This window comes from Candoia aspera, chromosome 7, assembly GCF_035149785.1.
Source record: "Candoia aspera isolate rCanAsp1 chromosome 7, rCanAsp1.hap2, whole genome shotgun sequence".
In the NCBI taxonomy this organism is placed as follows: Eukaryota; Metazoa; Chordata; class Lepidosauria; order Squamata; family Boidae; genus Candoia; species Candoia aspera.
The window spans coordinates 59,294,131-59,437,979 of record NC_086159.1 but is presented as its reverse complement, the minus strand read 5'-3'; the positions used below and the strand labels follow the sequence as shown (position 1 = coordinate 59,437,979).

The 143,849-nt window shown below is 39.4% G+C and overlaps 4 protein-coding genes across 5 annotated transcripts; 3 read left to right on the top strand and 1 right to left on the bottom strand.

Moving 5' to 3' along the window:
- Positions 1-9,725: 9,725 nt before the first annotated feature.
- Positions 9,726-20,048, bottom strand: ASB15 (ankyrin repeat and SOCS box containing 15). 2 transcript variants are annotated; one of them, XM_063308898.1, is made up of 9 exons: positions 19,892-20,048; positions 18,917-18,969; positions 18,425-18,556; positions 17,855-18,013; positions 16,481-16,726; positions 15,564-15,735; positions 11,591-12,161; positions 10,517-10,670; positions 9,726-9,930 (listed from the first exon to the last, which is right to left on the bottom strand). In XM_063308898.1, exons 1-9 carry the CDS (start codon positions 20,008-20,010, stop codon positions 9,758-9,760), a joined length of 1,779 nt encoding a protein of 592 aa, XP_063164968.1. In that variant the 5' UTR covers positions 20,011-20,048; the 3' UTR covers positions 9,726-9,757. The 2 variants fall into 2 exon arrangements, with proteins under 2 accessions (XP_063164968.1, XP_063164969.1); XM_063308899.1 differs by lacking the exon at positions 17,855-18,013.
- Positions 20,049-24,391: 4,343 nt separating this feature from the next.
- Positions 24,392-29,865, top strand: NDUFA5 (NADH:ubiquinone oxidoreductase subunit A5). Its single transcript, XM_063309560.1, has 5 exons — positions 24,392-24,580; positions 26,742-26,786; positions 27,467-27,583; positions 29,343-29,408; positions 29,703-29,865. The coding sequence occupies exons 1-5, from the start codon at positions 24,419-24,421 to the stop codon at positions 29,802-29,804; spliced, it is 492 nt and encodes a 163-aa protein (XP_063165630.1). The 5' UTR covers positions 24,392-24,418; the 3' UTR covers positions 29,805-29,865.
- A 10,319-nt stretch (positions 29,866-40,184) lies between these two features.
- Positions 40,185-78,256, top strand: IQUB (IQ motif and ubiquitin domain containing). The gene is made up of 12 exons (XM_063309559.1): positions 40,185-40,933; positions 42,501-42,635; positions 43,624-43,791; positions 43,877-44,052; positions 44,278-44,433; positions 46,874-47,084; positions 52,349-52,524; positions 58,855-59,025; positions 60,931-61,107; positions 71,781-72,029; positions 74,258-74,443; positions 77,826-78,256. Exons 1-12 carry the CDS (start codon positions 40,261-40,263, stop codon positions 77,988-77,990), a joined length of 2,643 nt encoding a protein of 880 aa, XP_063165629.1. The 5' UTR covers positions 40,185-40,260; the 3' UTR covers positions 77,991-78,256.
- A 4,390-nt stretch (positions 78,257-82,646) lies between these two features.
- LOC134501507 (V-type proton ATPase subunit S1-like) lies at positions 82,647-138,841 on the top strand. Its single transcript, XM_063309348.1, has 10 exons — positions 82,647-82,788; positions 102,532-102,661; positions 102,764-102,832; positions 107,994-108,187; positions 112,747-112,787; positions 113,858-113,943; positions 125,226-125,470; positions 127,804-127,860; positions 131,182-131,419; positions 138,467-138,841. Exons 1-10 carry the CDS (start codon positions 82,658-82,660, stop codon positions 138,674-138,676), a joined length of 1,401 nt encoding a protein of 466 aa, XP_063165418.1. The 5' UTR covers positions 82,647-82,657; the 3' UTR covers positions 138,677-138,841.
- Positions 138,842-143,849: the final 5,008 nt, after the last annotated feature.

Below are 143,849 nucleotides of genomic sequence, written 5' to 3'. Positions count from 1 at the left end.
ATTAGGCAAAGAACAGTTTACTTTTTAAAAAATAGTCCTTTAACTCAGCTATATGGGGTTTTTTTCTTTAAAAAAATGTCAAGATATAGAAGTGGATCTGAACTTGACAATTACTACTTCATTAAAAAAAAAAAACTGTTAAAGCTGCATACTGGGAGAGCAACAGCATTGTTATTATAGAATTCATTTTGTGGGGATGGACTTGTAAACTCTTATATGAAAGGATCTGATCTTCATTCTTCCTACACTAATCTGAAGGTTAAAAATTAGGGGGTTTTTTTGGAAATGTTTGCATTTCTGTGAAAATTGTGTCATTGTTCTTAGATGTAGAAGCATTATCAATGGAATAATTAAATACATATTTTGAGAAAAAATACCTATGGTTCAATTATTTCAATTTGTTTAAAGCATGCTTAACTCTCAGGTGGGCTGTGGCCTGTCTGTCTGTCTGTCTGTCTGTCTGTCTATCTATCTATCTATCTAGTAGTAGTCTAAATGATCTTCCTGTAATTGCAGATTCTCTAAATAACACTGAATGGGGTTATATACATTTAATTAGATGAAACAAAAATCTGTAACAGCAGTATTAAATGGTAGTTCAGACTATACTTGATTTATATATAAACTGTTTCATTATCCCTCTTTAGAACTTACATACAGCAATTGGGATTATCTTTAGACAGGAGGTGACCTAGGGCTCATATACATTCCCGAATCATTTTACTGACAGCTGACTCATAAAACCTCTCTATATTTGTATCAATACAATCCTTTTCTGTGAAGCTTTCATTAAAGCTTGATTTTAAATAGGTATACTTGTTTTGGCCCATATTGTTCACAGACAGGTTTAATTTTTATGCATCTATTATTTTTCCTAGGTATCTGGATGGCTACAATTGCAGAACCAAAAAGTAGAGAAACAAGTGTATAAAAGAAAAGGACTAGGAGGTGTAATTGGGTAATAAAACCATGATTAAAGCAATGCACACACTTTCAAATGATTATACATATATTACGGTGCTCCAGCTAGAAAATTGCTTTATCAGAATAAATAGTAAAGGCTACTCCGTTGATGGGTTAGTTATTTGAAATATACAGGCTTGTTAACTTCATTCAAACTGGAGTTGTTAGGCATAACAGTGAGCTAAGATGGCAATTTTTTTAAAGTACTGAATGTAAGCCTAGGCCAAAATTGTGGAAAAAAAAGTGCTATTTCTTTGTTGACAGATGGTGTTCTGGAGATAGCTATTTTTGTATTGGAACAATGAGTGTGGCTCCTCCATGCCTTCCTGGAACAGGCTTCCCTTAAGTTGGCAGTCTGATCTGGCTGCAAAAAGATGAATGCAATTTTAAGCTGCATTCAAACTACCATAGCATACAAGTCAAAGGAAGCATTAAACATATAGCCATATTTTCTTCTACTTCACACAGACCTCATCTGGAGTTTTAAGCACAGCTTTGTGCAACACAACTTTCACAAAAATAAACACAAACAGGCACATCCTTGGAGAAAGACCGACACCAGAGAGAACAGGTCATACTGTATGGGGAAAAGTTGGAGGAAGAGGTTATGTTTAGCCTGGAGAAGAGAAAGCTGAGTGAAGCTCTGATAAAATGGACAAAACACTGATCTTGTTCAGTGCTGGGCACAGAGTCAAAAGTAGATCTAATGGACTTATATTCTTTGGGGTAATTTTCAGTTAAACACTGGAAGAGATAAAACAGGTAAAAGTAAGACTGGTTCAGTAATCTAAAAAAGTGACAGGGTCTTTTTTAAAATTAAAAAATTAAATTTTAAAATTAAAATGAGCGACCAGGCAAAAATGAGCAACCAGACCCTTAACCTGTTTTGAGTAACCCACTGCACACCCAACCTAGAATTTGGTGGGGTTACTGAAAATCAGCGGTTATGATGGAATAAGAAACATACTAGAACTAATGTTGTCATAATAGGCTTGCTTATTTATTTATTTATTTATTTATTTATTCATTCATTCATTCATTCATTCATTCAGATTTTGCCACCGCCCATCTCCCCCCAGAAGAGGGACTCTGGGGGGTTTACAATAAGCTGACAAGTTAAAAACAATAACCATAAATAGTATATAAAAGATAAATACAAATATAAAAGAGAAAGAGAAAAGATTTAAAAAATCCAGATGGCGGTAAAAGATCTAATTCAGTTCGTATGTATGTGGGGAATACTCTAAGGCGCCAGCCCTCCCCAAGAGCAACTACTCCCCTTCCCGCCCCAAGCGAGATGGCAGAAGTCTTCAGGGCCTTCTAGAAGGTCAGGAGTGAAGGGGCCTGCCTCACCTCCAGGGGCAGGATGTTCCAGAGGGCGGGAGCCACTGCAGAGAAGGGCCGTTTCCTGGACCCCCCCAAACAGACAGATGGGGTCCATAACATGCCCTCTCTGCATGATCGGGTGGGACGGGTTGATGTAACAGGGATGAGGCGGTCGCTCAGGTAGCCTGGCCCAGTGCCATGTAGGGCTTTATTGGACCCAGAAGCAAACAGGTACCCAGTGCAGCTTGCGCAGCAAAGGTGTTATGTGTGCCGATCTTGGGGCACTTCCAGATACTCTTCCAGTGTAGCCCCTACATTGCAGTAGTCTATATGGGAGATGACCAGGGCATGAGTGACTGTTTGGAGGGCCTCCTGATCCAGGAAAGGGCATAACTGGCACACAACACAAAGTTGCGCAAAGGCCCTCCTGGCCACGACTGCCACCTGCTCTTTGAGCAGGAGCCGTGAGTTCAGAAGGACCCCCAGATTCCAAACTGGGTTTGTCTGGGGCAGTGCAACCCCATCCAGAACCAAAGATGACAATGTCCTGGATACGGAAGAACCCTTAACCCACAGCCACTCCATCTTACCAGAGTTCAGCTGAAGCCTGTTTTTCCCCATCCAGACCCCCACAGCCCCCAGGCACCAAGAGAGGGCAGTCACAGCACCACTTACCTCACCCAGGAGGTAACATGATTTAACATGATTTAAAAGAGAAAGAAAATCTACCCTCCAAGTGGGAGGGGATTAAATGTAGGAGGTTATTGGACTGCTGATGTATAATATCAAAATGTGAGAGATCAGTTTTTCAACAGATTCCAAGAGAAAATCTAACCAGATATGACAAGGATCTTGTTCAGGAAAAATCACCAATGAGAGTGAATGTTTTTGTGACTGTTCAGAGGGGCAGTGTAGATCTGGGAAATGAACATAATCAGTCAAGAAAGCCACAAATTTACAAGGATAATAGCCTTAGCAAATTCAAGGGTAAGACTGCCTAAGTGTTTTTATACAAATATCAGAAGCCTCCAAGCCAAATTGGGAGAAATAGAGTGCTTGATGTTAGAAGAAAACTTAATTGTAATGTGTTTTACAGAGATCTGGTGGAATGGAAGATGTTATCTCTTAAAATAAGATCTACAGAAAAGATAGGGAAGAATATATTGGTGGTAGAGCTCCTGGAATCCCGCAAAAGAGAACTCACAAGTGGAGCAAACTCACACTAGTCATTGTGGTGGTTCAGATCAGTTCCTCAAATCAAGTAGGAACATGTTGGTGCCCCCTTGATCAAGAAATTAAAGTCGATCTACAGATGGAAAATGGAATTAGACAGGCATCTGAAAAAGAAATAACAACAACAACAACAATGGAGGAGTTCAGTTATCCTCATATAGACTAGGAAAATGCATGTTCTTGACTTGAAACCTAATTTCTAGATATCCTTAATGATGATGCTCGGAAACATCTAGTCTGGAGCCAACACCAGACTGATCATAAATCATGCCCAGAATCGTTCCAGGACTGACAAAATATTTAGCCAAATGGGAACAGTGATCATAATTCTATGATCTTCCACATGCACATAACGGGGTGCTTCTAAAGAAAGTTCAGAGCAATCAGGTTTGACATAAACAAAGCCCAAGCTTTGCAAAAAATGAAGGAACTGGTAAAAGGGAGAGTTAAGAAGGCCAATTCTTTCCACAATTCATGGAGATTATTTAAACCACAACAATAGAACCACAGCTAGAACATATACCTCAGATCAGGAAAAGGCATCATGAAATCCAAAAGAACACCACAATGGCTAATAAGCAGTTGAGAAATGCTATTAAAGGTAAGAACTCTTGCTGAAAGAAGGAGAACAAAAAGTAAAATTTCTTCTGACAAAAGAAATGCAAGCTATTGATCAGATGTACAGTATTCAGAATAGGAAAACTGCCAGGGAATAGCTTGAAGGAGAAAGAGAGAGATAGCAAGGACATGTCTGTATGTATTTATGTATGGTGAAATCCTTCTCTGTAGGCCCTTGAATAAATTCAGCTACCAGGTAATGAGATGGAAAGCTGTTGTCATGGATTAGTAACTGGATTTTAAAAAACAGGAAACAGAGTTGGAATAAATGGGCATTCTGGCAGGATGTCAAATTGAAGTCCACCAAAGATCAGTGTTGGGACCCCTGCTTTTTATCTGCTAGGGTTGAGTAGTGAAAGGCCCCTGTTTGGTGATGGTGCCAAATTGTTCAAAGTAGTAAAATCAAAAAGGGATTGTGAAGCGCTCCAAAACTATATCTCCAAACTGCTAAATCAACTTCATTATGGCAAATCCAGTTTATTGCAAACCAGTGTAAGTACGTATGTGTGTATAAATAAAATCCATCCAAAGAACCTAACCAGGATGGTGATCTTGGAGTCACCGTTAGCACTTCCATAAAAATATTAATACAGTGTGCAGTCACTGTTAACAAGCAATTTCTATGCTTGCAATTCTTTAGGAAGGGAATTGAAAACAGAGCTGTTGGTATAATAACGCACAATCCTCTTTAGAATGATCTTTATACAAGCCTAGGGTGAGACCACCCTTGGAGGACTGGGTTCAGTTCTGGCCATGGCAACTTTAAAAGGATATTATCATAACGGAAAAAGGCACAGCAGGAGATTTGGGGACTGGAGCACATCTCCTATCAAGAAAGATGGCAGCAGTGAGGGCACTCTAGCCTGAACTAGGAGAGTAAGAGGAAACATGAGAAAAGTAAATAAAATCGTTTATGGCATAAGTATGACAGTTTCTCTGTGTCTCAATACTTTTTCACACATCACATAGTTAAACTAAGGAATTTGCTGCTAGCAGTTGTAACTGATCTTAAAAGGGGACTAGAGAGGTTTACAGGAGGATCAGGCTGCCCATGGCTACAATCTCTTAAGCACAGTCAGTGTCCTAACTGCCAGGAAACACGCTGAGACAAGGAACTGGTCTCTAATGTTTTATTGCTTGTACATAACAGGAATCCTAACAAACTGAAGAAGCGTGGGAAAACCCCAGCCATATAAACCCCAAAGGTTAAGGCGGTTCCAATCTGTGTCTCTTTGAATGGCTACCTAATTCCTCAGTGCTACGCATGCGCTTAACAGTCTGGATGGGAGCCCCCTGCTCACCATCCTTGCTCATGACAGTCAGCATGCCTCAAATGCTGGTTACTAGGATCCAGCAGTGGAAAGGAACTATCACCCTTCAGTTCAGGCTTGTGAGCTTCCCAAGGGTATCAGGTGGCCACTGTGTAATACCTAGTCTTGGACTAGATGGGCCCATGGCCCAATCCAGCAGGGCTGTTCTTACATTCTTAACTCCCAGAGCAGGCTAATGTTGTGTTGGATTGCTGACCTACATGTTACACAGTTTTTGTATGTACTTTCTCAGTCTCCACAAGTCTCAAAACGCAGACATCTCCTCCAGTGCTAGCAGGTCAATTATCTCAGTTAGAAGCTGCCTCTGAATCTGCAGAACCAGAAATGGAGGTGATGCATAGGTTTCACACATTACACAATTGTCTTTTTTTTTTTTGTCTTCAAGACTCACCTCGCCTTTCCCTGTAACTGTGCCCCTCCCAATCTCTCATGATCGCTGGACCTCACCTCACTTCCCACAGAGCATGAACTTCTTTGGATGTTAACAGCTGTACTTTGCCATCTGACACCCAGATAATTCACTGACAGATAGTGTGATAATACATGCAGAAATGTTTTAAAGGTTTCCCTGTGCTTCTTTCATTGGAGCTGATCATTTAGACCAATGTAGCCATATCCTTCTTCAGTTTATGGACTAATGCTTACATAGAGATGTGGAAGTCTTTGTTTCAGAGCACTTTGACAACTCTCAAGAGTTAGACAAGCATTTGTGGGATCATGGTTAAAGTGTTAGACTGGGACTGGGAGACACATATTCAGGTCCACTCTCAGCCTTGGTAAATCACTGGGTTACTTTTGGCTAGTTGCACTCTCTCAGCCCAATCTACCTTACAAAGTAGTGTAAGAATAAAATGAAGAGAAATCCCACGTAACCCATCCTGAGCTCCTGGCGACAATAATTTTCTGACATCTAAGTATGGTTGCTATCTTTAGGCAAATGGAACAAATTATATGGATTTTTCTTGCCCGAGTCAATATAAACACCCAAAATTGTGCATACTGGATTCTCTTTGAAACCAATGTGTCATTATCTATATTTAACACTTATATCAGTAAAGCAAACTGGATAAAAACACATGTTGAAAGTACGTTGTAGAATAACTTTTCAGTCAGGTTTCTTTGGCAAATCATTCCATTGTTCGGGTCATCTGCAGCAGTGACTTTTTAAACTCTAAGTCAGGTGGGAATATTGGCCTTTCCTCTTCTGAGATAAAAACAAATGGAAATTAGCTGGTAATTCTATACTTGCTTACTTTGGAGAAAATGGCATCCAGCGCAGTTGGTTTATTTATGGATAGAAGCAGCTGTTAGATACAAAGTACTTCTTGTATGGTGTCTAATTTTTTTCCCCAAAAATTCTGGAATTTTAGACGCAAAATTAAAAGTATGGCCAAATGAATTATAAATAGGACAACTGGACTCAACTCACATAGCAGTTCTGGAATATCATGGAAGGACAGCAAAGTATTAATCACTATATTAACTCTTAAGTGTTAGCCAGAGGCATCTGCGGGAAGGGAGGCTTTTCAAAGTCAAGATGGCAGCCATGACTGAGCGGTGCATAGCTTCAATCACATGGTTGTGGTCCCCAACTTGACTTTTTTGACCTCCCTGTGTTACCTTCTATTCAAAGAAAGATGTCTATTGCATTTTCTGCTTCTAATATTAAAATATCAAGAGTCATAAGACAAAAAGAGTCTTCTGAAAATGGGCTTTCCTATTATTATTCCTATGAGTAAATAACATATTCAATCTCCAAACCAAATCAGCACCCAGAACATTTTATATAGAAAGGTGATCTTTTTTCACACACTTTATGAAGGCAATTAATCAATTAACTGTTCTTCATTTTCCTTCTACCTTTTTCCAACTTTTTTCAGGATACAAAAAATGGGACTTTTTGGAAAATAACAAAATAGCACCGCTGTTTCCACACATACAAATTATTTTATTTCCAATCTTCTGCTTTTACAGAAATCTGATTTTGCTGTGGTCAATGCTTTCAGCCGTAAAATATTTTTAATCAACTCTTTAGTTGTCATTGTAACATTTTCCAACTTCTGAAACAAGATTTAATGTAAACCTAACGTAAATAATATTATGTCACTGACTAAACGAAGAGAAGAGAAGAAGACACTTTATTTCAGTTAAAGACCAGTACTCATGAAAAATAATTCATTAAAATATTTTTCTGGCCACCAATATTTTATAGATGAGTTGTAAAATCTAAAACATTGTATAATTTCTGTAAATCCTGAAAGTAATCTTAAATATCAGTGCAGCTGAATTTGTCCCTATTAAATAATTGTGTGTTAGTTTGAGTAGAACATAGCAGGTTAGAATGTAGTGGTCCCAAAATACCAGGACCTCCAAATAAAATTTAGTAAAGCTCTGTAACACTTCAGAAATAATTTGGAAAAGGTGCTTCAGAAGGTGTAGAGCATGAATACCACATCTGGTCTGCAACTCATTCCTTCACATGATTAATCAGTCTGTGTACAGGTACATTGAGTTTCAAAATGAGTACATCTTTCTAATTGAGTTTTTATACCAAGTGTCATATCCTTTGAGTGCAGTAACAGCACAGATACACAAAGCTAGTATAAAAAGCACAGAGTTTTTAAAATCATTATTGCAAGACTCTCCAAAATGCATTATTTGTAACTAGCAGTTAACTTTACATATTTACATTTTGTATGAATACATTAGCTTGAGCTCAACAAGTTCTGAATGGCTGCAAAGTCATACATTAAATAATTGCCTATGATTTTTTGTTAATGGGTGTTTGTTACTGGGAATGATATGAAGAACAAATTGGATGGGCCAGTTTTATCCTTCACAATTCACATTTCCCAATCAGGTGGCAGCAAGACAAATATATCAGACTTTGTTACTGTGAAACCTCAATTCATACCTCAAGGAACTTGCAGGATTATCTCCAGGTAAAACCATCTAATGCATAAAACAAAATACCTTATGCTGCTGGAATTTCATAACACCATTAAGTAAATAACCAGCGATGACTTTACAGTGGAATTATTTCACTGGGTTCGATTAAACATAAAGAAGATAAAAATATCAAATGCACTTCTTTCATGTTAAAATCTACCCATACAGCCATATTTTGGTGGAAAGTCAGCTTTGTGGGGTATGGAAATAAGGGTATTGTGATAAATCACATTTTTTGTCATCCTAGAAACATTACATGGGCTCTTTCTCTTGCCGATAGAAACACAGGACTGTACAGAGAGGCTGATACTTGGGGGGAATTGCTGACTCTGCAATGTTATGTTTGGAGTTGAAGGTTTCGATAGCAACCTGGCTAATGCTTCACTACAAAGCGTCTTTCTGATATGATGTTTCTGATTCTTGGCTGACGTACATCATATCAAAAATCCCATCCCTGTCCTTCCTCTCTCTGTATTACTGGGCAGAGAATCAAGTGCCAATTTCAACTAGTTTTAGGTTTATCCCTTCTCCCTTTGAATAATTTCTTGTTTGCCCCAAACAACCTTGGAGCTGGGTATTTTGGCTTTCTTTACCAGCCAGTCACTCCAAAACAGGCAACAAGTCAACAAGAGATTATAACCACATGCCTCCTCTGTGGATCATCCAGCTAGATTGCTTCTGGGGCTGTCAGTACAGATAATTTAAGAACATGCCAACGGGAAGGGGCTAACATAACACCTATAAGATATACTGTGTATTCTAATTTTTTTACTTAGGATGCTCCAGAGATACCTTACTGATAGGTGTAAAATACAAACTGCTCTCCTTACCCTCCAGGCATATTTATAGAACAACAGTGTTACTAACATTAGTTGAATATCTGGTCTCTTTTAGTGTACAATATATAAAATCAGTATGAGTTCTTTTTTCCTTTGAAATGCACTTCAGTCATTTGTATTTCTTTGACTGAACTGGGATGTCTGCAGGGTATGGTCAAAAAGTCAAGATGGCTGCTACAATGTGCAATCATAACTCTGCCTATTTTTTTAGGTTGCTGCACATAACAAACAAGTGGAGCTTTGATTGCACTATTTGACATTTTGGGTCACTCCCTGTGCACCCCCCTGCAGGAAACATTTTGCAGGAAGGTGACAACAAATTGGAAGACTTCCAAGAAAAAAAATAGTAACCTCAAGCCTGAACAGATTCTGTGAGGTTAAATAGGTAACATGGGCACAAGAAAATCTTTAGAAACAATCTCATACTTGACAGTTTAGGTACTCTGAGCTAAAGCTTAGTTAAGTTTAATAGCCAAGAGAATATGTCGATTCTGATAATCATTCCAACTGTAATTCTCTTCCATAAAGATTGTATTCTTTGAAGAGGATAAATGCTGTTAAAGTTGGGGGAAGAGGCAGATTCTTCATGGACAGAGTCTTCTCTGTTCTCACTAATCCTATATATTTACGTATTTTCAGGCGGCACAAATGTTTTAGAGGACGGGGATTCTCTAAAAGACAAAAGAAAAGAAATGGAATGGAAAATATGTCTGATTAACTTAGCATTGAAGAATCATACAGTGGGAAGGAACCTTAGAGATAATTTGGTCCTTAGAGATAATTTGATGTAAGGACTTCAACTGCCAGAATTCCCCAGCCAGCAAGACTAGCTGGGGAATTCTGGGAGTTGAAGTCCATCCATCTGAAAGTTGCCAAGGTTGAGAAACACTGCATTAGAGCATGGCCAACCAGCCTGCTTGAAGACCTCTAGTGAAGCACTGAAGATGTCTGGCAATGAAACGTCTGCAAGAAAACAACAAGGCTCAGAGAGCACCAAGGACTCTATAATCCTATATATCCCAAGATCAATCTCTCCCCCTGCATTGCTATCCTAACCCTTTATTCTCCTAATCCCTACATATTCACATGACTATAAATCTCATTCATTCATTCTAAGACAGGTTAAAAAGTAGGACATATTATCATAACATACTCAATAGAATCAATACACTTGATATCTTCTAATAAAAATATTTTTTCTTTTGTTTTCATAGATTGAGCAGCTGGCATAATTCCAAGCCAATACTATTCGTTTACCTAATATTTGCTGGATCTCTGGCCATTCTTTCTGAGTCTCCAAGACAAATTTAAGTTTTGTGCAGAGAGGAACATAATCCATGTAATCTATCAAAATGCGGACAATGGGTCCAACTAAGTGTTTCATCCAAGGGAGTGTAATAAAGTCACAGAACTGAAAGGAAATATGACTAGTGTTATACTGAATTCTTTTCTGAAATGTAGTATTATAATATTGTGCAGAATTCACAAGCAGATCACATGATAAAACAAGATGCATTAATCCAAATATTGCTTTAAAAGGCAGGAGAAGCTTGCTCAAATTCTTAAAATATTACAGTGTCATCTCATAGTTTCTTCACTTCTCTAGGTCCTTTTTGGAAGAAAAATTGGGAAGCTATATTCTGAGCTGAAATATTTGGTATCTACTGGCATATCTAATGATTTATAAAACATATTGAACTTTAAACTTGTTAACAAAAAGATAATACAACTCTTCTTCATCTGTATAACATAGATGAAGTTCCTGTGATATCTTGCATTCTAAAAGATAGCCTAAAATTACCTAAATATGAAATGAATATATTTGTTCTTGATAGTCAAGATGTAGACTTGCAGAAGATCTGCAGGGAATCTAAGAGTTCTCTGATGCCACATAATGTAAATTTTTATTTGGATTATCTTGGCCTTCCAGCCCACATAGCACTAGGCATATTTCTGGCACTGTTCCATCAACAGTTCTTCCCTTGACTCCATCCTTTGGAAGAAGGGTACATCTAATGAAGCAATGTTATGCCTGCATCTCTAAGCATGCTTATCATCAGCAGAGACAAAGACACAAACATGTGTCAGTGTTTTCTTTTTACCACAGCGTCTATCCTCACTCTACATTTGGCCTTTGTCATTATGGCTAAAAATAGAGGAAGGGATGAGCATTATTCATACGGAACTTAGTCATGATTTTCTTTGGATGAAGAGAGTGCAATCACAGTGATACATTTGGGATCTTAACCCCAACAATAGCCAACCCAACACATGCTCCTTACAAATGTTAACAATAATATTGAATAGGAAAAAAATCAGGAATATGCTTACAGGATTATCTTTAATTACACAAGATGTCCAGCCTGGTAATATTTCTTCCTCTGTTGTTGGCCACAAAAAAGCATTTCCAAAGATACTGCCATGCATGCAGTCAAAACAGAGGTCCACATTGTACCCATGGTTAAGCAGCAACCTTAGCATGACTTCATCATTCAAGGCATATTGAATGGCACTGGGAAAATGGGTGTCATTCACAAGGTTAAAATAACAGTTGACGTTTGCTCCATAAGAAAGAAGCAACCGTACAATTTCATGGTTGTTTGCTCTCACTGCCACAAGAAGACAATTGAGAGGATCTTTATTGGGGTCTGCGCCAGCCTGCAGAAGTATTTCAGTTGAGAGAATGTCATTATTGGAAACTGCAAAATAAAGTGCTGTTTTCCTTTCATCATCATAACTTTGTGAAATGTGTTCTGCCAGAAGAACATTGACATCAAATCCATTTTCAATTAGAAGTTCCAGACACTGCGGATTTTGGCCATCTGCTGCTGAATGAATGGGACTCAGTCCACTTTTCCGGATTGCAGTTCTGGATGTAACTGGAATAAGGAATTTCAAGGCCCTACAAAAATAGGGAAGATGTATTTAAAGTGATGGCTAAAATACAGACAACAGACAAGTTACAAAGATAAAGCTTAGCTCTTGACTGTATAATTCAGAAGATAGCGTTCAGAAGTTTTTGTGTTCAGAAGACTCAGGTTCAGTTGCTGATGCCTGTAGATTAAAACGATGCCTCAGGACTAGGACAAATTTTGTGCAAATAGCTAAATACCCAATCAGAGCAGACAGTACTAAATGGCAGTGTTTAGCTTACATTCATCTTTTTACCTTGGCTCAAATTGGTGCACTACCTATTATGGACACTATAGGCAAATCTACTTGTCTCCCATAAAACAATTGTGTTTCTGCTCATATAAAGAGGTAGAGTCAGTAACCCACATATTGCTGCTTTGCCCACTGTACCAACCATGGCATCTGGCACTCAAAAACCTGATTATCAGAAAGTTTAGTTCTCTTTCTGATCAAGAAATTACAATCTTCCTTAAGCAAGATCTAACTTGGACAACCACTACAAAGTTTGCCAAGTTTCTTGCAATAGCTATGACTTGAAGAATCTAGATGATAGCCTCTTCTCATTATTAACTGTTTTAGGTTTGATTTTTTTTGTTCTGTATTTTAAATTATATATATGTGTGTTTTATTTTTAATTCTGTATTTCTGTTTTATAGATCTGGGATCATAAATAAATCTACCTCCTTCCTTCCCCTTGGGTTGATGTCATGTTTTGGTGATGAAAAATTGTTCTATTCTGTAAAGAACCAGTTTCCCCATAACCACCTACTGCACTTGAAAGATTTTGATGACAGTACCAATTTAGTGACAGTCATCTATGGGTCAAAACAATTTCACTCTTATCCTGTAACTTGAAAGGAAGCACCCGCACTCTACTCAACACAGTGGTCATGGGCCATGCAACTTAGCTATCTCATAGTTTTCAAGATGTATAGTATTATCACTACTGCTTAGCAATAAGGATTTACTCATAGCACTCATACAGTACATCCAAGATAATGAAGTCACTTGTAAGGAAGAGATTAGGAACAAATATTGTTGTCCCCCAAATCTTTTTTTTTTCAAACATTCACTGACATGAAAAAGCCCAAAGTAGGAACTAAATTGTCTCAGCCAACTTTTGAAAATAATTCTGTTTTCCTTGCAAACAGATCTGGGCAAATGTTTGATAAACATTTTAGTAAGGACATCCGGACATGTTATCCATCCTTGAATGATGATGAAACCCAGCCTTAGAGGTCTCTGATGTCAAAACCAGAGAGACATCCAATGCCCTGTTAGGTTCATCCCAGGAGACAGAAAAGCTGTCCTTGTTTTGAGGAAGGAATCAATTCAAGCCAATATTTGTAGATTGAAAACTTAGTGTAGAGGAGAAAGAAGTATGGATCTTGTGGAACATAGCTGTTCCTAACATGTCTTTCTTCCTGGCTGTTTTTTAGTCTTCCCGTCTTCACTGTTCTTAATGTCAGAAAGAACCAACTGAATAACAACAACTGATAAGGAGAGCAGGCAGTTTTTCCAGCATAAAATTTTCTTCTCCATTAGATTATTTGTCATGAACAATAAAGACCATAAGCTACCATGCCTGGGGTATATAGTTCTCTCTGATAATTAAACTAACACTGACCTAAACCTAAAATTGAGGGGGGAGGAGGACAGGAAACAAAATATATCCATGTATCTTTAAGATAGAAGCATGTTATCTTTTCAGAATCTAACATTAGAAGAACCACTGCAGATGGCCTTAAGTATTGTAGAAAACAACTCAGCATCATTTAGATGTGAGATCATCTAAGATACAGCTTGAGGGAAGCAGAATTGGTGAAATTTATCCTGATTCAATTTTTCTGGTATATAAAAATATGCATATTTAGATTTACCCAAATTCATGGGAGTCCTGTGGGGTGAGCAAGGGGGGAAATGATGAAGCATACATACTTACTTAAGGAGCAGAGCTTGTACTGCAACATCACAATGCAAGTTTCATCATTCTGAAGAGGCCTCTAGACCCAGCAGATGCTGAGATCCCTACAGATTTCTCCCCCATTCTTACTGTATATGTTGAGGTTTGTTTTTAATTTGAAAAATAGCTTTCAAAGAGGAAGAAGGGGAAAAAATCTGCTTAATTTTTTTCCGTTTCAGCATTTGTCCATTCAAAATTGCCCTCCATCCTATTTCACACCCTTTAGGGGGGAAAAAATAAATACAGGGATCTATACTTTTCCTTCTGGGGCTAGTTATCAGTAGCAAGGTACTTAGGGAGATATTAAAAACCTCATTCCTTCAGCCCAAGTATTGCTTTGCTATGCTCACAGCATCCTGAAGTCACTTATAATTAAAAACAAAAGACTGTTTGTAGCATGTAGTTTAGCCATACATTAATATGCACAGAGATCCCAACAATTAACATCCTTAAATTAGAATATTTGCATCAGTTATATTTAATCTGGCAGTATAACCAACTGTAGAGTTACAAGTGGGTAGTCTCAGCAATAAAACTTGGACAAGTGAGTTACTTTCTCAAGGTTGCAATAATATAATGCAATGTGAATATATTGCTGTATATCACCTGCATAGAACAATCTAGTAAATAAATATCAAATAAAACAAATTAATAAGACTGCAGTTGTAGGAGCTGTTAGGTTCATCAGATTTCCACCTCCAAAAAAAGAAGGCTCTAACTTTAGAATGGTAATCCCTTTATTAGAGCCCTCCTCTACCACTAAGCCAGATTTTGATCATAAACTCAAGTGTTGAGGCACACTGAGAAAAAAGCTGGAGGTGTGGGGTGGAGTAGGTTGGGCAAAGGACATGCCTGGAAAGGGTATGGATCCAGTGGATTCCAAGGCTTAGGAATCCTTTGCCCCAACATACCATACCAGCCACAAATCCAGGGAAGCTTTAGCATAATGCAGTGTTTCTCAACCTTGGCAACTTCGAGCTGTGTGGACTTCAACTCCCAAGGCTGGCTGGGGAATTCTGGGAGTTGAAGTCCACACAGCTCGAAGTTGCCAAGGTTGAGAAACACTAGTGTAATGGGAGGGAAATTTAAGAAGAACCACCACTGGAAGATACAGAAAGATGCAAGAGTGTATGATATTCCTGACCATCTGAAGTCAGTGTGCTCGACAGTTCAGCTCTGAAAAGTGCAAATCTATTTATTTCTTTAAAAACTATGGCAGGATTCAGTGGGATGCATTCTTAGGAAAGTGTGTATAGAAATGCAGCCTCCGTTTGAAGGCACCTCCAGGAAAGCCCACTCTTCTTCTTTTGCTTATGTTGCCTTATAAGCCTTATGTGCATTTATAGTGTAAATAAATACAGTAACAAAATCATCATCATTCATAATATAAAGCTGTTTGACTTGGAGATATAAAAGAAACACACTCACAGATAGTGTCCTTCATAAGCTGCTCTGTGTATTGGGAGATGTCCTGCCTTATTAGGCAAGTTGCCACTTCCCCCATATTCCAACAGCAAAGCTATGCAATCTGGATTGCCACCACCAGCTGCTTCAAAGAGTATTGATGAGCCATCATCAGCTGTAGTGTTAACATCTCCACCTAGTGGTGCAAGAGAAGGTAGACCTGTTACAAGCCCATATTTATTTATTCACCACAGCTTTTGAAATCTGTGTACCATCATGCTGTAATCAATTGCTTATTCTCCAAGTCACAGACTGTCCAAGAATTTTTTCCTTGGTCTCCCTACTCTGACATATTTTATGACTCGCTACAGCCATACTGAGAAAGGGAAGTGTCTACTCACTGAATCTGCTCACATTAACAAAGCAATGCATACAGACAGTAGTAGCAAATCTATGCCACAATCCTATGTACTAAATTCAGTGGCTTCATGATAATTAATGTAGAGGTGAGAAATATACAGCTCTCCAAATGTTACTGAATTATAATCCCCACCTAATCAATGGGGAAGAAAGATGGGAATTACAGTTCAGGAAATAATCCCCTTCCCTGTTCTTTCCAGTCTATCCACGATTTGATGTTTGTAATTACACTGCTCTCATGGTGACCTTGATAGATATGAAAAGCAAACTTTAGTAGGCCTGTGCGAACATAAAAGACACATAATCTGTTACTGATTCCTTCAATAGCCATTGCAGCTTTCCAATAAATAGAAAAGAAGAAAATTTAAGTAAATCCTAGGCAGCCAACATGTATTTGAATTATAGATTTTAAGGAAGATGTTCATAAAGGCAGCAAGGTTTGAAGGCAGCGAGGAATTATTCAACCCTCGTTACAGCCAAAGATCATACCTCTTGCAGTAGAAATACTGTTGTTAACCCACCTTTATGAATTAGATGCTCCAGTACATCACAGTGGCCATATTCAGCAGCCACACCTAAAGGTGTTACTCCATATCCATCTTTCAGGTGTACATTTCCACCATTCTTCAGAAGAAGGGCAACAATATCATTGAGGCCCTGTTTTGCAGCTTCATGCATTGCTGACCATCGTTTTACACATGGCTGGTTGATGACACAATTGTATTCAATCAGAGTGGAAACTATTTCATGTGAGCTCTGTCTTACGGCTTAAGAATTATGACAAAGAAAAGAGAGGGGAAATGTTTAGATGTCATATACTTCAAAATAACCCAGTGCAATCTCTATAGTAAAATCTTGTTTTGTTTTCGCTGAATAAAAATACATGATAACTTGCTTAGTTTGTGATGCAAATCAAATTCAACATGATTTTCAGATTTCCATAGAATTTTATTTTGGTAATAATTAAAAAATATTTTAGAATTGAGGGTATTTCCTCTGCTTTATTTGTTAAAGAATGTACAGTGAACTCTCAGCTTAATGGACCATTGGGGGCAGGGGTTCTGCTATTCTCTACCGGCTATTCAACTGAAAAGGATGGCATCTATGCTGATGTCATGACACATGAAGGTCTGCTAAATCAAAGTTTCACTGTAGTGACAAATAAGAAATGAGAATTAAAAGACCCTTCAGGAATTGGTGTCATACAAATAAAGGAAATATATTATTTCATATTATCATTCTTGTATCACAGAATCTGAAGGAACCCCAAGTGATGTATACCGAGTGATGATACACATATTTGTTTTAAATTCCTGCATGGGTTTTAGTGCAGGAATTCTGTAATCAATGTGGGGACAAAGAAGAAGAATCAGAAAGTAAAAGAAAATGAAACACAATTGAGCAACTAACAAGGAATTCTGCTATATTTCTACCTATCCACTGTAGAAATTATCTCAAGTATACTTTCCCCTTCTTTGACTTCTCTTAGCATATTTTCCACATGTGTTTAGGACTTCTCCTGGAACTATGCTATAAACACAAAGGGGAAATGAGTGCGTTCCTCAAAAGAATACATTACAAGCACAAGAATGACATGAAATCATATGTACCCCTTCTGGCTATCAATGGAGGGAGGGGGGAAAAGCTCATTTACAAAGAGACCCAAGGAAGCACCACATTAAAGAACTTACCACATGTCATGCGATCAATTGTGTATGTGTAAGCAAAGTTATAGAGGCAGGCTACGTGTGGTAGAGCTTAATGAACTGAACAGTAAAGACTCCAGTGATTAAAGGTTTGCATAATCCATTTCCAGGCTCTACAATGTTCAACCTCTGATTCTAGAAGCTCTGGCAACAAGCTAAAATCCCCAAAGCCATTAATAAAATAATTACCAATCAGAAGAGGTGTTTCTCCTTTTCTGTTCATGGTATTTGGCCAAACTCCCTTTGCCAGTAAGGTCCTGACATTTTCCACGTGGCCAGATTTGGCTGCCAAAGTTAATGGTGTCTCTCCATCACATGTCTTATATTCCCACATACTTTTATAAGATGCTAGGTTTAATTAAACATAAATTAAGTTTATCAGTGCTGCATTTGTTAAATACTTATAATTGCTTTAGAAATGTTTAACTAGGTCATTCTTAGTCAAAATCTCATGAGAACACACTTACACTGAATATATGCTTTTGCCACAATCTAAACTGGTTTAATATAATTAGATCGTAATACCTAACCAACCCCCTTGCCAATGAAAGTACATAGATGTATCCATGAACTCACCAGAAGTGCAGCTCAAGTTAATTAGGCTTCTTTGTGCACCTTCTGGAAACAACCTTGAATTCATTCAGTAGTCTAGATGAATGCTGACTACACACAACTCTCTACACATGATCATATAGATGATCAGCACTGTGTTCTTCTTCAAAAGTATTGATTCCACCTTCAAAGACTGGGTCGACTTACCATCCAAAATTACTTCAAGTATTTGCTGAATTGGCTGAACGGCAGCTTCATGTAAAGGAAACCAGCCTCTCTCATCAGCCTCATCCATAGCATATTTGTATTTCACATAGTTTTGAAGATCAAAGACTTGTCCTAGAGGAAAAAAAAGTCTAAGATGACATGAAGCAAACAATCAGGATGAGCCACTGTTACCTTTAAAAACACAAGAAAGGCTTGTAGTAAAGATTAACACGTTTGGTAATAGCACAAGCTTTCACTGATCAAATGCACGTGGTGTTTTGTTTTTGTTTGTTTGTTTTGTGTCTAGCAGATATAGACACCCATGAGTATATGGGCAAAGTATTGTTCCAGTGGGCTAAATAGCAAAGAAATGAAAAAGTATAATCTGTGAGAACTCACAATGAAAACAAATGTAAACAAAGTAAGTGTCATGCCCATTCAACAATAATACAATTAGCTTTAGCTCAATGCCATGTCTTTTGGCACATATACCTTCTCTTATGGCAGCTACAAGTTTCTTGTTCTGATCACTGACAGGTACAAACCTATAGGAAAAAAAACAAAGCATCTGTAGCATCTCAAATTTTGGGAGCTATTGCTATAATTTCATCAAACTTACCCATCTCCTGCTTCTGTAATAGTTGTTTCTTCAAATCAACCTCAAATCCTGGTGACTTCATGGGCATATCCATACAATTGCTTCAGCAACAATGTGTCATTTGTTTTCTTCAAGTCTATTTTACAACCCTGGAATATTTAGGTGGTCTCCCAACCAAGCTCTAATCAGGTCCAACCCTGCTTAGCTTTTCAAAATCAGCAATGGTTGGCTAGATGCTGCTACCTAGTTGTGTGGTGGTGTTTTCATAAGTGAATTTGAAAAAAATGCATCAGCACTTTTGGTTAGAGGTGAATTTAATCCACATAAAAGGCAGAAGCATGGAAGAACTGCTATATTTCTTGACAGTCAGATTCAACATTTCTCCAGGTCTTCTCATATGTCCCATGTAATCCTCCACAAATCAACTAACATTGTCCATGTAATGTAAGCTATTTGTCCAACTTGAAGGCAACAGTGTGCAAACCTAAGTTCTTTGTGAATGCTTCACTGCTTTCAGAAACCTGTATGGCCAGTATTTGAGCTGGTTTTTTGAAAATCAGTATTGAATCAGGAAAAAAAAATGGCTCGCTATGAATGTTAATGAACACTACTCTCCTTCATTATTTCTTAAAACATGTATTTTAAATAGATTAGTATCCACTGTAAGCAATCAAAGGGGTATAAGTAATAAACACATCTACGGGTCACCACAGCCTAAACTGCTGAAAACTAGGGAACACCCTAGATATGTTCCCAACATTGGCCTTTAAAGCAGTAAGAGAAGCACCACATAGGAGTGGGATGAGATACTCAGGGATTAAATCACAGAAGTTCAGAATAGTGTTTGGGCTACCACATTGCTTAATTACCTTGTCTCATGACTGGGAAAAGTCCTTTGCTGACTCTGTTCCGTACTGAGGGACTCCTGAATGCTAAACTGAACTGCATATTCAGTGAGATCTTCATCAGAGCCCTCCTCTCCTTCCATCTGTTTTTTTAGGTGTTTTTAAGGAGCTGTTTTCAAGCCATAAAAAGATGATGCTAAATAAAAAACATATGGTCATATGCCAAAACATCTGAGATCAGCACACATTCAGTAATTATGAGAAAGTTTAATTTCATTCTTCAGTTTCAGAATGAGAACCGAAGTACAAAAAAAGCAAAATGCATTATACTTTAGCAGTCGTTACATGCACTCCATTTTGCCAAGCGGTCAGAAAGTCACAAAGCACAGAGTTTAACCAGAATTGGTTTCCTTTGAAAGGAAGTGATTGAAGGTTTATTATTCACTAATATAAAGACTGAGCATCAGTGGAAGCAACATTTAAATTTGTTGAAGTCCACTCTTGCTATGCCAAAGGTTTAAGGCAATGTTTCTCAAACTTTCTTCAATCAATAAATAGCTGTTTGGAAAATGTGGGGACTACCCTGTTAAATGAACAACTCTTTTGTACACTTTTGTCTTTAATAACATGGGTGCTAATGTATTTCAGCAAATAAGATAATAATTATAGTTTCATCTGTACAGGTAATCATCATTTAACAACCCTAACTGGGACCGGAATTTCCATCACTAAGTAAAGCAGTCATTGGGCGAAACTTCACGTGACATCCCTGCTTAGCAACGGCAGTCCTGGTAGTCCTATTGCAGTTGTTCGGCAAGGACCTCATGCTTCTCCTGCCCTGCATGAGCTGCCTGCTCCATCCTGCTGCCTCCTCCCCAGCTGGGCCCGGCGAGCTCCCTTTGGCAGATGAGGCTGCACTGCCCTGCTGTGCTTGCCTCCACTTCAACTCCCCTCACCCACCTATCTTTCCCCAAACCCTGCCCTTTTAGATACCCTGCACTCCACTGCTGCCTACCCCTGCCAGCCCCGCCACCCCCAGCTGACCTCTGTCATCTTCTTCCTCCTGCTGCTGATGAGGGGCGCCTGACTGAGGCAACTGCTGACTGTTTGTGAGGCCTCTGCATGGCGAAGGGCCAGCAGCTGCCTTGGCCAGGTGCACCTCGTCAGCAGCAGGAGGAAGAAGACGGTGAAGGTCAGCTGGGGTGGTGGGGAGGCAGCAGGGGTGGTGGAGTGCAGGGCAGCCAAAAGGGCAGAAATGGGAGGAGATAGGCAGGTGGGGGGAGTTGAAGCACCCACTGCGGTAATTTTGAATGGTCACTGAATGAATGGTCATTAAGTGAGGACTACTTGTACGCCTTCTCATGCCTTCCATTTTTAAAGGCCTTTTTAAGCTAAATCTGGTCCTAACATTTTGAATCCAAACTTAAGTATTTATTTACCATTTGAATTAGATTTTTTTTTTTTTTAAATCTTGTGTCATAGTAACAACTGTTAGCAGAAACTTGACAGAAATCTCTTAGGGTAAGGGGCTGGGAATGAGTGGATCTCCTATCCAATTACATCTCTTTTTTTAAAATTGTCGTATTTCCTATTTATACTTTTCTTTTTGGATTGTTTGTGCAAAGTCACAGTTCAACACAGTATAGCACATACGGACTCACAGTCAGCAACCGTACTTGGTCTGCTCATAATTGTCAGTTTTCGGAATTTTGGTAATCCCATTGCTACTTATCTTATCATCAGAATGCTTCAGTGAACCAGTTGTCACCCACCATTTGTCCGCATGGTCCACGTATGAACTTGCTGACCTGCACTAAGTGCAGGGAGGCAGGGACTGGGGCAGAAAACCGGTTCTGAATTGGCCAGCTGACTAGTGATGAACATGGGGGGGCTGCAGTGGACCATGTGGGGGACCTCCATAGACCACCAATGATCTGCGAACTACAGTTTGAAAATCACTAGCCTAGGGAGACAGCATGGTCATAAAACCCAAACTCTGATTTCTGTCATTGTTCCTCTGTCTCGCTTGAACCACAGTCTGCTCTTTCCTGGTTAAAACTGGCAGGGGGAGAGAGAGATTTGGAGAGTCATCTCTTTTGACTGTCACCTAGCCTTCTCTGCTTCTATGGATACATATCACCAGAAAACCACAACCTATCAACACTTATGTGTTAACATCTCAGAGCAATCCACATTTATAACCCTGTTCACAAAAATTTGACAGCAAATTCATTACATTATTATTTAATATCTATTTTCACATGATTTTTTTCACTGTCACTGACTTACATTCCTGAGCTATAGAACTAAAAATAAGCATTTCAAAGTACACAGATTTTACTGACGTGGATATACTGAGCATTTTTTTCACATCCAGGAATGTTGATTGCCCAGTGTTTAAAAATAAATTAAGAAAAAGACTATACTTTTACCAAAGTTTGCTTAAAACCAAACTGCATAGGTCTTAATTAGATATGGATTAAATATATTATTTGTTGATGATTTAACACAATAACAATGTATGCACAAATTCTCCCTAATAACAAAGGAAGGTAGTAACTACACAGACATAAATTATTCACAGCAAAACCATCTGTCTTTATTTGCAATCTCTATCTGAATTTACTCAAAGCATAATAGTTCTAGTCTTAAGTTAATTGTATTAGATTAAGTGACAATCTATAAATAAAGGGAAAAAAATCTTACCTTTTCTAAAGTTTACCATTGTTTCATTGGGTCCTGAATTTCAAACATGCAGACACAGGCCTTGGGAGCGGCTGGATCATGTGGTATTTCTAAAATTAAATACATACTTGATAGTTAAATTAAGGTTTGACCTTAGTCAACTGAAATACAAGCAGCCTACAGGAAAGTATGACACACAATTACTCCAAAGTCTCATCAAAGGTTATCTTAAGTTTAACAGATATAATAAAATTATGTGCCCCATGATGGGCTCATCCTATTCCTGTTAAAAAGACAAATTTGTTTCTTTATTTGTTTCTTTATTTAATTTAATATACTGCTGACTATTCAATTCTCTCGTGGTTTGCAATTTAAAAATGACTTACTGTATGATGTTAAAATTATGAGATGTAAATTAAACTGATCACAACATTCCCATTAATTGTAATAAAGAGTAGACTGAATTCAGCCAGATTCTAAATGCTGTTTGGACCACTTCAGTGAGGAGCTTCACTATGCAAAATATTTTGGAGAGCTGCACCCTAAAACCATCTGCAAATTTGTAGGTAGATACAACAGGAGGAAAGACTGTACCCACAAACACTATTAAATTACTGAATCCAGCATTCATCAACAAGAGTTCTCTAGACTTCAAAGCCTAATATTCCTCCCCAGTGTCTGGGATTTTGGCACACATTTGGAGCATTCCTCATTATTGTCTATGCTATGGCTTACTACACTGTACCTGGGGAAACCAGAGATTTTCCAAGTCTCAAATTCCAGAGAACTCTCCAAGTTTCTATTTTCACGCTAGAAACCAGGAGACTGTGAGTTCTTAGGCACAAAGCCAGATGGGTTACCTTGGGCCAGTCACTCTCTCTCAGCCCTAGGAAGGAGGCAATGGTAAACCACTTCTGAAATCTTGCAAAGAAAACTGCAGGGACTTGTCCAGGTAGTCGCTAGGAATCAAGACTGATTCAAAGGCACCCCCACCACCCCAAAAATAAAAAAATCCAGAACTGGGCTGCAAAAATCCTTTGCTCCCCCTCTAGATTCCCAGTGAAGAGAGTGAAGTGAAGAGAGTCGCTTTGAGCAAGATGGGCAGTGAAAAAATTTGAAATATAATAAATAAAACTTCGCTGCTTTCTCATGGTCATCCAAATTGTTGCAGCCCAGACTGAGAGCCCTAATCTTCTACTAAAATCAACAAGGAGTTACTTTGTGACTCGCAAAAGCTTATAATAAAATTGTCAATCCATTATCATGAACGTTTATTGCAAACTTGGCATGTGTTGTTGCAGAATAGTTGAAAAAGACAATCCATGCAGATAAAATTAACCTTTTGTTTGAACTCCCGATACAGCATCAATTGTCCAATCTTTTTAAATGACTACTACTCAATATTATTGATGATGATGACGATAATGCGCTTCCTAATGGAATGGAGCTGAACTTCTCAACTCCAATCTCCAAGTAAGAAAGACTGGTTTTCTCAACCTCCTCTACTTTAAGATGTGTGGACTTCAACTCCCAGAATTCCTTAGCCAGCAGAATTCTGGGAGTTGAAGTCCATCCAATTTTAAAGTTGAGGAGGCTGAGAAACACTGAAATAGTCCCGCCGCTGGAATCAATATCACTTCCTACTCACCGCCCACTCTGAAACCGCGGACCAATCAGCAGCTTCCCCAACAAAAGCAAACACAATCCCTCCCGTCAGCCCCACCTCAACACATTCTCCAGCGCACGCCCGATGGGCGGTGCTTCCCCCCCCCCCCGCCAGCCCTGCGGCGCACGGTTTCGCGCATGCTTAAATCGGGAAGCAATCCACTTCCACGATAAGTTTTGTTCGTTTCCTGGTTTTGGCGCATGCGCTTTGCGCTGTCCTCGGACTTGCCCTCTGCCTACGCGAGGCAGGAGAGCGTCTTTCAGCGCCCGTTCCTCGGCGCTGGCGGTTGTGTGAAATTGGTTTTGTACTCCTTTTTGCCTCCATGCAGTAATATAGTGGCAATGGCGGGAGTCCTGAAGAAGGTGAGAGTCGAGAGGGCAGGGGGAAGGACCCGCAGATACGTTAACCAACATGAGTAGTTCCCAGCCTTCCTGGGATGTGCATCTTCATGCGCCAGGTGCCCTAGAACAAGAGTCGAGGAATCGCTGGTCTCCGCAGGAACATCCTAGCGCAGATTTTTCCCTTCCATCTCGAGGCATTGGAGTGCTCTCCTAAATTTGACTTTGCTAACTTGATGCCCTCCTAATTCCCAGCCAAGCATGGTCCTGCTGAGCAGCACGGAAGGGGCATCCTCTCTTAAGAGCCCCGTAAGAGAGCTGGAGTGATGGTGACCAAGTTTGAGTCCCCTCTTAACCATGGACGATCCCTGGGGGACTGTGGGCCGGTTGCTTTCTCAGCCCAACCTACTTCACTGGGTTGTGCTTCTGGGAATGTATGCCACCTTAAAGGGAAAATGGATGCCAATCTCATAAGCACGTGCTCTGACAGTCTCCTGTCAAAGCAGGCATCCTCCCCATCCCTTATTCCAGCTCGTAGCCTTTACTCCCAGGGAACTATGTACAGGTAGTCCTCATTTAGCAGCCACAGTTGGGACTCACAACTTGGCCATTAAGTGAAGTAGCAGCTAAGTGAAACTGTGCCTGTGCTTATGGTCTTACTTCAGCTTTCCTTTGCTTTAAAGACCTGCGAAGGTTGTAAGTGGAAGGCTTGTTGTAAAGTTACTTTTTCATCACCGTTGTAACTACAAATGGTTGCTAAACGAGGCAGCCACTAAACAAGGACTGCCTTACAGGAGCGCAGTTGGCTCACAAAGGCACATTTTTCAGTCAGTCGCCTTGCCTTTATGGAATGCAGAACGTCCTACCTTATGTCTACTACCGGATCTTAATTTGATTGGCCACCCCTGTAACTGGTGTAGTTTTCACAATAATTGTGCTGAGCTGTGGTCTTCTAATTGCATTTTCTGTGTTATTAATGCTATATAAACCTGAAGTGAAATTTTCTTTGTGTGCACACATGGGTGCAAGCACAAAGGGATTATTTGTTTTTCACTCATCCAGATATGTTTACAATCTGTTGTTTGCAGCCTGTGTCATTTTTCTATTCTTTTGTCACTTGTCTTGTTGGTTCACAGGCACGTCCTCTACCTCTTGCTCAAAGAAAGGGAAAGGTCTTGTCAGAAATGTGTGGGCCGTAAAGACACCCAGTAGCTACATCACCTACCATCCATTTCTTTAGGCACAGAGTAGTCCTCAAAAAAAAGACCCAGTCTCATCTAGTGGTTAAGGCACCAGGAGAGCATGAGTTCTAGTCCCGCCTTAGGCACAAAGCCATCTGGGTGACCTTGGATCAGTTACTCTCTCTCAGCTCTAGGAAGGAGGCAATGGCAAACCGCTTCTGAAAAACCTTGCCAAGAAAACAGCAGGGACTTGTCCAGGCAGTCTCCAAGAATTGGACACGACTGAACGGATTAAAAAAAAATCCTTAGGATGGGGGATCGTGGCTCAGTTGGAATCCAGATCTTTATGCTGAGTGTCTCGCGGTAGTCACTGTCTGTAATCACATTAATACCTCCAGATACCTATTTTTTGTGCACATAAAAGGTAGTTGCCTTTGTTTCTTGCTGAATTTTTTTAGAACGGGAAAAAGATAATTTGCTTTTTAGTTTGTTAAAAGAAGTGTGTTTAGTTTGTTTAGATATACAGTTGGTTAAATTAATCTGATGTGATCATTATTTAAAATCCATTTTGGACTAATGTGGTTATTAGGATGGACCAACATGACACAAAATTGTACAGGAATTTTCACACTTTGATTTACAATGGCTCTTTTGCATAGTATAAAATTAATTTTAGCTTTTCTCTATAACTGTACATTTTGAGGCTCAAACAGCTGACATAATTTTTGGATTTTTGTTGGTATGTTTTGTTTTTCATTGTTTGTTTTCTGTTGTCTTGCTTCTCAGCCTTTTAATGTGTCCTTAACTTCATTAGTTCTAGAGAACTTAAAAAGTGCGTATATAAGTAATATCCAAGTGTGTATATAAGTAATATCCATAAATAAGATGTTTTAGGAATGCTGATTCTATCCACATGCAAATTTAATTGATCATTCAGATAAATGAATATGATTTCTTGATTTAGACTACTGCTCAACTTAATTTATGTTTCTTCATCTCTACAGACTACTGGGCTTGTGGGGTTAGCTGTATGTAACAATCCACATGAAGTAAGTATAAGATACTTTATCATGTTTCAGTAATGTGACAAAGCTGTATTTTGTTAGGCCATTAACTGGGACTGTGCCTACATTGGAATTCTCTTCCCTGTAAAGGTCAATTGATTTTATTCCTAGTGATCTTCTCTCATCTAGTCACATTAGAGGTTTGGGATGCTTAGAATTGTAAGTTAAGTTAAACATAAATTGTATCTGAAGGGTGAGGGATGAATTTCCTTGATTTAGTTGAATGCATGAAATGCAGGACTGCACAATGGAATATATGGTATAAACATACTAGAATGTTCCTACCTGTCAATGGGTAAGAAAGGTAGACAAAATTGATTTGAAAAGAAAAGTTCTTACAATCAAATTTTAGAAAAGCAAATATGCGACTGGATTAATACACCTAGATTTATGAAAATAAAACTTTGGTGTATAGAAATTCCTTTAATTCTAAATATGCCTTGAATTTAGGATTGTCAGAACTTCACTGGAAAGTTTTGTAGTAAAAATCTTTCCGTTATAAGCATGGCCATTGAATTGTTTCTCTTGTTTTAATTTGCAGTACATTAATTTGCCAGATTTCATTAGGTTTTAAAATCTTTGCAGTGGATTAATATTGATTATATTCGCTTTAGTGATGCCTGACTTAAAATTACTAGTTACTCAGTGCCATATGATCTTTTCAGCGCCTCAAGATACTCTACACAAAAATTCTTGGTGCTTTAGAGAATATGCCTAAAGATGCAGCATACAGGAAATACACAGAGAAACTTATAAATGAACGGTTTGACATGGTGAAAACAGTAAGTATAAGTTTGAATTAGTTGACACTTTATGAGTCAAATAGCATATAATCCCTTTATCAAATGAGAATTTTTTTGATGTTGCTAAATAGAAATGCTTCTTAATTATGATTTATATTAACATTATTTCAGTTAACTAGGTTTCTTATTGATCAGGTAGAATTTAAGTTTTCAATTTCTATAAGGAAACAAGTTTTTTTTTCCTCCAGATAATCACATGTGAATTGAGAGGGAGCCTGTTACATTCCCTGATAAGAATAGAATAAATTATTGAAAACAAAGGGATGGGCAAGAGGCCCAGATAGTAGTCTGAAAAATATGGATAACTTTGAAGATGAGCCTGACGATTAGCTGTTGCTAATCCCTTATCCTTTCTCCATCCTGTTTTTTTCCTCCTTTTCTGATGTTTCTGCTTTATAAAAATTGAGGAACATATATCCACATATTTGCATGCTTTTGTGTCAAGAGTGGATTGTGTGTGAGATAATGCCTAATTTATGCAGGGGAGAATAATTGCACCTTATTTATCTAAGTTGCTGTATTTTTTTCCCCTTTTAATATAGCTTCTGGTATACATGGACATGTGGCACATGCCCACGTTTTTGATGAGGGGGGGAATTTCCAGGACTGATTTCAGCTGGAGCAGGCAAACTTAGGTTGGCATGGTGGGAAAATTTGATATTATTCAGAGTTGTTATTTGGATTTATATATTTTTTTCTTTTTTTCCTTTTGATGGGGAACATAGTCTTCAAGTAAAGCTTGAGTCTTAGTGACTTGGTGCGTGTGCCCATGTAGTTTCTAGGCAACAGTACAGAAATGCTTTTTGATTGCCTCCTTCAAGGATGTTTTTGACTTCCCAGCATAGCCTATAATTTTAATTTTGGCTGATAGCTTCCCCTTCAAATGCTAGCCTAACCCTACTTAGCTTCTGAGCTCAAAGTATGACCTTAAATTCAGGGTCAACTTCATTTCAGTAAATACAGGTTTTTTGCAAAGGGATGTGCACTTGATGAATACTGTAATTCTCTTCATCATATACAATCAATCCTATACATTAACTGTTTCATTACTGTTAATGAATCTTATGCCAGCAAGTATAGGATAGCAACATTAATTCTATCTACCTTGCATTGTTTCAAGTACATTTATTTGTATAACTTGGGTTGTCTAGAGATAGCTGTGTATTCCCACAAAAATATATCAAATACCAGAACATGGAACTATGATAAAATATTATAATGACATTAATTTTTAAAAAAACTATCAGAAACCCTATCAGAGCCCTATAAAAACCCTTTATTTCTGTTGAATGACCATATTATCAGATTTTTTTTTCCCAATTGAATAAGTTAAATAGTAACAGTATTTTAATTTTTTAAAAATGACATATCCAAGAAGACAACCCTTTTGCTAATTGAAAAGATGTACATACTGAATACAGCTGGCACCTATAGCCTTTATTTTTCTTGTTATTTATTTATTTTATTTATTTATCAAATTTTTATCACCGCCCATCTCCCCCAGATGGGGGAGAAGGCAGAAGTACAGCATTAGCCAGTACTTGGAATATTTTTCATTTGGTATCAGATAGAACAGTGTTTCTCAACCTCAGCAACTTTAAGATATATGGACTTCAACTCCCAGAATTCCTCAGTCAGTCGAAGTCCACACATCTTAAAGCTGCTGAGGTTGAGAAACACTGAGTTAGAAAAATATACTATATCAGAGTTTCTCATTTATTCTTGAACTTACCTGCAGGAACCTAATGTGCAAAACCTGGAAAAGAAACTGAACTCTGGACAGATAGAAGAAGTGATTCTGCAGGTATTTAGTGTTTTATTATGTCAGGTATAAGTGCTTTGGGAAAGTATCTACCCACTATATTGATTATGTAAACATAGCAATGTGGCCTGGTAATTTTTTTTCCTGCACAAACTGTTTAGTTAGAATCAGTGTCAATCAAAATCAGTATTTTAAATGAGTAATTCTTAAAGGTTTGGTTTTTTAATTTCTCTTTTGAAATGATTTGTGAAGGTAACTCTTACCAACATGTGTGCTAATTCATTCTGGAGTGCCATCTTTCAGACAATTTTAAAATAAATTGTATTTTGTCAACAGGCTGAAAGTGAACTCTCCTTAGCCAGGAAAATGTTGAAATACCGTCCTTGGGAACCTTTAGTTGAAGAACCTCCGGAAAACCAGTGGAAATGGCCAATATAATTAGCACTGTTTCAACCATCGGCATAAACAGAGTTATTTTATTAAACGAATGTATGCTGGACATGAATGAAAATTGTCTTTAATGCTATTTATGCAAACTTTATCTGTCTCAGTATAAAATGGAAGATCACTGTACACCACTCATCACACAGTAGGAAATGGGGTACATCATGTTTTTCAGTGTAATGTTAGATTCTTTGAATATCTACATGTATAGATATCTCTGTAGGCATTTCAGAACTTCCTGAACTCTTCTGCTAAAGTATCTGTGAAAATATATACATTTGTCCATTCAGAATAAAGGACAGTATAAAGAGTATATTTTTGGTACAGTACTTTAATGTAAACTATCTGCACTATGGCCCTAACTGTACATTCAAAGGGGAAAACAAATAAGATATATGTTACACTTTATTATGCTCTATTTGAATTTGTTCATGCAGCATTCTTGAGAGAAATGCTACATAGGTTCTTCAATGAACTGTATACTTTATATGTATCATCCATACATATACTCACATGCAGTGACTTCATCACAACTTCCCCAGCCTACCGTATACACATTCCTGAAAGAGGGAAATTAAAATTTCAACGTTTTCACTGAGGGTAGCAATGACAGATTGCTAGATCTGTTTTAATTTGCTTCTCTGAAAAGACCAGAAGACCCCATGGCTCCTTTATCCATATGTAATGAGGGAGGGACATTTCTTGAGTATCTTTGAATGTGTGCTTATGTGCCTGCTGAAACATTTAATATATTTCTAAAGGGAACAGAACTTTTTATTTATTTTCTGTAAACTGGTACTACCCTCTATCTTTTCCATCTTGAACAGTATGGGGAAATGATGTTTCAGAATCAACCCCATTACCTCGAATTATGGTTTCAACAATCTATAACTCTCAAACCTGAGCTAACCGTGATTGTAGACAAGAGGAAATAGAGAGCAATTACAGACTGAAGGAGTAGGAACAGCAAAATAGACAAGGAAACTAGTAATATAATGTACTGATGTTTTGATGCAATTGGAACTGTTATAGTTTTAGACCTATAATCTTGAAAATCTATGTGGTCACTAAGAGTCAACAACTTTATGGCACATAATAATCTTTATAAATAATATATTCTGCAAACTAGTGACATTTAAATAACTATAATTTGAGTGTGCTGCAATTGATCGCTAAATCAAGTCCACTTAATTGTGTGTTTTTAAAGTGCATATTTTAGAAAGAGCCACAAGAGGGCCCTGTATATATGGTGAATATTCAGTTCAGGATTGGGTTGGTTAAAGGTGAGAATTCAATGCTGAGGAGCAATTAAAATCACTAACCAAAACAAGTGTTAACTGTATTTGCCAGCTGTAAGTTTATAACTGCATAGAATTTTACTGTTAAATTGGACTGGTTTTCATTATTTGTTTAGGGATAGCTGACATGTTTGTTTCTACTGCTTCACTTGAAAATAGTTATGTATTTTGTATCACTATATTAAACTTTTGGAGTAGTTCTTAGTGCATTTTTTGAAATTCCAATAAGCTGCAAAGAATATGAGACAATACGTTACTAAAGTGGACCTGTGGTATTTGTATGTTTTTTTTTAAACATGTATTGACACATATAAGAGATGCACATTTAAACATACTTACATTAAAAGATGCCCTCAAGTTTGGCTAAATTCGTGATTACATAGCTATACCCATTCAGGGTCTTTGGAAATGATTTGCCAGTTCCTCCCAGGATACTTTAACTTTCCCACTATAGTACAGGTATTAACTGGTGGTCTCCCGTCCATCCCAGTACTAACCCAGGCCTTACCCTGGTCTGTTTTTGAGCCCTATTGGCCGAGTCGTGCCACTAGCTGGCATTTTAACATTTCCTTGCTCAAATGCAGCCTCAACAAGGCATGTTTTAAATAGAAAATGAATTCGATTTGATGTCTGCTGTTGTGCAGCCCTTCGTTCAAGCAGGGAGGAATCCAGATTCGAGAACGAACCTTCGCTCTCTTTTATCAATTGAACGTAGATGTACGTCAGCCTGGGAGAATGCACGTGACCTCATCAGGCTTCAAAAGCATGTTTTTACCAAAGTTTTCAGGAAGCCGAGTTCTCGCGAGAGTTCAGAGTGTGGTGGTTGCTATAGTTACAGAGGGAGTTCTTTTCTCAAGGGTTAAGCCGCGGCTCGCTCCGGGGAAACTTGCGTTGAGGTAAAAATGGGCTCGACTTTATTTTTATTGTATTTGATCAACAGAGACTTTGAGAGAGGAGTCGGCATTGAGATGGGGTTATAGTGAAAAGAAACAGCGACAAAATGATAGCCGTATGATCCACTAAGCCCGGTACTATAACTCCCAACATTCTTTTCTTAGGGACTTGGTTTAAAGCGCTCGACAATAGCGGCGGCACAAAGGTTTTTGGGATGGGGATCAGCCGATGTGAAGGTGCCGGCTTCCCCTTCCCCTCCCTCGAAAACAGTGACATGCGTTAGTGTGGCATCCTGGGAATTGTAGTCTAAGTATGGGAGCGGTTTCGGGAAGGGCGAGAGGAAACGATACTTTAATTCTTGCAACGCCTTGCACGAATGTAGTATTACTGCTTTGAGAACATTTTAACTGTATTGTTTTTAGTGTATAATTTCCTGTTTTATTTTTCATTTCTTTTGTAGTCAGTCTGTTCTTTTTTTCCTTATTAATTTATAGCCCCGCGCTTAGTTTCTTAGTTTTGGTCTTTTAATATATAGTTCTTTCAATAAGAGTTGAAATTGGTTCGCTGTTCTTGTTCTTACTGGGATGCATTGGTTTAAAACTTCAATAAAAATAATGTTAAAAGAGAGAGAAATGCGATACTCTTTCTCCTCTCCCTTTTCTGCGTGAGAAAGTTGCCTTTATCTGGGTAGGACTACCAGAGCTGGGGGTGCAAAAATGTGGAAGATCAGAGAGGTGGACTATTCTGTATGGCTCCCTTTTTTGCCTGTCCAAAGTGTTAAAATCTCACAACCAAAAAGATTTTGCCCACTGCAGGTGTAATTGATTGGTGTGATATCTTGTTGTGATTACAGCGTGGTTTGTTGTTGTTAGTTGCCGTGGAGTCATTTATGACTCATGGCAACCCTATGTATAACAGAACGAAATGCTATTCGGTCTTGCGCCATATGCCTGACTGTTCCAATGTTTGCATCCATTGTTGCGGTAATTGTATCAATCCATCGCACTGAAGGTCTTCCTCTTTTCCGCTGGCCCTTGACTTTACCAAACATGATGTCCTTTTCAAGCAATCAGTCTTACTTGAGGATGTGCCCAAAGTATGAGTGTCTAAGCCTAGTTATCTTCGCCTCTAGGGAACATTCTGGTTGTATTTCTTCTAAAACTGATTTGTTTGTTCTTTTGGGCAGTCCATGGTATTTTCATTAATCTTTGCCGACACCACAATTCGAATGCATCAATTCTCCTATCTTCCTTTTTTAATGTCCAACTTTCACAGGCATATGTGGCAATTGAGAAGACCGTGGCATGAGTCAGATGCACCTTTGTTTTTAAACTGACATCTTTACTTCTGAAAACTTTAGATAGGTCTTTGATGGCAGATTTTCCCAGCGCGATACGTTGGTTGATTTCTTGATTACTACTTCCCTTGGCATTGATTGTTTATCCAAGTAGACTGAAATTGTTGACAACTTCAATTTCTTCTCCATTTATTGTGACATTGTTTATTGGTCCATTTGTGAGTATCTTCATCTTCTTCACATTCAGGTGTAGTCCATATTGCTGACTACAATCTTTGATCTTCATCAGCAAGTACTTCAAGTCTTCTTCACTTCCAGCAAGCAAAGTTGTAGCGTCTGCATATCGCAGGTTGTTAATGAGTCTTCCACCAATTCTGATACCCCGTTCTTATTTGTACATTCCTGCTTCTCAAATTATTTGTTCAGCATACACATTGAATAAGTAGGGTGAAAGTATACAACCTCGCCACACACCTTTTCCAATTTTGAACGACTCAGTATCACCATTTTCTGTTCTAACGACTGCCTCTTGATCCATGTACAGGTTCTGCATGAGTACAATTAGGTAAAGGTAAAGGTTTCCCTTGACGTAAAGTCCAGTCGTGTCCGACTCTAGGGGGCGGTGCTCATCTCCGTTTCAAAGCCTTGGAGCCGGCGTTGTCCATAGGACACTTCCGGGTCATGTGGCCAGCATGACTCACGGAACGCCGTTACCTTCCCGCCGAAGCGGTACCAATTAATCTACTCACATTTGCATGTTTTCGAACTGCTTGGTGTGCAGAAGCTGGGACGAGCAACGGGAGCTCACCCCGCCGCGTGGTTTCGAACCGCCGACCTTCCGATCGACAGCTCAGCGGTTTAACCCGCAGCGCCACCGCGTTAAGTGCTCTGAAATTCCCATTCTTCGTAATATTAACCATAACTTGTTATGGTCCACAGTCAAACACCTTTGCATAATCAATGAAACAGAGGTAAACATCTTTCCGGTATTCTTTACATTCAGCCAAGATCCATCTGATATCAGCAACGATATCTCTTGTACCACGTCCTCTTCTAAATCCAGCTTGGACTTCTGGTAGTTCTCTGTCAACGTAAGGCTGCAAACATTGTTGAATTATTTTCAGCAAAATTTTGCTAGCATGTGAAATTAATGAAATTGTTCAATAATTTCCACATTCTGTTTGATCTCCTTTCTTTGGAATGGGTATGAATACAGATCTCTTCCAGTCAGTTGGTCAGGTCGTTGTCTTCCAAACTTCTTGACGTAGAAGAGTAAGTGCTTCCACTGCTGCATCTGATTGTTGAAATATCTCAATTGGTAATCCATCAGTTCCTGGAGCCTTGTTTTTCGCCAATGCCTTCAGTGCAGCTTGAACTTCTTCCTTCAGTACCAATGGTTCTTGATCATATTCTACCTCCTTAAATAGCTGACCATCGACTAACTCTTTTTTATACAGCGATTCTGTATATTCCATCTTCTCTTAATAAATACTACCCGCATCATTTAATGTATTGCCCATAGAATCTTTAAGGATAGCAACTCAGGGCTTGAATTTTCTCTTCATCTCTTTCAGCTTGAGAAATGCTGATCATGTTCTTCCTCTTTGATTTTCTAACTTTAGATCTTTGTATAGTTCATCATCATATTTTCCTTATCTTTTTGAGCTGCCATTTGAAATTTTCTATTTAGCTCTCTTACTTCATTCTTTTTTCCATTAGCTTTAGCTACTTGGCATTTAAAAGCAAGTTCCAGAGTCTCAACTAACATCCATTTGGATCTTTTCTTTATTTCCTGCCTGTCATGTTCCCCGTTGCAAGGCATAAGTGCATCACAACGGGGAACATGCACATCAGGAAAGAGGAAGGGATAACCATTATCCTTTAAACACACACATCATCCCTTAAGCACCCAAACCCATAAATAAATCAACAGGACAATAGAACCGCACCTCGGACAGGATCTGGAAACCATTAACAGATCGGGGAAACTCCCACCCATTACCCCGGGGGACGCACCTGCACCGGACGAAGGCAAGGAGACAAAGGGGAACGTCAGAGATTGCCCGAATCTCCCAGCGTCGGACCCATACCAACGCTAATCACCCATCCGGACCTGGCTTGGGGGACAATAGGGGGTGGAGGAGAACAAGGTCCACCACTGAGGTATAAGCGGGAGACCCTGATACCACACCCGCATTCCCGTATTTTTCTCCGTGTGCATTCTGCTTCAATAAACCTGGAAATCCTTAAATCTTTTAAATGAGTCCGTGTCTTATTCAGAGCAAGGCTGCCCTGACACTGCCTTTTTAATGATCTTTCATTTTCTTCACATATTATGTTCTTAATGTCTTCCCACAACTCTTCTGGTCTTCGGTCATCAGAGTTTAGTGTATCAAATCTATTTTTGAAGTGATCTCTAAATTCAGGTGGGATGTTTTCTAAATCATACTTTGGCACTCTTGGGCTTGCTTTAATTTTCTTCAGCTTCAGCTTGAACTTGCACATGAGCAATGGATGATCTGTCCCAAAGTCAGCTCCTGACTTTGTCTTAACTGATAGTATTGAGCTTCTCCATCATCTCCTTCCACAAACATAATCAATTTGATTTATGTGTAATCCATCTGGAGAGGTCCATGTATATAGTTGACTGTGTTGTTGGAAAAAAGTGTTTCAAATAAATAAATCATTGGTCTTACAGAATTCTGTCATGCAATTTCCAGCGTTGTTTCTGTCACCAAGGCCAGATTTTCCAACTACTGATCCTTCTTCTTTATTTCCAACTTTTGCATTCCAATCGCCAGTAATTAACAGAGCATCTTGATTGCATGTTTGATCAATTTCAGATTGCAGCATTTTGTAAAAGTTTTCACTTTCTTCCTCTTCAGCATTTGTGGTTGGTGCATAAATTTGAATAATAGTAGTATTAACTGGTCTTCCTTGTAGGCATATAGATATTAGTCTATCACTGGTGGTGTTGTACTTTAGAATTGATCTTTAAATATTCTTCTTAATGATGCATGCCACGCTGTTCCTCTTCAATTTTTCATTCCCAGCGTAGTATACCATATGACTGTCAGAATCAAAGTGATCAATGCCAGTCCACATCAGCTCACTAGTGCCTAAGATGTCGATCTTTAGGCATTCCAATTTATTCTTGACAAACTCCAATTTTCCTTGATTCATACTTCATACATTCCATGTCCCAATTATTAATGGATGTTTGTAGCTGTTACTTCTCATTTTGACTTGTGCCACATCAGCAAATGAAGGTCCTGGAGGCTTTACTCTATCCGCGTCATTAAAGTCGGCTCTAATTCCGAGTCGTCATGCTGGCCACATGACCCGGAAGTGTCCTATGGACAATGCCGGCTCCAAGGCTTTGAAACGGAGATGAGCACCGCCCCCTAGAGTCGGACTCGACTGGACTTTACGTCAAGGGAAACCTTTATCTTTTACTTTGAGAAGGCAGCTCTTCCCCAGTAGTATATTGAGTGCCTTCCAACCTGAGGGGCTCGTCTTCCAGCACTATATCGCAAAGCGTTCTGTTGTAATCCGTAGGGTTTTCACTGGCACATTTTCGGGGGTAGATTGCCGGGCCTTGCTCCCTAGTCTGTTCTTTGTCTGGAAGCTCTGCTGAAACCTGTGCACCATGGGTGACCCTTTTGGTAGTAGAACTACTTGTGGCATAGCTTCCAGCATCATAGCTACACGCAAGCCACCACAGTACGACAAAGTGACAGACGGGTGGTGGTACAGCATGGGTGGGTACATAAATTAGCAGAAGTAACCATCAACCATGGATTGATAACCCTCATCCTAAACCATTTGGGGGAAACAAGCACAAGACAGCGGAAACAAATGGACGTAATCGATGTGCTCACTGACAGACAAACACTTTTTGATGGGCCAAAAAGGAACAAGAGCCTTCTGTATCTGCCATCTGTTAGCAATCCAGTTCTGATAGCATTTGTGAGCATGTGTGGTAGTCAGGAGCAGAAGGGTGTCTTTTGGAGTCCATGCTTTTAGTAGCTGCTCAAAACAGAACATCCAAAGATGCTACTTTACTAAGGTGAGAAGCATAGTTGGGCAGTATATCCTTTCAGTTATATGTGTTGCTGTTGCTTAAATGAGCACAGAGTTTTAAGGATTAAAATAAGCTTACCTGTGAGTTAATAAAGGAGCATGCAGAATACATTTTGAGAGTAATGGGGCATGTCATTATTTTCACATGACAAGGTTGAACAAATTGATTTGTGTACTGAACTGATGCTATAGGAGAGACCCCAAGCAGGATCATCACCATAAGAAATAGTTGAATGAGTACCAGTAGCCCTCGCTTAACGACGACAATTGAGACTGGAATTTTGGCTGCTAAGTGAAGTGGTCATTAAGCAAATACGACCTGATTTTATGACCTTTTTTGCGGTGGTCATTAAGCAAATCACTGTGGTCAGTAAGCGAACCACGTGGTCATTAAGCAAATCATACAGTTCATGCAAAATTGATTTTACTTGCCAGAAGCTGGCTGGGAAGGTGGAAAATGGCGATCATGTGACCACAGGATGCTGCAATGGTCATAAATGCGAATCAGTTGCCAAGCGTCCAAATCATGATCACATGATTGCAGGGACACTGCAATGGTCATAAGTGTGATCACCGGTTGTAAGTTGGTTTTTTCAGCACCATCGTAAGTCTGAACCATCATTAAATGAACGGTCATTAAGTGAGGACTACCTGTATGAGCTTCTAAAAAGCATCTTTGAAAGAAAAAAAGAACCTTCTTAATTAATTTTGGGACCATTTTCTGAAATGCACACAGCGTGGAACAAGGTATGATCTTGGCAGTGTAGCATCCTGTGTCCACCACCTTAAAAAAGGATAAAAATGAAACCTCTTCTATTTGTTTTTGGTCTAACCCAAGGTGATGCAGCAGGGTGGAACCAGATTCATTCCATGTTGCAGGAAGGGCAAGGTGCTTAGACACGGTTTTGTGGTGTTGTCCACTGTTAAAAGTGGGATTGAGGATGAAATTCTTTCAAAAGTTTGTTCTTTGCTCTGTAATAGAATGCTGCGAAAAATGCATGACAAATGGAAGGTAACAATGTCTGAAACATACACCTATGTACATACTTCCTTAAAATTCCATGAATAACAAGGCAATTTCACTATTGGCTCATCTGGAAGCATTCTTAGCTAATGATTTGAAACAGCTGTTACTGTAACACTGTTATATTGAGGAAGAGGGGAAATCTGAAAGACAGAATTATACGCTGACCTTGAAGCATAGCCCTACAGTTTTGTGTTTTTTGGAAATACTTTTGGAAAGCAGGTTCTATACTTGAACACAGCTATGGTTTACAGATGATACACAGATTAGCTGTGCAAAAGTTTCTCAAGTGTTTTTGTTTTCAGAAATGCCAATATGGAAATAGTTTCTTACTCTCTAAATTCAGGACTGGTAAATAGTGTTTAAAGCTTCATTGATGTTATTTCCGTCATTATCACTTCCTTGTAACTAGCAATTTACTCTTGAAGCTTGTTTAAGATTTTCAGACAAATATATCATACACGTTTTCAAGTTATAGCAAAGGTCATAAGATTTAGCCCTGTTTAAAAAAAAGGAACCTGCTCTTTGCACTATCATCCCCTTCCAATTGGCTCTGACCCTATTGGCCTTTTGGAAGGCCCTAAAGACATAGCTTTGCCATTGGGCCTGGAGATCTGGTGGAGATCTGGATCCTGTCAAATGGTTATTTGTCAGGTATGGATTACTGTCTCCTGCAGACAGTGTTTTATGATTTTCATTGTTTTTCATTGTTTCATTGATTTTTAATGGATTTCTTGTTTTGCTTACTTATTTCTGTTTGTTCCTTATTTCTTGTTTTTTTTTAACTGTGTGAGCAGCCCAGTCATGTATGTGAGATGGGCAGCTATATAAATTGAACAAACAAAAGAATAAATAAAACAAGGTATAGCTTTTAGTAAAGAGGTTATCCAGGTCTGTGGGAGAATGTATTACTTCAACCCATTTAAGCCAGTTCCGTATGACACTAGAATTAAAAGGGGAAATTACTGGAAAACTTGAATTAATAAAAATATTTTGGTACCGTAGTGTCTACTGTTAGCATTTTGCAAAATTTGGCTGGGTTTTTATTATTTTTTTATCATTAGAAATCTTTAGTGCTCTGTTATCTCCTAAGAAATAAGATGTGTCAAATTATGCTAAACTGGCATTATGTTCATGAGCAGATATTCTTCTATGGTATTTGCATAATACCATAATGCTTTCAGAGGTTTTTAAAATATTTCCCTTTCTTTACTTATTCACCCTTAATTAAAAATTAAGTGACAAAAATGATACTGTCATTCCATGCTGTTCAAAAGCTCTGCTACTGCCTTTCTAAAATGAACTAATGTTAATATAAGGATGATTAATTCTGAGATACTGATTAAGAAAAATGGCTTTAAAAAAAACTTAGTCTTTATAATCTTTATAATGCTTTTTTTTTACTTTTTGTTTCTAACATGCAGAACACAAAAGAATATTGGAGCTGCAACTAAGAAATGGGCAAAGAAGAAAACCTTGCACAGGGATAAAATTATAAATCAGTATTTTCAAACCTGATAGTCTCCAGAGGAGTTGAGCTATTGGGAATGTTAGCTGGGTATTTGCAGGCCATGATCTTTGGAAGTTGCAAGCATTATCAGATTTATTTCAAGTGGTTAAAATATGACTTAAATTGCTTAAATATGCTGAACTGTAAATGTACAAGTCACTTGTTAAGATTACAAAGTACAGATGGGTTTGGTCAGAAGGATTTTGCTTTTGTACTACTGATTTTGTAGTCTGTCTGAGAATACAAGGGCTATCAGTCAGTTAAGACTGCATACTAACAATATGTTTAAATTTAAAATCACATTTCTTGTACATTTTGCTGTTTGTGTTACTTGACAGTTAAAAATGTATACTCCTTTCAGGCAAATGGCTGATCCAGAAGAAGAGGCAAATGATCTGGCTGAAGCAGATAATGAAGATCAAGCTGTAGAGGACACTTCTATCGTAAAACAAACAGAAGAAATTACAGATGTTGAAGATTCTACCAAGGAGCAGACGGATACAATACACTTGAATGACGCAGGTCTACCGTCAAGGCAGGAAGACACCCCTGAATCAACAACACAAGAACTGGGTGTTTCTGAGGAACCAATGCAACAGCAGGATGCTGCTACAGAACAAGTACAAGGGCTAGATGAATTTGAGGACCAGAACATTAGTCAGGAACCAGCACAGAATGTAGGTGTTGCTGAGGAGCAGTTGCAGAGGATAGATGCTGCAGAAGATCAAACCACAGCCAAGGAACCAGCCAGAGAGGAAGAGCTAGTTGGTGGTCTGGCTGCAGCTGAAGGATTGACATTGGGGTTGGACAGAGTACTCCCAGATTTTCAGAAAGATGTTTCACTGTTCCAAGATTTTGTCCAGGAAATTCAACCAACTGGAGTTGAGGGTGCTTTGGCATTTGAAAGTAAAGGTGTCTTTGAAGGTGTTTCTGAACATCTTCCTGGTTTAGCAGCTGTTGTTGCAGAAGCCTGTTGTTCTGAAATTTCAGAAAGTGTAGAAAATGCTATCATCACAGGTATACATTATGTCAGATATGGCAGTCAGCCTTCCCCAACTCATCTCAAATTTTTGGCTGGAAATTCAGGGAATTACAGGCCCAACAAATTGGAGAATGCCATGTTGGGAAAAGTGTTTATAAATAATTACTTCTTCCTTTAAATACTACAGAAATATTTTCCCACTTCTCACTTTTTCATAGTGTCTGATTAATTCTCACTATTTTAACAAAATTTTCTAAAAAGGTGGACTGTTGTAGAATGTCATGTTAGTGAAATACAATATCAAAATGCATTGATACCATTTTAGTCTAAGAAACTCTTCTTTCATTGTCATTTTGTCCAAATAATAGCTTTTGAGATACTTGAAGTTGAGAGTATATTACTGGGCCCATATCACCTAGTAATTCTAATGGCAGATGGGATTTAATTCCATATCTTCCTGCTCCTGTTCTGATATGTAACTAATCACTGTGTATCCTTGTTGCCAAATTTAATTATTAATATGAATACAGTAGACTCTCAGTTAACTGGCACCCATGGGGGTTGGTAGATGCCGGATAAATGTAGTTTCTGGTTGCTTGAGAGTTACTATTAAATTTTATTTAAAGTATTATTTATTTGATTTTTGCTGGTTGCTTGAGAGTGAGTTCCGGTTAACTGAGAGTCTACTGTATTATTTATTCGATTTTTTTGCTGGTTGCTTGAGAGTGAGTCTACTGTAGTTTAGAAATACAGAAACTCCTATTTAGCTATTGCAGTTGTTAACAGAAAAGGCTAATTTCTATTTAGCTGTCAAAGAAGTTTGGGTAGGTGGTTTTTTATTTTATTTTATCTTATCTTATCTTATTTTATTTTATTATTTGCTTCTATTGCTACTATGGAGCTTCAGTCATTACACCTCTGAGGGATTCTGATGTTGCTGTATGACAGCTTAAGAAATGCTCCTTTTCCTGGGCGTTTATGGAGTAGCGATTCCTCCAGGAGCAAGTTGCTTTCAATGTGCTCAAGGATGCTTGAGGGATTGTCTGTTTCAGATGGTTTCTGTCCATCCAAACTAATCCAGCAGAATAGGCATGTTCCAGGCCCCTTCTGTGAAACCCTGTCATCTTAACAGTGTCATCTTATGGGACCTAGGAAGAAAATCACATTCTCTGTTACAGCCCCTGCCATACTGAACAGCCTCCCCCTGAAGTTAGGACTGCCCTGATCCTGTTGGTCTTTGAGAAAGCTTTGAAGACTTGGCTCTCTCCTCAAACCTTAGGGCCAGAATGTTAATGGAGCTTGGCCTGTGTTTGATCTGCTTGATCATTTTTACTTCACTATTTTGTCATTCTTCTGTTGTTTTTCTGTTTGGTTTTATGTTTGCCATCCAGAGCTGATTGCAAGGTGGGTGGCCGGATAACTGCATAATAAATAAATATTACTTAATTTTTTGCCTTAACAAAATTGATTGATTTTAATTGCTGTGAAGAGACAAAAAAAGAAAAATTGCACCCTCAACATTTAATTCTTCTTAATTGACTAGAGACTAAGAATGAAATTAATGAAGAACTATAATAATGGATTGATGTATTTGTTTTTCAGTTAAATTCATGCTACATCCCGATATCCAGATTTTCACAAAGTCTTTTAACATTAACCAAAATGTGGAGCAAATCAAGCAGTACTTTGCAAAGCGATTAAAAATACCGCTGGATGTTTTACAATTTATGTTGCTAGGTTTGTATCAATAAGAGGTTTTTTGTGTTTTTTTTAATATATATGAACATAGAAAGGATCTCAAATATGGCAATATTGTTCAGTAGAAACATTTATTTGTTTGTTAAGTAATAACAGAAGTCCATGTGTACATGAAGGAAGAATATCGTTCAATAAGTTTACAGAAATTCAAGCAGTGATTGGGCATAGTTGAAACTCCAAAGGTGACTGAATATAGTGTACTGAAAAACTCCCAAATTGCTATACACTCTCCCTCGTTTAGTGATTACAATCCATTCCTTAAATTGGAAGCAAAATGGTTGCTAAGCAAGCACGTGACACAGAGAGACTGTGAAGATCTCTGGTTGCTGCTGTCTCATTTAGATAAAGTTCTCTCCTAGAGTATCCTGTGCCTGACCCATTCCCCCCCCCCCACAGATTTTTTTCCCCCTTGCAGGGCAGAGAAATTGCTTAAACAAGCTATCTGTTCCTGAGCTGCTTTTGTCCACTGACTTCCCTAACTGCTAACTGCAAGTTAACAAGCTCAGCTCTGTGACCTTAATTAATTGATTAAAGCTCTCTGGCCTGCTGGCACTGTGGTATGAAACTGACCAGACCTTAATCAGTTTCACATTGAAGGCTTTTGTTGTCAGGCACAGATTTTTTTTTTTTGTCCTCTTTCCAAACAGTCCCTAAAGGAGGTAGCTGTTAAAGGAGGAGTTGCTCTACTGATTTTGGCCTTCAAGTGCTATTCTCAAATTGAAATCTGCCGCCACTATGTAATTATCCTGTCATTCAGTGCCCATTCCTATTAAGGAGGCATAATTGTTTGAGAACCCCCAGGGACTTGTGGAGAAGGTGGAAAAGGAAATCTTTGTAATTTTTAAAGAAATTACAAGTTGTGGTATAGAATGGCATTCCCTTAGTCAAATGATCAAAGAAACAAAAATAAGGGATCTCTTAATTCATTGTGAAACCTAACAATCATCATTTTCCTTTTTCTTTTTAGGGAGAACAATTGAAAATTATGAAACCCTCTGGAATCTTGGTGCGCAACCTAATGGGACAATACAATTGGATATGTTCTCAGTGGATGAAGAAAACTTTCCAATCAAAGCATACAAACTCCTGCATGAATTCTACATGCCTGATGTTATAACTGTTCGAGTTCAAACAGGTAAAGAACAAACTTCAAGTATGCAGTCTGGTTAAATGTTGCATAGTGTTGGGTATAATTTAACAACGTTATTTTATTTGAACAGAGCCAGACACATTTCAGGAAGTTTCTATAGAAATTAAAAGACCAATGTTTGAAAAACCATTCTTGGGTGGATTTAGACATAAGCAAACAGGAACAGAATACCATAATGCAGGATCACAGACAGATCCCAAAAAACATCCAGACAAAGAATATGAAGAGTTCTGTAGGTCAACACAGGTATGTTCATGAAAGAATGAAGACCCTGAGATATATGCAGGAAAAACTGATTTGGAAGTTTAATGTGTTCCAGTATGTTAGAAGCTGATAATTAAATAATTTCATTCCATAATTCTATATATTTGTTAATTTAATGAATTTGTAAATTAGCTTTTGATTCAGTTTAATTAATTTATACAAAGAATGCTCAACCTTCTTAAAATTAATACTTTTATTTAATTCTAGACAGTGGTAGAAAGAAGAAAATTACAACAGACCAGAAATACAACTTCCACACAAATGACGAAAATTGGTGTTTATGTGTCAAATATCACTGATAAGCTTATAGAACCAAAAGAATATGTGACAGCTGATGAATATCATGCACAACGACTTAATGCAGTAAGTATACAGTCAACTGAAAGATTATCATTGAACAAAAAGACTGTAATTTTGCACACTTCTCTGTGATTAAAGCCCTTAATCTAAATTGGGCTCATGTATGTATACACCCAATTTATTAATCACATTTATATATCACTGACTCCACAAGGACTCCATTTCTACTGTTCTGAAATATTATTGCAAGTTAGCTTAGCTCCAAATAAGCCCAGGATTGTTGGAAGCTAAATCTAATCAGTTAAGCAAGTTATTTGGGTTGGTTAAAGGAACAGCATGCCTCCTATCCTCTCCTGGTCTGGTGTATCGTACCTTCTTCTGAGTGTTTGTATGTATGTGTGTGTTTGAGATTGCAGTGTGTTTCAGACATGTGAAATTTGAATCTTTCATTTCAAAGCAAATTCCAAATTCTTTTTAATATACATTTTTTTCTTTTAAATATTCTAACAAATGAGAAGGTAGAGAGCTACATTTGAAATGTAGCTATATTTGTATTATATATAGTACTGAAGTTATGGCCAACTTTGTTTATTCTTTTATTTGTCAAAGAACTTGGAAGATCCATTTAAAACAACTTACAGTTTTGCTTGCTTGTTTGTTTTTGCCAGCAGAGCATTTTATCCTTTCACTGATTCTTAAACTGTGGTCTATGAATCACTGGTGCTTTAGGATTTATTTTCAAGTGCTCCATGAGATGAAAGCAATTTTGGAAAATGTCCAAAATCTTTTCTAGGAAAAGTTATGATAGATTTAAATTCATTTTACATTTTCCTGCCCTCTGAAATATTTAATATTTGCATTTCCTTTGTGTTACTGAGGTATTCATCAGTTAAGATGCTGCCATTCAGGATCTCTTACATTTGAGATATCACACTTTGGCACATGAGGCAGTCACAAATCTAACAATGAAAAAAATATATTTTTTTAATCCGTTCAATCATGTCCAATTCTCAGAGACTGCCTGGACAAGTCCCTGCAGTTTTCGTGGCAAGGTTTTTCAGAAGTGGTTTGCCATTGCCTGCTTCCTAGTGCTGAGAAAGAGTGACTGGCCCCAGGTCACCCAACTGGCTTTGTGTTTCAGGTGGGACTAGAACTTAGTCTCTCGGTTTCAAGCCTGATGCCTTAACCACTACACCAAACTCACTCACTAATGAAAATATACTGCTTAGCAAAATGTTGCTTTTATTTCACCTTGCAGTGGGGGACTGAGAACAAAACATAACTTCATCAGGGTACATAAGCAAGCTAGTTTAAATATGCAAGCATTCCCAATGCCCCCCTCCTTAAACCTACAATCCTTCATAAATTAAGCATCACTGAACATAGTCGTGGTTGTACTAAAGATCATATTGTAACATACTTTTTCACAGAGTTTAGAATTTATTTTAATGAATGACAGACTTTTCTTCCCTTCCATTTCACAAATATAGTGAAATCATACTCTGACTCAGGATGACACCCAAATCAAGGCAGGTTGGGATAGATTTTAACATATCCAAAGTGGGACTGGACCCATATCTTCCTGTTTTGATTCAAAAGCCTTCAGGTTCTGGCCCCCAAATTGATAATTGCAAGGCTCACTCTGATTTGAGAATGGATGTATTAAAGAACTAAGAGCCAAAAAACCATTTTTCCCCTCCTTTTCTGACACAGCTGCTGCAGTGCTGTACAGCTGTGTCAGAAAAGGAGGGGAAAAATGCTTTTTTGGCTCTTAGTTCTTTAATACATCCATTCTCAAATCAGAGTGAGCCTGGCAGATTGTAAAGGAATATAGTCTGAAAACTCAAGCCCTAATTTTTATGTTATTTAGAAAGCATTATCCCTCATAGTAATCCAGCTTTATTGTAAATATGTTGTCTTTTGGTTGAAAGCAAGAAAGTTATGACCCGTTAAGGATGACATTACAGACAATATTACATAATTTGGCACCAAAACTTTGCAAGAAAACCAAGCTTAGTGATCACCAAGATTCCAACAATTTGGAATGTCCTGAACAGATTTTTATGAACTTTGGCATGCTCCATTCCCTCTTATTATTCTAACTTTTATGCAAATTCTGTCCCTTTCTCATAAAAATGAAGAAACTTTTAATAATCTTTAGACATTTGTTTTTCCAGTGCTAGATAATGGGAGGACAGTTTTGGTTTTCTTGAATCATGGTTTGGAACTAAGAATGAGTTGAAGATTTTCTGAAGTAATGAATCTGACTCTTGAAGCATATTGGATGACCACCCAACACCTTACATGGTGGCCATTCAGGTATTACTGGTGGTTAAGTCCTTTTCTAGTGAAAAATCACTTAAAATTGGCTAGTGTGACATGAACTGCTCGATTGACAGAACTTTGCAGAAACACTGCTCTTGTAGAAACCTGAAATATTGTACAACTTTACACTTTCTTCAAATACTAAATATTGCACTTTGTTCCCTCTCCCTATGTATAGACAATTGTGTTACAAACCTATTATCGACGATGGCTAGCTATTCAATGGGTAAACAAACTAAAAGAACAATTAAGGTTGAGAATGGAATGGGAAAGGGAAGAAGAACTAAGAAAACAGAGAGAGAAGGAATTAAATATGCTAAGGGAGTATAATCGAAGAATGCATCCTAAAACAAAGGATGATTTTGAATTACTTTATCATGCTTTAGAATGTAAGTATCCAATTCCTTTATTACCAATAAGTAAACATAAGCTGTCCCATTTTTCTGATAATTTATAGTAGATTAGATGCAAAACTGTAGCCACTGTTGAGAAATCCCAGTTAAACCTGGATATCTCATGTATATCAGCAAAATTTCAGAGCTTTTCAGAATTGTAGCCATTATCCAAGTCTTACTGAATGAGTCTCTTTTTTATTTGTAGGAAGTGTCTATTGTTGCTAATAAACTTTTTGTTTTAAAAGACATATTCTTAATTAAAATAACTTAAAGAAAAAGAAGAAAGGCTAACTGCTATTAGCTATAATCCTAGAATTGTTTCATATTAGGACTACCAGATCTGGGCTGCAAAAATCCAGACAACCATGACTTGACACTAAAGGCAACCAGTAAACTCTAAATCTTTGTTATTACCTATTGGTCTTCCAGATTTTTGGAGCCCATATCTGTTTGCCCTTCCTTTAGAAGATGTATTCCAGTTTCTGTAAACTCCTGTCTATTTTCAGCTATTATATTCAGAGATGGTCTAGATGCAAAGTAGGGTGGCAGATATAAGCGAGAGAGTTTTGAATGGAAATATTTATAATTGAAGGAGAACCATATTTTAGTGCTTCCAATATAAAACCAGTACACTATAAAACTAACTTTAGCAGGAACCTCTACTTCATGTGTTGGGTTACTATATAAAGAGAGATAAGTAAGCTGTTTTTTTAAAAAAAAAATAACAACAGGAGTTTCTCTGTTTCCTTAAGGAATGTGATTCTTCTAAGTTAGATTACCATTGGCTTAAATGTTTGCAACATTTTTAGTGATGTTGACTCTTCTATATTGAGGTTCTGTTACTTTTTTATTGCATATTATATTGAAGCATAATTTATCTGTTCTATTTCAAAGGACCCATCTCATAGGGAATTAAAAGGGCACTTAATTTTTTTTAATGTACTCATCATCTGTCACAACTTTGCTAGTTTTTCAGAAGCAAATTTAAAAATAATATAAGAAAAATGGAAAACATCCACCTCTATGCATTGCCTGGAATTAAAAGAACATTCTCTTGAAGCGATAATTTAATCACCAGTTATCTACTGCAGATCTTCTCAAATTAGAAAAATATTGATCTAGTTATGAACAAGAGCTGCTCTGTTTTTTGGGTAATATCCAAAGGTGTATTGAAGTAGCCTTATGAGATTCTAGTCTGAAAAAAATGTCATTGTGAATTTCTATCAGTCTTTCTTAGCACTATTTGTAGATATCAGAGTGGATATCAGTAAACTATTGGCTGCTTTGATTGATTGATTGATTGATTGATTGATTGCCATAAAGTCATATAGTGTCCATATAGATAGACACTCTCCAGGGTGATATGTCCCCAACCTGATCCTTTAGGTCTTCCAACAGTGCACCATCACTGCTTTAATTAAGTCTATTTGCCTTGCTGTTGATTGTCCTCTTTTTCTCTTTCCCTCCATCTTTCCCAGCATTATGGACTTCTTAAGGGAGCTGGATCTTTGCATCATGTGTCCAAAATATGATAATTTGAACCTGGTAATTTGTGTTTCAAGTGAGAATTCTGGATTAATTTGTTCTATGGTCTATTTGTTTGTTTTATTGGTTGTGCATGGTATTCTCAAGAGTCTTCTCTAACCCCAAAGTTCAAAAATATCAATATTCTTGTTTCTTCAAAGTGCCAAATTTTACTCCTGTAGAGTTTCACCAGTCTGCTTCCCAGAAAAGCTGGCTGGGTGACCTTGGGCAGTCACTCTCTTTCAGCCCAACTCACCTCACAGGGTTGCTTTTGTGGGGAAAATAGGAGGAGGAAGGAGTATTAGGTATGTTCGCCACCTTGAGTTATTTACAAAAGTAGTAAAGGTGGGATAGAAAATAAATAAATTTAAAAAATAAACATTTATTTGCTGCCCAGGTGAGATGTGGGTACATGAATCCAATTGCTATGTGTAAACTGTTGATTACATGGTAGTAGCTGCTGAGAGTCCTTTGAAACAGTACATAAGTCTTGAAATAAGCTGTTTTTGAATTGTGCTGTATCAGATTGCTCCAGCATTTCTGTTTGCTACTGTTTTTGTTCGTTGTTGACTGGTTGCTTCTTCTATAAGTGACTTAATTGTTTTATCTCCAAATGAGGATTTAATTAAAGGAAGCACTTGTTAATCTAATAGAAATACTTCCAAGTTTTTATAGTGCCATCAAGCTAAATAGCTGGGACAGTGATCTATGAGTGCATCATTCCCCAGAGGCTTGTGAAAGGATGCCTACTGAACATTTTGGTAATTTTTTACTTGAGTTATAAAGAGCAGATAACACTCCACAGGGAAGGGGCAGTCATTAGATAAAAAAATAGGAGAGACATTACATTATATCAAATGAAAATGCCATGGCTGAATGTTGGAAATTCACAATTGGAGCATGCTAAATTGAGGAAGGTTAGCTTAGAGGTAGAAATAGCTGTGATTTGTTGTTAGGATTTTACAGCTCATTCAGCTTTTTGGCTAGAGTAACTCATTAAAATACAGAGATGTAAATAGCTTGCAGGTGAATCCAATTCCATTTATTTGAAGGTCTGTTTTGAAACTAATCTCCCCATAAACAGTGAATGATTATTTGTCTTTGCAACTACTGCCCTCACATGGATCCTGATAAATTATACCAGTGGTGTTTAAAGCATGGAGCCATTCATTGATCTTTAAAGAAGAGAAACAGATCTGTTTGTCACTTGGTTGATGGAAAATAATGGTTCAATCATTAGATGAAAATGGAACATTAATAAGCAGATTTTTGAAATTATTATTTTTTTTTTAAAGTTTCTCAAGATGATGTCAGGATTATGGTCTTGAAGCTTTTGATAGTAAGGTCCAGAGATGTAGAGGCATATGGAGATGGCCTTGAAGGAAACTTGTCATAACTGTGGGAAAAGCATGAACTTTGCTTGGAAAGGCATGAGAAATTCAAGATTACCCCATGTTGACTCTCTTTGGTATAAGAGTAAGTGAAGGACAAAAGCTGTCAGGCTTTCAAGATTCTGTTACTATAGCCAATATTAGTAAAGATGAGTTCTTGTATTTCTTGTGGTCTCTCTTTCCTGACTTGGCCTACTCTGTAGGGCTGACAAGAAGATGGTGTATTCAGTCCAGTTTTTACAGTCCAGCTCTGGCATGCTGCTTGGATTCCCTTGAAGAACTTGCAATAATGTGTTTCAGCTCTTCATTTATTAAATGGGAATAGTAATCCACATGGTTCTGGGAAGAGGAATATGAAAGTGACTTGTGAGAAACTTTGCACAGTTTAGATACTGCTTTGTTACATAATTTGCCTGACTTGGTTCATATATCACCATTATTGTATGCTAATAACAGAAAAATAAATCCATCATAGATTAATGGCTGTCAGACACCTTCAGCTGCATACCAGCTTGGTTATTAAAATCTAGTACTATATATTATGATGTCTGCCTATAATGCTAAGCATAACTTAGTGTAAACTATGAGTTATTTATTTATTTATTCATCTATTTATTTATTTATTTAACAGATTTATAAGGCTGCCCGACTCACACAGAGTATGGAAATCCCTATCCTTTATAGTCAGTACTTTAGCTGTCATGGCAGTGGATGACTGGCTGGTTGTAACTTCTATTTCTTTTTTGTTATTTGTTTCAAGCAAAAAGATGCATAATTATATGCATGGTCAATTGAAGCCACATATGTGACGGCTGTGTATATATAAAAACTTGTCTAGAACATCAGAAACATTGATTTTAAAAAATGTAGAAATGCAACACATCAGTAAACACATTAAAAGGATAATGCATATTGTAACATCATTAACATCTGAGTTACTTGATGATAGGTGAATAAACCATGGTCAATGAAGAATCTGCTCAGACTAAAAATCAATGGAACGTTGATCCTGTACTTACCCTATTTAAATACTATAAGTCTTCCTTTAGGAATGCAAACCAAAGGGGCTGTAATTAAAAGTGCAAACTTGTTATCATTGGATTATCGTATATTCATATTTCTGGTCTTTGGTGCAGTTTGGAAAAGTAAATTGAGAAGTAGAATACTGAACTTTTTGACAATTTAATGTATCCTAAAAGGCTGATAGAAAATAATAGGGAATAGAAAATAAAATTCTGGTTTGTTACTCCCCTCCCCACCAATAAGAAAGAATAAATTATATAACACATTTATAATCATTTTTACATTCACATTGCTAATATATAAACATCTTAAAATTGGCCAGAAAAGTTACAGAAATCACTATGCTTTTGTCCTTTGGCATGTGAATGTCTTTGGTGCAGGCTTTCTATATGCAAATTCCCCAAATGTGAGCTTCATTTTTAACAATGTGCTTTCTATTTTAACACAAGTTGTGGTTCTTTTAAGATTATTTTTTAGAAATAGATTTTTTATTTAAATGAACAATTCATCGGGAGCACGGTGTTTTTTTTTAAAAAAAAATTGTTATAAAGTATAAAATAATCCTAAAAAGAGGGGAAGTATTTAATGTCAGAAATTGTGTCGACCTTTTCCTGGTTTGTAATGGGACAGATTAGATAAATGAAATAAAATAAAAATACTTATGAGCTTATCACAGTTACAGACAACAACAGTGCCCATTTCATGAGCAATGTTTCTATTCATCATCGCAAGCTTGTTTTTGTCACTATCCGTTTTGACTGTGTTTCTAAATGTCATTAGAGACTATGCCATTGGACTCGGAGGGAAAATTACTGTATTCCATAATGAAGACGCAGACACAGAAAAAAAAGGTTCCTAGCCAATCCCCCGCAAGCCCCCCCACCAATAATCTCACATAGGAGAATCATCAGTATCACTGCTCTGAAAGCAAACGGGTTGGTCCTACTTGAAGCATAATCTGGCTATTTCGATAGAATTTACTTATCCATAGATAGAAACCTATATGTCTCCTTTCTTTTTAGCTGTATTATTACATGTTGCTAAGCTCAGGAATGACCTGAGAGGATGTATATATATTACAGAAGAACTTTCTCATATTATGAAATTAACTTGACTTGAATAACTTGTACTGGTATATATCTTAGAACATCTAAATCGTAAATAATAGTTTAGAACAACCGAATAGCAACTCACATAGCTTCTGTTTATTAAGACCTAACTAATTTAAAAAATTCATTTCATATTGATGATTGGTGACAGCTAATCAAAAAATGAGAGCTGAAAAAAAAACCAACTTGTTTTTTTTTGTTATTGATACAGTATGGAGACAAGAGGAAGTTGAGCACATCAACAGCACTTTCACTGGAGCTGTACGGAAAGCGGCTCTCTGTGGACTTTTAGAAAAAGAGACGCAGCTGATTGCTTCCATTGGGAGACATAAAATAAGTGTAGCAGAAGAGAACCAGGAAAAAGCAATCCTGTCCTTTCTGGAAAAGGTCAGTGAGATAATTTCTGTCTGAGTGTACCAAGAGTTCAAAAACCCAAATTAACATTTACAAACTAACAGCATACTGAAGAAAAGCACAGTAATTAACTTAGCAGTTGGAGATATGATTTGTGAGCTTTATGCATGTCTGGCAGTAAAATCAGCTCATTAGGTACAGTTATTAAAAGCCTTTATGTATACTCATAAATTTGATGAGTATTTCTTTTCACCTATGTACAGAGAAGCCACCACTTACATCTTAATTTACCTAATTACTTCTTCTTATTGAAAATGATGTGTACCATGCCCTCTGTAACCTTTAATTAATACTGCATTAGAGGCATGTGGGGTAAATTTATTATAGTAATTTCATTCACATTTCCAGAAGTTATATTCTTAGATATCTCATTTCTATCACTGTTAGAACATCGGGCCCCTTTGGCTCCATTGCAGGAAAATGTATTTGAAATTTTGTGCAAGGCCTTTCATGAAGAATAGTTATTTCACATGTAAAATAAGTTTTCCATCTGTGTATTTAGGGGAGAACTCCAGCATCAATAATGAAATTAACTATATGCACCATCCTGTTTTCTCTTCAGATGAAGAAACTGATAGAGTTGCAACTCCAGGAGAAAATCTTTTTTGTCTGCTTCTCCTGAGTAGATCATATTGCTGCTGGTTAGTTTGACATTGTAACGTATCAGACAATTAATGACAATCCCTTTTATCTCATTTTTAAGCTTCCAGTGGCCTACTCCTTTTCAAATCTCTAGCACAGCCCTGCCCATCTGATGCTGTCCAGATGTGTAGGTCTACAGCCATGTCTTGTATAGTCAATACAGAATGTTGCTGTAGTTTAACAGATCTGGATGATACTACATTGGAGAAGATTGCCAAGTCCATTGGTTATTTCAAGGAATAATGCAGGAAAGCTTGTTTTCTATTTATGAAAAAAAAAAGGAAATAATAGTCTCTTTTCTCTCCATCAATACTGCTAGCATTTTGCTGTATGGTCTGTACAGAAACTGTTATTAGAATCCATCTGATTTTGTAGTTGTCTTAGCCAACATCACAAGTCACTATACCCCAGCATGGTCAGTAGTAAAATGAGCTATGATTCTAGTAAATTGAAAATTGTTAAATGGCTCCCTCATTCTGTATATATCACTGAATTCACATCCTATTAACAGTGGTATAAAATTGTGGGTGAAAAACTGTGACCAATTATCAGGTATACTTTAAGCCAAACAAGTGAACTATAAATTGTTATTCTGCATTATACCCTATTTGTGTGTGATTTTTCTTTCAGAGGACAATTGAGTCTGCTCACATGTATGATTTGGGCTAAATACCCAAGTATTTCATTTGTCTTTTAGTGTTCTCTTATAATGATGATCTTACGAAGTCAAAGGTCTGACATTAAGATGAATTCTTCATTAGAAGAAACTTCAGACTGAAATTAAAAGTAGGAACGCAGAGATAGGAAATAACAGATTCATCACTGTTTTGGAACAGTATCAACTAATTCTAAGAATAGGGCAGTGGATAAGAAAATTACATAAGAATTAGAAGTTATTATTACTATTTTAATTAGGATAAATATCTTAAGTTGGTTATCTACCTCTAGATGTCACTAGCAGCCAACACTATGCTTGAAATAAACTTAGAAGCTTTGAAACTTCCAAACGCACAGTAATGTATGGGATCCATAAATACTGTTTTCAATAATTTTAAAATTGCTTCAGTCCTTTCAGTTTTCCCCATAAGTATTCTCCCCTGCTAACGCACTGTTTGCATTGGGAGGAAATGTATAGGAATCCTTACCATGTTTGTGCTCTAAGTCCAATTCCCTGCTGAAACAGAGAATTTGTCAGGGTTTGAGGCAAAGAAACAACACTGAGCCAGGAATTAAGCTCTAGTTCTTTATTGTTTCTACCATATACAGAATCTTGCCAAACTAGGCAAGGCCAAAAGGTGCTAGGGAGGAATACTCCAGGGAATCTAAGGCGGATCCTGTCTCAGCTTCTTGGCCGGCTGCCCAAGGTCCTCCAAACTGTAAGATTGTTTCTCCCCCTAGAATGCACCCCTTCATTCCTCTCCTGCAACCTCCATAGCGTCACCTCCCTGCTCAGAGACACATTCCATCACTGAATTAGATGGAAGAAGCAGTTAGTAGTTAACTCCAGTTTAATAAGCAAAAATCCCACTTTAGTTTAATAAACAGAAATCTCTCTCCCATCTCCGTCCCATCCACAAAAGACAGCTATCTAACTATAATTTTCTGACAATTTATGACTCTCACAGGATTGTTTTGAATAACAGCAGAAGCTAAGAAATGAGATATTTTGGGAGAACAACAACTGCTGAAATGTGGGTAAGAAGAGATGAAGGTTCAGTGGAATTACCATTGACTAATGGAATAGAGAGAGAGAACATTCATTGGTGGTTCTTTTCAACCAGGAGGGAGAAAAGTGTTGAGTAGTGTGTCACAGAGTTCCCTCCTGGGTCCAGTCTAGTATTGTTTACAGTAGTTATAAATTATTAAAACAAAAGAGTGAAAGGGTTGCTCATGAAATATGCAGATGACACAAAATTGGATATAAAAAACTAGTGTTCTGAGAAATCTGGCATTGTTCTAAATTGTTACAAAGGTTGTACAAGATCTAAATAGACTTAAGTATCTTGGTAGCTCATTCTGGTTTTACTGACTCTGCTTGTAAAACTGTGGTTCAATCACAAACAGTGCATTTGGAGAATCCTCTGAAATAGTTTAATTTTCTTTTTCACTTTGGTTCAAGGTTTCAGGTGCCTAGGGTGATGACAATTATTTTCACTTCCCTGGTCTTTGTCCAGCTGTGTCCTGTGTTTTACACGTGCACCACCACATATTAACACACACACACACACAATTATGCCATAAGCATAAATTAGACTATCTCCAGGATGATTTGTTCACAACCTGGTCCTTCAGGTCTTCCAAAGGTGCACCCATCACCAAGGTAACTGAGTCCATCCACCTTGCTATTGATCTCCCTCTTTTTCTCTTTCCTTCCATGGGCTTTCCTTCCACAGACTAACTTAAAGAATGCATCCAAAATCTGGGACCCATGACTCCCATGGAATAGAAATTTGGTAAATTTTATAAAACATTTTATGACATTAAAATTATCATAAAACATTTTATGATGTAATAGAAAATGTCATAAAACATTTCCTGTGCTCAACTCTTGATGTTTGACTGGGCTATACAGTTCAACATTGGCTACTTTCAAGGCAGATACATCTCTCTCTAAATTTTTAAGAACTTTTCCAGCACATTAGAAGTTCTGCCATTGTTGAAGGCATTGAGGAATCTGGTAAGAAAATATCTCTGAAACAATGAGCCAACAGGTCACTGGTTGTCTAGTGTATTGCTAACACCTTGCTTGGATTTAGACAAATGTATATCAAGCTCACACCTGCATCCTGAAAATGGGGTCTCTGCCCAAAAGCTAGTGTGAAAGAGCAATCAGTAAGACCTTTTATGTAATAAAAGATGGGTAAGTAATTACTGCATAAGTAGCGTAATTTCATCATTTTCGGGTGTTCAAGCAATTTCTTCCTATTTCAGCCTCTTCTGCATATTGAAAAGTTGGACTAGGAAACATTTCAGAATGCTTTATTGTATGACCCACAGAGTTGAGGCTGGGAGATTCTGGAACATAGTAGATTGCACTTTTATAAGCCCACTATAGATTTCTTCATATGCAAACCATTATGTTTCAACTTGGTTTAATAAATCCAATTAAAATGCTTCAAGATGTAACTGTCTCAACTTCAGCAGTTTAGTAAGCCTAGTTAGAATGATACCAAGTGACCACAGACCCTTGATTTTAATAGGGTTAAAGGGGATAGGAGATTCTGCGACAAGGCAAGAATTCCCACCCATGGAAAACTACCCATCCCTCAGCTCTAACATTAATCCTGCAAAGCTGACTTCATAGTGTTAATGATGGTGCTGAACCAAAAACCTGGGTGCAGGAGAGTTTCTGCAGTCAAATGACATTTGGGAATGCAGGACAGGCACTGATCCCAGGGTGGAGCAAACCAGGTTGGTGAACAAAGTCTAAGTTAAAACTTTTCGTACATGCAGAGAAAATTAATCTGTGATCAGTTATTTTAAATCACTTCAGCTACTCTGGCTGGCTTACAGTGTCTCATAATACAATATGAAGGATTTGTTTTATCATGCATGCATGAGGAAACAAATTAATACAACTTTAATTATGTTGGAGCAACAATCTTCTGTTTCTGATTCTGTCAAGTATTTGCTAGCTCTAATTGAAAGATGTAGAACTTTATTACTTAGGCAAAAATCTATTGCATCAATTTTCAAAATCGGTTTTGGCTTCAATCCATCAGCTCCAATTATCTGTACTTCATTTAATTATAGAACTAAACCCACTAAGAATCTGTCAAATTCACATTTATGAAATTCTATTTTTATTTTTTTAATGCTTATATAATTTGAAAAATAGGAGTTTCTTAATAGTGTACAGATTTCTGTTTCCAGTAGCAAACCGTTGCTGTGCATTCAAGCTTGTTAGAGCTGTGGAAATAGGATTGCTAAAGTTCAAGAAAGAACACAGCACAGTCAGCTTTGTTCCTTTTTTCCCCAAACACATAGTTTAGAGCAGGAAGGGACCAAGAGTTGAGAAGACAGTTAGAAGAATGCTCTGTGGTGCTAATTTGCCCTGGCTGATGCTTATTAAGCAGGCCAAGACAGGTTAGAGCAGTATTTCTCAACCTTGGCAGCTTTAAGATGTATGGACCAACTCAGCAAGCTGGCTGGGGAATTCTGGGAGTTGAAGTCCACACAGCTTAAAGCTGCCAAGTTTGAGAAACATTGGGCTAGAGGGAATATTGCCATAAGCCAGGACCAGAAATCTCCTAATATCCACCCACCTGTGTTCATTCCAGCTTTTGCATTTACATAGGAAGTAAAGAATAACCCTAGGCTGAGGATTTAGTCACTTCGAAAAGGAGCTTTTGAAAGATAGGTTTATTGCTATGGTTGCTTTTCTAAAAACAATTAAATCAGATGTGGGTTGCTTTTTTCACAGTTTATCATGGCTTTTCTATCACCAGTTCCCTCAGACAATTGTGTAATATGCATGTCTCTCTCCTCTACTATGTAGAATCCATAGTGTAGGTGGGCCACAGATCTGGAGTCTAGGAACTTACAACCCAAATGCAGGGGTCAAATGATTGTTAAGGCTCTCCAACTTACCAGCTAGGCAGGGGCATTCATGGCAGGAGATCCAAACAGTCAATATGGTAGCCACAATTACACAGTCAAAGCCCTGGCCCTGTTTTATGTGCATTGCATCAAGGGAATGACATGGGAGGGCAACCACAAACTAGTCCTTTGTCAGTTCCTGGTTTGAAACAGGTTTACTGCGACCCAGTTACTCAATGCAGTATCTTCCCCCATATGTTATTTTCCTTCTGGTTATTTGGCTAAATGTTTCATATTGATCAATGTTATTTTTTATTTTTGTTTTACATACAAATTACAAATAATTTATTATTCTTGTCTATAATGAAGTAGCGCTTATTCCCAAGCAATATCTATAGCAGTCTTGAAAAAAACTTAACTTTGATGACTAAATCCATAGCGAACATCAGATTTAGCTCAACTGCATGAGATTAATTGCCTTTCCCTATTTTATTTTTCCAGTCCTCCCCACCTCCCCCACATCTGACTGCAAACCTAAAGCTCTGTTCATTTACATTATTTTGATAATTTGTTGCCCATCCTTTTTTTTTTATAACAGCATGATTGCCAGAAATTCAGTAAAAATTTCATTGGTATGATGTGGAGTCTATATTTGCAGAAGATTGATTATTTCAGAAAAGTTTTAATGGCTTCCATATTTTGAGAATTTAGGCAAACTTGATACATTTTAGAAAATGTTTTATTCAGCTCTATCAACAGATTAGCTTTATTAAACTGTTATTATATGATGATAATGATTCTAGTTGCATTCTGTTGAATCCATTAATGTATGAATAAGTCTTTTTCCTATTTTCTGTATTGTCCTTTGAATTTTTTGTGTTCATTAGGAAACTACAATTTTACAATAAACCACTGAACTTCACAGTTATATATAAGAATTTATCAAAAAAGCTGCTTTTAGAAATTGCTGATGTTTTAGAATAATGATTATTCTTCAGTTAGCTAAAATAAAGTGTTAAAACTGTAGAAGCAACCACTGAGCTTCCATTAAACTTTAATCACTCTCCTTTATTCATTTGTTGCTTGTTGTTCTGTAACCATTGGTTCAAAATGTTTTCCCAGTGTGCAGAACCAAAAAGGTGGAAAGCATTTGATGGCAGAACCACAGAAATGGATACACAATTCACACTGCGGGCCAGGGAATTACTTGAAATCTATCGCAGCATTAGTATGAAAGATCTTCCCCAAGATGAGCGGCTAGATGTGCTGTTAACCCTGAAACATACAGTGAAGGTATGTTCTTCCAAGGCTTTAAAAAAAACACACACACACTGGTGTCACACATCAACAGTGTGTAGCGGTTCAGGTGTCAGACTAGGACCCGGGAGACCCTCTCATTGGCTATGGAAACTTGTTGTGTACTTTGAGGTAGTCATTCTCCCTTGGTCAAAGCTACCTCATAGGGCTGTTGTTGTGGAGAAATTTGGAGAAGGGGTACAGTGTAATGCTGCTTTGAGCCCTTAGAAGTAAATGTTTGATGTTCGTCATTTGTATTTATGTCTGAGGGCTTTATTCCTTATTTTTGTGGGAGTAACACCTCTATTGCCCTGGCTCATAGTAGGCTTCCAGATACAATTCAGTGTGCTGGTTATCACCTTCATGGCCCAGGACTACGATATTTGCAGGATCACCTGTCTCTGGTTGTTTCTGCCCATCCCACACACTTACCTAGAGTGGGCACATTCCTGGTCGCTTCCGTGAAACGATGCCATCTGACACAACCCAGGAAGCGTGCCTTTTTGATTGTGGTCCCTGTCTCCTGGAATGATCTCCTCCCTGAGATTTGCCTGGACCCAATTCTGTTGGTCTTTAGGAAGGCTTTGAAGACTGGATGTTCCCTCAGGCACTGAAGCCAGAATATTAGGTGGACTCATCCTGGGGGACTGAGTATATTGTGATTATGCTGTGACTGTGTGATTTTTTTTCCTTATTGGGGTTTTTGTTCTTGTCATTGAGATATTGTGATTTGTTTTATGGTTCTATGCCCCCCAGGAGTCACATTGTTGCAATTGGGCAGCCATATTAATCTTTAAACAAAATAAATGTGTGTTTTTTTAATTGGTAGCCTCCTAGTGTCTCTGGGAATGAATGAATGAATGAATGAATGAATGAAGCCAGATCAAAATCTAATAAATAACTCAATTAGCCAGTACTGAAAAACTGAAAGGGCCCAAAGGAACGCATGTGTTCTGTGCCATCAACAGTGTGCACTATTCAGTGATTTTGAACACTGATGAAAAAGGTCTGAGGTCTATGATCCTAAGCATACTGACCTATTAGGAAGGTATTTAAATATAAGAGCCTGTTTGATCTAGTGGTTAAGGCAACAGGCTAGAAACCAGGAGACTGAGAGTTCTAGTCCCGCCTTAGGCATGAAAGCCGGCTGGGTGACCTTGGGCCAGTCACTCTCTCTCAGCCCAACTCACCTCACAGGGTTGTTGTTGTGGGGAAAAGAGGAGAAGGAAGGAGTATTAGGTATGTTCGCCGCCTTGAGTTGTTTATTAAAAAAAAAGAAAGGTGGGATAGAAAATAAATAAATAAATAAAATAAGACTTTATTTGCATAAGATATATGCTATATAACAATAAGTTTAAACAGCAGGGAAACAAGTGCCTGATTTCAAGTCTGTCTTAAAGCCAGACTAGAAGATGTGCCTTTCCTTCAGTGAAGAATTGCTTGAGTGGGTTGTTTTTGCAGATAAGCAATTCTGATAGGGGAAGGGACCCTTCAGTGTGTGTCTAATCTGGATTGGGCTCCCTCCACTGCTATTTGCACTGAAGAAAAAAGCTCCATACCAAAAGTTCTTTATTCATTTGAAAAAAGAATTACATGTAACTTGTTATAAAATTTATCTTTTTGGACAATCAGGTGCTTAAAGAACACAACTAATGGTTGGGGGAAGTATTCACATTTCCAAAAGCAAAGGATTTCTGAAATGTTATGCAGTATCCAACTGTCATTTTGACTATTTGTTGACCCTTTCTCGGAAGATGGTTTCAAAGCCATTCTCCAAATGTTTTAGATGCCCTGCAGCTTATAAACTATTATAACTGGCAACCTGTATTAAAAATTACAGGACCAGCCAGTATAAGGAAATGTGTGCCTATGGTTTGCTGAACATTTTGCTTACTTTTGCAGGAACATGAATGTAACCTCACACATGAAATAGTGGAATTAATTGATAGAGAAGCAGACCTCATGATGAGGGCAGTGAAGGAATGTAATTTACAAGGACTTCGACAAAGAATCTGTACATTATTTCTTCAGTATATTAAAACACCACTTTTTAATCCAGAGGTTGCAAGACTTCTCAAGGTATTTTCCTCCTCTGTTAAATTTACATGATTATGATAATGCAATATGGAGCTAAATGAAATTTCTTTTCTGTTTAAGCAGTCCAGTGGCTGTCCAGTCAATGTATAACTCTCACTTAGATCCCTTTAATTTGTTCTATGTAGAGCTACCCTTGAAGACCATCCTAAAACTTCAGCTGGTCCACAGGGTTCCTGGCCAGTCTTGATAATTCCATGTTAAACAGCTGCTGCAGGAACTGCATTGGTTACCAGTGTGTTTCTGAGTGCAATTCAAGGTGCTGGTAACTATCTTTAAAGCCCTATGTGGCTTGGGGCTTGGGTATCTAAGAGATCACCTTTCCCAGATACATTATGCCCACCTGGCCTGGATAGTCAGAAGTCACATATTCATGGTCCCCCTCCTACCAGGGTCATGAGTGTTCTCTGTAGGGGCTCCCCGCTTATTAAACAGCTTACCTCCCCAAGGCAAGGATGGCCCCCTCTTATGGTCTGCCAGAAAGTTGCAAAGATCTCACATTTCTGAAGGCCTTTGGGAAATTATTGTGGAGCCAGTGATGCCAGATGCAATTTTATTGCACTGTTATATTGTAGATTTTTAAATATAGTATTATTGTATGTTATTATATATTATAAATTGCTTAGAATCTGAAGTGTTACATTATTATTGTCGTGGAGTATGCTTGATTATCTAAGAAATACATATACAAAACACAGGGGAATAGATGAGACTATTCTGTATGAAGAAATGATACAAAAGTCAGATATCATTTTGACAGCCAGGTGGAGGATGCTGTCTGCCACCTAGCAGATAGGAAAGAAGAATATTTCAATACAGTAAAATGAATTGCTAATATGACATCGCATTTGCCTCGTATAAGTGTGATTGAAGAAAATGGACTTGCCAATAGGTATGCATAGCAAAATTAAGGAATTGCAGTGCTCCAAATTTTGCTGAATTACAGCTTCCAGTCTCCAACCAGCACAGACAATAACAAGAGAGCTATAAATCAGTAACATCTGCTGGGCCACAACTTTCCCATCTCAACATGTAGAATTGTGAACTGTGAAATCAAGGTCAGATTTCATCATTCTTTTTGTTAGCCTACACACTATTTCCTTAGGTTTTCTCCCTGGTCTGATGTTGGGATGATAATATTGCGATGCCTTATAAGAAGGCTAAGGGAAGTAAAGATTCACCTTAACCCCAAGCATAGTTATAAAACATGCTTAACACTTCATCAGAGTAAAAAACAATAAATTGAACAATAAGTAAATAACATGCAAAAATAACACATATATTATTTTACAGCATAATAAGCAATTATAGGACAGCTAATAAAAAGACAGAGAAATTTTAAAAAATACTTGGGCAAACAAGAAGTTTGCATTTCATAGTAGAAGCCCATCTAATCCTTGGATTGAGTTTGATCTTGATGATGATTATACAGAATGTCAGCCCTTCAAGGTAGATCAGACTAGAAAACCAATGCCATGTAGGTCAATACTACTTTTATTGTAAAGCTATACTAACAGAATTTTGCAAGGCTGAATGTGCTTCCCTCCTCCCTTCCTTTATCTTTGTGTGAACTAAGGAGGGGCTTGTCTAAGATGTTTCCTCATGTTACATTCTTGGTTCAGGCTTAGGCCCCTTTTATCTGAGCATTGCCTTGGTAATGGCTGTCCTTCAAGGCCATTCCCTCTTCCCTCTACACGGAATCACTCCATCCATCCTGTAACTAAGTGAATATTGAAATAATTTCATTGGTGTTCATTTTTATACAGGAGTTTTATTTGCAGTTATGTCAGAGCATAGATTGTAGCAAATGTGAAAGGTTATTGCATCCAAAGTGAAGTTATAATAACTAGTAAATTTTAATTCTAAACTATGGTAAACAGGTAGATTCTTCAGGAAACATCGTGAATCTGAAACCCTGAGCCCTTGCACACATTTGTGCTGATCTGGCATCAGCAGTGCATCACTTTGTCCCCACAGTGCTGTCCTGAATTATTGAAGTCTATTTCCTTCCTGCTCAGCAGCAGCATAGTTCACACTGCAAAACTTCCAATTTGAAGTAAGCCTGGAGCCGTTTTTCATTCACAGGGATTCTAGACTTACCTCATATCTTGCTGCCTGAACTTGCTAATAGATTTCAGTCACAGCCTTGATCAGCAAACTCAGTCTTAATTTCTTCAGTCTGTTTCTTGTCAGTATCGCAATACCTGTAGAAACAGCTGGCCTGATTTTCCTGTTTATGCAAGCAGCATACACTGAACTCTTACCTCATTTCGTTTGGGTTCAAGTAGGACATGTGATGATTGCCTTAATCCAAATAAAACTCTCAGACTCAAAATCACAATTCAGGTTCTGGGTTTATTTAGAAAAGAGTGCAAACAGGTAAAAAGCTGAGAATGGGGTAAATCTTCGGCTTCAGCAAGGGGACGTCAGGAAGAAGTTCAGTGGAACAGTCCGTCTTGCGATGGGGGGGGTAATTGGTCGGCCTCCTCCTCCCCCAAAACATCAGCAAAGTCTGAGTACGTAGTCGGTAGACCCTCTAAGGGGGATGGGGAAGCTAGAGAATCAACAATCTCTGCTCGCCCCGCTGTCATAGGTATGGAACGACCCAGGAGAGGAGCTTGATAGAAGCCATCCTCAAAGGTAATGGAGCGGGACCTCCAGTTGATGTAGGGATTATGAGAGGTGAACCATGGAATCCCTAACACCACTAAAGGATTTCCCACTGGGGTGACGATGAAGTGAAGGAGTTCGAAGTGGGACCCCATACGCAAAGCGACTTCCCCAGTAAACTGTGTGGCAGCCCCCCCCCCCCCGCCGTGGAGCCATCAAGCTGCTGAAAAAGCGGCTTTGGAAGAGGGAAGCAGGGCAAATCCAATGCCTTGACTAAGTCAGGATGGATTAAACATCTGGAACAGCCCGAGTCTAGTAAAGCCCAGACCTCGACGGACTTGGATTGAAATCCCAATTCAATTTTGACAGCGAGGATAGGGCAATCAGCACTCACCATGTTGGAATTGCGCCCGGATTCAACCACCTACCCCGCGGCGCCGGTTAAGGCAGGTGGAAAGCGTTTTCCGCTGGCTGGTCGAGAGCAGTTAAATCGTCTCCCGGAGTGTAGACATCATCGTTGTCTGCAGTCGCCAGTGCTGCTGTCAATCTGCAAGGAGGGTTGAGTGGTTTCTTGGTTGTCTTTTGTGGCACTTTGGACGGACGATCTGGTGCCTTAGCCTTGGGGCAGTTGACGGCGCGGTGACCCGGTTTTCCACATGTGATGCATTGTCCCCGGACAAAGCGGCGTTGTTTCTCTGTATCCCATCTAGAGGTTGATGGTAGAAATGGTGCTTGGGTAGTGGTGGCAGGCTTGTCTTCTTTGGTGGCCATCATAAAGGTGTGCTGGGCATGTTCAGCTTTACCAGCGAGGCAAATCCAGTCATGTAAAGAGTTCGGATCGTCTCGCCCAAGCGCCCAGCGCAAGACTTCGCGATTGAGGCCATCCTTAAATCGATCAATCAAGGTGGCCTCGGACCATTCAGGAACTTTACCTGCCAAAACCTTGAATTCAAGAGCATAATCAGCAACAGGCTTTTGCCCTTGTACTAGTTCTTTAAGAGTGTCCTTAGCCCTCTCTTTAGCCAAGGGATCCTCAAAATAGCACTTCAGCGCAGCCAAAAAGGCATTGAAAGTTGCCAGGGCTGGCGCTTCAATCTCCGACAGCTGGACATACCAGTCAGCCACCCTGCCCTTCAGTTTCGTGGCCACCGCCGAGATCTTCTCTTCTTCCGAAGAAAAGAGGTGGCCATGCCGTCTCATGTAACTGGCGGCATTGGTGAGAAAGAAAGATAGGTTAGCGGGGTCACCATCAAACTTTACCAGGAATTCCCGGGGAGTTCCTCCAAGCTGTGGGACCCCACCTGAAGGACGACTAGGGCCCCCCCCTACGAGAGTGGATCCCCACGGACCTGATGGAAAGTCTTGTGGTTGGCTTCTCCTTTCAGCAGTCTGTGACGGTGAAGGCGGGAGGCTAGGCGGCCCCATTGTTCCGGGACCTCGGACAATTTTCATGAGGTCCCCAAAGGCAGCCGACATAGAGCGCAAGACGTGTTCCATCGATTCGATCTTGGATTCCAGGACCCTGATTCTGTCCGGTGTGGCGGAGTCCTCTAGCCCCGGCCCCTCAGGTAGCGGGCTCCCCGACACGTCTGGGCGCACCCCCCTCGGAGTGTCGGGCCAGCGGAGCTTCCAGGTGGAGCGGGATGTGCCGGGCCGGGGGTCCATCAGGGCATCCCACAGAAATTGTTCCTGTCCCGTCACGTCATCCGTCGGGGGTTTCTTCGATCCAGTGGTAGAGTTGGAGTCCCCCGACTGGGGGGTGGGGTGGGATGGGGCTCGGGTCCCTGCTCGGGAACGTCGACTCTGGAAGTTGTCCCGTTTCCTCCTCGAACTCCATAGGATCCTTTCCCCCCTCTGCCATCGCTAGTTCCCCTTTCGCAAGAAAATTTTCCGGTAAAGAGTAGCGAGGTTGGTTTAAAGTATGATTCTCAGCTTTATGTGATGATTGCCTTAATCCAAATAAAACTCTCAGACTCAAAATCACAATTCAGGTTCTGGGTTTATTTAGAAAAGAGTGCAAACAGGTAAAAAGCTGAGAATGAGAAAAGCACGCCTAAACTCAAACTAAATATCATCGTACAAACATCAGCCCACCCCCTCCTTCGCATACAGTACAGCCCCACTGTCATGTTCCCGTTGTGACTCTCCTGACACCTCCGCGTCCCCAACCCCCCCTTCCCCTGTAGACAAACAGGGAAAGCAACGGAAATATTGGGGGGGAGGGCCCCCGCCGAGCAGGCCTCCAAAGAAAGCCTCCTTACCTTCCCCAAGTAGGGAGCAGAAGGAGAGAGGACGGAGCCGGGAGGGGGGGAGACGTGTGAAACTTCGACTGGCAGAGGCTCAAGAAATAGAGACAGAGGAACGGAGAGACAGATCGGGGGGGAAATCACCAGTGGCACCGAGGAAGCTGAAAGCGACAGTAGCAGAGCTGGTGGAGGATGCAGACTTGTTTTATGGTGGGCAAGACGAAAAAGAAGCCTCCCAACCGGCGGAAAACTCCAGCCACCTGCTCTAAAAAGCGCCAAAGAGCAGGTGGAAGAAGAGGGGCGCGATCATGTCTCGGTGAGTGGAAATTTCCCAACGTTAACTGTGAGACTTAAGCTCGGTTCCCCTACAAAAACTGTGGAACTATGGGCTATGATTGATTCTGGATGCTCACGTTCCTTAATGCATCCTGATGTAGTAGCTGCTTTGGAGTTACCCACCTTCCCGTTGAAACGTCCCATGATTTTCACCCAATTGGATGGATCTATATCGGGGGGAAAACCAGTCACCCAGTCTACAGCGTTAGTGGCTTTGCAACTGGGTAGCCACTGGGAAAAGTTGCCCTTTGTAGTTGCACCGGTGGGTGGTCCCTTGGTCATTCTGGGGATGCCTTGGTTTGTTCAACAGAACCCTAGTATAAACTGGGTACACCGAACTGTTACTTTTGCAGATGGGTTCTATAAAGCCCCTCCTGGGGATGATGAGGAGGAGGATACCAATGTGGGGAGGGCAGCACTGTCAATGCTGCATACCCTCGCTGTACCATTGGAAGGGCTCCCGGACCAATACCAGGACTTTGCCGATGTGTTCGGGGAGAAGGAGGCAGATCGGCTGCCGCCTCATCGGAAAACTGACTGTGCCATTGAAATTCTTCCCAATGCCAAGTTGCCCAAACCAAGGGTATATGCAATGACCCCAAAGGAATTGGCTACTCTTCGTGAATTCATAGACAAAAACTTACAGCGGGGCTTCATAGAACCAGCCAATTCACCAGTGGGTGCTCCAGTACTCTTTAGATCAAAGAAAGACGGAACTTTAAGACTATGCACGGATTTCCGTGGGTTAAATGCAGTCTCCCTATTAAACAAATCTCCCCTCCCGGTCATCAAGGAAATGTTAGCCCACTTGGCGGGGGGGAAAATCTTCTCTAAATTGGACTTAAGGGAGGCGTATTATCGCATTCGCATTCGGGAGGGGGATGAATGGAAAACAGCTTTTAATTGTGCATTTGGGGCTTTTCAGTATAAAGTGTTACCGTTTGGATTGGCTGGGGCACCTGGGGTTTTTATGCAGTTGATAAATGAGGTCTTGCACGACCACTTGTTCAATGGGGTTTTGGTTTATTTAGATGATGTGTTAATATATTCAAAAACCATGAGGGAACATGTGCAATTGGTTAGGCAAGTGTTAACCAAATTGAGAAAGGCTGACTTGTATGCCAAGCTATCCAAATGTGCATTTCATCAAACACAAATTGATTATTTGGGGTATAGGATTTCAGATAAAGGCATTGAAATGGATCCTGCCAAAATTGAGGCTATTTTAGTATGGGAGCCCCCACGCACACGCAAACAGCTGCAATCGTTTCTCGGATTTGCGAATTTTTATCGTCCATTTTTGGAAAAATTTGCTGAGATTGCCTTACCCCTAACCGAATTACTCAAAACAAAGGGTGTGGGAGACACCCGCAAATCAAAGAATCCAGGGGCACTCCTAAAATGGACGCCTGCTTGTCAACAGGCGTTTGACCAACTCAAGCGACTGTTTACCTCTGAACCAATCTTGCAACACCCCGATCCTGACAAACCATTTGTGGTGCAAGTCGATGCCTCAGACTTTTCTATTGGTGCCCTCTTATTGCAAGGCAATGAGCAAGGACAATTAAAGCCTTGTGCTTATCTGTCACGTAAATTCTCTGAGACAGAGAGACACTGGCATGTTTGGGAGAAGGAGGCTTTTGCGGTGAAAGCCGCTTTGGAGAATTGGAGGCATCTATTGGAGGGGGCGGCACACCCTTTTGAAGTGTGGACTGATCATAAAAACTTGGAGTCCCTTACTGCCTCTCGTAAGCTCAGCCCTAAGCAAGTGCGATGGGCTCAGTACTTCAGCCGCTTTGATTTTAAACTCAGATTCATTCCGGGAAAGAAAAACTTTTTAGCTGATGCACTGTCGCGCCAACCCCAGGATTCAGGAACAGCCCCAGATGTGGTGGGAACCCTCTGGACAGATTCCCAAATGGCACTAGCAGCAGTCACTCGCAGTCAGACGCGAGCGCAGCAACCTGACACCCCTGCCGGTCCTAGAGCGATACATGTATCCGTTCCTGCAGATTTGCAACAAAGGTTTCTGGCAGAGTTGAAATCGGATACTTGGTTGCAAAACAATCAGAGCGCGGTTACTTTGAAGCAAGGTTTGGCATGGAAAGATGATCGCCTCTATGTGCCTGTAACCTTGCGCAAAACCGTGCTATTCAGGTCTCATGACGATAAAACAGCTGGGCATTTTGGCTTTACAAAAACTATTCATCTAGTGCGTCGACAGTTCTGGTGGCCAACCCTCCGGCGAGATGTAAAAGCCTATGTCAAGTCTTGCCCTGTCTGTGCTACTGCAAAACGAAAAGGGGGGAAACCCCAGGGCTTTGTGCAGCCAGTGGCCAATCCCTCCCACCCCTGGGAGGAAATCTCTATGGATTTTATTGTGGATCTACCTCCTAGCCAGAGAAAGACTGTCATTTGGGTTGTTAAGGATTTTTTCTCGAAGCAAGCTCATTTCGTCCCTTGTGCGTCTCTACCATCTGCACAACAGCTGGCACGCCTCTTTCTAGTTCACGTGTACAGATTACACGGTAGCCCCGCCCGCTTGGTGACCGACAGAGGAACACAATTTACTTCACGCTTTTGGCGGGAATTTATGAAACTATTGGGCACTAAACAGGCGCTATCCACGGCTTTTCATCCCCAAACAGATGGGAATACTGAGGCGGTTAATGCCACGTTGGAGCAATATTTACGTGCTTTTGTTAATTATCAACAAGACAACTGGGTAGACCTCCTGCCATTTGCTGAAGTTGCTTACAATAATGCTGTGCATCAAAGTACTGGGGCGGTGCCCTTTCGTACTGTATTTGGCCATGACTTTGTCCCTATTCCTGAATTGCCTCCACCGTCTACTTCGCCCACCTCCCCGACCGATTGGGCCTCACAACTGGCAGATTCCTGGCCAAAACTACAGCAAGCTTTAGCCGATGCTCAAGCCACTTATCAACGACATGCCAACGAAAAAAGGGCACCACAACCTCTTTTTCAAATAGGGGATAGAGTATACCTTTCCACCAAATACATCAAATCCCCTCAACCATCCAAAAAACTGGCGCCCAAGTTCATAGGTCCATTTCCTATTGTTGCTCAGATTAATCCTGTTACCTTTAAGTTGGACTTACCTCACAATCTCAAGCGCTTACACCCTGTTTTTCATTGCAGTTTGCTTAAACCATTCGTGGAGTCTACCCATTGGCATCCTGAGCCGCCTGCACCTCCCCCCATAATGATTGATGGTCAACAACATTTCGAAGTCAAGGAAATACTAGACTCTAGACGTTTCCATTCCACTCTGCAATATCTGATTCGCTGGAAGCATTTCTCTCATCCAGAGTGGGTCCCTGCACAACATGTGCGCTCTCCCCACTTGGTTGCTCAGTTTCATGCTGCTTACCCTGATAAACCTGCGCCTTAACAATTAAGTTTTTTTTCTTTGTGGGGGGGCGGTATGTCATGTTCCCGTTCCGATGTTTATGGTTCCTCGTAACGTTTCACATGTCATATCTGCAGTTGCGTGCCTGCCTGGCCACGCTGGTAAATTTCCTTTGTGCTGACTTGTGATCTTCTGGAATGTATGTTTGGGTTATCTCTGCTGTTCAAGGTTACTTTCTCAGGCCGATTCTAACGGTTGCTAGCATCTGGGGTGGGTGGTTGCTATGCTAGCCTGAGGGGAGGGTTCGCAACGGGAGCAAGGCTTTTTAAGTTTGTAATTGGCGCGCTTTTGCTCATTCTCAGCTTTCTTCGTACTTTGCATACTATTCATTCAATAAATTAGTTTTCTCTAGTAATTACTGATGAGACTCCTTTTATTGGAATAGGCAATCATTACACCCACATTCCCAGGTGCTCCTAACAAGCTCTGCTGATCAACGGGTAAAAAGACCTTGACATTTAAGAGATAGCCCAAACACATTCCTCCCTGGCACAGTCCAGCACGTCTTGAGTACAAGGCTCTCAGCAGCACCCTCCCAGCCAGCACACGTATCAGCACCTTGGCAAGTAAACCGTTACGATGCAGAAACACCGCAACGGTGAACATGACAGGACACTCCTTTCCACCTTAGCCTCCTAAGGGCAGAACACTGAAACGTGCAAACATGGTCTGGAAAACCACCACTGAATGACTATGTTGTCATCCAATCATCACAGTTTTAGTGGAATTTACATATAGGAAGAATAACAACTTATACCTTATTCAGATTTTTTATAGAAATAGCCAGATACAGCATGTACACACCCCAAACCATGGGGTGGTGGCTAATAATTTATATTTCCTTTTTCTGTGAGAGTGAGAGGACTTTTGTTACTCTCAGAGTTTCCTTCAGGAAGCAGGGCAGAGACTCAGTTGTGATTTTTGCATTCCTGTTTGCTGACTAAAGGGAACACTGATTGAGTTAAGGCATTCTTGTCCATTCCAAAGTCAACAGCAGTGAAGACAATTGTACTACGATTGATTGTATCTTCAAAATGCCTTGGAGGGCTGAGTAGTGGACATAGTGCCATGCGAAAGTGCATTTGATAAAAATTGAATAGGGCATTTTAACTACACAGGTATCTCCCTCCTTTATGGTTTTCAGGACAGTTGCATATTTATTGATTTTTTCTCAGTATTCTATACTAGCACAGACACATATCTCTAGGCAGTTTCCAAATCACATGAAGGGCAAGAATGGAGGAATAGCTCCATTTTGAATTTTTTCATGAGCTGGCTATGAATGCTATCACAGAAGTAAAACCTGAAGTAACAAGTTGGTGGAGCATCAGAATGGCAACCAAACAAACCAGACTATTTGATATGCAAAGAGATGGAATATTTAAATACTGTACTTGCAATGCCTGTATAATAAAACTATTCTGGCCTATATTACATTCCTCTCAAAGTATTTTATATAATTTAAAAGAATATTCATCCCTTTTAAACTTAGCTACATATACCAAAGTTTAAAAATACATTCTTAATCCCTAGGTTTACTATATTGTGCTATATGACAGTAATTTGTTCAGAGAGAGATATTTCATAACTCATGAAAGGTAGGTAAATGAATGCATACAGCAACTAATTTATAAGGTTGACAATGGGACAGCAGTTAATGTAGACCATTACAGCTTGGTTGATAAGTTAACTGTTAATATATATACAATTCAGTTTTGTTATTTCTAATTCAAATTGCAGTTATGGTTAATAAAATTGCAGTCCAGAAGCCTGTTGTGTGCTCAAATGCAACCACAGATCTCTTGCATAAGTGTAGTTTTTACAGATTTTAGCAGTGCAGATCAATGTTATCTTCATAGATTTCACCTTTACAGATGAATCCAGATCAGTTTCTTTACTGAAAACCCTTCAGCTGCTCTTCTATTTTAGTTCAGTTCCATCCACTGAAAGAATGATAATGGAAAGCTCTGGACCAGGCTCATGATTTATAATGAAAAAAAGAATCTTACTATAGCACATCTGCTTTCTTGCAGGTACCAGCTGATCCAATGAAGCTTTATCACAACATCCACTTTTGCCTTGGTTGCAAAAAATATCTGCCTTCTACTAGTTTTGCCATATCTGCTAGTTCTCACGCCGTCGGCCGGTGTCGTCTGTGCTGCAAGCTGGACAATGAGGCTCGTAAGAGGGAAGCCTTTTTGAAGTACAAACGGATGCTTCGAAATCTCAGAGAGTCTGAAATGAAATATAACGATGGTGCTAAGATTGCCTTTCTACTTCAGGTATGCAGAGTATGGAAGATAATGATATGAAAGAAAATGTAGAAGACATAAAACTGGTAGGATTTTTATTATGTCAGTATAAAAGAAATAGGCTTTTTTAAAAATACAGTAATTCATCTCTTGCCTCATATTTTTACTTGACATAAGGAAATTCAAGGTGAAGGAGCATTTGGAATTCCTTGTAATAACCAAGTAATTCTTGTACGTGGTTTGCATCAGAGCTGCTGTCACTACTTCATGTATAGATTCTTCTTAACTTCCTCAAAAAGGAGTTTTTACCTAATTTAAACCTCAGCGCAATCTGAATTTTATAGTAGATAAGTATTTGTGAACATTTTGAGCCATAGTGAATTTGAAGCAATTTGATTTTGTTTATTTCTAGGGTGAAAAAGTCAATAATAAGCTATGCTCACCACATTTAAATTAGCTATACAACTTTAAGAATTTGAAACATATTAGGTAGAATTTAAGAACATATCAAATTGGATTAGATGATGAAGTTCCTGAATTAAATTATATTACTAAACAGTAATTACACATTTAGCCAGCGATATAAGCAGAGTTGCAAGTTGCTGCATCTTGGTTAGTGAAATTCATCCTGTACTGAAAATACACAGTGATAATTATGTAGAATACAAAAAGAAGATTGTATTATATGGGAAATCATTTTCATAAAAAAGAGTTCTATATCTGAGCGCAAAAATATACAATAAATATAAATATTATTAAGAAATAGCAATATGTTTACATGTTTACTGAGTTGTGTATTGTTTTAGAAAGCATTATAATATGTGTGAATGAGCCCCATTTATTTTGCTTTAAAAGCGGAAATGAATTGGTCCCAAGTGAATTTTCCATTTAAAACTCAACTAGCAAAAAGCATTCCATATTTGCACAGTGTTATAATATATAATTAGATGCCCCTCCATCAAAGCATTATGTTTGGAGAGCCTTGCTAAAATCACATCTTTTCTTCCTTTCCAATTTTCTGCACACCTGTTTTTGTCTGTTTTCATTTGAAAACTGAATCACTATGAAAGCTTCAGGAAAATTCAGATTCAGATTTGCATTGATATGAGCCTTGTTTCATTTTACTGAGATGTCTCTAAAATCTGTCTATATCAGTCAGATTCAGTTCAAAATATATCTGAATCTAATACACATCCTTAATAATGATTTTCTTTTATAATGGAAATCTGCTCCCAGTCTCTGCATAATTAAATCTGCTAGTAATGATTCTTGTCATTATAAGTACATTGTGGATCATGATCATGTCTCGTTTCTGATTGGTGTCCCTGGACTGAACCTGTTTTATCCAGATCAGTTTAGCAAGAAGTGCTGGAGGCATTTGCTCAGATCATGTGGCTATATTTATTCTCTAGGTACCTTACTGTAACATTCATCAATGTGATTGAAGATCAAGGCAACCTTATACGTTATGGTACTTCATAGTTGCTAAATTATATAACTGTGATATAGTTATCTCATTTGCAATACATTTTCCGATGATGATGATGATGATTAATAAAATCAGTCCTATAATTAAAATATACATCATGAATCATCATAAACATTTATTAATTTGTTTATAGTTTTAAAGCCAATGTGACTTACCGGCTATTTATAGCAGAATATCCATTATACTATAATCCCGCATTATTTGAGCAATACTGATGTTGCTAATACAAGATTATGCAATTTTAGGTATAAAACTGATGAATTCCAACCTGGAAATTCAGGCTTTTAACTGCTTCTCAATATGTTGGCAGAAAAGAGAGTAATTCACCGATGGGGGAATATTATAATTTTGAATTTAATTATGTACAATCTCTATTTGTGGATTCGGGCGCATGGAACATTTCTTTCTAAACAGCATGGATCTGGGAAGTGGCTAGCTGCAAGAAAATGTTCTAACAGCAAGAAGCAAGTTGCCAAGAGAGGAAGCAGAATAGCCATCTGTGTAAAAACCTTACAATAAACTTCTAAAAACCTGTATTTGAGGCATGCATCTTTTGGAATAAATAAACTGATTGTGTCTTATCACAATCACCACAGAAAGAAAGAGAAGGGAGGAACAGTTTCCTTGATAGCATTTCAACCTCTAATTAAAAATGTAATGACTATGTATGGCATATAATAATAGTCAGAGCAGCAACTATATGTTTTATAATTGTGGTAAGTTTTTAAAATTTTATTTTTATTTTTGTCCTCTTGCTTTTATATTGCAGCAGCAAGACTTACACTACATGGTTGAAAATTTCTGGGGTTCTCAGTCAGCTCTTAGTGCTTGGGATGATCTCTATGATTTGGTCATGGTTAGGTGGAATAAGTGGTACGAATGGTCTCCCTGGAACACTATTCTCATCACAAAGGATGAAGCTGAAGCTCATCTTCAGCTGAACGATCTTGAAAAGGTATTGATCTAAATGTTTCCCCCACATACAGATTAAATCTATTTTTAATAAATAAATTCAGTCCAGTAAAGAGAAAAAATCCCATAAGGGATGGTACTATTTAAATGCTTCAGATTCAATTTTTAAAAGGTACTTCAGAGCACCCAGGAAGACAGATGTAGCATCTGTTTGCAGTTCTTTAAAACAACTGTATTTTTTTTTCCCTTGGCTGTATGGCAGGTACAGAGTCCAGATGCTGGGAAAAGAAACAACTGCTTTAAAAAATTATAGACAGGTGCTACACTCAACATCCCCAACCATTCCAAAACAGCCTTTCCTTCTTATTTTCATAGGCCCTTTTAGTATTGTCTTTTACTCTTTCTCATGCCAATTGGGCAGATTTTACTGCCAGCCTTAAAGAAATTTCACATCAAGCTGGGGTCAGGAGGGGGAGGCAAATACATAGAGTTTGTATTTTGTTACGCAAATTGTATGACAACTATTCCAGTTTGGAATGTATGTAGGCCTGGTGGCCTGTTCTGCATTGGGACCAATTTAATCCTTCTCTGATCCCCTTAAGGTAAAAAGTTTTACTCTCTCTTGCAAACGTGATACTTGTTTCTGATATTAGTGCTAGTGAGGTGTTTTCAAAACAAAACAAAACCTCTCCCCATGCCTTTTCAGTTTAGTAAATAAAATCATAAATTAGAACTGGGCACATAATTTGCATACTGCCTAATTTAACCTCATTCCTTTCGATCCTATCAGTTCTTGCTCTAGTAATTTCAGATGTACTTTTCTCAAGCAGTCTTCCAGAACTTATTTTTCTAAAAACTTGATTTAAAAAAAATTGTTCTGCCCAAAGTAGTTATACATTTACATCATATCGTTTAGGGGTGCTTTTGAGCATTTTGCATACTTGCTGCTTTGCGTTAAGGAGCAAAAATGGAAAAATAAATAAATAAATTGTTTGGTTTGTTTATTTATACAATTCAAAGGCTGCCCTGCTTGCAACAACTCTGGGTGGCTTGCAATTAAAAAAATAATGGAAAAAAAATCAGAGAAGAAACTATGAGTGGCCTAAAGACAGACATATAAACAAAGGAAAAAAACCTATCCAACAGGGGCTCAACTATCACCCCTGCCCCCCCACCCCCGCAAAGCCTGGGAATAAGCTATTAAAAAGCTATGAAAGCCAGGTCTTTAATAGCTTCCTGAACATCTTCAGGATGGGAGCCATCTGAATTTCTGGGAATATTATTCCAGAGGGCAGGCTCCGTGACAAAGAAGGCATGCCTCCTGGGTCCTACTAGGTGACATGCTTAATTGATGGGACCCTGAGGGCACCCACTCTGCCTGGTCTCACTGGACAGAAACAACCAGACAGGCAGACCCTCAAATAACCGGGCTCTATGTGTGGGTAAAATGTAGATGTATAGATGTATAGGTGAAAAACAGCATCTTGAATTGCACCCTGAAGCAAACTAGTAACAAGTGCAGTTCCTGGAGCAGTGGGGTCATCTGGACATAAAAAGATATGCCCATCACTGCCTGCCTGCTGCATTCTGGACTAGCGGTATGTTCTGAGTTGTCTGCAAGGCAGTCCCATGTAAAGCACTTTATAGTAATCCATTCATGAGATGACTATGGAGTAACTCTGAAGGGCTTCCTGGTCCAAGAAACAGTGCAAATGCAACACTAGATGTACTTGGCAAAGGGCCCCATGACCAGACCTGTCCCCTGCCCTTCAAGCAGGAGCTGTGGGTCCAAGTCAACCCCCAGATTGCATACCGATCTTGAATGGGGAAGTACAACTCCATCCAAAACCAAAAATGGAAAATCCCCAGATCCAGGGAGCCCAAATATCCTCAGCCACTTGCTCTTGTCAAGATTGAGCCTGAGTCTTTTCCTCCCAATCTAGGCCCACACAGTCTCCAGACACTGGGACAGGACCTTGACAGCATGATTTGGTTGGCCCAAAATTGAGAGGCAGAGTTGGTTATCATCAGATATAACTTATATAACTTATAAATTAGGTTAGCAAGAGTGATTTGCATTTTCATTTAAGAATTAAAATGAAAAGTAATCTCAAGTATGGGAGAAAAGGTAGAATACAACTGCTCCTTGGACCCCACGAGGTGCTAGGTGTGATAGCCTGAACCAGTGGAGAACAGGAGAACATCCTAAAGGCTTTACCAGAGTGGGCAAGCTGGAACTCCTGAAAAAGTATATATGGATAGAGGAACTGCCCAGCTGCGAGCCAGGGTACCTTGACCAATCAGGAGTGGCAGCATACCTTAAGCATCTTGGCCAGCTTAAGTAGGTAGGCAGGAACCACTGAAATCCTGAAAAATGTATCAAAGATCCATCCCAACAAGGCTTGAGTCTTTGTTGCTGGACCCACGTTCTGTTCTTCTCACTGCTTATCTGCCTCAGTGATACTCAGATCTTTGGTCATCTAGCTGCAGCCTACATCAACTGTGCAAAGATTCTTATGTCAGAAATACAACAATTTCTTTGTAAGTGAATTACTTAAGTGCTTTGCCTGGGTTTTCTTGTGGCACTTCCTTCCTGCTTGATTGATGGTAAAAAAAGCATTTGGATTTTGTGGTATCTCTTTCCTGTAGGTCTCTAAAAAGTGAAAGAACAATATGTGCTGACTGAGAACACTTCCAAAACAAGCGGCTGCTGATTCTAATTGGGGAAATTTAGCTGGAATGTTTTTCAAAGATAAAATAGTCACTGGTTTACATATTGTTAAGCCCAAGAAAGGAGTCAAAATCTCAAATCTCCTTGCAATGGGTTCTGTGAATACTCTCAGGACATCTTCTGCTTTGGGGGAAAGGTATAATTCCTACATACTCTCCCAGTACTTTTTATACAGATCATTTCTGTGTTTGTGTTGGCACAGCTGTCTGAACTATCAGGGTGGAAAGTATCTAAAGAGGAGGTCAGCTGAAAGTGATACGCATGAACAAACTATTTCCAATTTGTTAGGACTCTCAAGTAGAGCCCTGCATTAAAAAGTAGATACAAGAGAACTTATTTTCAGTGCCTAACACTATTGCTTATTTAAAGCCTGCCCTGTATATATATATATACATTCAGAAGTACATTCAGTTGATTTTAATGGGGTATCCTGTACTTCCAGATAAATCATTTTTAAGAACTGAGCCAAAATTAATCACATCCTAGTATCTTGTATCTATCTATTATTCACAGTAGTTCACTATAAATGGCAGTGCAACTCTGAGCTAATTAACCTATAGGTTATCTTTTTTAAAAGACAAGATGATTATTCCTTACTTTTAAAAAAATTTAAAAATTAATAACATTCATGGTTTAAGAACCTGCTCTATCAATATACAGCCAACCAAAATGTTTTGTAATTTTTCTCTTTCAGGCTTATGAGAAGGTGTTCATTCACAGGATAAAGCACAAGCAAATGCTTGCAAGGAACTATTTCTCTCAGTTTCCAGAGCTGGCAGCTGCTCTTCATAAAAGTGACAAGCAAACTAACACAGATCTTTTAGTTACAAAGTCTGTAATGACTGTTCCACCAAAGTAACACTTTAAACACCTAAGAGAATGTTGCTGAAAGCGGGCTGATTGTGAGCTTAAAGAACATTTGTTTGCATGCCCTAGATTTTTCTTAAAACTGTAGTGGCAAAACTGCAACTTAAAACTTGATTTCTGATTCATTATTATTACTCTGCACTTGCTCTTTCACATACATCTCTTTGGTATACAATATACTTTTGGTAGAATATGTTGTGTGCTGCCCTTTAATCATTCTTCCTTTTTGGAAAAAAGAATATATTGGTACCCTAGCCAAGTCTTTAAAAGGCCATTTTAAAATAGAGAGCAGCTGTTTTGTTTATGAAAACTCTTGCATATTGACAGCTGGCATACACTAAAGACCTTGACTTGCCTTAAAGAGATGCTTCTTTGATACAGAGTAAAGTGACATAGGGTAAAGTAAGATAAAGTTTTTCTTATGGCCAGCACTATTGTTTTTTATTGTACCACAACAGATTAGGGATGGTACATTTTATTAAGGAAATGATGAAAAAAAGAATGTCGAAGGTTAAATTACTCATTTTTTATGACCTTTACTATATTTATGCTTATCATCAACATCTCAGAGAGTAAAACTAAATAGAAGTCAAACAGCTATGGTTAAAGGGATCGTAAAGATTTTTAACTGTTTTATGTGGCTTTCATCATATTATACTAATATATCTCAGTTCTTCAATAAACCCAATTTGTTCATACTACGTGGTAGGTCGTTTTTTAATTGCTGGAAGCGTAAGAGTAGAATGTGGACAATTGCAGGGAATGTTAAATATATGCAGTTGCATAAGCATCATAAATATCACTAGCAATTTCATAAAACAACATAAAATTGCATCCCTTATGTTCAGATCAGATATCAAACTCTATGGTTTATTTAGAAAATATTTTTCAAACTCATTGCAAGAAAAAGTCACTGCTATTTTAGAAGTGTGCATAGGCATTGTCTATATCTAGCAAAACAGTTGATTGTGTTTTCCCTTGAAAGCTAAGTTTTATGCCAGGTACAAACTGCCCTTAAAGTTTCCCTCAGTTTCAAAAAAATTTTAAGACATCATGGGGGTTGAAACAGTCCAAAATTATTTTGCTGATTAATCAAGCAGATCTTTGGAGACAAGATGTAGTACGTTATTCTTCTTAGAATTAAGTACCCCAGATTAGTTCCCTGTTTAGTCATTTTTTACAGTATTTTTTAAATACAGTTAGTTTGCTGACAAGGCTTACAGTTGAGTAACTTTTGTAATAACTTGAATACAATACACCATACTTTAGACCGCTGACCAACTATTTATTTCCAAAATGATGCGCATGCAGCGACCATCAGGCTATTAAGAAATAAAGCTATAAATAAGTGAAATCAGTCTCTTTGCAAAGGGGAAACCAAGCTATTCATATCTGCATTTCAACTGCCTGCTTCAGATCTGTCAAATAATATTTTTGGATTTGACTAAGCCTATTGCATTTAGAACAATGTGAGAACAATTTAAGGGTTTGTTTGAGCCGTTTTTATTTACAATACCAATATGGATTTCATTCGTCAGCATTGACAGTTTAGGCAGGGATAGGGCATCATTTGGAATGATGAGAGCATGTTAATGGATGCTCTCACAAATGATTCTCCTGAGGGACAGTGTCAACAGTAAAACACCCCATCATCAGAAGGCATTCCTTTCCATCCTTCTCCCTCAAAATGATTTTACCTTCTCCCTTCTCTCTTTTTTTTTTTTCTGCATAGGGAGGTACATTTGCAAACAAAGCATTGGTCTCAAATCATCCAAAGTCTCAGGTCTATGTGAATCCTGAGCCATTCTTGTAAGTCATATTATGCTAGGGAAAATTACTTTGTTTTGCAGTGCGCCAGCTTCTTATTTAATTAAAAGAACCTTTAAACAATTCAAATCAGAGGAGGTAAGCACCCTGGAGGCTGCTAAGTGATGCGTCCAAGCACATTGGTGTCATAAGCATTACATTGCCTGCCTCTCCTTTAGGTTCATTCCGGAAATACATTTGAACAAGTTACAACCTTGTCCAAACATCAGGGCAACTTAATTGTCTTTTACTTTTTCTATGATATCTGCTTAGAATGTATCAAAACTTTCAGTTGTAGAACAAGAACTTTAACAAATGTTGGTTGGCTGCCTTTGCACACTATATTTCACTGTTACTTGGGAACAATTCTTGTCTGATATATTCAGAGGAATGAAATCCCTGGCTTGCAATATACGCAATGAAAGAGTCTTTCTGTGTATATAATTAGTCTTTTGCTGGTGTTCGTGTTACACACAAGAGACAGTATTACTTTAAAATGACATCTTCATCCAATAGACCTAAATGTTTGCCATTATTGTAAAGTAAACTACATTAACCATTTTATAACAGACATTTCTTGTATAAGAAAACAAAACAAAAATTGTTTCCATATAAAACTAATAGAAAAGATACCACAAATTATTCATGACATTTATTGGACCAATTACTTTACTACAGTTGCATGTTGCATTAGAAACCAGCCATTATCTTTTTCTAACAAATCTTGGCTTAACTTTAAAGATTTTCCTAGGAAATGGAGTTACTGTGTTTAGTCTGCAGTATTTAAGTTTTCCTTCCTGTAAGTTAACAGAACGCCACTGTAAAGTGCACTGTAAGTGAAGTATTTGCATGTCAACAATTTAGGTTTTGAAATAACATAAATACGAACCAGAGTGGAGGGGAAAGTATATTTTGGCAATATATTACACATTGCCAAAATATACTTTAGAAGATTTACTGAATTCTGTTGGGGATGTTACCATTTTTGTCTGTCATCACTTTTTTCCTTTCATCTCTTTCAATGTAAGTTCAATGGATTTTATAATCCATTTATAGTTAAATGAACAGTCCCACACAACAGGAACTTCTCACTGCCTCATTCAGAATGAGAAAGGACTTGGAGAAACTGCTGGGTATTTGTGATGTCAAACAAGCAGTGTTTTCAGTAGAAATGTGAATGATAGTTGTTTGCATAATACATACCTTTCTCAAAAGCCAATCACTGCTTTTATAGGACTCCTATTGAGCTTACCAGGTGTACTTCTATATGAATGGAGATCTGCCCCTGTTTATGATATCACTGTTATGCATCATGGATGTGGATGCATCACTTTATCAAATGAACTGGACTCAGCATGGTGTTTCTGACTCCGTGCCTGAAAAATTGCAGTTAGCTGAAGAACATAGTCCAATGTTTGGCAGCATTTTAACTGTTGAATGTTCAGTACAGAACTGGATTCTTAAGCACACAAGCCTCAAAACAAGTGCTATCTCTGTTTTTGCAATCACTTTTTAGCATGAAATACAGTTTAGTGTCTGCTTAATTTGGACTCTCGTTTATCAAATATGCTGTGAAAGAAAATTTGTTAAGTACAAATGTTTTGCCTGATTTAGACTTTTATTTTAGAAACATGAAAGTTGAAATCTAAAAGCACATTTAATAACTTAAAAGTGTATTTCAAAATCTGTTTACTGTTGCCATAAAAGCTGTTTTTCTTAACATGCCAGCTATATTTTATATTACACATCTTCTTTAAAAAAAAAGAAAAATCCATAAATCATCCATTTTTCAGCAACACCTCTGTTACCCAAATTTAGATCAGTTTTGTCATTGTATCACATGAATATGGTGTCAACAAGCTTTTGCAGACAAAATAATTTACATTAGGAATGTAAACACAGCTGGAGGATATATTTCAGTACCCAAAAAGAGTATCTGCAAAAGAACTTCATCTACTGCACTTCAACTTTGAAAGTTGTGATTAAGGTTGCAAACTCTGGAAAGACAAAATTCCAGCGACTAATTCTGGGACTCCACCACAGCAGGCTGTCCCACCTAACCAACACCTCAAAAAGCTAAACAGGGTCAGATCTCATTAATACTTGCCTAGGAGAATATCAGTAAGTTGCAGATTGAGGAGCTGGGGTAGGGGAAAGTGTGAAAAGAATGACAAACCAATCCTGCATTGCTGGCAAGAAAACACTATGAACGTATTCATGTCGACACCAGGAGCTGAGCTGAGCTGAACTCGAAAGAGTCTTTACCTTTTACTGTCGTTCCCAAGTGAAAGCCCAGGTGAAAGTGGGCTTCTTCCTCATTTGTGGCACTGTGGATGCAGTTATCAGATTTTTTAAGGAGTAGCCTAATCTGGCAGCATGACCTGATGCTACCACCACCATCTTGCTTCTCTAACAATAACATACCTAACACTCTGCCTCTTCTGTTGTTATGACATGGTGTAATGATGTGCAAATTGGATTGCATATAAACACGGTAGATACCAGGCTCGGTTTCTCCAAGAACAGCAATTGCACTGGAATACATACTGATATAGCTGCGCCAGGAACAAAAACAAGGACATCTTGTGGCTAATGGGGTCAGATAATTCTCCTGCTAGGTTAAATCCATTTTTCTGGACCAAAACTAGAACTGCTAATAGAGAGCATTATCTTCAAAGTTATGCCAAAAGTTCACACACTGTTTGGATATGAATTCTTTTTCTTGTTGTCATAAAACACTGCCCAGCTGTCATAAATAAAATCTGGCCAAAGCTGGAAGCTTCAAAACAGAGACCAGATAAGCAGCCCCTATCATTTCTTTTCCTTCTGGATTAATTTTGGTTTCCTTTCTGCATGAACACTGAAGAGATCATGGCAAGATGCAGTGCTGTTTCATGGGGACAGCTATTCTATGTATTTGTTGTCCTGTGCAAAGAGACCCTATCCTTGGATCATGTTCCTATGCTGCTCTGGTCAACACGTAGGTAAGAAATTCTCCACTTTCATAAGATACATATTTCCAGGGATATGTTTTGTGCAGTACTAAACCAGTCAGCATTCCAAGTTCATTTCTAGTTCTTATCTGTTATCTGGAAGACAAACCTAGGCAGTTTAGAGCTGGTATACCTGCAAGACTATCTTTGGTATGTCCACCTGCAGACAGCCTCTGATGAGTTTCTGCTTTATAGCCCACTAGTTCCAGAAGTCTGAGTGATGAGTATGCATCTCAAGTCTCAACAGATTCAAATTTCTTGGTCTAAGGGATCCATTTGTTCTCATTTAGCATCCAGCTGAGACAATTTTATTTTGGTAGCTTCTGCAGGATTTCATTCCGAATATCCTTGTTCACTGTTTTACCTACTGGCAGCAGTGGTGGTGGTGGGGAGGGATGTCATCTGGGACTGGGAGACATAGAAATTAAGTATTCTCTTAAATTTGTTGTTCTTGATGCTCAGAACATAATGGAAATCATAGCACTCTTAGGATAGTGGACCTTCTATTGAACTAGACCTCCCAGCAAATGCCTAGATCTGCTGTTCTATAGACTCTATCCTGAAATTATTTTTTATTGCAAAGTAAGAGTTGGAAATAAATATATGTTTCATTTATAATGCTTTCCCCCCATTATAAATAAAAATTCCAATCATTAATAAATATTTTAAAGTGAGAGCTATTTCAAGTCTCTTCTGTCCTCTGTTCTTATCTGACAACTGCTAACATAAACAGATGGAACAATACCTGTGTTGTTTGGCCATACAAGGTGACCTTGAGTAGAAAATACAAATTGTATAGTTCATTTAAGTTCTAAAGCAGAACTCTTCACCAAAGAGCAGCCAGAAATTTGCTCTGTGCCGTTTTCCCTCAACTAATCAGGTACTTTCCATCTTCAAACCAGTTTATGTTTAGAATATCAGATATTTGTCCATAACCTATGAGTTTGAATTTTGAAAACCCAACAGCTGGCACTAATAGGCTTTTGAAAACAAATGAAATGGAGAGATAGAACAGAAGGAAGGAAATAGGTACCCATAAAGTATCTTCTGCATCAAAGATGACAGGCCAAAAAGCTTTGCTGAGAATAAGACTACTGAATGAAATATGACAGGATTCATGCTATTTTCTTCCCCAATGCAGTTGTGTCATGCAAGATTACCAGCTGCCCATAACACAAGTTTCATATAGCAGATGATCTTTAAAGCCAAATGAAACTCATCAACTGTTGGGCCCAACAAACCAGAGAATGGCTTCCACTTGGGACTACTGGGCCATCAAGTGCTAGGCAGATTTAATGGGATGGAAGCCATTTCTTTAAAAAAATCTTTTACCTTATATAAAGCTGCTTGAGGATTTTATTCAATCCAAACTTTGTGGTGAGTTAACTGTATCTGCTTCTGTCTATTGAAAACTCATAAAAGCAATTAAAGGCATGTTGATCTATCAATTCTCTTCAGGGTTTCAGACTTCACATTTTACAATGCAGTTTTCAGCTGGAAAAAAAAATCTACCAAAATATGTTGTGATGTATATTTTAGGATAGAATGGTAGATAGCTAGAAGCATGTAGCATGATCATAAAGAATATTGAGGAATGCATGTTGTGAGAAATTCCATTCAAACATATATGTCTAAACTAAGTATTTAAACTGTTGTATGAATTTGTAAAATTATTGCAAATCAGGACTTAGAAACAAACCCAGGGAAAATGAGATGAGCCAAGAAGTTAAGTTTTAAGTTAAGTTAATGTATTAGATTTGTTACAGCTTTGAGTGGCTTTAAAAAACAGTAAAAAGAATTAAAATAGTGAAAACTACTTTTAGCCTGGACTAAAACAACTAGAACAACAACTAGAAATACAAAAATAGAAAAAGGGCTCCACCAATAGATCACACCCACATTAACTGCAGGCCTGGAACCAGATTCAGGTCTTAGCAGCTTTCTTGAACTCAAGGACATTCATATCTCTGGGGTAATGTTGACCCAGAGGGTGGGGACCACAGAGAAGGCACACTTCCTCGGTCCCACAAGATGGCAGCATTTAATTGAAGGGATCTGAAGTGCACCCACTTTGCCTGAATGTACCAAGTAAGCAGAAACAATTGGAGATGGGTGGTCCCTCAGATAACCAGGCCCTATGCCATGAAGGGCTATATAGGTGGCAACCAGCATCTTGAAAAGGATCAAGCTTCCCACCATACCCTGAATCAACTGCTTGCTTAATGTAGGCTTTTTACATGTCCACCACATGTGATAGAATGTTCCTTCTGTTTCATGGTATCTCCAACATTTATTATGTATGATTTGTCTATCTTAGATATTATTGATGGAGTTGTATACCATCTGTTGTGAATATTGTTTTTTAACCATTCTGTAGCTTTAGACTAATACAGGGGTAGCTGTAAACAAGCTGCTAGCAACTGGTATCCTAGGTGAACCATACAATTGGTACCACCAACCCCATTAACAAAAAATTGGCATTCCAATAGAAAAATTGTCTACAACAGGCAAGAAGCCAAAGAAAAGTACTAAATGTTTTATGAGGGGTACAGCAAGGGGTCAAAGTGCTGATCACAAACCGGGAGAAAACAGGATGAAGAGCTTCAGCCATTCCTTCTGCCTGTTATAAAATGCGGCTAGTATTTACAGTGTAAAGACTGGAGGGGCATTGTTTAGTCAGCTGACCAGTTAATCATTGCAGAATGTTCTGCTCAATTAAAAGTGGAGCAGGAAACGAGTTGTTCTCTAGCACTGTCTATTTTGAAGGTCAATTTCTCCCCCAGGCCTGTTAAGCATAATGGATGATCAAAGGTGATGGGAGGTCACAGATTCATTTCTGGTTGGTACAAACACAAGCAGGAAAGAAAGCATGATTGGGTTTTACCCACACTTTTATTGCGGAACAACTATTATTTATCAAATGTATATGACTGCCCATCTCATGTGAAAGTGATTCTGAGTGGCATATAACAAGACTGTAAAAACAGTTAATATATAAAGAACAACTGCTATTAAAATTTTAAAAAAATAACTTAAAAATTACAGAGGCTGAGAGAGAACAGCAGATGTTAATAATCATGAACCACTTCAGTACCTCACCTGTCCCCAGGGGCCCCCAGGTCTGATGGCACAACCAAGTTTTGAGGGGCTTCTGGAAAAGCAGCAGGGATGGAGCCAGACTCACTTCAGGGAGGAGGATGTTCCATAAAGCAGGCACCATGGCAGAGAAGGCCTGCCTCCCGGGAGCTGCCAAGTGTAGCTCTCTAGCAGATGGGACCCGCAGCCTGCCTCTTCTGCCAGATCTGATGGGACAGACAGATGTAATCAGGGAGAGGCAGTCCCTCAAATAACCTGGACCCATGCCATGTAGGGCTTTAAAGGTCAAAGCCAGCCCCTTGAATTGGAAGGTGGTAGCAGACTGGTAACCAGTGCAGCTCACAGAACAGAGGTATGACATGCACTGTTCTAGGAATGCACATAACTGCCTGCACCGCTGCATTTTGCACCAGCTGAAGCTTCCGGATACTTTTCAAGGCAGCCCCATGTAGAGTGCATTACAGTAGTCCAACTGGGAGGTGACTAGGGCATGAGTGACCATGAGCAGAGACCCCCGATCTAGGAATGGGTGCAACCAGCATACTATACGAAGCTGTACAAATGCCCTCCTAGCCATGACTGCCACCTGCTCTTTGAGTCCAGGAGGACCCCCAGATTGTGCCCCTGGTCTGTTTAGGATGGTGCAACCTCATCCCGCACCAAAGATGGCATAGTCCTGGAACCAGCAGGCCCCAAAACCCAAAGCCACTCTGTCTTGGCAGGGTTCAGCTGAAGCCTGTTCTTCCCCATCCAGACCCTCACAGCCTGCAGGCATCTGGTTATTATTACAATATTACTATTATTGTAAATAATAGTAATAATAATAATAATAATAATAATAATAATAATAATAATAATAATGTACTATTATTACAATAGTAAAGTTTTGGTCTTAGGAAAATAAGTCTTTCTCTTAACTCTATCCTACAGGTACCTCTACTTCCTAATCCCCTGGTTATTTCTAATATCCTATTCACATTTGCAGTGTGCTGCTTAATTACATTTGTTTCAGGTTTGCACAATGTCTCTTACTTCCCTTTCACCCAGCTTTCAGACTGAGAACACAAAAAAAGGCCTATTGAGGAGGCAATTTAAAGCAAAATTGATGATGGACTGTTTAAATGCTGCTGGATCCACAGCAGCTACTCTTACAGTCAGACTCCTCTTTCCTCCAACAGCCTCTTTTCCTATCAGGGTGTGCAATCTATCCATTTCCATCCTATAGATTTCTTTTGTGGCTGTGGCTGTGGCTGTTGAATGACTTACCTGGTGACAAACGTCAGCTCTGTCAAGAAACTGCTCATTTGTTCTTTACTCCTGCATTTTCTCTTAACCATGCTGCGCAAAGCCACATCTTTCTTCCTTCTTGATCTCATGATGACCCAACTGCTCCTTGCTTTTAAAAATCTTCCTTCTTCATTCCTTCTGATGACAATCCAAGTCTCAGCACCTGTCCACACGTGCCACACACCTCTCTTGCTATCATATAGTATCACTTAGCTGTCCGTCTGGGAAGCACAGAAAGAACAGGGATTTGTGATGCTTCCAGAAAGTTTGTGTAGCTTACTGAGAAGGGAGAAAGGAGAAGGGTTGCTCTTTCACTTACAATCCTACAAAAATAAATAAGAAGGAACAATTTGCTTCTTCCAGAACTTTCCATGAGGAAGTTCATGGGGAATTATAGTCCAATAATATTTGGAGTACCACATGCTATGCAACTCTGCACTAAGAAATCTTCATCTCAGGTAACAATTCAGCAGATCTAACATTCTCTCTCTCTCTGTGTATGTGTAATAAGAAATTATAATGCATGCTATGACATACAATGTAAGGCTGCCACTGTTGATGCAGAACCAGCAGTTCCCAGACTAGAAAGAACATATTTAGTTGCCTCCCAAGACTATTAAGAGAACAATTAACTGAAAGGATAGGATGCAAAAACTTAAAATCTGGAGCATAGTCACAGTACATATAGAGATTCTGACTCCTTTGCACTGCAGTAGGCAATCAACAGTCATATTTAAGGCTTCATTCCTGTTTGCGGTAAAAACTAACTAGGTAAGCTCTGCCTGGGAGACTTCCACCTAGTCCAGCCAAGAGCAGAATTAAGGAGACCTGTGATTTACTGCCAGGTCCACATCTGATGTCTAACACATGGATATGCCCTCTAAAAATAGATATGTCACACTTTTCATATACAAATGGATACAAATTTAATCCATTAATCATCTGTTCAACTGAGAATCACTTGATTAAGATTTGTAAGATTAAGTGATTAAGATTTTACTAACTGAAAAACTGTTTAAGCAAGTATCCAATGAGGCCCCTACCTACGCCTACAGTTCAGACTGTTAATAAAAAACTGCTGACACCAAAAAAGAGCCAGTTTGGTGTAGTGTTCAAGGCCCTGGGCTAGAAATCGGGAGACCGTGAGTTCTGGTCCTGCCTGAGGCACAAAGTCAGCTGGGTGACCTTGGGCCAGTCACTCTCTCTCAGCCCTAGGATGGAGGCAATGGCAAACCACTTCCAGAAAACCTTGCCAAGAAAACTGCAGGGACTTGTTGAGGCAATCACCAGGGGTCAACACTGACTCAATGGCAAATAACAACAACAACAATAACAATAATAACAATAACAACAACAACAACAACAACAATAATAATTATAATAATAATAAGCCTCCGCATGATATGGGAACAATTTTAAGAAAAAAAAGCATGGTTAGAAATATCCAGTGCTGCCCATCTGTCAGTTTATAGTGTCAAATACTTTTGGGTCAAGACTGGAAGTGAAAGAACAAATTATTTTTCAGAAATGATTATTCTCCAATTTGACAATGTTCTTCTATCCAGTATGTACCTATTGCTTATGAGATATTTAAGGAGAAAGCTAGGTTGTTTTATTTGGTGTATTGAAGCAATCCAATGAATACAAACTAGGTGAGCAATTGCTTCATTTGTAGAATTGGTTTTTCTTTGAGGAATCAAAAGAGTGAAATCATAAGATGACATTTCAGATCAGGCTTGGCTTGCCATTCCCACAAAAATGCCATCAGCTAGTGGTAAATTGGGCTGTCACACTGAACAAGGTGCTTCAGCATCCTCTTGAGATTTTATCAAGGCAGTCATTGATTTTAATTATGTAGCTCTGTTGCTGCCATTGGTAACAGGAACATGGGATTTCCAAATTAGGCAATTGCATATATCTCTGAGATTGATTTTAATGGGGAAGTTTATTTAAATGGTTTTCTTGTCAATCATCCACCTCCTGGTTATTCAACTACTAAATATTTACTAAATTATATCCCAATTCCCAACTTCATTTGTTATTTTTGCCACTGTTTGGGCTTACTCATACAATCAGCTACAACCTTCTAACTGTGTCCTTGTAAATTATTGCTGATGTTGAAGTACATGTTCCATAGTTTGTTGGGTTCCTTGTTTACTGGATTTCATGTATTTGAGGGCTGATCTCCAAATTTGGTAGCAGAAATACAAACAACAAAGTGGGGATCTGCCCAATCTTTAGACTTAGGGAAAATACACAACTGAGGTAAGAGGAGGCAAAACAAAATCTAATTTCTGAGAATCCCGATGGAACATTTGAAATTTTCATTGTGTTATAATTCATCTGTAGCTGGGGTTGCTCAGTTGACAATAGAGTGTCAAATTGCAGAGGGCAATTTCTATTGGCTCTGGTAGCCCCCAAGGCTATTGCAAGATCTGGGATAATTAATATCAGGAAATAAGACTCCTCTCATTTTCTGTTTCCATTTCCTTGTCTTTCAAATGGCTGTCTAGATCAGGGGTCCCCCAAATCTTCAGCTCATTGACCCCTTCATGAAGTTGCAGATTGTTCATTGACTCCCAAACATTTCTTATATGAAAATAATTTAATAAATACTTCTTTAACTAATAGCGCTATGAATAACAACAACAACAACAACAACAATGGGTAGTCCCATAGACCCTTGGGGGTTGATATTGACCACTTTGGGGAACCCTGGTCTAGATAATAGGATGGAATGCCATCTCTCAATTCACTGAAAGCAAACTTAGATTTTGCAAATGGCAACGCTAAAAAGAGAAAAGGCAAAGCAGGAAGTGATAGTGAATGCTTGTACCAGTTGCTCTTGGAAACAAGTTTTAAATCAAGTTCTGAACCTATCAAAAGTGTGGTACATAAAAAAATAAAAAGGGATATATTTTCAAATATTATCTCCCCAGCTTCCCAAACGTTTGGTATCATTGAAACCTTTAAGTATAGTGTTGTATTTTCTTTTCCGTGTGCCTAATTAATTCTGATTCGTGTTTCACATACAGTATTATTTTAAATTAATAGCAGAATATTTTAAAAATTCTTAAGGATGCATCTGGAAGTGTTTATTTCACAAAAACATCTGCTATTTTCACACAACATTTTTTAGAGTTATTTTAGATGGATATTTATTTTGCTGCAGAGCCATTTTAGACTATTATGCATTTATTTATTACCCTGTTCTGTTATATACCATTTATTTCTTTAAACGAAGCCAAAAGAAGTCAATATAAACTCTTCCTCTTTTTAATAATCTAATCCTGCCAATTACATGCATATTGAAATACAATAATTACATGTAGCACAATTAAAGTGCAATCTTCAACTTAATTACTCCAAAGTAAGTTGTCATGGAAGGACTGGACAACCATGGGCCACACAAGACTTTTCAGTGGGGCTTATCCCAGGTAACAAAGGAGCCCCATTTCATTTATTACCATTTAAACAGAAATGATTTCTCTGCATATGTCTTACACCTCATCCTTACATCCCTTTTTATTCCACAGTATATTTGTCTGTGGGAGTTTCAGAAAAATATCTATTTCTGTTTTATTGACTATTCTAAAGCCTTTGACTGCGTGGACCATAACAAATTGTGGCAAGTTCTTAGCGGTATGGGGATACCAAGTCATCTTGTCCGCCTCCTGAGGAATCTGTATAATGACCAAGTAGCAACAGTAAGAACAGACCATGGAACAACGGACTGGTTTAAGATTGGGAAACGAGTATGGCAGGGCTGTATACTCTCACCCTACCTATTCAACTTGTACACAGAACACATCATGCAACGTGCTGGGCTTGAGGAATCCAAGGCTGGAGTTTAATTGGCTGGAAGAAACATTAACAATCTCAGATATGCAGATGATACCACTTTGATGGCTGAAAGCGAAGAGGAGCTGAGGAGCCTTATGATGAAGGTGAAAGAAGAAAGTGCAAAAGCTGGCTTGCAGCTAAACCTCAAAAAAACCAAGATTATGGCAACCAGCTTGATTGATAACTGGCAAATAGAGGGAGAAAACATAGAAGCAGTGAACGACTTTGTATTTCTAAGTGCAAAGATTACTGGTGCAAAGTCAGCAGATGCTGACTGCAGCCAGGAAATCAGAAGATGCTTAATCCTTGGGAGTGTAATGATTGCCCTAGCCCAAATACTCAGGCTCACAAGAGGCTGCTATATGAAATCTGATTTATTAAGGAACTAAAGGCAAATACAGAGAAAGCTGAGAATGAGCAAAAGCGCGCCAAATACAAACTTAAACCCTTGGTGCAAACGTATCCTGCCTCCCTCGTAACAGCCCCGCCCGGCACAGGTGCTAGCAATCGTCAGAGTTGCTAGCCTGGGAAAGTAACCTTGAGCGCAGTAGATAATGCGAATACATTCCAAAGCAAAGCCAAAAGATAACTACTCCCATCCTCCCGAGAAAGATGAAACACGCAACCAGTTAATGACATGCGAAACGTTACGATGTATCAAAGACATTGAAACGGCGAACATGACATACCGCCCCCCTAAAAATACTCCTAGGGACCGGCTTAGTGGGATAAGCAGAGTGGAAACGGGCAACTAGGACAGGGGAAGCCACATCTGGTGCAGCGACCCACTCCGGATGAGGGAAATGTTTCCAACGAACTAAATATTGCAAAGTATTGCGAAGGCGTCTAGAGTCCAAAATTTCTTTAACTTCAAAGTGTTGCTGACCGTCAATCATGATGGGGGTTGGAGGTGGAGGTTGGCGATGCCAGCGGTCAGAAGGAATAGTCGGTTTGAGCAAACTGCAATGAAAAACAGGGTGTAAGCGTTTGAGGTTATGAGGCAAGTCAAGTTTAAAAGTCACAGGGTTAATTTGAGCGGTAATTGGGAAAGGACCCACAAATTTAGGAGCCAATTTCTTGGAAGGTTGTGAGGACTTGATGAACTTGGTGGAAAGGTAAACCGAGTCCCCTACTTGAAATGCCGGCTGAGGGGCCCGCCTCCGATCAGCGTACTGTTTATAATCCAATTGTGCATCAGCTAGTGCCTTTTGAATCATTGGCCAGGAGTCTGCCAGTTGCATTGCCCAATCATCCGGAGTGGCCGATCCGCCCGTAGGTTGTCCCTATCAGGGATAGGGACAAAGTCTTTGCCTTGGGCCACACGAAATGGGGTTTGGCCAGTGCTTTGATGCACTGCATTGTTGTAAGCTACTTCAGCAAAAGGGAGGAGGTCTACCCAGTTGTCTTGCTGGTAATTCACAAAAGCTCGAAGGTACTGCTCCAGAGTAGAATTTAAAGCCTCTGTGGCCCCGTCCGTCTGGGGATGCCAAGCCGTGGACAGGGCTTGCTTTGTTCCCAACAATTTAAGGAACGCCCGCCAAAATTGTGAGGTAAATTGTGTGCCCCTGTCCGAAATCAAGCGTGAGGGACATCCGTGTAGCCTGTACACGTGTACGAGAAATAGGCGGGCCAACTGACGTGCCGACGGAATGGACACGCAAGGGATGAAGTGAGCTTGCTTTGAGAAATAGTCTTTGACCACCCAAATGACCGTTTTGCGTTGACTGGGTGGTAGCTCAACAATAAAGTCCATGGAGATTTCATCCCAGGGGCAAGAAGGGGCCGCCACCGGCTGCAGCAGTCCCTGGGGCTTGCCCATCTTGGGTTTAGACATGGCACAAACAGTGCAGGAGGCAATGTAGTCTTTGACATCTTTACGTAATGTGGGCCACCAAAACTGTCTCTGAACCAGGTGCAAGGTTTTTACAAACCCGAAGTGACCTGCCAGTTTGTCATCGTGTGAACGTAGTAACACGTCTTTTCTGAGGCTTTCAGGGACATAGAGGCGGTTGGATTTCCAAGCGAAGCCTCGGTCAAAAGTAACATTGTTTTTATTCGCAAGCAACCAAGTATCCGTTTTCAGTTCTTTTAGAAACTTTTGTTGCAACTGGGAGGGAATTGACAAAGCGCTCGGCTGGGCGGCGTCCGCAGTGGGTGGCTGCTGCGCGCGTGTTTGGCTACGCGTCACAGCCTGCATACCCAATTGGGGCGCTGTCCACAAGGTGCTGACCACTTCTGGCGCTGCCCCGGAGTCCTGAGGTTGCCTGGACAACGCATCAGCCAAGAAATTCTTTTTCCCCGGAATAAATTTCAATTGAAAATTGAATCGATTGAAAAATTGAGCCCACCGGACCTGTTTGGGGCTCAGTTTTCGAGGGGTACTAAGAGCCTCCAAGTTTTTATGATCAGTCCATACTTCAAAGGGATGATTCGCCCCCTCTAACAGATGCCGCCAGGCTTCTAATGCGGCTTTTACTGCAAATGCCTCCTTTTCCCATACATGCCAACGTCTCTCAGTCTCGGAGAACTTGCGGGACAAGTAGGCACATGGCTTGAGGCACCCTGTCCCGTCTTGTTGCATCAACAATGCCCCAATGGAATAATCGGAGGCATCCGCCTGCACCACAAAAGGTTTTGAGGGATCAGGATGTTGTAAAATGGGCTCTTTCACAAAAGCTGCTTTTAGCCGCTCAAACGCCGTTTGACAAGCAGGCGTCCAGCGCAACAGCACCCCTGGATTCTTTACTCTCCGAGTATCTCCCACACCCTTGGTTCGAAGCAGTTCGGTTAGTGGCAAGGCAATTTCAGCGAACCCCCTTATGAATAATCTGTAGTAGTTGCTGAACCCCAGGAAACTTTGAAGTTGTCTGCGGGTGCGGGGACTTTCCCAGTCCATGATAGCCTGCACCTTGGCAGGGTCCATTTCTATGCCTTTATCTGAAATTCTATACCCCAAGTAGTCAATTTGGGTCTGGTGAAATGCACATTTAGACAGTTTGGCATACAATTCTGCTGATCTGAGTTTACTCAGTACTCTTTTTACCAGAGCCACATGCTCTTCCATGGTTTCAGTATAAATCAATACATCATCCAAATACACCAATACCCCTTTAAACAGATGTTCATGCAGTACTTCATTGATCAATTGCATAAATACCCCAGGGGCCCCAGCCAAACCAAAAGGTAACACCTTATACTGGAAGGCTCCCAACGGGCAATTGAATGCAGTTTTCCACTCATCTCCCTCCTTGATTCGTACACGATAGTATGCTTCTCTTAAATCAAGTTTAGAGAAGATCTTTCCCTTAGCCAGATGTGACAACATGTCCTTGATCAATGGCAAGGGATATTTGTTGGAAATTGAGACGGCATTTAATCCGCGGAAATCGGTACAAAGTCTCAATGTCCCATCCTTTTTTGGGCGAAAGAGAACCGGCGCCCCCACCGGTGAATTTGCCGGCTCGATGAATCCGCGCGCCAAATTTTTGTCCACAAAGTCTCTCAACAGAGTCAACTCCTTTTGTGTCATGGAATAAATCTTTGGCTTGGGCAATTGGGTGTTGGGAAGCAGTTCGATGGCACAGTCCGTCTTTCTATGGGGGGGCAACTGGTCGGCTTCCTTTTCGCCGAACACATCAGCAAACATCCTGTAATCTGCCGGCAAGCCTTCCAGAGGAGGGGCCGGGCAATGCGGAGTCGCAGCTGCCGCAACCCCCACCATCTCCTCTGGGGCACCCTTCCCCTCAGTCGCGTGGTAGAACCCATCCCTAAACGTGATAGTCCGGTAAACCCAGTTTATTTGGGGGTTTTGCTGCACCAACCAGGGCACCCCCAACACCACCAAGGGACCCCCTACTGGAGCCACGACAAAAGACAAACCTTCCCGATGGCTGCCCAGCTGCAAGGCTACCCGCCCTGTGAAATGGGTGACCGGTTTGCCCCCTGCCATGGACCCATCCAGCTGTGTAAAGGCGATGGGTCGCTGTAAAGGGAAAGTAGGTAGCTCCAAAGCCGTTACCACGTCGGGGTGCATTAGACACCAGGAACACCCCGAATCAATCATGGCCCATACTTCTACAGTCTTGGATTGGGAGCCCAACTTCAATTTCACCGTGAGAATGCGGTAACTACCACTCACCGATGAAGGCTCGCACCCTTCTTCCACCACCTGCCCTGCGGCGCCCTTTAAAGCAGGTGGCTGGCGTTTCCCACCGGCTGCAGGATTTCGGGCTCACCCTCCTCCTCGTAGAACATCACATCGTCTCCCACGGTTTCAGCCACCGCAGCTTTCTGCTTCCTCGGCAGGGCAGGGGACTTCGCCGGCGGTTTTCCGAGCCGTTCCTCTCCCTTTGCCTTCGGGCACGCCACCACTCGATGCCTCTCTTTACCACATCTTAGGCACAGGCCTTTTGCATACCGCGTCTCTCGCTCCTCGTCCCAGGGTCGTTGTCCTGGTTTCCCCCCGGTGCTCGATGGGCGGCTGGGCTTCACCTCCCGCCCCGATTTGGCGGTCTTTCGATGGGCGAAGATCTCATGGGCATGTTCAGCCCTCCCCGCCAGCAGGATCCATTCGTACAGCGTATATGGGTCGTCCCTCCCCAAGGACCAGCGCAGCACCTCTGTATTCAGGCCATCCTTGAATAGCTCAATAATGGTGGCTTGGGACCAGTCATCCACCTTCCCAGCCAGCGCTTTAAACTCCAAAGCATAATCCGCCACGGATCTGAACCCCTGCTTAAGTTCCTTCAGGGCTCGCTTTGCCCTCTCTTTCGCCAAAGGATCCTCGAAGTGTTGTTTCAATGCCCAGAGGAACTCATCGAATTTTTCCAGTTCAGGCGCTTCCGACTGGCACATCTGGACATACCAGTCTGCCGCCTTCCCCTTCAGTTTGGTGGCAATGGTGATGATCTTTGCCTTTTCCGACTGGAAAAGCGACCCCCATTCCTCCATGTAGGCTTTAGCATTCGTCAGGAAAAATGAGAGTTTGGTCGGGTCCCCATCAAACTTGACCGGGAAGTCTCTCATCCCGCCTCCCGCCGGGCTGCGCCCCGCCACCGGTGCTGCAGGGGTTTGTGCTTCCCTGGCTCGCGGCGGTGCGGGGCCCCGGGGCGGTCGCCCTGGCGATGCCGCGATTTCCATCTGGACCAACTGGTCCCCTTCGCGCCTCTGCACCGGCCGTCGCTGCTCCAGGGACTGCCCATGGGACGAAGGGGTTGAATGCCGCTGGCTTGATTCTTCCCGGACTTCCCGCAACGAGGTCACATCTAAGCTCAGCTGTTTCAGTATAGCTTCTAACGAGTCCATTTTTGACTCCAGCACTCGGATCCGATCCGGGGTGGGGGAGCCCTCCGTTGGCTGCACCTGCACCACGTTGGGGGATAATGGGTATCTCTGCCTCCAGGATGGGCCCCCCGCCACCGTGGCATCCCCTTGGGTCTCATCCCAGGTGACCAGCTTGCCCGGAGAATTTACGGTAGTCTCCGGGGCAGTTTTCAGACCCTCGGCTTCACCCTCCGACTCGGAGCTCGCCTCTTCTAGGATGGCTGACAGCTCCCCCCCCTGGGACGGTCGGTCGGGCCACCTCACGGTCGAGTCCGGTTCCCCTTCTTCCATCATCACGATGTCGGGTTCGGTCATCGCTGGCGCTCTCCCTCACAGGGTTAGACAACTTGTCTTTTCCTGGACAGGGGCCAGCGGAGTTAGGATCTTAGATTCTCAGCTTTATGTAATGATTGCCCTAGCCCAAATACTCAGGCTCACAAGAGGCTGCTATATGAAATCTGATTTATTAAGGAACTAAAGGCAAATACAGAGAAAGCTGAGAATGAGCAAAAGTGCGCCAAATACAAACTTAAACCCTTGGTGCAAACGTATCCCGCCTCCGTCGTAACAGCCCCGCCCGGCACAGGTGCTAGCAATCGTCAGAGTTGCTAGCCTGGGAAAGTAACCTTGAGCGCAGTAGATAATGCGAATACATTCCAAAGCAAAGCCAAAAGATAACTACTCCCATCCTCCCGAGAAAGATGAAACACGCAACCAGTTAATGACATGCGAAACGTTACGATGTATCAAAGACATTGAAACGGCGAACATGACAGGGAGGAGAGCAATGACAAATCTCAATAAAATAGTTAAGAGCAGAGACATCACACTGACAACAAAGGTCCGCATAGTTAAAGCAATGGTATTCCCCGTAGTAACGTATGGCTGTGAGAGCTGGACCATAAGGAAGGCTGAGAGAAGGAAGATCGATGCTTTTGAACTGTGGTGTTGGAGGAAAATTCTGAGAGTGCCTTGGACTGCAAGAAGATCAAACCAGTCCATCCTCCAGGAAATAAAGCCAGACTGCTCACTTGAGGGAATGATATTAAAGGCAAAACTGACATGCTCTGGCCACATAATGAGAAGACAGGACATCCTGGAGATGATGATGATGCTAGGGAGAGTGGAGGGCAAAAGGAAGAGGGGTCGACCAAGGGCAAGATGGATAAATGATATTCTAGAGGTGACAGACTCATTAGGGGAGCTGGGGGTGTTGATGACCAACAGGAAGCTCTGGCATGGGCTGATCTGTGAAGTCATGAAGAGTCGGAAGTGACTGAATGAATAAACAACAACAATATTTGTCTGTGCAGCTGTGTCATGTTAAAATCATGGGCTAACAAAGAATCATAGATATCTTAACTCTCCTGGAGACAATGAATGGATTAATTCCAGAAGAGAGTTGGAGATTGAGGGATACTTCAAGTCATTACCCGCTCCATTTCTTAAGTACATCTGACAGCTTAAACCAGCATTTCTCAACCATGGCAACTTGAAGAGGTGTGGACTCCAACTCCCAGAATTCCCCAGCCAGCTTTTGCTGGGAGAATTCTGGGAGTTGGAGTCCACACCTCTTCAAGTTGCCATGGTTGAGAAACACTAGCTTCAACACTCAAAGGGCAACCTACAATATAACTAAGGGTGAGTATCATATTTCTGGTTCTGAGTGAAGTACTGGACTCATTCCTCCTGCTGTTGCTCAATTAGTGCTGGATACTCATTTTAGCTCTATATTGTATCCTGACAGTTTTTGTAACCTATTAAAACACAAATGTAGTATATTAGTAAGCACAGCTGTAAAAGCTGAATGAGTGAGGAGTCCAAGGGTTCTTTAGAACTAACATGTTAATAATTACTCTAGAAAGGCATTTGGGATTCCACTAGCTTGGCACACAGAAGGGACAGGACCAAATTAGACATGATGTTAACTGGATGGATGCAATCAATATTTGTTTTTTTATATATATAAAATAGGAGATCTGGATGTCCCTGGGACAACAGCATTTGGAGAGGGAGAGATGAGTCCTTCCCCATCTGCCAAATAGTCCAACAAAAATTTAAGCCCATTCCCAAACTGCTGTCTTCATTGGTAGTAATGCCTCCATTGAAACTAAGTTGAAATTTAGCCTCTATTATATAACTAAATGTTTCCTCATCTATACTGTAAATCCATCAGCTTGTTTCAGTCTCAGATTTCTTGAAGAGTTTGTGAGAATCACTTGAACTTTGAATGAAGCAAGGAATAATATCTTTCAAGGGAGACTGGAAGCCAGGAGCACATTTCACAGATGGACATCTTCCTGGAGTATAAGTTGTCTCGCCTTGAACCACATGAGCAAAGGGTACTGTTGAAGACAAGCCCCACAACAAAATCTTCCCCTTCTGCCAACCTGCCGCTGAGGCAAGCTAAAGCTAGATCAAAATGATCTGGCTGGAAAGTGGTATTTTTTTCAATCAGAAAACACAACACAATCTCCCATGCAAACATTCTGATATGCATAGAAGTGGCAGAAGGAAGTCAACCACCTGCATGGTTCCAGTTGAGTCAGTGCAGGACTGTCCCCTCCCATTCAGCCATGGGGTTTTGTATCTCTGTGACCATTTCTGCTTTGGCTGCCAGAGAGATCAGAAGCTCCTTGGCAACCAAAGTTTGCTTTGTTACCTTGAGGTTTAGGTAGGAATCACAATCTTCAGGAAAATATTCCAAAAGTTTGCTGTTCCTACAGTAACCTCCTCTTAGGGTTAGAGTCCTCTCTTTTTAGTGTCCAGAAAACTAGGAAGGGTCCCTTCTGAAATGTTTCCCATGTTTTTCCCCCACCCGCAGACTGAGCTGCCTCTTATCAGATTGTTGCCTAGGCTGTGGGTCTTCCTCCTGTCCTTAATGGCATGTGGGAGACTGGGCAAAGAGATGCTGCCAAGGGAATGATTGGATAAGAGACAGCATGGGCCTCAGCTGGATAGTGGGCTGGGTAAGAAGCTCAGAAGACACTCTCCCTAGTTTCTCGGGCTGTAAAGGAGATGGGGGGAGAATTGTACTTCCAGACTGTCTCTTATCTGATTGTTCCCTTGGAAGTGCCTCTTCACCCTTTCTCCCAAGGACTTTCCCACATGCCATTACATATCTTCCAAGGTCATTCCCACCTTCATGCCTGGATTTTCTCTATTCCAGCAGATGCTGAGCCTTCCTGAAGAGAAGAAACACTTGGGAGACAGGGATCCTTCACCCTCTCTGTTCCTCTCTGCATCTGTCCTTACCTCCATGCTTTTCCCCATAGTAGCCTCCAACAGCTGCAGCCCCACCCTCATCTGAGGGCAGCAACTTTGTTGGATCTTGTTTTGGAGGCAGCAAAAAGAATGCTGTGGGAGACCAGCTTTTCAAAACAGTGTGATTTCCTTAAGCCTTCAGGACAGGAGGAAACACATTCCTGGGGATGCAGAGAAAAGCCAAGGAAGTGATGGCATCCATGGAAGTTCAAACTGGCAGGGACAATAAGCATATGTGGTGTAGAACTGATTGTCTAGCAAACAGGTCATTTTATACTTCCATTCTTGCTGTTTCCTCAGCTATCTGAAGTTCTTAATCATGTTTCCTTCATTCTGGAAGGGTAAAATGGCAACATTCTAGATCATGGGGACATATCAAGATAAGGCACTAAATCCAATATATTGGCATGAATTTCTTTTCTTATTTTTGTGAGTGGGATTGTCTAGTTGCTGGATGGCAGTATACAGCCAATATCTCACACATGATCGTCTCTAAAGATCAGGCAATGTGTCTCTCTTCTGGAAGTTGTTAGGACAACAATAGGTGCTGAAGCGTGCATTAAGCTGAGGGAGGCAGGAAAGTATTAAGTGAGACTCATACTGGTTCCCCTCCAACTCCCTGGAGTATAAGAGGGAGAGAAGGAGAAAAACATAGGCAGACCTGTAAGATTCTGTTACTGTAGCCTATCTCAATGAAGGATAGTTCTGATCCTCCTGTGGAGTCTCTTTCCCGATCTAGTGTGCCACATAGGGCTGACACCCTTGGAGTTGAGGTGGTCCTGAAGACTAAGAGATCCATAGAGGAAATTACTCATTGTTATGCTCCTCTCCTCTTATAGCAGCAAAAGTGGACAAACTAGGTTTATGTATGAAAGCCAACCATGGAACAAAACTGCACTTTGATTTCCAACAAGGGATCCTTCCAAGTCAGGTTTTAACTGTATATCTTATATACAGTTTTAGTGTCTTATTTATTAATTTTAATTTTATAGAGTCACTTTGTGTGAGATGGGCAGTGACAACATTTGAAATATAAATTAAATAAATAAAAATACAAATAGCGATCATTCGCCAATCTTCTCCCAGTTTTCCTGGGGGAAAAATGGCTAAAAAAGAAAAATTAGACATGTTGCACATGTTTTTATGTTGGTTGTGCTAAGAGTCTCCCACCTGAAGCATACAGAGAAACCACTTTTAAAATTAAGAACAGGTAGCAGGCCATTCTGAATTGTTACGGTTCTCCATGGTGAGTTTGTATCGATATCTTGATTATTCAAATCTATTGAAGCCACCCAAAACTATATCAGAGTAGAAGTTTCCTTTTTTCATCCTCAAACTAAATAACAGCTACACTCTGGGCTTTGTGTGTGCCTTCTAAGGTAGCAGGCAAAACGCCTGTGAATTTGCTACCAATAAATGAAGACATTGGAAATACTTCTGAAAGTGATGAGTGCAAAAATAACTTCAGCATGCATTAGAAAACTATGTGCAGCCTAATGGAAAAGCTTGGATGCTGCTTCAGCAATGGAAAAAGAGATTATGCATTAAACCCTGTATGTTCTACTTCACTTCTCTTCTCGTTAAAAGTGGCTTAAACCCTGCATCAGAATCATAGAACTTTAGAATTGGAAATTACTGGAAACTGGAAAAGAGAGCTAGTTTGGTGTAGCGGTTAAAGCATCAGGCTAGAAATGGAGACATCATGAGTTCTAGTCCCACCTTAGGCACAAAGCCAGCTGGGTGACCTTGGGCCAGTCACTCTCTCTCAGCTCTAGGAAGGAGGCAATGGCAAACCACTTCTGAAACCTTGCCAAGAAAGCTGCAGGGACTTGTTCAAGCAGTCACCAGGAGTCAAAAACAGAATCAGAATCACAGAATTTTAGAAATGGAAATGATCTTAGAAAATTGTATCTGTCCCTGCTCAATACATGTTTCTGTTTTTAATGGCTTTTTAATAGAGATATGCCAAAATTTTCATCATGGACAATTCCAATCTTATCATGACTTGTTCTAAGTGTTCTGAAAGTGGTCTAACTTAAGAATAGCTCATACTGAGGTAGGAGCATTTCTGGATCCCTTAGGCCAGAATGCCCCATAATCCTTTTAAGTCCTAAGGGGCAGAGATCCACACGCTTAATTAGGAACCAAACTAATAAGGTAACCATGATGTGGCTTGCAAAAGTGAACCTATCCAAGGTAGAATTTAGTATCATGACTACAAGAATTGTTCCCAAACTTTTGCATTTGTTATTCATTCTCTGTGTATATTGTAGTTGCTCTAATTTGCTTGAGTGCCATACTACTTTTTAAAAACAAAATTAAAATTAACATGCCAATCACTCAATTATATTGCAATCAACAATCAGCAAATTACATACAAATACAGTTAAAGAGGAAAAAGAACAGTATTCAGACATAGCCATCCATGGTGGGGGTTGGGGTGGGCAAGAGGCCAAATGTTGACATGGATGTTTCAACATCTTCCTGCTAATGACACAAATTGGGTATACCTATTCTGACATCATGATGTCACTGAAGCAAACTGACTACTGTATTATTTGCAGGAATGGCATCATGATTCCTAGGTTGTCGTTTTGAATTCATCACAGTTTGTAGCAGATTCCTGTGGAAGCAACTTATTCAGCCCAGCTTATTTCACGGTGACATTGCTGTGAGGATAAAAATGAATGGGGACTTCATATATGCCACTTTGCAATAAAGGCAGGATAATATAAGAATTAGCTAATTAACTAATTACTAGCTCAGCCCTAAAATAGGAAAGGCAAAAATTGAGATGGATTTCAAAATAACATCTCAAGGTGGCTTAAACTGTAGATGGCTTCCTTTTCCCGAGAAACTACTGCCATGCAAACATTTTGATCCTGTCATTTTTTTTTTCATAACTTAATTTCTTTTTTTCAGCTCTCTCCAAGGCTTGGCAGTGACTTTACATGAAGGACATACTATTTCGAGAGATGAGTTACATGTGTTGCTGAATCATACAGTTCTGTGTCCACAGTCCAGAAACATTGTCTTGTTTCTTCAAGATGCAGTAAGTATCAATGGCTCCCCTTATGCATATTAGATGACCTTATATGGAATACGTCAACATGGGCCTCCCTCTAACAATCCCTACTACCTCTCTATTTTTCAGCTTAGTATGGAAGACTTCACACGATACACCGACTTCTCTGGGAATGACTCACTACTTCACAATGTTCAGGCAAGCATAACTATTCCATCTGGCATCTCTCAACAGTTTTAAGAAATAAAACCAAAAAGATATGCTTAAAAGAAATAGTAGAAGGATATTATAATTCCAGAAACAGTTTGAAGGCTCTTTCAAACTTGATAAGGATAAATTTCTGCAATTTTCCTTGTAGTATATGGAAGAACATTTGAAGTTATTCACAATTTACAATTCATTCTGTCTGTCAGTCCCAGGAATGGAAATTAGGGGTCAACCAATTCTCAGTTTTCTAGCTGTTTTCTCAAAGTCTACTTATGAATACAACTCAAAATGTACACTCTACAATGCTCTCAGAAGCTGTTTTCCAAAGATGATTTGTTCAAATGCAAGAATTTATTTTCCTGGTAAATTTATTCCTCCAAGTTCTTCTCATATGTATATATTAAAACCTCAGAAAACATTTTGCATTTTGATTTTTTAAAAAGGAAGTCTACATTTGTGTACTTTTTATCAATATGAATTACTGATGAATCTTAATCTTTCCTATTAAAATACTGAGGTTCAGATGAAGCTCTTAAGAATTCATAATTTTGAATTTATCTTTTAAAAATCCTTGTTTTATTTGCTGTTCCTGCAAAATGTGTGAGTGCAGTCTCAAGCTGATACTGGTACCGCAAGCATGTAGTTACATGTGATATGGATACTCATGGTAGTTAGGAATGCCTTGTCTGATTAAGTTAGTGTGTATTAAGCCCTCTGATACACAATTTCCACCCTATTAATTTACTCACCAACATTAGATGTATTTAGTGATATCTCATTTTAATGGACTGATTGGGGGAAGAAGGTATGCATTATTTATTAACATCCATTGAGTTGGAGAGTACCCGCCCAGAATGATATGTGTTGCTTACATAGTTACATTCTTATGCCAATGAGGTAAACAGAATGATTCACATAATGACACCATTGTGCAAATGAAGTTAATCAAAACAGAAAATTGATCCATTCTATGCTAATTTCATTGCATTGAAATCCTGTAAATCTCTTTATGCTTAAACCAGGAAACAATAATGTTTATAAGGAGTCAATTTTGCTAGTTGTTCTCTTGCCCATGTCCAGTTGCATGGTGACTACTGCTCACGACTACTCACCCACTTGGTGGGTTATAGATGGCCAATTAATGGATGAAATAACTCATTAAAAAATAAGTAACAAGAGGTAAGCCACTGAGGCATGTATCTGTCTGTAGAGACCAGTCCTTGCATTTTGTTAATGGAAAAGATTTAATGTCCTGTCTCTGCGCCTTATAATTGATTCTATTAAGAAGAAAATATTACATTTGGGTAACATTTTTTTAATCCACTCAGTTATATAGTTTTCCCTGAAGTTGAATAAAGGGATTTACATAAAAATATGTTACAATTTAAGAATCAGGTAGTAAATAAATGAGATTAAAAAAACATAAACCAAATATTTGAGAACAGTAGCAATGCTAATTATCAACTGGTTTATCATGAGGATGCTCCAACAGCTATTACCTAAGTGGGAACAGATGGTTTTTGATTTACTTTTAACAAATGATGCTAATGACTCTGTGATCTAGAAAATGTAGCTCAAATGCTTTATTTCGCTTCCCTTTGGGTAAATGCGAGAGTCACTAATGTGGCACTGGTTGTATATGTTGGCCCAAGAATGGATAAATGTTCTTATTAGCATCAAAACATTTGTTTGCTAAATTTGACGAAACCCGTATGATCATTATGATGTAGATATGCATTCCAATCACCATCTGGCAAGTTGATTCATATTTTCTTTGTTGAATTTCAACAAGAGATATAACACACACATTGTCTTCCAAATGATGGGGGGGGGGGGGAACTGGAGTGGCTTGTCATCAAAGAGTATCAAATTCCTCCATCCCTCTTTAACTCAGAGGTGCCCAATCCCTATTTGCCACCAAATTATAATTTTTCATGTAACAGAAGGGGGACATCGTTTAAAAACTGAGAGTAATCTTACTAATTGCTTTAATTATCAAATTAAAGCTTATTAAACTTACATTTCAATGAGATTAAATCAAATCTTGTTTCTAGGCTGGTTTCATCTATTACTTTTTCTTGGATCTATCACTTTAAAGTGCAAATATGACCTTTGATCTCTGCAAAGTTATATGTCCTTGCTGTAAACTAACATTGTGTATACTTGTGACACCTTATTTCAAGTAGAGACTTTCCTGCTTGCGGTAGGATGTTCATCATCTCACTCCTTTTCCCCACTTCTGTGCTGGAGATCACATGTGGAGTACCTGAAAATGGCTTTCAGTGACTTTGGACACGCCTTGGTTTTCCGAAAGATGGGATATCCACAGTAGAGTCATACTTGTGGCTACTTCTAGCTGAACCATCTGCAGACATAGCTTTTGTTCCTGGTGGCAGAAGGAAGGGCCTTTCAGGAAGAGGAAAGGCCTCACCCAAGGCTGCATGGATGGTTCTTCTTTGATAGAAGAGTGTATGTGATAAAGAAAGGAACATATATCGGACATCTGCCCAGCTTAGCACAGGGAGATGATAGCCAAAGCATTAGGGAGTGGTTGGTTGGGAACAAAGCTATGAGTTGGAACTGTTCTGAGCCAAGAATATGGACAGGATGTTTGGCAGCAGTAAACTGTTGCTTTAGAATAGCAACTAACAACCATACATCAGAAAAAAATAAATAGTTTCAGCACTGGACTAATGCAAGTGAGAAGGTTTTATGCTTTTGCCAAGAAAGGCAGTCTGAAAAGCTTCTTCACACTCATTACCACCACCATACATACATAGTACAGATAGTCCTCACTTAATGACCATTTGTTTAGTGACAGTTCAGACTTACAAGGGTGCTGAAAAAACTGACTTACAACCAGTGCTCATACTTACAACTGTCGCAGCATCCCCATGGTCATGTGATTGTGATTTGGGCGCTTGGCAACCAGTTCGCATTTATGACCGTTGCAGCATCCCATGGTCATGTGATTGTCATTTTCAATCTTCCCATCCAACTTCTGGCAAGCAAAATCAATGGGGAACTATGTGATTCAAGTAACTACTACGTGGTTCACTTAACAACTGTGGTGATCTGCTTAATGACTGCTGCAAAAAAGGTTGTAAAATTGGGCCAGATTCACTGAATAACCGCTTCACTTAGCAACTGAAATTCTGGTCTCAATTGTGGTCATTAAGCGAGGATTACCTGTTTTTAAACAGATCCCAGGGGCAAAATTATTGGCTTTTCCAGGGACTTGACAGATAGTAACTCTGAGGAGAAAAAGACATCAGGGCCCTTCTTCTGTTTAAGCTAGTTCACATTTCATTTCTTAGACCCTAGGAGCAGCTGTTACTTCCCAGGGTTCAGAAGAGAGGGAGTTGGTCTAAGAGAGCCCTAAGGAAGAAAGGGACCGAAAGTGAGTCTGTCTCCTTCTTGGATCTCTTGCTCTTCGTAGAATTCCCTTTCAAAAGATTCTCAATCCAATTTAGCAGTCATTTTGCTGTGCTGGCAATGCAGTGAATCCACTGTCAATCTTGCCTGGGGAATCTGTAAAAGTGGATCCCACTGGCTTTCTAAAGAGACTTATGTGATGAAAACATTTGACCCATTAAAAAAAAAGATACAAAAAATTCAGAGATGTAGACAGGCAGAGAAAAGGAAGTTTAGAACTAGAGAAGAAATGAAAGGTCTATGACAAGCTGTTAATATTAGATTATTAGACAAACTATAAATTAGTTTTACATTTCTGAAAATAGTGTATATTATGCAATAAACTGAGGCAGAATGCATTTATTAACATTTCCACGCATCATTAATCTGATTGTTACCCTCTTTTGTGTGTGTGTGAGGGGGGGACATTTAGTGGGCCCAGGAAGATTTTTCTATAATCAGCATCTCTGCTAATTTAAATAAAATAATATCTCCTTTTTCCATAATGAAATTAATCCATTTTTGACCTGCACAGAACTGATTTCATATTGGAAAGAAGCAGTTCAAGAAAGATGCTCCTTTGAGGCCAACAGTCTGGCAAAATCATAAGTAAAAGTGAACAACCTCTTCCAACGCCGCTTTGCATTCCAGCAAAAGTTCCTATGCTCTATCTGTTCCCGCTGGAGTGTTTTACATGCTGTATATTAGTTCGCCTGAAGCAGTTATATATATGAGACATGACATGGGTTAATAACTGACTGTTCATAACTATGCACTTTCATAGAGATTTGGCTAATGCAGGGTGAGCTCTTCTGCAAAAAGTTCTGCAAAGGGACAGGCAGGGATATCCATAGAGTGTGGTGAAAAAACTCAAGATGGCAACCACAATGGTGTGACTGAAGCTCTGCCTGTCTTTGATGTGCATTGCCGTCTTGACTTTTTTCACCACATCCTGTGGACAGCCCTGGAAACAGAAAGTATAACATTCTTGACTAATTGGCCACAGTTTCCTTCCTGCCCTCTCAAGAAGAGTAGAGCATTAAGGCTCAGGACAGGCAGCCTGTACTTTGTGTTCTACCTGCTCTGAGGCTCTTCCAGTAGCACAGAAGGTAGAATACCTGGGTTGGGCCATCAGGTTTGTTTGTTCAAGCCTTCTGGGGTGGGTTCACTCACACATGCTATAGTTCAAGCCATTTTCCAGTGAATGGGTACAGTATGCCAGATTAAGAAATGAATTGGTGAAACTGACCCCAATGAACATTTCATTTAGGGGAGATGTGAAAAATATTACCATTGACACATGCAAGCCCTTCACTCAATCTTACAGTTTGGTCATCAAGAATGAGGCTGCCATAAAGTTGCTGGCTGGGCACTAGCAGCTCTCAAAACAGTCTAAAAAGATCCCAACTGTTACCATATTACATGTCACTGCTTTTTACTCCTCTGTAGGTTGGTTGCAAAACAGCCAATCTCATCCCTAGCTATTTCCAAAACATCTAGGACTTTATCAATACTGAACTTTTTCCTTGTTGTTTTCAGCAAGGTGATTTTCATTAACTGAGTTGTTTGTGTAATGAAATTGCTTGTCAAATTCTTATTGAAGATAATAGAATTTATTTTGCATAATGGAAACTATAAAAGACTGTAATCAAAGCTGATCAGAGTATAAAAAGCAATCACCCCCTTAAGGTCTTTAATTATCTACTTCATAATTAACTGTTATTTGTATTTACTGCAGGAACTTCTTAAGACTTCATCGTCTTCATTGGTTTTGCCAGCAGTTGACTGTCATGCTGTCAGTCACTTTTCAGGCCACCTTCGGAAGACTCTGAACTGGAACTTGGTAAACGTAGACAGCCTTGACATATCACAGCTAAGAGTGAATGTCTCCAAACCCAACTTATTTGAGATAAACCTACCACCGATCAGAAGGTATGAACTATCATAAGGACTGGACATCTTGCATGCTTCCATAAAGCAACTGAGGGGTTTCTTAAATAGTGGGTCTTGTGTCAGAATAATGTAAATTAAAAAGGAGTTATGAATTATAATCAGTATTGTACTTTCCCTAGATATAGGAAGATCCAAAAACCCATGATTGTCCTTTATTATTCTGGGATGCACAAGTCCTTCCATGTTTTAAAAGAATACATATATGGGCCATGGGAGCAAGTTTATCAAGTACCAGAACAGAGTATCCCTCTTCCCAATAGTAAGGGACATGTTGTTGTTTATTCGTTTAGTCACTTCCGACTCTTCGTGACTTCATGGACCAGCCCACGCCAGAGTTTCCTGTCAGTTGTCAACACCCCCAGCTCCCCCAGGGATGAGTCCATCACCTCTAGAATATCATCCATCCACCTTGCCCTTGGTCAACCCATCTTCCTTTTGCCCTCCACTCTCCCTAGCATCAGCATCTTCTCCAGGGTGTCCTGTCTTCTCATGATGTGGCCAAAGTATTTCAGTTTTGCCTTTAATATCATTCCCTCAAGTGAGCAGTCTGGCTTTATTTCCTGGAGGATGGACTGGTTGGATCTTCTTGCAGTCCAAGGCACTCTCAGAATTTTCCTCCAACACCACAGTTCAAAAGCATCGATCTTCCTTCTCTCAGCCTTCCTTATGGTCCAGCTCTCGCAGCCATATGTTACTACGGGGAACACCATTGCTTTAACTATGCGGACCTTTGTTGTCAGTGTGATGTCTCTGCTCTTAACTATTTTATCGAGATTTGTCATTGCTCTTCTCCCAAGGATTAAGTGTCTTCTGATTTCCTGACTGCAGTCAGCATCTGCAGTAATCTTCGCACCTAGAAATACAAAGTCTTTCACTGCTTCTACATTTTCTCCCTCTATTTGCCAGTTATCAATCAAGCTGGTTGCCATAATCTTGGTTTTTTTGAGGTTTAGCTGCAAGCCAGCTTTTGCACTTTCTTCTTTCACCTTCATCATAAGGCTCCTCAGCTCCTCTTCGCTTTCAGCCATCAAAGTGGTATCATCTGCATATCTGAGATTGTTAATGTTTCCTCCAACGATTTTAACTCCAGACTTGGATTCCTCAAGCCCAGCATGTCGCATGATGTGTTCTGCATACAAGTCGAATAGGTAGGGTGAGAGTATACAGCCCTGCCGTACTCCTTTCCCAATCTTAAACCAGTCCGTTGTTCCGTGGTCTGTTCTTACTGTTGCCACTTGGTCATTATACAGATTCTTCAGGAGGCATACAAGATGACTTGGTATCCCCATACCACTAAGAACTTGCCACAATTTGTTATGGTCCACACAGTCAAAGGCTTTAGAATAATCAATAAAACAGAAATAGATGTTTTTTCTGAAACTCCCTGGCTTTTTCCATTATCCAGCGGATATTGGCAATTTGGTCCCTAGTTCCTCTGCCTTTTCTAAACCCAGCTTGTACATCTGGCAATTCTCACTCCATGAATTGCTGAAGTCTACCTTGCAGGATCTTGAGCATTGCCTTACTGGCATGTGAAATGAGTGCCACTGTTCGATAGTTTGAACATTCTTTAGTGTTTCCCTTTTTTGGTATGGGGATATAAGTTGATTTTTTCCAGTCTGATGGACATTCTTGTGTTTTCCAAATTTGCTGGCATATAGCATGCATTACCTTGACAGCATCATCTTGCAAGATTTTGAACAGTTCAGCTGGGATGCTGTCGTCTCCTGCTGCCTTGTTATTAGCAATGCTTCTTAAGGCCCATTCAACCTCACTCTTCAGGATGTCTGGCTCTAGCTCACTGACCACACCATCAGAGCTATCCCCGATATTGTTATCCTCCCTATACAGGTCTTCCGTATATTCTTGCCACCTTTTCTTGATCTCTTCTTCTTCTGTTAGGTCCTTGACATCTTTGTTTTTGATCATACCCATTTTTGCCTGGAATTTACCTCCGATGTTTCTAATTTTCGGGAAGAGGTCTCTTGTTCTTCCTATTCTATTGTCTTCTTCCACTTCCACGTGTTGTTTGTTTAAAAATAATTCCTTATCTCTTCTGGCTAACCTCTGGAATTTTGCATTTAATTGGGCATATCTCCCCCTATCGCTGTTGCCTTTTGCTTTCCTTCTTTCTTGGGCTACTTCTAGTGTCTCAGCAGACAGCCATTTTGCCTTCTTGGTTTTCTCTTTCTTTGGGAGGTATTTTGTTGCCGCCTTCTGAACAATCTTGCGAACTTCTGTCCATAGTTCTTCCGGGACCCTATCTACTAAGTCCAGTCCCTTAAATCTGTTCTTCACCCCCACTGCATATTCCTTAGGAATATTAGTGAGCTCATATCTAGCTGATCTGTGGGTCTTCCCTAATCTCTTTAGTCTGATCCTAAATTGTGCAAGAAGAAGTTCGTGATCGGAACTACAGTCAGCTCCAGGTCTTGTTTTTACCGACTGTATAGATGTCCGCCACCTTTGGCTGCAAAGGATGTAGTCAATCTGATTTCGGTCTTGTCCATCTGGTGGAGTCCATGTATAAAGCCATCTCTTAGGTTGTTGGAAGAGAGTGTTTGTTATGCAGAGTGAGTTTTCTTGGCAAAATTCTATCAGCCTATGTCCTGCTTCGTTTTGTTCTCCCAGGCCATGCTTACCTGTAATTCCAGGTGACATTTGACTGCCCACCTTAGCATTCCAGTCTCCTGTGATGAAAATAACATATCTTTTAGGCGTGTTGTCCAGTAGGTGCTGCAGATCCTCATAGAACTGCTCTACTTCATCTTCGTCAGCATCTGTGGTTGGGGCGTATATTTGGATCACTGTGATGTTAGATGGCTTGCCCTGAATTCAAATTGAGATCATTCTATCATTTTTTGGATTGTATCCAAGCACTGCTTTAGCCACTTTACTATTAATTATGAAGGCTACTCCATTTCTTCTGTGGTCCTCTTGTCCACAGTAGTAGATCTGGTGGTCATTTGATGTGAAGTGGCCCATTCCAGTCCATTTCAGTTCACTGACGCCCAAAATGCCTATCTTTAATCTTGACATCTCACCAATAACCACATCCAATTTGCCCTGGCTCATAGATCTTACATTCCAGGTTCCAATGGTGTGTTGATTCTTAGAACATCGGATTCACCGTTCACCACCAGCACCGTCGGCCGCTAGCCGTCCTTTCGGCTTTGAGCTGGCTGCGTCATCACATCTGGGGCTAGTTGAACTCATCCTGTTCCCCCCCAGTAGCATTTTGACCATCTTTCGACCTGGGGGTCTCACCTTCTGATGGTATACCGACATATCTCTGGTTGTACTGATCCATTTAGTTTTCACGGCAAGAATACTGGGGTGGGTTGCCGTTACCTTCCTCAGGGATCGCATTTAGTCTGACCTCTCTGTCATGACCTTCCCGTCTTGGGTGGCCCTTCACGGTTTAGCTCATGGCATCATTGAGATGCTCAAGCTCCAGCACCATGACAAGGTAACGATCCTTTGCTGAAGAGTAAGGGACATAATCATAGTGAAAATAAGTTTCCTTGGTATATGAAATCCTAACGTATCTGGAAAGAAGCACTTTGAGAAAAGCAGCTCTAGATTTTGCACTTAATCTGTAGTCATCAGGGATTCTGGAAAATCCTGAAATGGTTTGTGTAGGATATATTGGGCACATTGAACGGACCTATTGATTTCATATAGAAATGTCTCCCTTCTTCGGTTTCTTTTTCACCATGGTCTCTCATTATAGGCAGTCCTATAGGTGTTGTCAGCAATCTTATTAGGTAAAAATCATTCAACTGAAACCTAAGTTATTAAGACTGGCAAGGACCTGATTATCTGTCTTACTCAATGAAAACTGTTCTGCTGTCAGTTTGTTTCTAACCAGTTTTTCTTTTCTTTCTGAAAGAGCAAATTACTGTCCAACATTTGATCTCTTAGGGAGGAAATAATTGTAAATAAAAATCTCAAACTAGGCATGGCATATTTACATGGATGCATCTCTACCATATTGTTGCTGTTGCTGCTGCTATCATCATCATCATCTTGAAATACTAGCTGTCAGATGGGTTAACATACCCTTAACCTTATACCATTATGCTATTCTGATTATTCTCCATTTTGCAGAATCAATGCAAGGCACTGGAATACATAAACCACTACCTGACATTTTAAATGACTACTAAAGTTGTTTTAATATTGCAGATAGCAGGCCCAGCTTCTGAGACATATTAGAAATTGTGCCTGTTTTCATATTCATAACTGTCAGCACTTTTTATCCAAAATAATGTTCCTTTAATGGATCCCCTATTTTTTTCAGGAGTATATAATCTGTCAAAACATCCTTAATACCACCACTAATAATAACTACAACTCAGTATCTTTTCTACAATATTAAAATATGAAACCATATGTTTTATGTTTCCCTCTCCTCTAAAAAGTATCTGAAATAATTTTGTTTTTAAGTGAAGTGTTTTTTTTAAATGCAAAAAGTTTACTGTTTCAGTAGTTACTTTTGCACTATTTTACTTTTCCTTTCAAAATTTTTCATGCAGAATAGACGAATTTCCCATTCAAAACCAGCTCATGGAAAATGGTAGGTGATTAAATAAACTTACCTGCAAAGAATAAATAGTGAATAACTTTGGCAAGGGATGTGAGATGATCAGTAAATCTAGAAGGAAAAGTGGTTTTTGTTGTGCTGGATAAGGATATTTTTTGTTTATTTATTTTAAATTACATATTTGAGTTACACCCTGCCTAGCTGCTCTGTGGAAGACTCAAGATAACTAATAAAATGTAAAAACAACAACAGAATATAAAAGTTAAAACCACAAATCAAAATCAACAACCCATATTCCAGAAGTAACCATTGTGGCTCTTCAGCATGCATATAAATTAACATCCCTTTTGGCACAGGCTACACCACTTGATTTGAAAGTTTTGCCCAATCCTATGCAAATTTGCCAAAGTTGGTGACCCTTCTTTCCAAGAACAGCTGCCCAGAATACTAGCCTTACTGGAGTGGGGAACCTCATGGTGGCTAATAGATACAGTTGACATTTAGGAAGATCCTGAAGACTCTAACTAACAGGCAGGCTAATGATGCAAAAGAGTAGGGTGAGGTTTTTGTTTCTGTTTTCCTGGATTTGAGAAATGTCCTTTGTCTTTTGGAAGTTATTTTAAGTCTATCTGGGGCATATCCCACAATATTCGTGTGTTTTCTGACTCAAAATGGCAGAAAACAACAGTGCTCATTTTCAGCCATTTTGGTCACTGTAAACTCTGGAACTAGAAAGATGTAACTGTAGATTGCTCAGCCTTGTTTGCAATATGTTTTTATGTGTATGTGTGTCTGTTTTATATAATTCTCAACAGTTTTCTTTGAAGTCTGATAGCCCTATTAGAATGATCTTGAATCATTTCCATAATCCCTAAATCCCTGAATCTTTTGAATTATTACTTCCATCTGATGATATGCAGAATTATTTAGGGTAGGCCGAAGTTCTTACCCTGTATTGCTGAATTTCCATTTAACTATGTAACAATGGACATTTAAAGATTAATAAACATGGGCACATACTTAGTTATCTTCCAAAGTATTTTAACCCCTTTTCATGAATTTAATAGCATTAGTAAACTATTATAACAATATTCTGTTCACAGATGAAATAATTGGAAGGTTTATCAGATCTCTGCAGCAACAAGGAATTCCATTTTTAGCTATTTATACAGCAAGGCAACCATCACAGGTCAGTATTTCCCAAAAACTAGAAGTATAAAATGTTTGCCATGCTATAATTTAATTTCTTTGCCCCCCAGTGACTCGCAGAATTATCTGGCAACATCCAACCATTATTGTGCCAAAATAGCTCTAATAAATTTCAGGGGCACCTGTGGAAGGCGAATTTAAAAAATCAAGATGGTGGTCATGATCATGTGATCAAACCCCCACCCTTTTTATATATTGTCAAACATGTGACAAATGTGAAAAAGGGACAGGGCTTTGATTATGAAGACGTCCCTGATTACTTCATTTTAGGGCTGGGTGACACTATGAAGTCACTTTATATCGCTAATGGGGACACGGTTTCGTGAATTGCTTTTCAATAGGGTGTCTTTGTTTTTCACATTCCACAAGATAACTGTGATTAAAGTGGTATTGATTTAAAACAAGGGTTTAAAGCTTCAGCATTTTATTGCTTATAAACATTACCCCTATTGTTAACAACTTGAAATGTGATGAACTCTATAAATGTGCCAGATTTCAAATCAATCTGATTAAAATGGCAACAGGTACAGCAAGTTCAAATTAAAATAGATACATATGTTTCCTCTTTTGGCTTGTCCCCCCAACCCGGGAGCATATAATACACTTCTTTCCAATAAAAACTATTAAAGTGTTTTATTCAGGGTTATTGTTGATGAAATCCTGAATTGTGGTTCTGAAGTTATTATTTCTCCCTGATTAAAGCCTTCAGCAGTTTCAGTCTGAGGCTAAAATATTGTTCTCTGAAGGTGCTATCTAGAGGGTTTTGGGTGTAATATCCTCCTTTAATTAGGAATATGCCCTAATGAATATTATGTTAATTAGAGCACAAATGAAAGATATATTCATGATAAAATGTGCAGTTGTGCCTCTTCCTTTTAGTTAGCCACCAGTTATACCAAAGAGCTGAATACTATTGGCAGTGATGCAAATGCAGTCAAGGCAGGGGCAGTGCACAGAGGGGGTGAGGGACAGGCAAGTGATAAAATATCCATTGTGACATTGCGATACAAACTTATGTCCCTTATATGTTTACATGCAAGTTATGCAAGTAGAAAAAGAGATTCCATTGTGATGTAATCATGCATACTTTTGTATCAGCTTAGGTAGGAAGAGATGCCTAAGGGAATGGTGGATGCTTTATGGACCATAGAACCCCAAGCGAGTGCTATTAACTGATGATGATGATATTCCTGCCTAAAAGCAACTTATGTGGGAATGCTTTGGGTTCCAGAATAGGCCTGCTCTTTCAAACGTAGCCACTGTCTCTTTAACTGATGATTAATATTGAGATGCAGGGAGAGGGCTTGGGCTAAATGTATAGTCTTGTGGCTGAGAGAGCCGTACATATTGGGATTCCCATGCTTGAAGAAAGCCAGTTTGTTGCAGTGGTTAAGGCATCAGGCTAGAAACTGGGAGACCGTGAGTTCTAGTCCTGTCTTAGACACAAAGCCAGCTGGGTGACCTTGGGCCAGTCACTCTCCCTCAGCCCTGGGAAGCAGGCAATGGCAAGCCACTTCTGAAAAACCTTGCCAAGAAAACTGCAGGGACTTGTCCAGGCCATTGCCAGAAGTAAAAAAAAATGACTTGAAGGCACCAAAATAAATAAATAAATAATGAAGAAATGTCTACATCTTTCCTTTCTATCAGTTTGTTTCCTGCTAGTTATTCCCCCAATTGTGGGGATTAAAAGATAAAAGCCTTCTACTGATTCCAACAGAATTACTCCCTCCATCTCCAATAGATGCATTGGGTTCTACCTTCTGTGGGTAGTTCTACCACCTTCCAAAGGTGTTCCATCTTCCTCATCTGCATTATAGTTGGAAAGATCAAGGAAAAATAGATATGGATGGAAGTAAAGTTGTCAGCCAACACAGTGAGTGACAACAGATGGGGTCTACCTATTGAAGCATTAGTCTGAGCTTTCAATCTTCTGCCTTTGTGAAACTTGAGCCAACATAACATTGACTTATTAAACTAGTAGATCCTTTACTGTTGGTTTTTTAAAATTATTACTGAATATTATTAGTCCAACACTGAGATAGCAACATGGCTTACGATAGAAGAAAAAAGGGAATTAAGGTTTTTATTGGGAGAGGCTGTTTAATCAAGTAGTAATGCTTTCCCCTAAGAGCTATGTGATTATGGCATTTTGAAAAATGGGGTAGCTTTCACATCTTGCTTTAACAAGATATGGGAACTGACAGGAGGAAAGTAATAAGATGAGCTAAGGTTTTTTCTACTGACAAGGTTACCTGGGTGCTCTCAAATAGAGATGGATAGCTTTTAATGTCCTCCAATACCTGTACAAAAGATGGACTGCTTCTAATTCATTTAAATACTGGGAAGGGGATTGTTCATTTATCTCAAAGTATAATGTGGCCCTTTCCAAATGATGATGGTAATCAACTAGGCCAACCTTCCCCATCTAGTGCTTTCATAAGATGCACTCACAATGCATCTGGAGGGCAGGAAGTTAGAGAAAACCACTATGAATCCTGAAATCTTCAAAGTCACTGCGCCATATCTTTTGCATTGGTGCATGATACTTGTGTACATTTCAAAGGGAATTAAGTTCAGTTAGTGCCTGCATTCAGTGGTATAGAACCAAAATACCTGTGATTTATTTGCCCTGTAAATTAATTGTCACAATTGATTCAGGTGATTAAAAAGATTGGCCTGATGCAGACAGCCCGACTGTTGTACAGAGGAAAGGTTTTAAACACAGATATATTAAAGAAAAGGCTGGGAAGATTATTTTCCTCCATGGATTCTACTGAGTGATTCAGGCTGATGTGAACAGCTTGATCACCAATAGCCCCTTGGTGGGGTTATTAAAATTTGAGCAATAACATGTCACAATTAGTGTTGACCTTTAAAGGTTAGCTGGTAGTTCCCTTAGTCCAGTGTTTCTCAGCCTTGGCAACTTTAAGGTGGCTGGATTTCAACTCCCAGAATTCCCCAGCCAGCAAAGTTGATTAGGGAGTTCTGGGAGTTGAAGTCCACCCACCTTAAAGTTGCTAAAGTAGAAAAACACTGCTTAGTTCTTCTTTCTGTTTGGCAGATCTTAAGTCTTTCTGTAAGTACAGCATTGCTTATATAGTTTGGAATATGATAAATATTTGCAATTGTTTGAGGGTTGTTTTGTACAATTATGTTGGTACACTTGAGGAAAAGCTTCATTTCCCTGAAATTATTGTATGTCTTACACTAAATGGCTGGAGGCATAGGCATCTGTAACATTCCTGATGATATAAAATGATGACATATGCATCATGATGTCATCACTTAAATGACATGAGTAATTGCATTCTGCTGTCTGATGCAAGAATGTAAGTTGCATCATTTGTTTCACTGTGTCAAGACATAAGTGCAGTCATCTGGCCCTCCTGCCCCATACGGACACCAGTGGTTAGAGAACGTGTTTAGATGGTGGAAGTTAATTTCAAAATATAAACCTTTCTGTCTCACTAGATTATTTTTTAAATTCTTTGAATAAAACAAATTAAATAGGATGCAGCCTTCTGCGAAGTGCCAACCTGTAGCAGTATCTCCAAGAGAACCACTGGATCTCACAAGGAACCAAGGGAGGAAATGTTTTACTGAACTCTGAAACAACACCCTAATTAGTTGGAAAATGTATATTTTCATAGATTGTAAGAATCAGGGTCATCTACTGGATCCACCACTTTTGTCAAAATGATGCAAGCAAGCTCAACTCCTTTTGTATGTGCATGCAGTGTCACAGGGCACATCCTAAAAGGGTAGAGCTTTCGTCACAATGGCATGATCCTGCTTTTGTCATCTGCCCTCCCTGTGGACCCTGCTGATAAGAACATATTAAGTCATTCTCTAAACGAAGAGTTAGGAAGTTCTGAGAAAACAGAACACAATGCAGGGACTAAGATGTTTCCATTCTTTTGCAAGGGAGGGAGTCAGGATCTTAGGTGGAGCAACACCAACTGCTGAACACTACAAAAGCCAGCTGTGGTTGTCTATATGGCTGCCCTCAGTCACATTTTGTCAGCCCTACAAGGTGGACCAGATTAAGAAACCAAAGATATATAGGTCAGGACTACTTTTATTGTAACAGCTATGGCAACAGAATCTTGCAAGTCCAAATGTGCTTCCCTGTCCCTCCCTCCCATCATCTTCATGTGAGCTAGGGAGGGGCTTGTCTGAGGCACTTTCTCAAGTTACTTCCTTGGCCTGGGCTCAGGTCCCTTTTATCTGACCTTTGCCTTGGTAGAGGCTCTTCCTCCTGCTCTTCAAGGCCATTCCTTATTCCCTCTACATATTTTAGCATACTTTTAAGATGCAGGCAAAATTCCTCTTGTGAATCATTAGGACTGTGCAACCTCACAGCTTCAAAGGCAAAAAGGGGATTTAGAGCACCCAAAAGTGTTCATGTAAGAACTGTCCGCAATTCCTTAATTCTTCCACCCCTTTCCTTTTTTGTTTCTTTCTCTGAGCACTGCTTTGCATTAAAAAAAAAACTAAATGGAACATATAGCTGTAAAACTATACTTAATAATTTGGTAGCTAGATCAGCCAGATACCTCCATGTAACGCAAAGACCATTTTAGAATCATTACAGCCGAACTATTTCAAACTGGTTGAAGCTAAATATATGTCACTCTTGAGAAGGTTAACAGTGTCCTGGCCAGACAGAAGGTGGAAAGGAAGAGAGGAAGTTACTAGTACCTTATTATTAACTCCAGAGTAGAGTATGATATATAAATAATATGGCACATTCTTTCTGCCTCAAAACTTTTTTTTCCAACACAGAAGTTGCCATTTCTTTAACTTTAGCATTAAATTCATTTTTTTTTCAATGATGTTTGCCCTATACCTTTATAAATGAGCCTAAACAGATAGTTCATGGAAAACATTTGTCCAAAGCTACTGGAGCTAGGTTGAAAAACTCCAGATGAGTTCTAGATGGAAGCAAGGAGATATAGAAAACTCTGTTGTTATCTAGTGATCATCCAAGAGTCAGTTTGGTGTAGTAGCTAGAGGCATTGGGTCAGAAAGCAGGAAACTGAGTTCTAGTCCTGGCTTAGGCATGAAGCTACCTCCATGACTGGGCCAATCACTCTCTCTCACCCCTAGGAAGTGACAGATCACTTTCAAAATGTTGCCAGGAAAATTGCATAGAGTTGTCCAGACAGTTGCCAAGAATCGAGACTGACTCAAAGGAGATCTATGTAATTTGAATTTCTGCAGTTCCGCCAGCTTTGGGAGCCCTAGTTTATTCTCATTTCCTGAAATGTCTCACTCCTCTCACCAAATTTCCAGAACTGATGCAACTTCACATTGTGACGATTCTTCCAGATTTTTTTGTTTGCACGTTTGGCAATAATGACTAAATTATTATTTAACTCAGCCACACAGAAAGAAAGGTGAGCACAAACTTTGCTTTAGCAAAAATGTACAAACTAATGCAGGAATGGGATGAATGAAATTCAAGATGAAGAAAAATAGGGACCTGAGAGACTTTGAAATGGGCCATTCCTCTGGAATTCCAGCTCAGAGCTTCCTACAGTTGTGCGGTTTCATCATGCCATTGAAAAACAGGGAGTCAAATGCGCCCCTTCTTCAGGATCCGCAACTAATGCAACTTTTAATAACACAAGGTGCAGTTTATTCATCGTGATGGAGAGCCAACACATTCCTGTGATCATCTGACAAAACTAATTTGCATTCATGTCTTGCAGCAGCTGCTATTTTTTGCAGTTTTACATAGTGCAGTTTTATATAGTGTATGTGTAAGTCGCAGTTCCAGCCAGAGAGTCCTTTTAATGATTTATAGCCTGCTGTGCTCAAAGTCACACATGAATGTGAGCGAGTGCATTTTCAAGAAGTGCTACATTTCTTAAAAGTTTCATTTCATCTCCGTGAAAAGCCAGAGTGTCCATTCCAATTTCAACAAGTTGAGCTAAACCCTGTTTTGAAAATACAGCACCTGCTGCGTGCCTGCAAATGCAGCTTCTGCTGCCTCCATTTACTCTACTTTTCTCCTTGTGAACAGATCTAATCTGATGCTCTGCAGCATCTACCTGGCTCGCTGATCTGCATATACTGCTGAGATTTCATTTCCTTGGACTCAAGTTCCTCTCCTTTATGGAGGCATGCTCCTGCCTAAATGCCAGGCCCTACACGTCTCAATATGATTCATCTTCCTTTTTCGGAAGGCTTTTGAAGCTAGATAATGATCTTTACTTATTTCTTTTTTATATGTTGACTTAATATATAAAAGTTTGATGTATTGATTTTAAGAGGACAAAAGACTACTTTGCCGGAAGAATAGGTAAACCATAACATTCTGTACCTTGGCCAAGTCATACATAACTATCTGAAGGACATATTTCATTTTTCATTCATTCAGTGTTATTCTATGCTTAACCTGGCTAAGTCCTTCAGAATTCAGTTGGACTTTCTCCTAGTCAGAATATATATGAATGCAGATGAAGAATGCAGTTGATTTTATTGATTTTATTGATTTCCAAGCAACTGGAATTTGAAGTGTTCTGTGTGTGCTGTGAGCATTCTTGAGGGTGAGACCAGGATAAAAATCCAAGAGTATGTGCTCTGTGCCTGTATGCCTGGGAAGAAAGGCAGAAGGACTTGACCTCAGATTACCAGTCTCTTACACAAAGAGGAAGCAGAATGATAAATGAAGAAGGGACATAGATTAAATCCTTCATTTTCTGTCTATTCACTACTGCTCCCTTGTGGTCAATAGGTAATGAGGTATTGAAGAATCAATGGCATTAGATTTGCTCCCCTCAACCCAGACATCCTAATTTCCACATTGATATTTGAAAGTTGTTCCCCCTCAATTTTTACGCAATAAATATGAAGAACTAACATTTAACTCCTTTTGAATGACTTGTTTGATGGAAGTATCCTTCCAACAGACCTGAAAGAAATACTTCATTATCAATGTAAAAACATTTAATAATATTTTTTAGCCCAGAAAGATAAAGCACTTGTTTGGAAATGCAAAACAATTCCACATTTTCTTTGTATGTTGTAGTACAACATACAACATACATTCCTGTACTTGTCTTTATTTTCCTGTGAAATTTTAAGCTATACCCAGAAATTGTATGCAGGATATATTGGGATTATTTTTATGGATCCAACTAAGAGAAACTTTTCTTCATATGCTGAGGCTGGGTCTGTTTAGTGCTCCTGAGCCAAATAGTTTCTGGACCTGAAAAGATACATCCTTTGATGAATTAAAGAAGTTGTAACTTTGGCCATTATTCCATTTGATTCTTGCCATTTCTGATGTATTGATAACTATCTGCATTTTGAGCATCTCATATATTTTACATCAGCCTTCCTGAAGCAAGTGTACTCCAGATGTGCCGTATTACAACTCCCATCATCCTCAGCATAGTAATTGCCCCATAATTCTAGTTCTAGAGTGTGCTAGGTTGGGGAAAGCATCAGGAATGAATAATTGAATGTGAAAGTGTTTGCATGCATTTGAAAAGCTAAAAGAATTTCCTTTGTGCTGTTCATAATCAACATTATCTAAGTGGGAAAAGTACTCACTTTATTGCAACTACATTTTTTAAATTAGAAACAAAACAAATCATAAATTTTCCATCCTTTCAGAAGACTGCATGATATAATATCTTTTTCTTGCCCTTGCAGAAGAAGAATAATTCTCAATAATTATTGAATATGTGACTATATTGGTTTTATATAGACTCACAAAGACAGAAGGAATATTTTGCTGCAGAGAGAGAAAGCATTGGCTAGATCTGCAAGTAAATCTTGGTTATTTAAAGGTGCTTTCATGCCCTCCCTCCCTAACACCCTATGAACAACAGCCTTGGCCCTGGTTTGTTCCACAGCCAAGTATTGTGGCGTGTGGCTTAATAGCTCCCACGTCCGAATGGTCGATGTTCAACTTCGCCAGACAATGTGCATAATTTCTGGCACACTGCAATCTACCCCTGTGTACTGGTTACCAATACTCAGCAATATTATACCACCCCACATCAGAAGACAACAAGCCCTCATCAGGTTATGGTCAAGGATGCTGAACAACAAGGCCCTCTCTATTCATCAGGATGTTGCACAGGCCACGACAAGATTGAAATCTCATAGGCCAGCTTGGAAAACAGCCATACATCTAACATTTATCCAGTGAGGGGAGAGAGGAAAGGTCCAAGTTGCCTCTTTGTGGCTTGGTCATTAGTGATCCCTCTTCCAAACCTCCTGGCTTTAACCTGCCTTGCTCTGTCTGGACAAAATTGAACAGGATCAGAGGTGATACTGGAAAGAATGCCTCTGCTCTGTATCAGTGGGGCTGGAAAGATTCTCCTTCTTGCAACTGTGGTGCCGATATGCAAACTATTAAACATATTGTGCAAGACTGCCCATGACATGCGTTCCCTGGCTCCTTAGAAGATCTGCATGAAGCAACACCAGAAGCGATCACCTGGATAGCTGAGCTGCACATCCAGTTATGAGGCTACTGCTGTATCCCTGCAGAAGTGTTGTATATAATTGTGTGGACTGTGTGTATATATTTGCCTTTTCTCTTGTCATGTACTCATCATACTATACACACACACGCACACATGCACACATACACACCCTCCCTCAAGATTTCCATGGTTTATCCATATCAGGACCATAGCCATGTGGATTAACCCACAAATGATTAAAATCATTCCCCAAAGTTGCTATGCCCCACTTCCCACAATATTTGCTCCTGCATTTGCTCACAGTCCTATCTGATTCCATACGTTCAACATATTTATAATGGCTCCCAAATAAAACTTTTTGATAATCCTGCTGTCATAAAAAGCCAGCGTAAAGATGACCTAATTTATGCAAATCTGGCTTCTCTTTCCCTTGGAGAAAACATGAAAGTTGTAGACCCAAGACCATTATGCTGCTTACATTCAGTTAACTTCAATAGGGTTTGAGCCTTTTCTGTTCAGTATTTATATCAACATTTCTCATTAATCAAAGGGTTGCTTGAGAGGCTGTGTTTATCCTTGAGAAATCAAATAGCACAAATAGCACAGAATGAAGGTCTGATTACTCTACATCATGCTTTGAAAATAACCTTAGTCTTCACTGTTTGCTTCATTTTTGTAAACTCAAAATTGCTGTTCATATACACAGAAGTAAGGAAGATGAGAGATAATCAATACCACTTATGTGTTGATTTAGGAACATCTTACCTTGTGAAATAATGATCTCCATAAAGGAAACCTACAGGCTTCAAGAACCAACATCACTGTGGTCAAAGCATCTTGATGGGAACCTAATCTCATATGGACTGGCAAAGATCTGACAATGATGTTGTGCTACCACTCTAGGAGAAACATAACAGACTTTGTTTCCCAAAATTCTAGTACTTTTGAATTAGGTCCCTATTGGAGACAATTGCTGGATGTTGTAGCATTGTAACCTAATATTGAATAATACTTGGAACAGAGAGCCAACTCTAATAGAGAGAAATTCAGTTCCTGGTTATGACATACAAGTGCCTCAACTAGTTTTCTTGGCAACAACACGGAAGTGGTATGCCACTGCCATATTCCTGGATGGTTTTTCAGTTCCTCAATCTAGCCTACTGCCTAGGATTTCCTCATGCTCTCCCATTTATAGATAAATCCAGTCCAACTTTCTTTTCTTTTCGAGATCAGCTAAGGTAGCCATTGCCACTGGAGGTAGAAGAGTTGCAATTTCTGAAGATCTTCAAGCAAAGGAGCAAAAGCAATGCTGCGTTGGGCAGAGCATGACAGCATGCCTTTGCTCTCCTCATGCAATTTTGATCAGGCAATGAAAAAGACTCCCAAATAAGGCTTTACCCAAGAAGGAGGGAGAGGACCTCTGCTTCAGAACTACCTGCCATGATATAGCTTGACTGCTTCAGGAAGCACCTTATATATTCAGTAGTACATAGGCTGTGTTCACATATAATGGTGTGTCCAAAGGTTTTAAATGAGCCATGGAGGCCAGGTTCATTATTTATTTATTTATTTATTTTCTATCCTACCTTTATTATTTTTATAAATAACTCAAAGCGGCGAACATACCTAATGCTCCTTCCTCTTCCCATTTTCCCCACAACAACTCTGTGAGGTGAGAGAGAGGGACTGGCCCAAGGTTCTGAAGCAGAACTCAGAATGCAAGATATTTTAACTTTGTAAACCTTATATAAAATATAGCAAGATATTTTAACCTTAAGCTGCAAAGATTGAGCTAGATTTCCATAGCTAGCACTCTTTTGCTGGGATGTCGCTTTGAAAAATTGTATGAAGCCCTGTGATGTCCATGCCATATTATCTATATTTTTTGTTTCGTTGGTTGGATTGTGTCTGGAAAGAATTAATGACATTTTGTTTAATTATATGGATGGACAGAAGGATGAAGAGAAGTTCTGTGTTAAGGGAACTGAGCAATTGTCTTTTAGTTCATCCATCCAAGAGCTAATTTTCTAAGGGAAACAAAGGTCAATGATGTTACTGAAGATGCTGCACTCAGATGCCTTTAGTGGTGAATATTCTGCTCTCTCTTCAGGTCTCTCTGCAGTTTTCACTTCCCATTCAGAGATTCTGAACAATTTTACAGTTAATTTCTCTCTCATGCTGTTGCCCTTTCCTTGTGAAGTTTTGCAACATTCTGACCGTTCAGTAATGGTGGTGAAATAGGAAAACTAATCTGGCTTAATGCAGTATTGATGCAGATTCACCCAAACAACTTTCTTCTTTTTCTAGCTCAGGTAGAGGAAGGTATGTCAGTTGTGATGATTTTCCCCAACACTACTTTACAAGTCTGACAGCAAGTTAACTCAAACTTCTGTTTTCTGTAAAAGCCAAAGCTAAAAGTCTTCTGTGGAAGCCAAAGTTCAAAATCAAAATACAGGTATATTTTGCTGTACATGATTTGAGGAGAAGACTTCTCAGAGGTGCCCCTAGCTTGGTATGCCCTGTGCAGGGAGACACTTCTGGCATATGGGCATTCAGGAGGCAGAGGAATAAGTGACTTCATATGCATCATAATTCATCACACAGATTACATAATTTGTGTCATTTCCATGATGATGTCATAACTGATTCCCATTAATTAGGAGCCTCAGCAAGCAACATTCACTAACATGCTTGTCCATTCTCAGAATTTCTGGATTACTGTTGCAGATAATGAGGCTAAGGATGGCATTTTATCTCCAGGTTTTGTTTTCTGTTGAAATAAATCTGCACATTTTTCGTATGCTTTCTCTTCCAGGTACCTGTGAGACATGATGTAATGTGGCATAGTAGGCGACAACTAATGTCTGTTGAAAGACAAGAAATTGATTCATATCCTCCCCTGAATGTAACCAATGGGACCGACATCACGTGCATCCTTTTTTATGCCACTAATTTCAGTCTTACAGTCAACTCCTCTGTTGACATCAATCTAACAAATTTGACATTTCTGTTTCATGATGTGAACACTACTTCATCTGTTTGTTCAGACACCAATGCAACGTGAGCAGTATTAAAATATGATTTCAGCATTAATCCTCTTTAATAGTAAATTAAGCAAGCAACTTATTTTTCTCTTAATCACAGATAACATAGCTAAAATACAGAACTCCATAACAATTCAGATTAAGATTGACTGTATTACAAGATAATTATGAAACTGTGCAGTTCTTTTTTGTGCTTTTTGCATTTTAAAAACGTAAACTTCCTTACAATCCCACACTTTATACATTTTTACATTCACCTTATTTTGTAAACTAATATGGATATAATCCTACAGACATTTACTTGAAAGCATTTTCTACAGCAGTGTCTATAGTTGTAGTCAAGAGGAAGCAGATTGACAAAAGTTGTGTGACACAAGCTATAAACCTCTTACCTGTGCATCATGATGATGCATGCATGCCTGAAAGGGGTGGGGCTATTGTGCAATATTGCTTTCAACATCTTGGCAAAAGTAGGAAGCTTCTGCCTATATGCATGTTTTCCGCCGTATATGGAAAACAATTTTGAGTAGACACAAACAGACTTATGGTCTAACATTCCTTTTCTATAGTTGGGGAATTGGACTGAGGCCCCCAAAATGGCAACTTCTCTGTATTGAGCCAGGGGAAGGAAACCCACTAAATAGTGTAGCACTCAAGGGATAAAAGGTGTTAATTGTATAGAGTGTGCCTAAATCACTCTCTTGCTCTGTGGTGCGCACTTCAAGAGAAGAGTGTCTAGAAGGCACTGGGCTGCACAAGAGTTTTCCTACCCAGTTTAGGAAGTTCCATGAACACTTCTCACTTAAGTGAGAAGCAAAAAGTAGTTTTACTGATACCTTACCCATCAATTTGTGAGGGAAAACCACCAAATCCTTGCAGTGGGGTTGGTTGGGCCAGGCTCAAGAATGGAGTTCTTAGATTAATTCCAACAGCCCACACATTTTAGGTAGAATTTTATAGGTTGGTCATATTAAGTGTACATGACTGAAAAGCATGATTCTTGCTTACCATCTCTATGCACCCATCTAATGTGTGCAGATTTTGTGATGGCCACTGTTTGTGCAACAGCTTGCTCCCAAACCCCTCAGGAGCAGCCATTTCAGGTGACCTTTCAATCCCAAATGACACAACCAAGATAATTAGTTGATTTTTGTGGGATCATATCTTCTGAAGAATTCTGGTTCACTACATTCCCCAAAGTCAAAATGGGCAAACTTTTCCAGGTGTGATTTAAACTGGAACCAGCAATTATGAGGAAAAGTAAAGAATGTTTGCATAATCATGAGACAGTTATATTCACTGCATCGCGTTATTGCACTGCACCGTGTTATTACACGGGCATCCTGTACCTAGCTGTGTACAAACTGCATCTCCCAGAATTCCTAACCAGACTGTTAGGAAGGAATTCTGGGAGATACAGTTCCAACACATCTGGGGTGTGGCAAACTGGGGAAAGCTGCCATAGACAATGGATCCAGAATATATACGCCTTTCCAATTCCACTCCCCATAAACATGGAGTTATCCTAAAGAAATTATGAGCATCTTATTAGAGAAGGAACAAAGAAGAACATCCACACTATAGCACATCAGCCTTTCTAGTGCCATTATGTTCAAGTCATTTTGAGGGTGTTAGGGAGGGGAGGGGAATTTAAAGAATTATTCATCTGGAAAACCGCTTTTCAGAACAAATTCTCTCAAACGTATGGCCCATTTCCAAGCTCTCACCTTAACTCAGAACTGCCTTCTAGTTTTTGAATCCCATGACTGAAGAATGTAGCTACTATTTTAATTTATATCAACCTTCCCCAGCCTGCCACTGTCCAGATGTATAGAACTATAAACTCAGCTGATTTGCTGGTAGCAAAGGGCTGATGGCTGGAGGTCATGGGAAATACAGCTCAGTACGTGTGGAAAATGCCCAACTGGGAAGGGCTGTTTTTTAGCTATATACAAGTTAAGGTACAAATAGGAAACAGTACGGCCAGGTTACACTCCTTTCTTTCATCTCCAAGATAATTATGCATCACACTTCTCTGTGTACCTGCCGCTCTGCCATGCTCTAATTTTTATTCTTTATTCTTAATCTAGGAGAGAATTCTTTCATTGTAAGATCTCCTTCCAGGAAATCTTTGGCAGGACTTATATTTAAGTGAATTCTTAAGTGTCATTACAGAGTCCAGTTCAGTTGAAAGCTTTTCCCCTTTTGTTTGCCAAGCAAAGGAGAAATTATCCTCTTTGGCAGCTTGTATGTACCATCTCCCTATATTTACAAACAATTCAAATTGGCTCATTTTCCAGCTTTCATCACACTGTAACATTTCTTCATTTTTCTCTTCTCTTCTATTAGGCTGTCATTAAAATACACCAACCTGGGGAATGGGAAAATCAAGACCCTGGAAATAAGGTAGTTTGGAAGGAATGTCTGTAAAACAAGAGAATCGCGTTTCAAATAAAGTTTATTAAGTTTTCTAACTTTTTCATTTCTTACCACATATATAGGAGGTAGGATAGAAGCTAACTGCTTGCATGGAGAACTGTGAAATGTGTTCCTTAAGCCCTCAGGTGTTTTTTTGTTTTTTAATGTGGGATTTTTTCCCCTGTGCTTCGCAGCAGAGTACTTTTGAAAGTGAAATGATTTTCTGAAGGTGTTCAGGGGACATGGGGTGATAGGTCACCAGTTCAAAGGAAAAAATTCCTGAAGTTTTGCTAGGTCAGCACAGGCCTCTTTCACATGCCAGAGGAGCAATTTTGTTTCTCAGTGCAGGAGTTAGCTTCTATCCGCTTTCTTTGAATCATGTATTATGCATCACTGAGAGGATTTCACATCTCGATAGATGCATTATGAATGAATGTATATTATTAGAACAGTAAAGCAACAAACTCCAGATGGGTATCTGCATTGCCTTACTGTATTCTCTGTCTGTCTGTCTCATTCATTTTGGAAGCAATTAGGAAGTAAACTGATCCTCCTTCAAAAGAGAAACCAATTAAATATCAGCCAGGGATAATTTAGAGTAGTGTTTTTCAACCCTAGAAACTTTAAGATGTCTGGACTTCAACTCCCAGAATTCCCCAGCTGACATGTTTTGCTAGGTTTTAATTTCTTCTTTCCATCTCTTTGGGCTGTCTAAAGCTAATGTTGCTCTATTTTCTCTTGAAATACAGGGAAGATTATGGAGATGTTTCCAGTCTGTCCAAGATTTTTAGATTTTGCCATTTAAATCTTCTATAGACTCTCTTCTCTATCCTGCAGCTCTCCATGCCTCATTTACCCTTTTCACCTACATTATTTCCCAGTATGTGGTGATGGATTATTAGATGGGTCTTTACTGACACATCTGTATTGCTGTATGGCTGGATTATTTCATCTTAGATTGTTCCTGCCTATTGTGTTGGTTTTCATTTATTTACCTGTTGATCGATGGCAGCCAAGTCAGATAGGACAATCAGAAAGAACCACAGCAATCTGATCAAGACATGGAGAACAAGCTACCATGCATAAAAACCCAGCAAATTCTGCTCCCTTGTATCAAAGTACTGGCAATGTTACCTAGTTTGGTAATGAAATGGTTGCAGGAAGAAAACCAAGTTCAGTGAACACCAAAATCTCAACAGTTTAGGGTAAAGGTGGCATGAGCACACAACAGGAGCACTTTAACCACTGAGTGTGAATATGCCAATAGTAGTGTACCTAAGACCATATTGTATTTATTCATTTTTTGGATGATCATTCTGAGGAATGAATTCGTTCACCTGAAGTTGGCAATGCATGTTCTGGATCTTCAACCCGGCCTAAACTAATGGCTTAACAAATCAATTATACAGCACTATAGGGAAAATATAATTTGCTATTGAGCTCAAACTGGAATGGCTGGAAAGCCATTTGTAACAAATAATAAAGAGTTATCTTGGGAATGAGTAAATAGAATAACACTGGCAATGAATTCAAATTAAAAAACTTAAATCTTTTGCCACATGGTTCAGACTACTATTATTAACAGGGCAGTCAATAGACCACAACACTAAGCAATGTTAAAATGCAGTAGTGATATTTTCCACTAGAACAGCCTCTGGCAAACTAGCTAATGAAAGACTTGCAAACAACATAGAATTCAGAAAGTTTGATTTTTTAAAAAATAAACTTTTACTAATAGATAGAAAAAACTTGTTAAACCACAATAAAAATTGTGAGCTGCAAGCAGGCCACACTAAAACATTAATATTGATGGGAACCCCATGTTTATCTTGCAACTACTGCAGAATTTCTCCTCATTAGCCACACTTACCCAAGGTAATTTTTTTCCATGTTTAAATTATTTCTTAAATGATTACATGGGCTTCCAACTCCAATAGACAAATATTCCTAAAGCTAAGAAGTGGGTAAATGTGATAACACTTGAGCTATAAAATGAAATTCATACTTCTAGGAGCGTAAGACACTGCCCTAAAGCAGCACATACTACTTTAGACATTCAGTCCAATGCTATTTCTCTAAATAGCAGTAACTTTCAGGATTTCAGGTTAGGAAATTGGTTTACTATATCTGAGCTGGAAAAATTAATGCTCTGAATAGCTGCCATCTAGTTCTGCAGCTCAGATTTGGTAGCCTTAGACTCGGCTGGAGACTTCTTCCAATGGTCTTCTTCTTGATCCTTTGTACTGGAGATGCTAGGGAGTGGACTCTTGAATCTTGACTGCTTCTGTTATCCCAGACATTGAGAAGACAAAGGGAGATGCTGAGACTGGGGTTGAACTGGCCATTGTATGGAACATGAGCTAGGAAGACAAAAACAAAAAAATGAGAACAGTGAAACCAGTGTCAACATCTTGGTATTCCTGGACAGAGTCCAAAAGCCTGGCAGAGCCCATTACTAATTAATCTCCAAGGTCCCCTTAAGTCTATGGAAGAATATAATTTCCCACACTGCTTTAGTAATCTAATTCTTGATGTACAGGAACACATTCAAAGATATAATCCTGCCACACTCACATGTAAATTTTGTCTTTCAGTGAATTTAGCAATGCTCACCTAGACCTTTTTCTAAGTAATAAAAGCCTGTTCTCCCTCCCCCCAAGAAAATAAGCATCTCTCTTTTTTGGTGTTATTCTCCTCATTCATAAAATGGGCCAAATCCAAATGTCTACAACCTTTCTGTGAGTGTGTATTTAAAGGAGCAAGAAAGAAATCCTTGGAATCTGCTTGTCACTGTCAAACACAATCAGTGGCACTGCTCCAGTGTTTCTCAACCTTGGCAGCTTTAAGATGTGTGGACTTCAACTTCCAGAATTCCCCAGCCAGCATAGTACTAGGCCGTTTGAGACCCTGTACTTCTCCCTTTTGACATCCACATGGTTTACTAGGAAGTAAGCACTTTTTCTCAGAAAAACATTAAAAAACAAAACAAAACAAAACAATGAAACAATACATCAGCTGGCTGTTGGACACGCAGTTTAAAAAATAAGAATGAAAGGTGATCCGGTTGTCATTTCTCTCATCACATGCCACTATCTGGGGGGGTCGTTTGATCCCTTCTTTGAATATATGGCCCTACAGTACCTTTCAGCCCCGAGGTCTATCTGTTGTTGCCCACTTGGGCAGAATGATGTGTTTGTAGCTCCAAATGTCTTGTATGTACCCATATCTAACCCTCCCTTGCAGATGCTTTTGATTCTTCCTCTACAATGATATCAGAATGACTCCTTGTCATGTTTTGCTCCTCTCTAGATTCTTGATGACCAACAAGTTCTATACTGGCTCTGCACAAAACTGGTTCACTTTAGATTTTGTTCATATTCTGCAAGATGACAAGGATCCTGCTATATTTAATGTCTCTACTATTGCTGGTCCTGCAGAGTATTCATTTCATTGCCCCATGGTGGGCACAAACAGCCGGTACCATGTAATGCTAATTCCAGCCAATGATACAGCTAAAAACTGGGAAGTTAACATTTCTGATTTCCAAGTGAGTACCCATTATATTTCAGAAACAATGCTAAGAGCTCTTACTTGCAGTTGGCGTTCCAAAGGGCCGAAATGGAATACCACCTGTGCATTTTCTTCAGGCCTAAGTGAAAGTTAAAAAAAAACCAAACAAAAAACCAAAACAACCATCAATGTCTTGCTCACATTTGGTCCATGGTGGGTTATCCGATAATGCAGGGATGAGAATCTATTCCATACTCAAGGCTGCACTTTTCAAGGCAGGGGGAGGAGGAGCTAAGGGCCACAAAGTAAGAATGCAGGGGTGAGGATTTTGGAAGGGGATGGGATTTGGGAGGCTTTCATTTTTAAACAGTGATATTTGAAGATATATTGTTATGGCCTGGCTGGATATGTCTCTGATGAGGAGAATGGGGAGGAAGTAGAGGCAGGGCCAGTTAGAGACAATGGACTTGGTGTGGATGTTTCCAGTAACAGTGGAGCCAGTTACTCCACTCTGGTCAAGACAGGTTCAGCAAACCCCCAGGGTGCCTTGCCTGTACCCACGGACAGCCTTTCAGACTGTGAGGTCCAGCCAACACCAGAGGGCAGAATTCCATAGACTGGAGAGACTGGCCAAGAAGCAAGCCAAAAGAAGAGCCAATGCTGAGGAATAAATTACCACAGCTATGGATTGGGTGGAGGCTCACCTTGGCTTATTGATTGTCCTCACTCCCTCAGAGAAAACACGGAGAGCAACTTTTCAAGCCTCAGCTCTGTGGTGTTTACCTGGCCATGAACTCTGGATTCCGCTTCACTGTCTCTCTTGTCTTTTCCTTTGGATTTGTCAGTTGCTTATTGGATTCCTGGTCTTAACTTGGGCCAAGGCTTTGGCCATGTTATAAGCTGCTGTCTTTAGATACAGGCAAAAAGGACTCTTTGCTTCTAAGAGTTCTGCCTGAGCTTGTGTATCACTGGGCTGTGTCAGGCATCCAGCCAGCAGGGCCAGCACAGAAAATACAGGGTGTAAATTTCATCTGTCTCCCATCTCAAATCTGATGGAAACTGTAATGTCAGTTTTCAATCATCATGGTTATATGGGACTTCAAAGGCCAGAAGAAGGTGACTTGGAGTCCCATGTATCCCAGCCCCGCAATAAGTGAAATATTATGATGAGTAGCAAATGTAAAGGCAGCATATGAAAGATGAAGTACAATAATTTAAAATGTGTAGTTCCTCTCCCCCCAGTCCCAAAGTACAACTGTAGCTCTAACTAGAATGTCTATCCTCAAGCTCCTGTTAATGCCAGACTAGTTATTTGTGTGCTACATAGCATGCAACTACGTATTTTTCCCATTTAATTGCAAGTGGTGGGAGGCTACATTAAGTTTTACTTGGAATGTATCTCACACGGAGAGAAACTTTTCCTCCCCAGCATACTTGGTTAAAATTGCACATACACACACTTATATGGCTAGGGCCCATACTGCATATTAAAAGTCCTTATTGTATCCATTTCCATTGCTTTTTGGTAATGTCAGAAATCCTACTGGATGGAAGACCACTAGGCTAGGAAATGTTGGGGGGAAATGCTAAAAGAAGGCAATGCATGTCTATTAAATCACCAGGAACCGAGTCTGACTTGAGGATATTTTGATTTCTTTTCCAATTGTAGACATTGTAGGAGGAGACCTGTGTTAGCCTGTGACAGCCAAAAATCTAAAGTTGGTAGGATGTTCTCAGAATAAATTCTATTGATAAGCATAAGCTTTCATGAGTTACAGCTCACTTTTTCAGACCCATGGAGTGACTAAAATGATGTAGGATTTAAATTAGGATAAAGTGGGGAAGGGAAGGCAGGGGAAGGCAGCGTGATTATGTAGATACAGGTTGCATGTGAGACAAATTTCAAGTAACTTATCAATTAAAAATGTAAGATATTAAAAACCCACTGTGATTCTTGAGACCTTCTGAGATCCATACTTAAAGTAGGCATTTTAGAAAAAAGAAACATTAGCTGCACAGTCAGAGATTGCTAAACTATATACATGAAAAGGTTTCGGCTATTTCAGAAGATCTCAGCAAACAAATTACACAATACTGTTTCAGAAATCATGATTTAACTTCAAAATATGTATTTGACAGAGACAGACTAGGATGAATATGAGACCTAGAAGCCTTGTCTAAAGGTTTTGACTGAAAGACACCTGAAAAGAGTGCCGGATTATGTTTTTCTAAACTTGCCCATCAATCAATTGCAGGGAGTTACATCTTTATCTTCTTGTTAGAATATAACTCCTCTCGCCAAAGGGGTGGCAAAGCTTGAGAAGAAAAGTAGCTGAGTGCAGACATCAAAAGAGGCATTGTTAAAGCCAGACCAGAGATGTTAAGGTAATGGAGCTTCCATACTGAGTAGGAGTCAAAACAACCCAGACAGATTTTTGTTGCTGTTGCTGGCAAGATTACTAGTGCAGCAATATCTGTAAATGCAGCCCACTCAGTCTTCTTTAGATAAAGTGCTTACTAACATCAAAGCCTTTAATATGTTTCAGGCACTTTTGACTTCAAGAACAGCATCTAGTATGTCTTATTTCATCCCTATTCACTGGTGTGGGTGAACTAAGATGGTTCAGATGACCTTTCCTTTTTTCACTGGGATCATACTCTTTCTTTGGTGAGAGACTGTCTGTGTATGTGTGTGTGTATGTTTGTGTGGTGGGTGGGTGTGTGTGTGAGAGAGAGAGAGAGAGAGAAATTCTATTTGCAGTTTTTGCTGAATGTTTGAGGAGAAGCTAACCAATGAACTCCAGCTGATGTTCCCTCCATGCCTAAATGCATAGACTTCTCCAAAATTGCAATCCTGTTTAGTTTCAGTGCAAGAGCAACAACAACAAAACATGCCACATAATGACAGTAAGGTTGTCAAGCTACTTAAAAATAAGCATCCTATCTTATTTTGAAAAGTACAAAATCCATACAGAAACTAGGGATGAAAACAGAAATGAGTATTATGACTGGAACACTTAAATATTTCCTGGTTTCCTAATTCCTGGACCACATAATTCTGCAGCAACCCTCTATAATCTTTACAGAAGAACTTATATATTTCAGTGATCAGTTTATGTGGGTTTTGCAATTCTAGGCCAGATTCAGACGAGAAATGTACAACCTTAAAACAGGTAAATTGTTTTCTTTGTGCAATACAGTGATAGAATTCTTAGTTTTAAGCAGGATTATAAGGGGTTGAGATGACTCTGGCTCTCTTGTGAATTACAATTCCCATTATTGCTAAAGCTGATAGAGTAGTGTTTAGCACCACTGAAAGGGTCAAAGTGGATCCATTTTTGCCATTTCTAAATACAGGAATAGGGGACAAAAATGCACCTTCTTAGGGAGAGTATTCCCGAATTTAGGAGAAGCCATATAACACAGGAGAAGACCCTCTCCTATGTAAAGGGTAGCTGAGCTTCTGACAGTAGTGACATCTATTGATATAAGTAGTTGGGCAGATTTATACCAGCAGAGGTGGTCCTTCAAACAGTCATATCTTAAGCAGTTTAACATTTTAAAGATAAACATCAAGACCTTAAATCAAGCCTGGTAGCCAGTGCAGCTCTTTCAGAACAAATATCTATGATCCCTATATCTTGTAATAGTCAGCAGCCTAATGACTACGTATTTTCATTGATCCCCAACTTCAGTTTCCAGACACCTGTCAAGCTGTAGTAGTCAAGAGGATTTATAACCAAGACACAGATAAAAAGGAGCTCAGGAAAGGTTGCATGGTGCATTAGCCATAATTCTGAAAAAGTGTACCTTACATAGGCAACATCTGCATCCAGGGATCAAGGAACACTCCCAAATAGCTAATGTGCTCTTTCTGGGTGAGTGCAATCCCATCCAAATCAAGTTTCTATTCCCAACTCCAATTATCTTCTCAGTAACAGCGCCTCTATCTTCCTCATCCTGCCTGTTACTGAGATTAAGCAACATTCAAGGGTACTGACTTTTGAGTCAGATGGAAAGAAGCAATAGAACTGGCTGTCATAGCACACTAATGGTATTTCATCCATAGGTCCAAATTGTCTTCCCCAAGTTTCACATAGATGCTAGTCAGCACAGGTGATAAAATAGAATCCTATGGGACACCATAAGATATTGACCTACATGTTGAATAATAGACTCTCCAGCACTTGTTTCTGGACACATCCCAGTAGGAAGGGCTGAAACTACTGCAAAACTGTGCCACCAAGGCCCAACTCTAACAGATGGCCTAGAAATATATCAATGGTATCAAAAGCTCCAAGTGTCATGAGTAAGGATGGCGAGCAGGGGGCTCCCATCCAGACTGTTAAGTGCATGCGTAGCACTGAGGAATTAGGTAGCCATTCAAAGAGACACAGATCAGAACCGCCTTAACCTTTGGGGTTTATATGGCTGGGGTTTTCCCACGCTTCTTCAGTTTGTTAGGAATTCTGTTATGTACAAGCAATAAACATTAGAGACCAGTTCCTTGTCTCAGCGTGTTTCCTGGCAGTTAGGACACCAAGAGACCCAAGAGATTGCGTAGGGTTGCTCTCCCCATCTAGTTTCCAATGTAGATCAACCACTCAAGGAAAATCAATTATTTCCTTTAACCAAGGGGACAGTCCCACCTGGCTGATTTTATCAGGCAGGAATGGTAAGGATCAAGCAAGGAAATTCTTACGTCTCCGCATACACACCCATACACATACACTGCCTGAAGGACCTTGCAAACTTCTCGAGTCAGGAGACGTGTGCATTTATAGTCCAGTCTCAAAAATTCTAGTTCTGGGAAAGATGATTGACTTCAGATGCATCTGCGTATTACTGATTAACTGGGCATGTTTCACTTAATTATATCTCATCCTGACTAATGGAATGTGTTTTATGTGGGGAATTACTGTGACTTAAGTTCTTGCATCAGGGATCCAAACACTTAATGGCAACATGCCATCATTGTGGGGTAATCTAGGCTGCTAACCAGTGCAAGATACAAGGAAGTTAGATGATACAAGGAATGAAAGAGCTGTGCTGGTTGAGTATTTACTATATACAATTTAAAATGTTGATGTTATCCCTGAAAACCCTAAACATTGTAGAGCCCTACAGAGGGATTCTGTCCCCTGCTAAGAATCTGCTTGGGAACGAAGACCTGTAGAAACAGCCCTTCCGATAATTTCCCACCATCAGAGGCTCACCTATCTAACATGTGAGAGAGAGCCCTCTCCTACCTCACTTTCAGGTTGTGTTTGGAAGAACAGCAAAAGCACCCATCTTTTAACTAATTCATTTTAATATTTTCACTTTTTAAAACTTCCAATTCTGCATTTCAATTTTTAATTTTTTTAGCTGCTTTGAGACCTCCGTTAAATAGAAAGGGGGATATAAATCAAATACATAAATACAGAATAGGCTTGTAGTACTCACAACAACCGTTTGGGGAACTTGCAACTGAACAAACATAATAAAGATTGTATTGTTACAACTGTCTATTTTCCTACACACAGAAATGAACACACATTTCAGATGCCTTTCATGTGATGCACATAAAATTCCACTGGGTTAGGATTGGGAGAATATTTCGTTTGTGAAATATAAAGATAGCCAAGTTCTCTTGTTAAGGAAAACACCATTATATTGGTTATATGACCCTGGATGCCAGTTGCTGGGTAACATTAGCAAGAGATACGAAGGCAGGCATGTCCTGTTTGTGAGATTCTCATAAACATCTGATTGGCCAATCATGAACAAGAATGTTCATCTAGTCAGGCCTTCAGTTTTTGTCCTTAATCTATAAAAGCCAACTGGCAAAAGAATATGTATGTATGTACGTATGTATGTATGTACATACGTACTATGGATACGCAATCATTGTTCTATTTTATTAGCAAGAGGTTCTTAAGGAATTTCTCTTTTGTTAACACTGTAACTGTGGTTTTGTTCCCTCACTATGGCTGTTAGATGTTAGGGTTTATTGCATTGTCTTGTGAATTAAGAGCATCTCAGTTACCAGATGTGAGGTTACCAGTTGTGAATACTGATCTTAGTCAGAATTATAATTTTAAGTACTCACATTGATATTATCATGTTCAGACATGGTTACAACTGTTCATAGCACCATGTTCAGATTTTGATTTGATGCAATGAGAGATTCTGATGGGTGTGACTGAAATTTCCAAAAAATGTAGCAACACAGGATATGCAGCAAATTCCATCACATGGTTTCTAAATCATACTGTATGTAAAATAAGCTTTTTCTAAAGGACCTTAGCATCATGATTACTGTAAAGAAGGTAGGCAATTGGAGGGACAGGGGCTGCCTGGCCCCACAGCTGCTACAAAAGTTAGGAGTTCCTACAAATGTTATCATGAATTGTAATTCTTCATCAGACAGGAGAATATGTTCAATAAATGGGAAATAATTGTAATAAATGAAAAAATAATTGTATTAATTTTGTTTCTTTAATTTATGTTTAATTACATTCAAATTTAATCAAATTTAATTTTGACTTCACCTCCTTCTTTGGAATGTGACCTTTGTTCAGTTAATGTTGTGCACCCTGATCCTAATGGCCCAGATTGTGGGAAAGGAATCCTAAGAACATTCCCTGCTAAAGAACATTCTTTCTGCCTGAATCCACAAATGGTTAACACAAATGCCTTATTTTTATATTGCCCCATATTTCAGGAAGAAAATACATTTTCTTCAGTTTGAGGGATGTTGTAACTCCATAGCAGACCTCTCACTTTGTGTCATATAAGATTAAGCACCTGGTTCTTGCAGAGAACCATTCTTTTAAAATTTGCAGAGCACAGTTTATAAAGCATTTTGAACTATAGTTTTGATCTTGTATAAGGCTTCAGCAACGTCTTGGACCCATAGAACTGGCTTAACAGTGCCAAAATGAGAAAGTTAATGGATCCTATCTTACGAATTTCCAATTGTTATATAATGGTCCATTGAACTTTTTCTATGGTTAAATAAACTTTCCAGACGTGTAGTTAGTCAACATGCAACATGTTGAATCAGATATTTTGATGGTTCATTTTTCTTCTTCTTTTGCAGATTCAAGCTTTCAATATTGAAAACAACTTGTTTTCCTATGCGAGTGACTGTACATCATTTTTCACACCTGGAATTTGGATGGGTTTGGTCACCTCCCTAATTTTATTATTGATCCTTACCTATGGAATTCACATGATTATCAATATCACCACAAACAGTAGATTTGATGACCCCAAAGGTCCAGCTCTTTCAGTCCCTCAAACAGAGTAACCACAAAAGTATAGTTTGGAAGACTGCAACTTCCCTATCATTGGCTGTGCTACTTAGGGCTGATGAGCTGAATTGAGCTGGGTTGACCTCCAAAGTTTCTGCAGGTATCAGATGGCTTATACTTGGTGTAGGAGGGATCACATGCAAAGAATTAAAAAATATAAGTTGCTTTGAACGTTGTGGTTTTTTGTTTTTTTTTAAAAAAGAGACAATGCAGTAATACTTCTGCCAGCTTTCACTTTCCCCTTAATGACTACCTAATGAAAGTCCTGAGGCAAATCTGAAATTACTTACAGTTGTTGCCAATCATTAAGGAAACCAGTATCTAGTGCCAGCTTTATAAATGGAAATTTAAAAAGCTATTGTGCAAGTATTTAAGAAATGATTTGTTAAGAAAAGTCTTATTAAGAAAATGCACATTGAGTTTAAAAATCCATCCTAAGCATGTTTTAATAGAAAAGTAGGATATACGTTGTAAAAATATTAAATACTTTCTTATATCTTCTTAAATATAACGTTCATTTCTAATGTTGTAATCAGGTGAAACAGAGGAAATACTACCAATTTCTTTTCTTTCTTTTTCTTTCTTTTTTTTAGAAATACTGGATATTAAAGCTCTTGTTATGCACATGTATTTCTAACTGCAGATTCCAGGGTTGCTTTTTCTAATCATCTTACTGGAGTGTTTTGCAGCCCCAGTAATGAAATGAATTTGAGGCACAGTCATATGGAAGCCGCACATTTAGTAATGCTGAAAAAAATGAGGCTAATTGGGCAACTTAATAATTATCTTTTTCATTTCCTATTTTTTATTCAGACATGGTGCCACCATAAATGGGGTTTAAAATGATGACCATTAGATGGCAGCAGAAAGAGAACTCTTCTTGCTGCCATATAGTGATTGATCAGATTTTTGCAGCCCAGATATATTAGTCTTGTTCAGACAAGGCACATGATCATATTCACCAACACCCTCAGGCTTTTAGACTTGCATCTCGATTTTACTTTAGTTTTACATACATTCACTTTCTCATTTCTTCCAGAAATTGCCGAAAGAGAATATCATGATAATTTAAAACCACCATTAAGCTAAACTCATGGATAAGATATTTCCTTCTGTGGGCTGAGATACCTTTTGCACAGGGTAAATATTCAGCACATTCGTCTTTCAAAACAGAGACATTTGCAGTGGGAGGTAAAAAATAAAGTCAAGACATCATTGTTTCAGAACTTTGTTCAGGAGCCTTGAGACCCCTTTATTAATGAACAATTATGCTTAATGAATTAAAGGTGTGATCAGAGCTGTCAACAAATGAAATAGATTGCCTCGTAAAATGATATATTCCCCTTCACTGGAGGTCTTCAAACAGAGGTTAGATGGCCATCTATCCAAAATGCTTTAGCCAATTCCACAGTGAGCAACGAGTTGGACAAGATGACATCTGAAGTTCCTTCCAACACTACGGTTCTCTGAACCTCTCACCAATAAGCAGGCAATTCAGATTGAAAGATGCCTAGACATAGCATGCCGTGTCCTAGTTTCACTGAACATCTCAACACAATTCCTTCACGTGTGTATCTTTGGCTAGCCAGGAGGCTCTAACTTTGTGCTGCCTCTATAAAGTGACTATTTGTGTCCTCCTTCCAGTCAGAGAAAGCCCTTTTCTGACTGAAGACAAAATTTCACTCACTTCCAATAAACTGTATGAACTCTACATATTGCATCCATTTCCTCTGTGTGCACATCAGAATATTTATTTTCATGTTTCTATTTCATCAGACTTGAGGGTGTGTGGGGGAATGCTGGATGGTATCACTTTGACTTAGTCTGAATAGCCACATGTTCTTTACTCACCCCACTGTCAATTAATATTCCATGCCATATATTAATTTGCATTGGATTGCTTTATTAGTTAGGCATACTGGCAAGCTGACGCAGCCAGCATCCTATTTTATTTTACAGGAAAATTATAATCTACTATGACACTGTAGGTAAAGGTAAAGGTTTCCCTTGACGTAAAGTCCAGTCGAATCCGACTCTAGGGGGCGGTGCTCATCTCCGTTTCTAAGCCTTGGAGCCGGCGTTGTCATAGACACTTCCGGGTCATGTGGCCAGCATGACGACTCGGAACGCCGTTACCTTCCCGCCGAAGCGGTACCTATTGATCTACTCACATTTGCATGTTTTCGAACTGCTAGGTGAGCAGGAGCTGGGACGAGCAACGGGAGCTCACCCCGCCGCGCGGTTTCGAACCGCCGACCTTCCGATCGACAGCTCAGCGGTTTAACCCGCAGCGCCACCGCGTCCCTGCCACTATGACACTGTAGTATCTATTTATTTCCTGTGTAGAAGCCCTTCAAGCAATGTTTTGAATCAGAGCAAAATGGCTTTCCACGGATGCTTCGCAATTCTCACAGAGTAAACAGAGGGGAACATAGGAGATGGCATATCTCAGAAATTAATGTGCCAGCTGCTGGCTCTCCTAATAAGACCCTGCCCAATAAGAGAACAAAGTTGAAAGTTGTCATTAAGGTATCATCCTCAGGTGGTCTTGGAGGTGGAAATCAATGACATTGACTGTTCAGCACCTATTATGACCTACTGACCACAAGAGAGAAATGAGGTCTACATAAAGAGTTGTCTATCACTCTGCCTGCACTTTGTCTTTGTCAGCCCATCAAGTTAGTCCAGACAAGAAGTACAAACCATGAATACTAACACTACCTTTATTGTAAGGTTATAGTAACAGAATCTTGAAAGTCTGAAAGCACTTCTCTCCTCCTCTACTTTACTTTCCAGGAAACTAGGGAGGGTCCCTTCTGAGACACTTTGCAGGTCCCCTTTCCTTCTTTGGATTGAGATCCCTTTTGCATGATGGTTGTCTAGTCTGCGGCTCTCCCTCCTGACTCCCAAGGTGATTCCCACTTACCATTACAAACTTAGAGGTTGCTTATCTGAGGTCACTTCCTTCTGCCTTCCTTCCCATCCACAATGAGCACATGCCCTTAGATGCTCCTCTTAGCAAGATATATTATCTAGGCACTAAGCATGCATTCCCTGTAAATAAAGCTCCTTAACCTCTGACTGATATAAAAGTACTTCACTAATCATTGCTCAGACTAGATTTCCACTTTTGGGAACACCCACATGCTGCCCACATAGAAGGCTTCAACCTCCACCAGTTACAAGAAGAAATAATCACCTTGGGATATGCATCCCTAGGACATGTTGGTGTCACAGTTTTTCATACAGTATCCCAGGTGTCAATATCCCATTTATATACAATAAACCCTTCTTTTTTGTCATTTGTAGCTTTCCCTAAAACAGGAATTCTAGGCAAAACGTTCTCTAAGGTAGATTGTATTAGAGCAATGTTTCTCAACCTCAGCAACTTTAAGATGTGTGGACTTCAACTCCCAGAATTCCTCAGCCAGCCAAAGTTGCTGAGGTTGAGAAACACTGTATTAGAGGAAGAACTAAAAGGAGGGCAAATAAGGAAGGACCAAAGAGAAGAAGGAAAGGCAAGATGGCTTCAAGGAGAGGCCAGGTGTTTTAGCGGAAGCACACACAACCAAGGGCTGACAGTTCTCCCAACCTATAGGGAAGCAAGCAAGCAAGTGCTTAATTTCAATACCAGAGTGAAAAGAAGTCTACCCTTGGCCTCCTCTTCCTGAAACTTTAACTCAGTGTGCTTCTTCTGGGGTAAATCACCTTCCTGTAATTTCTCTGTTATCCTTAGTTCCCTTTCCACAGGATTACGTCAGCCTTGGAGAGGACTTCAAGGGGCAGCAGGGATAGGGAAGCGTATTGGATTATATGGGTCAAACAATACGACACTGCTTACCAAGCAGAACCAACAGACATCTGCAGAAATGTTAAGAAGAAGAAGACGCTTACTCAGCAACCAGGGTCAGAATAGTTTTTGCCTTGGCATACAATGCATACTTGCTGAGATGAACAACAGGAGGTAATATATAACAAAATACATCCAGAATAACTAACAGTTGAATGTATATGAGACAAAGGGTAAGGCATTGTTGCATTTTACTGGAATTTTGGAAGTGTTAACACCATCGTAGGTAAGATGAAGGTTACTGAATAGTAGTATGATTGTTATACAACAGTGTAACCTAGTAATGCTTAATAATAAGTGACCCAAGTATTTAGGGCCAAACACCAGGTTATTAGGAAATCTTGTCGTGAGAAATGTAATCAGTGTTGTTTCGCTCTGTTTTTGATCTTCTGTTCTCCTAAGAACCTTGGAGAGTCTGGGGGGAGTAGGATGGGGATAACCCTATTGATAGTCTTCTCTTGTTATTGGGTCCTGGAGTGTATGGTATTGTCATTATGTTTTAGCTTGGAGAAAACCTATAAGCATCATTGCTTTGACTTGTGCAGGTAATGTAATGGCTTAACCGTAGTGTACTAATTTAATAAAATGTCTTGTTTTATTTCTGATTCTGCCATTTCATACAGAGGTTTATAGCTGGAGTGCAGAGTTTATGGTATGACAGCCTGAACAATTGTAGCTGTTGAACTTGGTAAGCTGAAGTTAGGCTATCTCTTCCCGAAATATCTGGCCCAGAGTGCCAGAAACTAGACTGGGTGAAACTATGTTCAAGCAGGGATGGGCAGGATCACCTCCTCTGCATATTTCACCTGGCCTGGTAATTACTTCTCTTCTCATGCAAGTCTTTCCTGCCAACTTGGACAGGGCAAAAAAAAAAAAAAAAAGGCAGATTGGAAAGTCTGGCCTACTCCTTAAAGATCTGGCTCTTTTCTGAAAAAGTTTCAAGTGGGAAGCAAATGGACCTTAAGACTTACAGAGCTTTGTATACAAGAAACTGCCTGAACAAAAAGCAGGTATTCCAACATTCCACAAAATTTTCCCTCCCCAGACACAAGCTGCATGCCAGAAAAATCATTAGGGGAATGTTCTGCTAGCATCTAAGGAACTGCATGAGAAATCGCCAGTTAAAGGATTCGGCTTTCTAGGATACTGGAAAAGCTTGTTAGAGTTTAAGAGTTGTGGACAAATTATTATTTTTTCTTTATTTGTAGTTACAATATGCATTCTTAGCATCATTAAAGAATAAATAAATTCATAATGTTAATTGCATTTCTTTTGTTAGTTAATATGTAGCATAATGTATTCTCTTAGTAATGTTCTTT

Excerpts from the sequence above, each read along its gene's own strand:
- ASB15 (XM_063308898.1), bottom strand. The coding sequence starts at position 20,010 with ATGGAAGGAGAGGAGGGCTCTGATGAAGATCTCACTGAATATGCAGTT. Across the intron at positions 18,557-18,916 it reads TGTAGCTGCCATAAGAGAAG|GACAAGTCTTTGATCTTCAA; the intron begins GTATATGTGCCA and ends TTTTTCCTCTAG. Across the intron at positions 9,931-10,516 it reads AGAGATCCAGCAAATATTAG|AGAATCCCCGTCCTCTAAAA; the intron begins GTAAACGAATAG and ends TTTGTCTTTTAG.
- NDUFA5 (XM_063309560.1), top strand. The coding sequence starts at position 24,419 with ATGCGCTTTGCGCTGTCCTCGGACTTGCCCTCTGCCTACGCGAGGCAG. Across the intron at positions 24,581-26,741 it reads TGGCGGGAGTCCTGAAGAAG|ACTACTGGGCTTGTGGGGTT; the intron begins GTGAGAGTCGAG and ends TCATCTCTACAG. Across the intron at positions 26,787-27,466 it reads TATGTAACAATCCACATGAA|CGCCTCAAGATACTCTACAC; the intron begins GTAAGTATAAGA and ends TGATCTTTTCAG.
- IQUB (XM_063309559.1), top strand. The coding sequence starts at position 40,261 with ATGTATACTCCTTTCAGGCAAATGGCTGATCCAGAAGAAGAGGCAAAT. Across the intron at positions 42,636-43,623 it reads TTTACAATTTATGTTGCTAG|GGAGAACAATTGAAAATTAT; the intron begins GTTTGTATCAAT and ends TTTTCTTTTTAG. Across the intron at positions 44,053-44,277 it reads AGTTCTGTAGGTCAACACAG|ACAGTGGTAGAAAGAAGAAA; the intron begins GTATGTTCATGA and ends ATTTAATTCTAG.
- LOC134501507 (XM_063309348.1), top strand. The coding sequence starts at position 82,658 with ATGAACACTGAAGAGATCATGGCAAGATGCAGTGCTGTTTCATGGGGA. Across the intron at positions 82,789-102,531 it reads CTGCTCTGGTCAACACGTAG|CTCTCTCCAAGGCTTGGCAG; the intron begins GTAAGAAATTCT and ends TCTTTTTTTCAG. Across the intron at positions 127,861-131,181 it reads ATCAAGACCCTGGAAATAAG|ATTCTTGATGACCAACAAGT; the intron begins GTAGTTTGGAAG and ends GCTCCTCTCTAG.